General features: G+C 39.6%; 1 long non-coding RNA gene across 1 annotated transcript; it reads right to left on the bottom strand.

Moving 5' to 3' along the window:
• Positions 1-26,753: 26,753 nt before the first annotated feature.
• Positions 26,754-142,397, bottom strand: LOC142827045 (uncharacterized). Its single transcript, XR_012901417.1, has 3 exons — positions 142,153-142,397; positions 33,841-34,047; positions 26,754-27,998 (listed from the first exon to the last, which is right to left on the bottom strand). It is a non-coding gene; the product is annotated as an uncharacterized LOC142827045 (long non-coding RNA).
• Positions 142,398-144,179: the final 1,782 nt, after the last annotated feature.

Raw genomic sequence — 144,179 nt, 5'->3', positions numbered from 1 at the left:
GCAAAATTATTGCAAAATGAATATGTTATGATTGTTATAGTACATTTGTTTACCTTTCACAGGAACAGGCCAGGAGCACACTGTTTGGTAGCAATTAGATGTAATTTGATGCATGGAACCTAATACCAGAGGAGCAGATACTTACAATTCTAATATACTATGCTTATAAACATATTTATTCTGCTTATTTTTAAGATGTTTACTTCATCTGAAAAAGAAAAGGACCAGAAACCATTTTTGCATGTAATCAAAACACAGATCCGTTTCCTTTAAAGCCTACTTCCCCCCAATTATTAAAGTTCATACCAGACAGTATTTTAATCCACATTAATTAGAGAGAAAAACATTCTTAAATGATTTAAAAATATCATAGAAAAATCCTCACAGATTTTTTAATAATATTATTTTCCCCCTGAATTATTTAGTAATTATTTACTTCTTGAGAAATTATTTCTAAAACATAGATAATTTTATATATCTTTAAAGTTCAAATGTGAATTTCAATATTTCCAGCTATGCGCATTTAAATACAGAAAATTCTTGAGCATTTGAGAGAGCGAGCGAGTGAGAGAGTTTAAATATAAGTAACATGATACACTTTTACTAATCCTAAATGATTATGGAAGTATAGAAAACATGAAAATTAAGACTTCAGTCTTGCAAAAACTTATGCACTGATGTAGACTTGTAAATGTGAGTAGTGTTATTGAGTTTAGGGATGCTCCTCCCATGTGTAAAGATATTTCACTGCGTAAGTGTTTCAAGAACGAGAGCTAAAATTTTATGGGTTTGAACTAGTTTTAATAAGCAAAATATTATACCTTAATAATGGAAAACTAAAATATCTGTCTTTGGATTGAGGATACTGAAAATTATGATGATTTGAAGAAAAAGTAAGCAAACTGTTCTCATTCCAGAATTCTGGCTGCTGCTGTACACAGATGATTGCAGAAATCCAAACACAAGCTGAGGAAAAAGAGAATGAACGTAAAAAAAAATAGTTATCAAGATAATTAAAACTTTGCAACAATGCAGTAGTGGTGCTGATAAAAATAGCACTGCTGGTTGAATGCAAATAAGATGGTAAAGGCCCTGTTTGGATTATGGTAATTACTCAGTCTGAAGTTAGCTCAAACCACACATATATACACACACAGCAGTGGAGTGGAACCTGACAGCTATACTTGGCATGTGATCATAAAATTCTCTGGCACACTGTCAGAATGCCATGTGGAGCTATTTGTACAGTTAGGTATAGAACTCTGCAGTACAGGAAATACCATCGGAAGTACTGCTGACCCAGTATGGCCTTCAGTGTGAGGCTGCTTCCATACTTATCACTGGCCTGGATTCAAAAGTGATCTCTGGAGAAGGCAAATCAATCGAACACATGTTTGGTCTAAAAATTTCTTTTTGGAATACGCTGAGGTATTTCCTTACATTAGACCATTTTCTTTGCCCCAGAGACTTGTCTAGTGCAATTGAATGGATACACATCACAATACACACTGTTGCCAGAGCAAAATAATTTCAATGTGTCCTTTAGTACCTCGATAAAATACAGATACTCAGTGTTGAAACTAGATGCCCCGGGAAAGTCCTGTACATATTGGCACTCTGCGTTTCTTCCAAGAATTTGTTTCTTTTAAATTTGATATTGGTCCAAATGAGCAGATTTTGTGTAAGAATGAGAAAGACAACCAAGTCAACCTCTCCTCTTGCCTTTGAGATGGTTGTGTTGAGGGGGCATAATTGATGTCACAAAAATCATTAAAGTAATGATCATTTTAAATAATTTCAAACCGATTCCTAAATAATAATCTTATAAGAAAAATATCATTACAAGTTGTCCTATTTATTCATGTTCAAATTCTGATATAAGGAAAAAGATGGATTTATTAGTAGTTTTTGCAAGTAATATTATATACTGGCATTTATGTTTTTATTATTTGGTTCTTTGATTTGCTCACCTAGTATATTCTCTATAGATGTATATTTTATTACCCAACCATTACTGGTAGCAACTCCCATTAGTAACAGAACAGTACGGAAGAGATGTGAACTTTTCAGCAAACCATCCCCCACCCCCTGACTTCTGCTTTAGGTCAGCACAGAACAGACTGTTTTGAACAGAGCTGAGGTCTTATAGTCTGACCACCATTGCTGAAGGTAATCCCTTACTGTGAAGGGCAAGCTTCCCTACCTGGCACGTTCAAAGCCTATAGAGACTATATCAAATCTAAATTCAGTCATGACTGCTGAGGCCAAGATATAGTCCTCTGATCCATAGACTCATTAGTGAAAGGCACCAGCACCACTCACTTTCTTTTTCTCTCTCTCTGCTTCGTCCACTGTGATTACTATAACACACACAGTACATCAACTCTGAAGACCCCTTTTCTCCCCCAAGCAGTTTTGAATGGTGGATTTTATCACAGACCAAGAAATTGGTGCATTCTGGCTAACTGTGAGGTCTTTAAGCAGTCATACTTTCCCCAACAAATACTATTTAAAAGGAATACCATCAAGATTGGTAGGCCCCAAATTTGACCTCCTTCGCAAATTTTTCCTAACAAGTCTTGGCAAAATTCATGAAAAACTTTCTCTGTAATTGTCTCAGCAAAATCCATGCAATACTTTCTCCGTGTTTGCCTTTGTTTTAAACAAATATTTCAAGAATGAAAACAGATAAACAAACACACAAAATACATAAATGCCAATCACCTCCCCATGCACACACTTATGAATAACCCTACAATATTAACCCAAGGTCTAATGGATACATAGTGACATAAAACAATTTAGTAAAATATATATTTCAGTTTGCAGATTCAGTTCCAAGGGGTTATCAGCAGAAAAAGTGGATAATACATATCATTAAAGCTACCTCAATATTGTCCTTTTCACCTTGTCTTATGCTACATATATTTGGTCACATGAGGTTATACATGAACAGACAGAAAAGTTTGAAGACATTTCCTAACAAAAATAAGATGCACAACGAAGGCAATACAGAGTGAAAATTATGCAACACAAAGCACAGTACACATCAGAGCTCAGAGGATAAGTCAGAGAAAATTTCTCTTAAAGCAACCAAGAATGTCTCATAATCCAGAAAGAGAACAACTCTTCTTTGTTATAAAATATGAACATTTTGTGAAGGATGTAATAATAATATAAGATGTGAAAGAAATATTGGGAAAATACACACAATTAGTTTATATCCATGTAAAAGGCACTATCTAATTGCACAGTCCTACTATTGCCATAAATACAGTATTTGCACCCAAATGCTTCTCATAAAGCAGCTGAAGGTGTAGAGAGAGTTTTGTGACTTAAAAGCAAGGGAGAATTACAAACCTTAAAAGACAAATTGAGGAATCAGAAGAACTCGACTTTTTCGATATTACATACAAAATTGGAAAGTGAATAATAATTTCTAGATCCTTTATTGTTTTGTACTGCATGAATATTTTTATTAGTGTGGACAAGTAAATTTTATTTGATAGCTTGTTGTATTTAAAGACAGTGTAAAACTCTCATTGCAAACAGTTGTTTACAGTGCGCTTTTCAGCACAAAGCTGTTTTAAAGCTCAATTGTGCATTTTGCAGATAAAGTGGGAAAACTAACTGAAGGCTGTATTGTAAGCAGTGGTTGCCGTGGAAACCCCAGTTTCAAGAGCTGGTTCTCCATTACCACTTAATTTAGGCTTCCTAATTGCATTCCACTAAATCGGTAGCGACAATATCTGCAGAGCAAAACTGCATGCCCAGTCTAGCGCAAACCTCTTTGAAACAGGCTTTTTGAAAGCCAGGAGCTATAAAAACTCAGCATGACGTGGAGCATATGAGAAACCTGTAGTTCAAATGTACTGCTGCTTGCTTTCTCATCCTTAGTAACTTCAGTGTGCTCCACACCAATCTATTAGTTCAGTCTACCTTAAAGATCATAAAGCTCTGCCATGTGGAAACTCATCTGTCCACCAACACATTGGTGCAAAATAGATTTAATTGTACTCCCAACCCAGTATCATGTCCATCTTATTTTACTACACACCAGCAGGTAGCCAGAGCAGAGCCTTACATTCCTTGAACTGCCCTTGCTCCACAATATGAGGGAGAACAATACTTTCTCAGTTTAAATTATTTGCCACTGTTCAGCTGTGCAGCAAGCTAGACCGCCCATATGTGACCTAAAGAGAGCCTTGTCAGAACCACTAGACATAAAAGCATTCCAATTATCGACCACACTGCTTTAATAGAGGAGGCAACGAATATGATAGTGTAAGTGATTCTGCCAGTGAGAAGCTCTTCGTCACTGTCAGATTAACACTTGAGTTAAACTCTTGTAAATCAGTCCCATTATGCTGTTGGTTGAGAAATAAACACAGACCTATTATGCTTAGAATTCCAGAGGGCTCTCCCCTCAATAGGAGTTGCACTGGATGCTCTATTAATCTGAATTTTGTCATGTTTATTATTTTGCAATTACTAATGTGGGTAATGTTGGGAAGATTTAAGTTGTCTATGATTAGATTTTGCAATGGATGTTCATGCCTAACAAAATGTTCGGCAGGGGAAAATTGGAGAGTGGGCGAGCAAACACAGTGTAACTTTTGACTGAAAAAAGCCAGCAGACCACCAATTTATAATGAAATCCCATAATTCTTGTTTTTAAAGCACAGAGCATTTAAAGCAAAAATACTTCAGTGTCTTCAGGCACAAGACCTTTTGCAAGCTCACAGTGAAGTGCAGTTCCTAACCGCTACTGTGGTTACATTCAAGCCCTGGAATGTGTGTCGGATGAACCCTGTAGTTGAAAATAATAAGTAAACAACTGTTCATTTGGTGCTTTATTTTCTCTGCAATGTTATTAAATGTTGGTAAAAGAGCATCAAGTGATATAGACAGTTGCCAAACATTCCACCCTTGTTTTAGGGGCGCGTAGCAAGAATGAATAAACTTAAGTCTTAGGGTACATCTATACTACGGGACAAAGTTGAATTAAGATACGCAACTTCAGCTATGTTAATTGCTTAGCTGAAGTCAAAGTAGCTTAATTCGGATTTTGACCCTGTCTTCACTACAGGAAGTTGAAGGGTGAGCATTTTCCCTTCGACTTCCCTTACTCCTCATGAAAGCAGAGTTACTGGCATCGACCTGAGTGCCCCTCTTACTTTGAATTAGCTGTCTGAACTAGACCTGCTAATTTGAATCCTGGAAGATTGACAGTGGTGGCTTTGATTTTCCTCTGTAGTGTAGATGTACCACTAGTGTTTACATTTGGGAATGAAAGACAAAGGAAAATAACAAGATGAAGTATCCAGGACATCAAAGTCAATGGCTGGGATACTGGTTGTTGAGTCCATCTAATATCTGGACTGTCTTAGCTAGCTAGTAACAGTTGACACTGTCAAATCAGCTCCTTAGGATCTAATGAACCTCACTCAAAACCAAAGCAAATGGCCAAGTTCAGTTTCAGTAAAAATGTTGCCTGACTACTTCTAAAGCCCTAAATAAGGATATTCTAGATAGGACTCTATCCAAGAGAAGCAGCAGCATACACACTTTGGGGTATACTGTGTGGACCCTGTGGAAGAAAACAGGTCCTTTCTCTGTTTGTTAGCAACAAGTAGCCAGAGGCAGTTTATTAAGCACGCAATTACAAGGGAAGGGACTGTGAAGCAGACCTTCAAAATGCAAAACAATTAAAGCCAATATATACTTTTCCATTACATATAATAACAATAAACAATTATTCTCCTTCCCATAATAATTCCCTTCAGATGCCACCTTATCTCGAGATTCTCACTAGAGTCAGCATTCCATCCTTATCTCTTAAAGTGAGAGGAGAGCAAGAGCGGCATTTCTTACAATTCTTGCAAGATTAGGGTTAGGGTTAGAGTTAGGGTTAGATCCATTCCTAACAAACCTAAGATGGCTACACATAGTCCTTGCTTCCACAACCCCCTTGGAAATGTGACGGAGTAAGTCTCATCCATGGCCCTGCCCTTCCATCTGCTATCTTGTGGGGCTGGGGAGAGGACAGGATGGAGACAGAAGATGAAGACCTGGAGAGAAGCATGCCTTCCTTCTATAGCTCTGAAGAAAAACAAGTGGAGAGTTAATGTAGTCTGAGACTGCATTATCTTCTACCATCGACTCTTCCCTTAAAGGGAGGGCCACTCTGAGAGTCAGCAGCAGCAGCTGGGGGAAATTCAGTGGAACCATATTGCCAGGGAACTGAGGGAAGCCACAAGGGACTTTGGAGGCAGTATAGAGGCACAGGGCTTCCAGATGAGCCTGTGGGAACTGCAGTCACAGGGAAAATCCTCTGCCCCTTCTGCCTGATGAAATGATTTAGGGGGAACTCTGTGAGGAGCTCCTCAGAGAGTTTTCTGCAATGCATTGACCTTTTCCCCTTGGATATTTCCCAGGGAGGAACTGATGGCGGTTATTATTTTGTCTCTACAGTCTTTTAAACCAGAGCTAGAAAAACCCACTAAGGAATGAAAAAAATCATAATATCAGGCATTTTATACTGAAGGAAAACTCTGTTTTTCAGTTTATATAATTCATGTGCTAGAAGAAAACAAAGAAGAAATAAAAAAAGCTTTCAATAGACAATGGGTTCTATTTTGTCCTCAGATGCAGGGCTTAGTTACAAGTCGGCTTTGGGCCAAATTCTGTGCTCAGATGCACACGTGCAATTTCCTCCGACTCAAACAGAGCATATATTTTTACAGACCTTTTTTGGCCTTTTTGTGTATGTAAATTATTCACACTTATTTATTATTTGTATTATATTGTACAGATGAGGGTCCCATTGTTATATGAACTTTGGCCATACTTTGGGTCAGCTCAAAGGTCCATCTAGCTCAGTGTCCTATCTTCCAACTGTGGCCAATGCCTAATGCCCCAGAGGGGGAGTGAACCGAACAGGTAAACATCACATGATCCCCCTTCTGTCATTCATTTCCTGCCTCTGACAAACAGAGGCTAGGGACACCATTCCTACCCAATCCTACCCATCTTGGCTAATAGCCATTCATGGACCTAAGCTCCATGAATTTATCTCGTTTGTTTCTGAAGCCTGTTAAAGTCCTGGTCTTCATGACATCCTCTGACAAGGAGTTCCACTGATTGACTGTGCACTATATAAAGAAAAACTTCCTTTTGTTTGTTTTAAACCCACTACCCACTAATTTATTTTGGTGATCCCTAGTTCTTATGTTATGGGAACAAGTAAATAACTTTTCCTTATTCACGTTTTCTACACCAGTCATGATTTTATAGTCCTCTATCATATCCCCTCTTACTGTGTCCTCTTTTCTAAGCTGAAAAGTCTGTCTTTTAAATCTCTCTTCATATGGGACCTGTTCCAAACCCCCAATCATTTTTGTTTCCCTTTTCTGAACCTTTTCCAATGCCATTTGTTCTAAGCCTTCTGAAAACAGGTCCCTGCCCCAGTAAATTTATAGTCAAGGAAGATGAACAGCATATAAAGGTTGGGGAGAGGGAGCTAATGAAATATCCACAATGCTTTAGAAACATGAATATATATATATATATATATGAATATATATAATATTCTGCTATTGAATGAAGACTGTAGTGTGATCTTCAACTGACCAATGGCAAATGATAACAAAGAGTCATATGCATCCTGCACAGGAAGAGGCTGAAGGACTAACTGAATAGTGAGAGCTGAGATCAGATACTTTCCTCACTCTTGAGCCTTGTACAGACTTTTTATGCAAACAATGCATGATTGGAGTTCTGCAGGTTTTGAAGGGAAAGGTGTGGGGATAGGGAATGGAGCCAGGAAAAAATTGCATCCTATGGCATGCTCTTCTCTACTCCTGGCAGATTGTCTATTGGAAGTCAATGTGGGGAATTGGATCTGGAATCATCCCAACTCAACAAAAAGTCAACATTTTCAAAAAAATATTCCGAAAAAAAGTCAGGCTATATGGTTCTTTACTTATTATTTATTTAAAATATTTTGCCCTGCCTCAAGGCAGCTTACTCTCTCTCTCTCTCTCTCTCTCTCTCTCTCTCTCTCTCTCTCTCTCTTCCTTTCTCAAATGTATGTATACATATATAAAAGTAAAATAGAGGACCCCAAAGTGGGGACATAAAACCTGCCAAAACAATCAAGAGGGGACACACACATACCTAAACACAAATAAAAGAACAGGTAAAAAGTGTGACTTTGGCCTGGCGCTGAAACAGAGCCGATGTTGGTGCCAGGTGAATGTCCCGGTGGAGAGAATTCCTAAGCTTAGGGGCAAAGGCTGAGAAGACCCTGCTCTGCATAGATGTCAGCCTTATCTCCATAAGTGGAGGAACACGGAGCAGAGCCTCCCCAGCAAACCTCATCGCGTGGATCCAGGGAAGGATTTTTAAGGAATAGTTTTATCATTGCCTCTTTCAAGGCAGCGGGAATTGTCCCAGATCTAAAATATGCATTAATAATCCCCTGTATCTGACCAGTCATCCCTCTTGACTCAATTTAATAAGCCACGATAGGCCTGGGTTGAGCGAGCACTTGGTTGGTCGCACTCCTCCAAGTACCTTGTCCACATCCACATACCTGTTCCATATATTGACCAGGGCATTGACAGGACCACTAGCTATAATGTCTGAACAATCCCTCCCGTCTACACTGCAGGAATTTGTCGGCAGAGGCAATGCAAATGAAGCACTTATTAGTATTTATCACACTTTCATTTGCATAGTCTCTTCTGATCCTCTTTGCGGAAGAGGTTTTTGTGGAAAAAATACAGTGTAGATGGGGCCATTTTGCACACAAAAAACCTTTTGCGCAAGAACCCTTATTCCTCAAAAACACATGTATACAGGATCGTGAGCAAAAAGGTTTTTTTACCCCATCTACACCACATTTTTTTTCGCAAAAACCTCTTCTGCAAAACAGAGAGCGTGAGAAATGCTAATAAGCGCTTCATTTGCATTGCCTCTGCGGACAAATTCCTGCAGTGTGGACGTAGCCTCAGAGATCTCAGGAAACCTTCTGGATCCATCAGCCTCTGAGGGTGGGCCATCTTAATCGGTCTCCAATTCTTGTTTCTAGATACATGGTTTGGTTGTTAATAAATAGGAAATACTATAGCTTTCTTATTTTGAGGAGATATAAATGCTGTTTCAAAGACCATCATCTCTCATTTTACAAGCTTGTATACTTTTTTAATGCAGCATGTTCAAATATCTTAATCTTTGTTAACTTGTGACATTTTAAGCTAGACAACATATAGTTCACAGCTCTGTAAAAGCTCTGCAATTATATACAATGGATGTATAAAAAAGACATAAATAAAAGTATGAACATGATTAAAATATCTCTTGTGATTATTGGCTGACTATTGATATTATTAGGAGTTAGGGTATTGTTAGGTTTTATTCTTAACTCTGCCACAGACTTCCTGTGTGTCCTTGAGCAACTTAATTGCTCTGTGTCTCCATTTTCCTTACTGGTAGTAATAATAATAAGTCCTGCCTCACATGCGTGTAGTTTTGTTTAATGCATGAGCATTTTCAAAATGCTTTGAGATCCTTGCATGAAAGGGTATGGTAAGAATGTAAAGTATTATTAACTGTTGTTACCATCTGCCTCTTCTGAAGGAGGTATATTTGCTTCCTATGAACATGAAGGCATAAATCTGCAAGGAATTACCATGTGCATTGTAATATAAAGGGTTAATGGCTACAGTGCTGTAAACTGATATAAAGCTGTCAAAGGCGTGTGCCTTAAGAAGGAGTAAGTCTGGAACTGTGAGGCTTGGAAAGGGAGGATGTCTAAAGGACAAAATCATGTGACACTAAAGCTCAGTAACCCAAATAAATACACATTTATGCTTTATTAATTTGTGCTGGAATCTTTGACTCTCACACATATGATATCATGCACAGCAAATAGCCAAACAAACCAAAATACACACACGCAACCCATTTATATGGCGATGAACCGGGGATAAGGACAAAGACAAATAGTAGGTAGTAGAGAAGAAGGGACTGTACATCAATGAACAGCCAACTCTGATGTAGATTCTCACCACAGTCTTGGTTTATTGTTAAGATTTTTAGTAAATTTGGAGATCATGCAAGTGTGTGAAAAAATGTTTCTGTATCCAATATGTGATAGCTGTGCAGGACAACGCAGACGCAGTTCCGGTGGGAAGTATGTCCTTCCGCAGCTGAATGTTTGAAGAAATACCTTAATTTGTAAGAAAGAGGGCCCAACTTTTGTTTGAGAAATGGAAAGGCAAAGACTGTATAGTCAGCTGCCCAGTTTAGGAGCCAAATAATTCCTGAAGACAGAATGGCTGATATTTTTATACTGAAGATAACACAGTTGAGTGCATTCATTTAATTTTCATTCAGCTGATACTTCTCCTTTCTCAGGAGACACTCTTTTCCCACCCCTAGTTTCAGTTTTTGGTTGGATAGGTGTCCTTTGCTTACCTTTTAAAGAGATCATGAAGTTAGGAGGCCTTGGAACCTACCAACCAAACTGAACTTAGGCTACAAAATAATATCCAGGCACTTCTGTATCAGAAAGAAGTAATTATTCAGGCAAACATATGCTATATGGTGACACTGTCCAGCCTCACATCAGAAAGTAGTATCCTTATTGACCTACCAACCATGAGAGGCTGCAGAAAAATGCATCTTTAAAAGAAGCTGGAAATTGCATGAGCTCAGTCTTTCATGAGAGATTCCAGCTGGTTATGGGTTCAGATGGGTCAGAAATAAACTGAGAATAATCATTCTCACAGTATTTTGAATGAAACTAGATTTTGGTTCCTATTTTATCCATAGTGCTTCATCTTATTTCTAGCTAATTCTGTTTTATGAGCATAATTTGCATATTTCCAAATACATTTTATACAGCAACCTTTTTTTGTTTAATATGTTGGTTATTTTATAATTTAGAAACAAATGTTCCCATCTATGTATGTTTGTGTGTACATGTGTGTCTAGTTTTCTATAAAAATACAATAAATTTAAATGGAGAACGGAGTCCATTGCTTGGGTGTGCTGGTGTTATACTAGGCAAATAATTATAAGCACTTCCCAGGACAAAAAATAAATGTATGCACATCTACAATATTTTTCTGAAAAATACAGATCAATGAATCACATCTTGAAAGACCACTCCTAACATATAAATCTAGAATATGAATAAGATATTAATATACTGAACTTGCCATGATACTGTCTCTATTCTTGCTTTTCTTTTCCCATTCTTTTACTTCTGTCTCACTTTTATTTTTCTTTCATCAGGTTTCTTTTCTTTCCTTGTCACCATATTTTTTCTTGTAATTCCAGTCTTCTGCTTGCTCCCCCAAATGGAGAGGTGATGGGTGGCTGTATAAAATGCTAAGATTTGATAGGATCTCTGTTGTTATTTCCTGCTCTCTTCTTCTATCCCTCTCACATTCCCCTTTTCCTCAGGGCTAGGCATGCACATTCTGTTTTCTTCCCCAGGGAACACAATAATTTCCATACTGGATCAGTCTGGAGATCAATCTAGTCCAGTACCCTCTCTCTGAAAGTAGCTAGTAACAGATGTTTCAGAAGAAGGTATAAGAACATCATAGTAAGTTGATATTTGATAATATATCTACAATTATGTCTCATTCTGATCATTAATAGAGATTGATCATCTTCAGATGTCACTATGGATTAGCATTTTCAAAGGCAAATCACAGCCACATATTTAAATTCCTTAATAAATGTGAAAACCAGAAGTGAAAAAAAGTCCATATTATTCCAAGTCAGTATGAACAAAGCAACATTATTCCATACAAAGAGAAAGATAATGATTCCTAATAATTCATGTCATATTTACTATTACTATATGCCACTAAAGTCAACAGGAGACGTTACCATTTCAGTGGGTGTGTCTACACAACAGTGTTATTTTGGAATAACAGCTGTTATTCTGATATAACAATGCAAGCATCTACACAGGCCACCCCAGGGATAGAGCAGGCTTGTGCATTAGGAAGGCAGGATAAAGGACCTGCTGAAGGTAGGGGGGTGGAGGGTAAGTTCTGGAGTGGTATGGGGGGAGTGCAGGGTGGTGGGTTCAAGTTCCACCCACTCTGGGGGTATGTCTACACTAGCTCGTTAGTTCAAGCTAGTTAGGCGAATGAGGGCAACTGGAGTTGCAAACAAAGCCTGGGATTTAAATATCCTGGGCTTCATTTGCCTGTTCCCAGGTGCTGCCATTTTTAAATCCCCCTTAGTCCGAACTAACATTCCACAAGGAGTAACAGTTAATTCGAACTAAGGAGTTAGTTAAAATTAATGTTGAACTGTCGCGTCTAGCCGAGGGCAGTTAGTTTGGACTAAGGGGGATTTAAAAATGACGGTACCGGGGAACATGCAAATGAAGCCCGTGATATTTAAATCCCAGGCTTCATTTGCATCTCCAGTTACCCGCATTTGCCTACCTAGCTTGAACTAACGAGCTAGTGTAGACATACCCTGGGAGTGGCCAGACAGCCCCAGGGGTGGAGCTGGCCCCTGTATTAGGAAGGTGGGATAAGGGACCCACTGAAGGTAAGGAGGTGGGGTGGGAGCTGGAGTGGCTTAGGGAATACAGCATTTGCCTGGGGAGTGCAGGGTTGGAGGCTTGAGGTCTCTCCCCCTCCCCCCCGGAGCAGCCAGACAGCTGCCCCCAGGATGGAGCAGTAGAGCCAAGGCAGGCTCACTCCTGAAAGCAGCTGGCATGTATAGCAGTGGTTCCATAGTGTCACATGCTGCCCCCTCATCTATAGGCCCCAACTCCATTGACCATAATCCTCCATTATTGATCAATGGGAGCTGCAGGAGTGGCATCCACAGGCAAGGACAGCATGTGGAGACCCAGCAGCAGATTTAGGGCAGGGCAAGCAGGGTGGCTGCCCCAGGCCCCATGCTTCCCAAGGCCCCACACATGCACCATGGCACATGCACCATGTCAAAGGAGAGGCCCTGTGAAATTTCACTGCCCCAGGGCCCTGCAGCACTTTCATCCACCCCTGTGGAAACCCCCTGCTCTGACTTTCTGAGGGGCTGCAGGGACATGCCAGCCACTGTCCAGGAGCATAGTTCTCACAGGGGTAATTACTCCTGACACAACAGGTTAGGCATTTGAGAACTCAAAGAATTAAATTTAAGCATAAGAGAGAAATGAAAGTTATAAAATGCAACAACAAGTAAAAAACTAAAAATAACCCACTTTGCAAGCAGTAAAAGTAGTAACAACCCCCCATGTACATGTTGGGGAAGGACAGTGTGTGTTTGTGAGAGTGACAGAGATTTGCATTGCCAAGCTCCCTTCATCCCCTTCTCTCTGTGTGGAGATGGGGTACCGGAGTGGGGGGAGGAGAGACATCCAGACATCAGCACCCCCCTTCTTCTCCCTCCCATACCATGCATAGCAAGCAGAAGGCTTCCAAGGGGCATCTCCAAGGCAGAGGGCAGGAGCAGCATAACAGTAGATAGAGGGTCAATTGAAGTGCCAGCACTTGATGGCTTCCCAGCCAAACCAGTCAGGATCACCTATCAGAGGAGCCAAGATCTACCAGTAGATCCTGATCGACTGGTTGGTGACCACTGCTCTACAGCACACACTGGGAGCCAGCTGGCTTTTAGTTGAGAGGGTAGAGGCTCCTATTCTCAGCTCCAGAGAGCTCAGGTTCAAATCCACCTGGTGGTAGTTACACAAGCACAAAGGGGAGTCTGGGGAAAATTTGTGTAATGGGCAATAAAGGTGTCGTTATCAGAGATAGGTGGGTCACAATGGCATATAAGAGATGATAGGAAGGGCCTGGCTAGAAAGTGAAGACAAGTTATTTGGCGCAATGGAGAAAGCAGAGCTGGTGGATAGATGGAAAGAGCCAGGAAGGAAATCAGCAGGATTTTAAATGGACTAAAGAGGGTAAGATGGAGTTTGTCAAGGCCAGAAAGGAGGCAGTTGCAGTGGTCAAGATGAAAACATGATGGAGGCTTGGCTGAGAGTGGCTTGAATGTGTATGGCTGGAGAGATGGTACTGTCAAAGATTACAGGCCTAAGTGGTTAAGATGATGATGGTATTCATAGAGGGGCAGAAAAGCTCATTTTTGGCCATACTGAGTTTATCTTGGCTAGACATCAACAGCAAAGGGCACCATTTCAGGCATGTAGGGGGGCAGCAGCTGTGCACTCCGGGATGCAGCTAGCCTTTCATCCTGTTCTCCAGACGCTAAGGGAGCGAGGGGAAAGTGCTTGCATTCCATGCATGCCTCTCACACATGACTGGTGAAGGGAGCTCCTTTAGCGTCCAGGGAACAGGATGAAAAGCTAGCTGTGTCCTGGAGTGCATGGCTGCTGACTCCCCCCCACCCCTCAATGCACCTGAAATGGCACCCTGATCAAAAAGAAACACCAGAAAGAAAGGCCAACCACGTGATTTGGACAAAGAGAGTACTGAAGTAGATTTGTGAGTTGCCAGTGTAAGGACAGTAGCTGAAGCAGTGTTTTTGAGAGAGATCACCAGGAGAGGCAGAGAAAAGGAGGGGGTCAAGGAGAAAACCTCACTGAAAGATGGAAGGTGGACAAAGAGGGCCCTCCTAATGAGATGCTGTGGAAGCAATTAGAGAAGAGACAACACAATCAGGAAAGGCAGAGTGAAGGAGAACTAGATCTGAAGAGGACAATGGGCTGTGGCATCAAAAGCATCTGAAGACCAGAGTCAAATGGACAGGTATGGAACTTCATGGGAAAGAAAACTATGCAATTACTTTGAAAACTAACCAGACATGGTGATCTGGTCATGTGGGTTTTGTAAGTGCTACTTTTAAACTGTACATAAAGGAAATGCCTGCTTTTATGCAAAAAAAAAAAAAGTGTGAATTAGTTTGATTTAGTCAACACAGGACATCCTAGGATGGAGGAACCTGAGCAGTGAAGCCTTTGTCTAGAGAAGAGCTGTTGTTGTGATATTGAGCCTGCAGTCGGTCAGGGTTGTCCCAAAAATAGGCGTTGAGGGAACTTTCTGATTTTGCTCCTTGGCTAGCTTCTGCCACAGTTTAATGCTGATATCCCTTGGCAGAATTTCTGCTGGAAGGTAATTTTACAAATGTAGCCTGTCATCCTATAATATGAAGAAAAGCTCTTGATGCACAAACATGAACTTTGCTTCCCCAGGTACCAGCACTGCTGAACTGAGCATAGTGTCTTTTGGAAAGCCACAGCATTCTCTCAGATAGCAACAAGGGAAAATGATGGCTTTGCTGTGTAACTAAGTTTCACAATGAAATTTTCCCATACAGTGAACCCTATTTGCCTCGTTACTCTTAAACCTTTATTGAAAAATGTTTTTAAATTGTATTACTTAATTGTTTAATTTGGGGCCATTACTATACAATCCCATACCAAATGTTCGTTAAGACAATATTAGCTTGTACAATAAAGCATTCAGAAGTCAAGAAATATGAAAGGTAAGGTTGACTGGGCATATTTTACTCTATTCCCTTTGTTCATCTGCATTATAATGCAACCTAATTATTGACAATAATTGCCTGTTACTATTTCTCAAATATAACATTTTGCGAATTCTCAGTGAAGGTGTTTGATTCAGAAAGTTTATGCACTCATAACTCTAAAGCTATTGATGCCAGAGTCCTCAAATCTATCTTGGTTTGTAGTTTTTAGATCTTCAAGATATCAGCATCAAGGAATGTTTGAAGAAAATCACTTTGGAAGTTTTAAAGTTATGAAGGATTCAATCTGGCATATTCTGAGAAAAGGTTCATAGTTCATAAACAGGACAGGAATTTTCATCTCAGCATGACTGGCAGCACATTTTCAGATGCACATAAATGTATTACTTGGCAGCCAATAGTTTTTTAAACTAAGCACAAATATACATGTACCTAGTATTTTTCAGGTTTACATGTTTAATGATTTTTAGATTATAACGCTGAAAAAAATTAAAATACTTGAAACATTTTAATTATAATGAAAAATACCTGACACTCATCTTTTCTAACCTTCAAGTGACTCAAGTTGGTTGAATCCAGTCATTAAAAACATTTCATTTTAGGAGTAAATGGTCAAGCATAGAAATATTGAGTCCAATACAGCAAGTTAAGAGCATGCCAGAACAGAAATGGATTTGCAACCTTGTAGAACCTGTTTTGTACTTATAGCTTGTAAAATTTCAGTCGATTGTAATACTATCATGCTACTTTTAATAACTGCCTCCCTGCTCTTTTATTTCTTTTCAATAAATAAAATATTTTTATCTTTTTCACGCTTTCTGATTCGTGTCATGTAGCTTTTGATTTATATGCCAACTGATTTATTTGCTACCATAATACTCTAGGTTACCATACCATAAAGGAACGTATATAAAACATACAACATAATAAAAATACAAATGTAATATGAATAAAGATGGCAATAAAACAAGCTCCAAGCCAGTCATACATTCACTAGTGAGCTTGCTTTTCAGAAAAATCTTAAGTAAACATAAATAGGGTAAAATCCTGGCACAATAGATATCAATGCAAATTTTGCCACTCAACAGATCCAGGATTTCAACTGTAGACTTTGCAGTATACCCAGTTGGTCATCAAACTCAAGACTTTATGGAATCAAGCAGGTCCAAGCTGAACTTTCCTATGTCCTTGTACAACTAAAACCTTTTCTAGCTTTAAAATCTAGGCATTCTATATCTGCTTTCAAACCACTTCTCATAGTTCATCTCAGAGCTTGAAACCTGCTTTTCTCAAGTCCACATGCCATGGAGAGAAAAAGTAATGGCTATCCTAAAAAATAAACCTGTATCTCTTCATCTATCTATTCTCTTATATCACCAGAGTATCTAGAGGATCTCCCCTCCCCCCACCCCCCGCCTCACTGGGTCAATTTGGTCCCTGGAGAATTCTATTAAAATACATTAAATACAGGTCTGCAGAAGTGCAGAGCCTATGTGCTGAGTTTCCCTCTTTAATTACCACTCTTCATGAAATACAAAATTTTAATAAGGCTTGATAGTAAATACATAACCAGGGATATAGCTAAAATATTCTATATTAACAGAAGTGCAAATAATTTTGTATTACAAGATATCAAAATAGTTTGATATAACAGGCACCTTTAAAATGTGTCTTTTATCTTGCCATAACGAAAATACTAATGATTCTATCATTATTGTTGTTTCTAAGCACAGGGAATATCTGATCAGATAAACAATTCTTACCTGACAATAAAAAATAAACTCTTTAAGGCTGTCCCCTGAACTACTGTTCCAGAACTATTGACGAAAGAGTAATTAAATTCGTATTACATCCTAAATACCATTGACCTTGCAATATCCCTTTAAAGGAAGCCTCCTCAATAACTGTATACTTAATTTAAGCTCATCAGATCACTTGTAAATTAAATTAGCAGTTGAGTAGCATGATTGTGCATATTGAATTGCATAAACTCTATGAATTGTGCTGTATGTATTAAGTAATGGTTCAGAGTAAACAAATACAGTCTTAGCAACCCATGGATATTTTTACATATGTAACAAATAACAGAGTACTGTGAATTATGGGGATGCAACTCCAACAGGAATTCAGGTGTCAGCTTAAAGTATAGCCCTGATCGTGCACTGACAACTGTGCAGACCGAACTGGTACCTGTGCGGAGCCTCATGGATCATTTGAAATTGATCAAGCAGTTTTTAGTCTGGGCTGTGTGAATGAAGTGTCCTTTTCATTTTTTTTTCTCCAGAGTCATTCAATAGAATGATAACCTTGAAATTATAATTATGTGCTCTTCCTTACTCGTGTAAATTACCAGCTCCTTAAACAGAACCTCACTACTGTCTATACTCCTTTTAAACCCATTCTTTCTGAGCCTGAGATTCCTAAATGCCTCTTGCTCATGAGCTTTTCTTCTCTCTTTCAAATATTTATAGTTATGAGGCAGAGTCTCATATGGATCCATGATCTGCTATATTTGATGGACTCCTATTCTTAGGTGTGAAATCTTGTTCAGCTTTTTTTCCACATAGGCTGAGTGTTTAACAGCCTTCCAAATAACTTTTTAATCCTAATGAGTAAGAATATATGAAACTTTTATAAGTAAACTCCAAATCACACAAAATCTGAATTGTTTGGGGATTCAGAGGTTTTTGGACCTCTTGGGGCATGTCTAAACTACAAAGATGTTTTGAAAGAGGATATGCAAATTCCACGGGAATTTGCATATCTTCTTCCAATAGCATTTTCGAAAGAGGATCTTTCAAAAATGAAAGTAGTCTGGACATATTTTTTTTGGAAAAAAACCCTTTTTCGAAAATAGCCTGGACATTTTTTTTTGAAGCCCCTTCCCCCAAAACACGTAAACCTCCTTTTTTTTTTTTAGAAAGAGTGGGGTTTTTTTTTTCAAAAAAGGGTTTGGTTTTTTTCGAAAAAACTGCATCCAGACAAATTTCATTTTTGAAAGATCCTATTTCGAAAAATCTTTGTAGTTTAGATGTGCCCATGGAGAAGTTTGTGTCTGCTAGAGAGTCATGAAAACTGTAAAGTGGTATTAGAAGTATATCCCCATTTCCTAATGGGCTCAGAACACCTCACTTACCTGTTGGCATCTTCCAGGAGGCAGACAGATAATTTGCTTTCCTCCTCTAATGTCCTTGAGGGCAGGTAGTATGCACAAGGGGGGCAGTAACAGTACCAAACCAAATCATGGCTTCCTTTTTACAGGAAATGGAAGTGTATACTGTGTATCTCAGACTTGCTTTCTTATTTATGAGGTGGAAATATCTGCCATATCCAGTATCTTTTACATGCAATGTTAGAATAATAGAAAAGAGATCTTCTGTTCACTTCAGTTGGTGAGCCTACACCCCAGACCACCCAAATTAATAATATTAACCTTTCTAAACCAGGCAACATCAGAAATGATTAGAAAAACTGCTGCCAATCAAGAAACAGCCCTCAACAAATATATTTCTGGGAAGCCTTCTAAAATGTTTCCAAATCCCTATAGATAGCCATTCCAAAGATTTTGGCTTTCTATATCACCCATGTTCCTAAATTTCCAACCTATACATTTATCACTTTGCTCCTCTTACAAGAAACCTTTGATTCTGACATCAGTAATGCCACCAAAAACATTTCATAAGTAGGAAAGAAGTCTAACTTGTCAGTTGGAACTTGGCAGGACTGGACAGGAGAAGGCACGTATGAGGAGATTGATAGGAGTTATATGAAATGTGCTGTCCAGTTTTTCTAATTTTACATGTTCGTTTTACTTTAAAGTGTGATTATACAAAACAAGCCTAACTGTGATACCCAAATTGATTTGATTTGTGACAGAATGATAACTGCACAAGAATTAATAGTATAGTAATCAAACTAAAACATCTTTTCAAAAGAAAAAAATATGAATTAAAAGGCTTTTAGCTTTTGAGAAAGGGAATCCCATTATAATTAGATCATGAACTAAGGCCTTTCACTGCTGAAAATTCATACTGTGCGCTGTTTAAGTGCCATCTCTTGATTTTCCTTCAGCAGATACTAATAGCAAACTCTATTCTGGCTTTCTTTGTGCAAACCCAATCACATCACATCAAATTATACAACTAATTAACACAAACTCCTTAAAAAATTGCATATTATTTTGGCAAGTCAAATTAATGTCAGTCCCCTGAAACCATCTTTAGTAATTCCCACTGACTATAGTAACGCCTACTACTGAGAGAAGGGCTAATCAAATACAGGCTCTCCTGCTGATGAGCTGAACTTAGTAACCAGATGTTTCTGCCTTCTAGGCTAATGAAATGTCATGGATGTGTTTACCTCCAACTAGATGAAGCACTCATTCCATCGTGGTCATGATCCAGCTAGTCCTTATTTGTTTGATACTGGTTACTTAAGTATTGCTGTGTTGATCACCTCAGGAGACAGAAACATCTTACTAAACAAAACTACTGTATTGCTGTTGCATGCCCACTATTGCAGTCTACTTCTAGGTCTTCCCTGCCACAGCGTGGAGAGTGAAATGGAAGTCAATGAACTTTGTTGAAAAAAAAAATCATCTTATATTTGCTGTATATAAAAGCTGGCCAAAATATGTTTTTTGTTTATCAGTAAGAGGTCCCATTGGCATTAAATTACTTAATGAGGTGTCTATTGCAATTAAAAGAGGCATAACATTTACATTAACATTTTAAAGCTTGGTTATTTGGGGAGTGTCTGTTTACATGAGTCTAAATGAGCGATAATGAACATGATGAAGTGTTCCATATTAAAACAGAGTACTGTGTAACTGCCTAGTAAAATCCTAATATTAAACTATACAATATAACTTACAAGACAGTGTAAAAACCTCATATTTAGATTTATCCCATCTTAGGTCTCAAATAATGGACTTGTGATTAAATATGAATACAAATGAAAGAATGCATTTGCATGTATTTATGTATCATATATTTTCATGATACATTTGTTTCAAGAAGCTTACAGTATATCTTGATGGGTGAGATATCCATTTGCAAAAACAGCAAGCATTAATTTAAAAATACAGTGTAATTATTTTAGCAATATTTTACAGTTTTATCATATTTGCATCTTTACTTCACTACTAGATGCCAGTACATGATATGAGAAAGTATAACAGAACCAGCTCATTAGCAAACTCTTTTTCTGGTAGTAATATGACGTCTGACATATTTAACACTATGCATACAGAAGCAAGGAATTAGGTTTATTGATGTGACTTCTGTTAACAAATTCAGAGACAATTTTTTAGCAACAAAAACTTTACAGCATAGTAGGTTTTTTTGGTTTTCTTCATAGTAACTTATGCATTGGTATATATAGACTATAAGCAGAAATTTCCCTTTACAAACTGTACATTTCTTTATACAGTTCATTATTATACAATCTTTTCTGAAGACCCATCACTATTGTAGGTTGGCATCAGTTAACATATGTTTCCTTGTGACAATAATTTACATCAGAGGAACAAAATTCTGCAGAAACTCTTCCAATTTAATCTAGTCATTCGGGAGAATACAATTCACAGCTGGGCTCAATTTGCTGGTTTAGTGAGAAGCTCACTTCAAGAGACGTTTTTTCATCTCATCGAAAAAGGAAGACTTGGACTGAGTCCGTAGTTGTGAATTCCAGAGTGAGGGCATTTAGCTGAGAACACCTTGGTTCTAGCTTCATAAAATTAAAACCTGGTTCTATTGGTCTTAAGTAGGGCTGAGCAGAAAACAAGAAAGCCATTTTGTGAAAAAAATTGTAGTTTTCATATTTGTTTTTTTTCTGCATTGGGTCAAGAGTACTTTCATTTAGTATGTGGGAAACTGAGGTTCAGGCTCCTGATCAGCCTGAGACTGAAGAGGTGCTTAAGCCCAGGTCTTCTGCTTCCTCTTGGTCATGAGAAATCTCCCCAGTGAAATTTGCACTGAATCTGACACCTTTGGGTTTTGATGAATCAGCATTTTCTGATGGCAAAACATTTTGTCAAAATATGTGTGTTAACATCCTTGATGAACATAATTGCTAAAGAAGGTTCTTTGAGAGAATCAGTCCTTCAGATAGGCCAACATCCATATTCAACTCGCAGTAAGACCAAAAACTTGAAGTTTAACCAGAACTGCATGTGCTGCTAAATACAGAACCTGTAGTTTTTTTGTGATATTAATTTGGCATTCTGTTCTATATACTGTACAAGCTGCTGTTCATTGATCCCATCAAAATTTCTGGACAGTATTGAGCCTATCACAGTTTCTGGACAGCTTTCAAGGTCAGCTCTGTATAGAGCAAAGTGTAATAATCTAGCCTTATGCTGATCAAATAATGCATCATTGTGGCCAGGCACATATGCAAGAACAAATGTTTGCTGTCTCTATCTGTATATTCAGCAACATTGGTGAGCCTGGAAGCAGCCTAATGTTTCACACTACCTTGACAACTAGTGAGGTTCTACTTCTGCTGGTTCCTCTATCATTGTCTCTCTATTTATTAGTGTATTTTTTTGCAACTCTATAATTTTTTCAAAGTTGAGGAATTTTTGAAAAGTGACAAAATGGAAAAAGGAAAAGAAAAAGAAACCAGAATAAGTGGGAAAAAAAATCTAATCAACATTCATCCTCTGAGATGAAAAGGATTCAAAAGGAAAACATGAGGGAAAGTCTCAACTTTCAAACATTTAAAAAAAAACAGAACAAAATTTAATTTAAAAACTAATAGAAAATTGTATTTGTTTGATTTTATTGATTTTGAAATCTTCCATGTGAGATTTCATTTTTTATAAAACTCCATTTTCAACAGGAAAATTTTTCAGTTGAGAAATCTTTCACCAGCCTTAATGTTGTACCTGGCCTATATCTCTATAAGGGTGAGTCTACACAGCACCGTTACCTCAATATAAGCTACACAATTTGTGCTATGTAAGTTGTGTAGCTTACTTTGATCTTATTTTGAAATAAGATGCTATTCCAAAACAACCCTTGACCCTTGTGCAATGAGGTTTACAGGGACGTCAGAATAGTGAGCCCATTATATTTCGATATAACAAGCTTGCACTTAAGACGCGGAATAGCTATTTCAGGATACCTCTGGTATAGAGGTATCCCGAAATAGCTCTGCTGTGTAGATGTAGCCTAAAGGAATGAACCTAAATCCAAAAGGTTTGGATGTAAATTTAAATTCAAACTTTTTGGTTCAAGATAAATTCTAATGTAGAGTAAGGAACATTTGGTGAGAGACAGAATTTAAGAGAAACAGAAGAAGCAACGGGAACATTTTTTTCCCGAGGATAGACAGTGAGAAGTAGGAACATTTTAATATTATAAGACAGTTTTGTAAGCTTGGGAAATTAAAGGTGCACGTGGAGAGGGTGTAACTGAATATTCTATATTGTGCACTGAATTTTCCAGAATGAAAAGAGGCTTTGTTTCCTTACAGGGGCACTTCCTGTAACAGTGTTTTGTGCTATAAAAGAAAAAAAAACATGTTGAACAATCAAAATAAAAAAGCAACAATTCTGGTCAAAGGATTTCATTTAAAATCATACACTTATACAATGATAAATCTGGTCCATACATTTTTCAGTGAGAAAATATCCTTCAGGGAGCTAAGCAGTTCTTGCTTGGTCTTTCAGTAGGACTATTTTTTTAAATTCTTACTCTACCTAAGACTGAGTAAGGGCTACAGGATTTCACACTAAGTGTTTCACTTCAAGAGAGACAGGATTAACCTGGCACAACTACATTCTGAACACAAACCTTTAATTACTGCAGTTTGTAATAGTCATATGTGTGTATTCCCGCTGGGCCTCTGAATAAAGTCTGGAGAAAAACCACAGAGGCAATAGATCTGCTGCTGCAGGATGCTGAATGAAACTAAACCTCGGAACCTTTGGATGTTCTTTCCCCTGTCACTAGTTTCTTCCTGTCCAGTGTTCTATAATTTTCATGTTCGCTAATTCAGAATAGTTTTCAGTGATGTTATTTTCACATATTTTTCTACATCAATGAGAGAGATAAAAATCTACTTCTGACATCAAGCCAGACTATTGAATACAAACAGCTTTTAAACCACTGCTCACTGAAAAGTCAAAACAATCCAGTACATGTAACAGGCTTCATGTGAAGGCCCACACAAGTTTATTCAATGTTTTTCACATTACCTTGTACAGAGGCATGTAGGAATTGATTTATGGTCCCATTTAGGGTGTGTCTAGACTTCAGGTTTTTTTTGGAAAAATGGCCATTTTTCTGAAAAAAACCTCCACGCTGCCATTGTGTTCTTTTGAAAGAAAATTGAAAGAACACAGGGGTTTTTCCGACGTTGGTAAACCTCATTCTATGAAGAAGAACGTCTTTTCCAAAAGAGCCCACTTCCTTCCCACCCCTTCTCTGAGGCCCTGTCCCTCCTCCACTCCTTCTCCGAGGCCTCACCTGCTCACTCCATCCCCCTTCTTTCCCCATCCTCACTCACTTTCACCAGGCTGAGGTAGGAGGTTGGAGTGTAGGCTCTGATCTTGGGCCAAGGGGTATGGAGTGTGGGAGGGGCTCTGGGCTTATCCCAGGGCAGGGGATGCAGTCCAGGATGCAAGCTCTGGGAAAGAGTTTAGGTGCAGAGGGTCCACTTTTTAAACCATGCCTTTTTATCTCTCACTGCTTCTTTTACTTGGTTGTTAAGCCAAAGTGGCACTTTTTTGTTTCTCTTACTGGCTGTGTCTAGACTGGCATGACAGGATCTCTATCAGGCATTCTTAAAACTTACACACCTGAAGAATGAGGAAACAGATTGACAGAACCAGAGAAATACCCAGAACTCAACTACTTCTCGACAAGCAGAACAAGGACAATAATGGAAGAACCTAGTTATCACCTACAGCCCTCATCTTAAACCCTGTCAGAAAATCATTGACAGTCTACAACCTATCTTGGAAAATATTCCTTCACTTTCACAGGCCATGGGAGACAGGCCAATCCTTGCCTATAGACAGCCCCTCAACCTGATGCAAACACTTACCAGCAGCCACACACCACACCTCATATACATTCACCTAGGAGCCTACCCCTGCAACAAACTCCAATGCTAACTATCTACATATCTGTACAAGCAACACCACCACAGTACTTAACCACATAAGCCACCACATCAGGGGCTCATGTAACTGCACATCCTTTAATGTGATCTATGCCATCAAGTGCTAACAATGTTCCTCTGTCATTTATATTGGCCAAACCAGACAGTCTCTGTTGTAAAGAATAAATGTACACAAATCAGATATCAGAAATGGAAATACACATAAACCTGTAGGTGATCATTTTAACCTGTGTGGTCACTCAGGCTATGTCTACACTACAGACTTTTTTCGGAAAAACAGTTGTTTTTCTGAAAAAACTTTGGCAGTGTGGACACTCTTTTTTGGAAGTTTTTTTCCGAAGATCTCTTCCAGAAAAGCTTCTTCTGAAAGAAGCCTGCAGTCTCAATGTAGCCTCAATCATGAATTTAAAAGTAGCCATTCTTCTACAAAGGAATTTTGCCACCCAATTAGAGAGAGAGACCGCAGAACTGGAATTCATCTATAAATTTGACATTGTTACCAGAGGTCTGAATGAAAACATTAACTGGTTAACACACTACAAAGCCAGTTTCCTCTGACTTTAAAATCTTTATTTTCACATCAAAAGCTATGAATGGGACACATCCAGCCCACTTAATTAGCATCATTAACATGGGTCCTATAATTGACAGGTTCTTCTTTCACTGTTATATATATATCTTGGATTCTGTTATTTCCATTCCAACTCATCTGATGAAATGGGTCTTACCTATGTAAGATCATGATACTATATATTTTGTTCATCTCTAAGGTGCCACAGGACTACTCATAATTTTTAAAGTTACAGACTAACATGGCTTCCCCTCTGAGGTTATTAAGAGAAAGCTGAAAGCCTATAAGAAATGGAAGATGAGAAAGATCAGCAAGGAAACTACCTCTTGGAGGTCAGAAGGTATAAGGAAAAAAGTGAAAACTACGAAAAGCCAAGATACATTGCGAAGGAAATTAAAACCCAAAGTAAAAAAGTTCTCTAGCTATAATTAAAAGAAAACAAGGAAAGAAGAAATTGGACGACTATCTACTGAGGATGGGATGAAGATTAAAGATAGTTTGATCCAACACTTACATGAATACTTCCCCATAGTTTTTAACAAAGGAGGTATAGTAATAGAGTGGTTAATAGAAAAGTGGATATGGAAGTAAAAATTACAAAACCTGAGATGAAAGTCAAATCCAAACACCTTAATGAGATTATATTGGTGGCCCTATATAATCTCCATCCAAGAATACTAAAGGACATACCACATAAAACTATAAGCCCTACAGCAAGGATTTTTAATAAATCTGTAAACTTGGGAGTCATAACCTATGGCTGAAAAATTATGAATGAAATACTTATTTTTAAGGAAGGGGAAAATAGCTAGGAAACCACAGCCCTGTTAGTTTGATGTCAATTGTATGGAAGGTCTTGGAACATATTTTGAAAGAGAAAGTAGTTAAGAACTGAGATAAAGTACGCCATTATTTTACAAAATGTTGATTTTGCCAGACTAACCCGAGCTCTTTCTTTGGTATTTTTAGACAAAGAAGTGTAGAAGATCTGATCTTCCTGGATATCAGCAAAGCATTTCATACAGTTCCACATGAGAAAATATTAAATTGGAGAAAATGGGGATTACTATGGGTATGTCTACACTACCCTCCTAATTCGAAATAGGAGGGTAATGTAGGCATACCGCAATTGCAAATGAAGCCCGGGATTTGAATTTCCCGGGCTTCATTTGTATAAAGCTGGCCGGCGCCATTTTTAAATGCCGGCAGTTCGAACCCCGTGCCGCGCGGCTACACGCGGCACGGAGTAGCTAGTTCGGATTAGGCTTCTAATCTGAACTAGCTGTACTCCTCATTCCATTCCATGAGGAGTACAGCTAGTTCGGATTAGAAGCCTAATCCGAACTAGCTACTCCGTGCCGCGTGTAGCCGCGCGGCACGGGGTTCAAACTGCCGGCATTTAAAAATGGCGCCGGCCGGTTTTATGCAAATGAAGCCCGGGAAATTCAAATCCCGGGCTTCATTTGCAATTGCGGTATGCCTACATTACCCTCCTATTTCGAATTAGGAGGGTAGTGTAGACATACCCTATGAGACTTGAAAGGTGGATAAAGAACTGGTTAAGGAGGAGCACCAGGGGGCCAACAGACTTGCCAGGTCCCTGGACAAGGCCGAGGGGGAGAGGGGAGGAGGGGAGGAGGGCATGGCTCTGTGCTCCCAGAAAAGGAAGAGCCTCATACAGATGGGGCGGGGCTGAAAGCAGCTAGTCTTCAACACTACCCGGATCATGCTGGAGAATGCTATGTGGCATTCTGTAGGTGATTTAAACGGCCCAGGGCTCCAGCCACTGCTTTACAAAGTGGCTTTATGATACCATAGCTTTACAAAATGATATTATGATAGTTTCTATTTTATTATCTATTCCTTTTATTGACATTCTATCAGCTTTTTTGATTGCCACTTTACATTGAACAGAGTTTTTCAGACAACTATGCAAGATGATACCAAAATAATTTTTACTGGTAACAGCTAATTTAGGTCCCATCATTTTGCATGTTTAGTTGGATTATGTTTTCCAATGTGTATTACTTTACATTGATCAACATTTTGTTGCCTAGTCACCCACATTTGTGAGATTCCTTTGGAATTATTTGCCATCGTCTTAACTATCTTAAGAAATTTTGTATAGTTTGCAAACATTGACATCTGACTGTCCGTCCCCTTTTCCATATCATATATGACATATGTTGAATAGGGCTGGTCCCAGTACAGATCTTTGATGAGGCCTCACTATTTTCTTCTCTCCACTATGAAAGCTGACCATTTCCCCCTATGCTTTGTTTCCTGACTTTTGATCAATGAATTTCATTCCCTTTGTTGTTCTGAATTTTTCAGACAGAAGTTGAGTTTCACACGTGTTCATTGTATAAAATTATTGGCAACAGTTTTACGTGACAGACAAATTTTAGCCTATGGATTCCTTTTGAGCTGTATTTGCCATATATATTTACTGGCTTGCAGTGTCTAGTCACAAAGATGAAGGTTGTCTTTGGGAGAAGGCAGTTTCCTGGACTAGGGAAATTCCTTAAAAGGTCATAAAAGGATACTGACAGAAGAGAAGAATGACGTGGTCATGAACACAATGGCCTTCATGTCTCTCATCCAAGAGAAAAAAGTCAGTCAACCTCCCAATAAATTACTTCACATCCTTCAAGGGATTCTTCTCCTCTACAGCAAAGCTGAGGACAAAGGAGCAACTTCTGAGGTCTTCTAGGTGGAAGAGCAATGTTTCATGTTCTGCATGTACTAGATCTTTTGGGTTGGTCCCTCGTGGCTACTCCTTTTATGATGGATGTTGCACCTGATAACAAAGAAATGAACTTTCCTCTGTTAAGTGCTCCAGATCAGCAATAAGGTCAAACCACAGATGAGCTCCAAGTGTACTGGTGCCCATGTTAATTATATAAAGGCCTCAGCTCAGCTGCCTTCTGAAGGTTCCAGAGCTCTTGTTCCCCTCCTACCTCTCTGGCTATGTCTAGACTACAAACCTCTTTTGAAAGAGAGCATCTAGACTGCAACCACTTCTTTCGAAAAAGTGACCCGCATTTTCGAAAGAGAGCATCCAGGCAGTGTGGATACTCTCTTTCAAAAAAGCCCTGTTTTCATTCAAGAACACCTTTTTTTGAAAGAGCACTTTCAAAAAAAGGCTTACTTCCTCGTAAAATGAGGCATACCGCGGACAAAAAACTGCTGCGTTCTTTTGATTTAATTTCGAAAGAACTCGGCAGCAGTCTAGACGCAGGGGAAGTTTTTTTGAAAAAAGGCCACTTTTTTCAAAAAAACCCTGTAGTCTAGACACACCCTCTGTGAAATGGGCTCAAATAGATGGTGAGTAGGCCCATTTATTTCCTTATTCAGTTTCCTCTTTCTCCCCTTTCTTTCTTCTTTTTTTCCCTCCAACTATTTTCCTTCTTCACCTCTCTCTATAGTGCTATTCAGCATCTTCTTCACTAACACCACAAATGAAGCTCTAAAATGGCTGTTATAGTATCACTTCTATCCAAGAAAGTATTTTAATTATATTGATTTCTGCTACCAGATGAAAAAGTGTTTTTACGTACTTCTAAACAAATAAAATGTCACTGGCATTACTGTTCACGGAAGTGGACCACAAAAAACAGTATAATATTAAAAATACAGGAGATGAAATTTTACACCTAATTTGTTAAAATATTTGCATTAAAATATGTGTTAGCCACTAAAGCTGTGCAGATTTTTAATTTTTTTGGAAGAGTCTCACAATTTTGAAATGTCCTCCATTCTACAGGGGAAATCAAACAAAAGTTTTAGAAATGTCTCAGAAACTGAAATTCTAGAAATCTCTTAAATCAGGTTGAAAACATTTTTATGTTGACAAAATTGAAATGTCATGTTTTGATTTGGACTTCTTTCATTTCATGTTATATTTTATAATTTGGCAAAAAAATATCTATCAAACCACTATCAAACCACTTTTTTCAGTTTTTTATTTTGAAATCAATTTTCATTAAAGGCAATATGGCTTCACAAAACATTTCACTTTCATGAATCTACATTTTCTGACCATCTTTATGATCCACCTTTCCATGATATGTCTCTCTGTCCTCTTCTAGTGGCCTGACCACAAACATGTTTAGAAATGTTACAGTTGGGTCATTTAGTTCATGCAGTAGAAGCATCCATAGGTCTGGAGTTCCATTCCTGCTTCTAACAACTTACCCAGTTACATCTCTTTACATATTATTTGCTCAGCTGTAGTTCTTAATGTCCTTTAACTTCTGTTAACTATGTAGGCCCAATTATCATTTGCACTGCTTCCATATTGCTCTGGCAGGTAAATATAAATGCTATTCATACCCATTTTAAGGCTTCTTTCCACTACAAGGGCATGTCTACACTACACAGAAGATCAACCCTCCATAGGTTGATCTTCTAGCATCCGATTTAGCGGATCTAGTGTAGACCCTCAAATTGAATGCTAAGGGCAGCCCCCACTGGCATCGGGTATTCCTCTTTCTGCGATGAGTAAGGGAAGCTGACGGGAGCATGCGCTCCCATAGGCCTACCCCAGTGTAGAGGCAATGGTGGCTTGGTTTAAGGTAAGCCGAATCCAGCTATGCATTTTGCATAGCTGGATGGCATATCGTAAGCCGACCTACTTGCTCTACTGTAGACCTAGGCCTAGAGTGGTGTAAAGAAACCCTAGTGCAAATGAGAATTCTACCTTATTGCTTTATCACTTAAATACTGAGGATCATCCCGAAAACTGAGGAATGCTCTTCGATAGCAGCTAAAGCATTTGTCTACAAAATTTAACTTCTTTAGAGTAATTTAAATTGACATTAACTACTCCAAACCTTTACGTTTTGATTAATTTAACATAGCCATGAAATACTTAAAAATCAGGAATTTGAGAGGTAATCCACATGATAAAATGGCAGGAAGGTGAAAATCTTTGTTTTTTCACTCCTAAAGAGCCCTACCAACAAAGAAATGGCTTGTGCAGAAACTAGGAAAAATGCAGAACAAAGTCAATGTACTTAAAAGTGAAGAGATGAAGAGATTAATGGGATACTACAAACAATGCTCCAGTCCACAGCAGGCGTCAGGTGTGCCCCTGCATTTCAATTTTTGTTTTCATTTTTAGAAGTACAAATATCATTGGAGCACTGGCAAAAGTTGAGAACATTTATTTTGGTATGGGCGGGAGTCTGAATATTGTCCTGACCTATGCACAGCTGAAATGGTGACTTAGCTTGGGTAAACTGTGGAATAAGGTTTGTTAAGGATTTGCAAATATAGAAAAAAAGAAAGAATCTGTAATCTGACAGTGATTACCAAATTTCTACAACCTATGATTAAGGCTTGAAAAGAACTTAAATTCACTCTTTTGAGTCTAACAGATGCATCAAAAATGAATAAGGAAACAAGGAAGAAATCACATTTCTGATTGTGAAGTATTCCATAAAAATCATAGGAAAGAGAATTAAAAAACAGCAGAAATAAAGATTTTGATCCAGTTTAGGCCCACACATGGTAATGCATTATTGAACAGTTATTTCTTCCAGTTAATCATTACATGCACTCCTACACTCTTAAAAACAACATGAGGAATACTTCTTGGACAGAGAAGAAAAACTGCACACAATAGATATTTGAGTGAGAAGTACAGAATCAACAAAATAATAGTTCTCCATTCTGTAGAGAAACTATATTTCTTTAAAACTAGGCTATTTCATTAGTAATTTCAGAGCATTAGTATACATTGTGTTATTCTGTATAGTTTCTCGTACAGAGACAATTCAATAAATGAAAATTCTGAATTCTAAGTATTATTATTTTTGTTCAGATTTGCTTTGCGATGCAAGATTCTTTTGATTGCTTCAGCCCTACAAAAATCTCCTGTTGTTTATTGTAAATAACAAGTTGTTTTATTTCTTTAGGTTTGCAACTTTCATTTTCTTCTGTTGCTATAATTTTCATCATTGTTAACATGAACACACTTTAATGCAAAAGTGGTCTTATATTTAACAGTGCTTTCCTCTGATTTGTTGGCTATAGAAATATTTCAGGTGATGTGAAATGGGTGGGAAGCAAGCACAAATCACCCCATCCTCTCACTTTAGGGAATGGAACTAGCTAGGGTGTATTTTTAGTTCCATTTATGATGGGGTGGGAAATGCATGTATGTATAAATTTCTGACTGCCCAATGCTAGATGTATTTGCGTATTAAATTAGAAAGAAAACTATTTTGCAGCACAGCTAACTTTATTTCCATTGAAATATCAATTTGTTCTTATTGTATCATTATGCCATTGTACCTCCACAAAGGAATTCTGTCATTGTACTATAAAGTGTCATAGGAAATGGCACACTTTGTCTTGAGTAGCTGAGACGTATCAGTTTCACATGCTGAACTAAAGCATTAGCATTCTTTAGAATTTCCCCTCTGAGCTGAGATTTCCTACTTGGGTTCAAACTTGGTGGGGGAGAAGAGAAGGCAGTCACACAATGGAAGAACATTGTGTGCTATGGATGCCAAACTTATTCTGGGGAGAGAGACAAATTTCATTTTCAGTTGTCTGTTTGCCAGCTCTTTAAAGAGACCATCATTTATTATACTCAATCCATGTTCAAAGATTTTAAGGCCATTGCATAATCTCATGGGACCTCTTGCATAACACTGTCCATTGGACTTTCCTGAATTAATTCTTACTGCCATTAAATCCTCAATATCCCCCACTGATGACAGTGGATGTTTTGCACATAGCTCAAGAATGGAATATGATTCTTCTACAGTAACTCAAGGTTTAGTTAGTAATTTTATTGTGCATTCATTATAGGAAAATATGATGCAAGACACTTTCAGGATTAGCAATATTTCTACACTTTGTTTATTTGGCTATCTAGCATGTTTATGTATCTGAACAACTGCTTGTGTAAAATTGAGGACAGGAGCATACCGACCTTAAACTGTCATTAGGTTTCAGTCAATGCCCAACTGAAATGTATAAAATCAGTTTATACCTCATTCCGCCTTTGGTTCACAGTGTTGCATGGAGGACTACACTAGTTCCAATTCAAAAGATTTTCTTTTCAACCATAATGGGCTAGAAATTGGGTCTGAAAATGAAAACTTGCATGGTGCATAATCTGAATTAGCTATGGCAGCTGGATTAACTCCAAATTTGACACTTCCAGTCTGTAGGAATCATTCACTCAAACTTTTAAATATAGCACTTTCTGAACGGGGATATAACAGCTGTGTAACAACAATGTAGTGAGAACCTTCTGCTGATGTCAAAAGGAGCAGAATGTGTCCAGCAGCTTACAGTAAAGATTCAGTATTTCGCATGCCTAGATACTAACATCCCATCCCATTTTCCTTGTACTCAATTTCATCCTCTCTTTTGCCCTTTTCCTTATCCTCTGACTCTCCTCTCTTCTGTTCATCTTGCAATGCAAGGATAGTTTAATCTCTCCTATCTTAAAAAACTCCCAAACAACCTTGATTCCACTTACCTTTCCAACTACCACCAGTGTTCCCTGTAAATTGAATAGCATGTGTTTCTATTGATGGTGCACATCCACGTGTGCTATGATGCACATAACAAAATGTATTCTGCACATGAATGGAAAAGGGAACATTGACTACCAACTCATTTCTCCCTTCATATCTAAATTCACTCTATGCATTGTTTACAACTGCTATCTCTTTCTCTTCTCTAATTCCATCTTAAACCCTTTCCAGTCTCACTTCTTCCTTTTGCATTCTACTGAAACCACTCATAGTAATGTCTCTAATGACCTTGTTTTTGACAAATCTCAGACCCAGTCTCCAGCATCAACTATCAATCAGATCCCTAGTTTGAATTAGGGCTGATCTTTGGTAAGCTTATTAGTGTGTGTGTAGCTTCTTGTATTGCTTTTATTATGTTTTCCCTGTAACACTTTTACTGATGTCCTTGATTTCCAAGGGCTGTTTGGTAATTTAACAGGGGCAGTTACACTGTGTACCATCTCTGAGGGGAGACATGAAACTGGCCTGCTTAGCTAGTGTGTCTGATGAGGAATAAACCTAGGGAAGGGAGGGAATTGTTCAGCCTGTGAATATGTCTACACTGCACACTTATTTCAAAATAAACTATTCTGGAATCGTTATTCTGGAATAATTTATTTTGAAATAGCATGTCTACACTGCAGTGAAACCTCAAAATTAGTCCAAGGCAGGCTTCCCTAATGTAGATGTGCTATCTCAATTAAGAGCCCCAGGAGTCACTGGGAAGGAATAACTTAGAATGGCCCTGGTGAAGGTCTGTTTCAAAATAGCAGCAGTGGAGCATTTACACATGCCTTGTTTTGAAATAGCTAATTTGGAATGAGCGTCATTCCTCGTAGAATGAAGTTTACAGATTTCAGAATAAGCTGTCCGTTATTTCAAAATTATTTTGAAATAATGGAATGGCTGTGTAGACACTTGCATTGTTATTTTGAAATAACACTCATCATCTCAAAATAATGGTGCAGTATAGACGCACCATGAGTGACTAAGTCAAAGGGAAGGAGATATGGGGCTCTGCCCAAGAGAGGTGACAGACAGGGAGCTGAAAGTTTACAACAATGCCCTTGCTTGACCATCGAGGGAGAATACAGATGCACTTACCCTGAAATGGAACATTGTGATTGCTGCCCATCATGCTGATCAGCATTGTCTTTGTTTCCTTGGACACCCCCAGTCCATTTGTATTCCTGTTCTCTCTTCTTTTACTTGAATTGAAATCTCTTTGGAGGTCAGTAGCTCTTTGTTCTGTGTTTGTACAGTGGCTTGCATAGTGAAGACCTGGTCTGTGACTAAAACTCCTAGGTGCTACTGGAATAGATATAATAAATCACAATTATGAAATCATTTACGGGAATAAATTAAGCATGCTACAGCCAAGTGAAATGGCAGGATGAATGAAAGAATCAGTGACAGAATATAATTATGCATACTGGAACTTGCCTAGACACCTGGGCTCACAGGTGGCAAAAAAAAAAAAAAAAAAAAAAAGGAGAGTTTTTAATGACCACAAGTTGTCAGGACCTTAGTTTTATGATTCAGCCATCTCCAGCATCTCAGTGGTTCTTCTTACTATCTGGAGCACTGACTCCATAGACTCAGCTGGCAGAGTGATACCTTTGGAATCATCAGCATCGTTTCTAGCAGCAACTGAGTGTCCTTGATTTCCTGGGCTCTAGCATTCTTTTCAGAAAAAGAAAATCTCAGCTAAACAAGCCTTGACTCATACAGAATACAAAGCTCACATTGGTATTGACTTCACTAGTGCACACACAAGGAAATAAAGCAACCGATGGTCTGTCTCCTTGGGAATAGTATCCCAATCCAGTTAGATGTAATCAAACAGTCTTGTCCATATAAAACAGATGCTAATAATAAAATTAATATAAACAATAAACACAATAATAAAAAATAAAATAATATAAATAAAATCCAGTTTAAGTGGCGCAGTGTACAACATTTCCACTTGTATGAAGTCAGAGAAACAAACTTCTCTTTAAAACATATTTGAAATCCTAATGTTGGTTAATCCAACTTCCCCTGTTATACACAAATAAGATGTTATTGCTACCCACATGGCAGGGAGATTTTTATACTGGATCTCCTCTCCTTAATCATGGAAATTGGTACACTTCCCATTTCATTGTCCTCCTCACAGCATGCACATTTGCCTAGAGATACTAAAAGGAAGGGAACAGTAAAACTCCCAACCTTAGGAACGTTCTAGCAGTAAGCTCCATGCTAGAGTGCAGTATTTTAGGAATTAATATACCAATTTCAAGTATCTTTCTCTGTGGACAAAATGCACCTTTAAATAAATCAGCACTGTAAGGTTAGAGCATCTTTCTCAATCATATATAATGAGATCTCTGACTTTATTAAAAATATGAGCATTAAATTCAGCCATGAGATTAAAGCTGCAGTGTTCACTTTATATCCCTCATGATATTTCTCCCCCTCCTGGCTTCTTTTAGTAGCTCATTTTTACCATCCAATCATTCTGGATTTCAATGACTACTTCCTTGTTTTAAATTAACAAGTGAGGCCTCTTCTCAGAGGGCTTCTCACTTCCATCTTTTGAGGAAAGACATTCAGATCAAATCGCACAGCTTGCCCAATGTGAGTAGGTTTCCACTTCAATGCAGTTCCCACAACTTTTGTTTGATTGGATTTGGTGCGGCATGTATTTTTTGTGCTCCACAATTAGGACCAGCTCTCCTAGTACCTCTCATGCTCTTAGTCAGAAAGGACTGAAGGGAAGAAGTTATCACAATACCTTCACAATAGGCCTTTTGTAAATGGAAGGTACCATGTTCACTTCACAGGAGAGTGGAAATACTGTATGCTTTATTACAGCTTGTGAGACTTATTCTGATTTTAAGAACTGTGCTGGTTTTAGTAGCATTGCAGCACCATACACTTGCTCTAAATTTGAGACTTAGACATCAATGTCAGAAAAATAGGGTACTGGATTATCAACTGCATACTGTTAAAGCTTGGCTGAATTTACCTTGTAACTATTATCTTCAAGATCCAATTATACTTGCCCACAAAGCCCTTACAATATTCCAGCTGTTTATTAGAGATGCATCCAACTATTGATCTGCATAAAAATAAAATACAAAATCTACACATAAATAAAACGTGTAACACAGCCATTTACAAAGCCTGTCTTAGAAGCAAAGTCAGGCATCCATATTAGCAGACAATTAAGGGTAGTTAAACAAAAGTGAGATATTTACAGGAATCCAGTCTCCCAGTTCACTTCGAGCCTGATGCAGCTCTACTAAAGTCAATGGCAAAAATTCCCATTGACTCAAATGGTTCAGGAACAGGCTTATAGGAAGGAAGACATGGGCTGTACTCGGCTTGCTTTTTTTGTCACCAGTCTTGCAAATAGAAACAACTTTTATCCATTGTAAAAGTAAATCTAATATTCTCTGCTTCATTACATAAATAAATTCATGCAAGAAATCTGGAGACGAACCTCCATATAACTTACAAGTAAAATGGTGATTTTCATCACAAAAACTTTATAAAAATGGTAAAAAGCAACATGTGAACATGTTTAAAAGACAATATTTTTATGCTACCCAATGTGTGGAAAAAACATTGCCATATGTCATTTGCATATAATACATGGGGAAAATGAATCCATTCGGGTTGCATTTTTCTTCTATCATGGATTTAAGAGCTTCACCGCACCGCATTTCAAATTTCCCAAACCCTGAAAACCAGACAGCTGTAACTGTGCACAGAAGGAAATCTCTTTTCTTTGAGATGGGATTATTTTTCTATGCCAGGTGTCTCAGACTAGGCTTTCTCTTGGCCTAATTGATAACTGGCAGGCTCCTCCTCCACAACCCTTTGACTTTTGTACTTTCTCTTCCTGAGCTACCACTGCCTCAATATTCTACCACATTCACTTATGGTTGACCTGGAGGTCCTGGGTTAAGCTTCCCCACCGCTATTCAGCCTTGGACCTTATTATTGTTCCACTCGTCTGACCTTTGATACACTAAATTCTAACAGGTGATTTGAAAAAAAAAATCACTCACTTCTCTGTGTGGTTTCATGGCTCGTCTTTTACTGCTTTCTGGTGATGTTCTTTTCTCCACTCCAGACCACCAAGTGCTCTGCTTTAGTTTGTCAATTTATAGTGCTGTCATGGTTTCAAATGCTGCAACCATTGTGTAGAATATACTCTCCTGACCTCTGAAGAAACTTTCTGTATTTCAATTGTTAACTCATTAGGGTTTGGAAGAACAGCTGAAAAGAAAATGGCTTTTTTCCCACAATTGCCTCCAATGAACTGCTTGAGAGTTGTAACAATCTGGGATTAAGAGAAATGGAGAGGATGCTGCTAAAAATGAGCTCCAGTTATTTTGCATTTTTGATTTAGGGGAAAACCCAAACCCAAACATTGGCACTTTTTCTTCAGCACTTCTCCAAACTGAGAAAGAATGCACAAGAAAACAAAGGTAAATTAGCGATAAGGACTTTCCCATGCAATGCCCAAACCGAGGCAAAACATTTCCTTAAGAACCTTTTAATATATCACCATTTCAGTTACTGTCTAAAATTATATATTTGCAATAACTTTCTCCCTCTTCTATTGCTTCAGTTCTTTCTTTCCAGAAATACTTCAGGAGTCGGTGCATGTTTATGTCTGGGGAAGAGGGATGGGAACAAATAGTTGTTTAGCTTTGCTCCAGATTTCAAATGCATCACTACAAAAAATAAAATTTTGGACTCAGGAAAATGTTTTGTACCAGTAACAAGACAATTAGCTTTGTGAGACAACTTAATGCTACATTCTGCTAAATGTTTATTTCAGGTCAAATCTCTTCCCCATAAAGACAACAGTAGCAGTGGATAATTGAGAAATATTTATAAAAAATATTGTCACCTCTTTGCCTCCCTCCCAGTCCTATTTCATTGAATCAGCCTTCTTGCCTATTATGCAAATAAAGAATGCTGCTTCTAAACTCCAGGGAGAGGCTCAATAGTAAAGGGCAAAAGGCTATCATCTTTCCACCTCCTATTTTCAGACAGATGCCCAAATACTAGATTCCTTAAAATGAGGAAAGACTATGTACCAATTTGAAATTAAAAAAAACCAAAACAGCTGCTCTGTGGAACTGGCATTTTTAATGATTTTATGACTGCTGACAAAAGTTAAACTTAGTCATAACTAAATAGTATTTTAAAAAAATATATTTTTGATTATTTTTTTTTAGCTCTCCTCAATCATCACAACAGGAAGGCAAGTAGTTGTTTAGCTTTGCCCCAGATTTCAGTTGCATCACTAGAAAAAATAAAATTTTGGACTTAAGAAAATGTCTTGTACCAGTAACAAGACACTTGGCTTTGTGAGACCACTTATTGCTATATTCTTAGCAAACTAGGTGACATTAGTCATGACTCTCTCTACATATGAGATATGAAAGACTTCATTTTTGTGAAAATAGTTAAATGCAATACTAATACTATATACTAATAAACACTAATGTTAATAAATTAATAACAATACTTCTACAAGACCCATCATCAGGAATCTCAGAATAATTTGAAAACATTAATGTAAATGTTACCTTTCCTCTGGTGGTGTGGGTCAAATTTATTTCTGGTATCATTGCACAGATTTAACGGAAGTTATCAGAGTGATGAATTTGGCTCTAGGTTTATTATATCCATGTTACAAAAGTGTACATTGAGGCAAGGGAGGTTACGTGTTTTATTGAAGATCACAGTGTGAGCCAGTGAATGAGCCCCACACAGAATTTAACCCTCACTCCTTTCTTCTGTCTACTAGAACATCTCCCTAACTTGAGCCTACTTAATGGCCAGATCCTGGTTTCACTTAAACCAGTTTACACAAGTACAATTCCTTTGATTTAAACAGTTAATCTCAATGTGTACTGATGAACATGATAGCATCAGGCCCTAATAATTTGGCAACAGACCCATGAATTTAGTTAATATTTTAGTATAACAATTAAAAAGAAAAAACCCTGTAAACATTCTGCAGCTTAATTCTTCCTAAAAACACAGTGACAAAACTCGCTATGCCATATACTTCTAGGTTTGTAACTTTAATAAAATAGTACAACTGATACTCTACAATAGCTTAAATCAATTTATCTAAAATCACAATAAGCTGCCAAGTCTTCTAGACGTGTAGGATGTTCTTTCCCGCAAAGCAGCAGCAGAGCTTTCCAATCTTATTTTCCCTTTAAAAAAAATTTGCATGGGTGATAAAATGGTATCAAAAAGCAATTTGTGTTAGTGTTTGTAGAAGCGATTGCAAAAAGTGCCTTGGTTGATTTTGTTGCTGTGCTTCTTATGCATCACTGTTTTTAACAGATGGTTTGTTATTATGACTGCCTTTACTTCAACAAGACTTTCTAAGCATTGCATTTTTCACTTTTTTCTTGAAGTACTCCATTTGTATTCAAAAGTTTATGTGGGTTACTTTCCAAATGTTCTGGGTATCAATTACATTCTGGATCTCTCATGGCCCTGGGATAGTAAATATGTTCTTGATCTGGACTGGAACATATTCTGAATGTAAACAGAAACTCCTTTTTTATGAGGATGCTCACCTCACAGCTTGAGCAGTGTAATTTTTATACTGGTCTCAGCAATCAATAAAAAAAAGCCACAGGAGGAATGATTTATCTTGTTGGCTACAGAAACTGTCACCGAGAGAAATTGTAAAAGATCAATTTACACAACCTGGTGTGAGAATGTTATTGATATAACATGGCTGATCAGTTTCTGGTTGTCTGTGGGCAGTCACTGAAAAGGGAGCCTACTCTCCAATAGGGCCATTGCCCGGGATCTTAATAGACTCAGTCGTCCATAAAATGGACAAGAAGCCAATGGAGGAAGAGATTCCACAGGCTCATGGCATACTAACCAGCCTGGAGGACAACGTATTGGCTAAGCTCCGCTTAGTTAGTTAAGCAGTGTCATGCATCCTCTTTCCTCCCTCCCCCCCACTGTGAGAACTGTTCACTTGGAGACTCACTGCCTTAATTACAAAAAGCCCTTTTAACTACAGGTCACAGGAGTTGGCTCACTTGACAGGAAATAAGGAAACAAGCTACCTTCCTGAAAAAAAAAATCAAACTTCCACTTCTCAAATTAGTTAAATGAAGCTTATCAGCCGTTGTTAGTTGATCCTTTGACAGTCTGTTAATTGTAGCTGGTACATTAACTATGTTATAACCAGCATGGCATATGATTAAAAAGAAACAGATAGAAGAATATGCCACATGGCATGTATATTGGTGGAGAAAAAGTGGGAACAATACTAATCGTTGTGTAAATATTACAGCACAAAAGACACACAGAAACAATTACATTTTAATTCAACAGAGTTACATTTTATTTAAACTGACACTGCTTCTCTAGACTAGAAGGGAAATTACTACTTTCAGGTGTTAGGTTGAAAAGGTCCCCAGTATGTTCTCTGAAAAAAGTTTACATGGAATATACTGTAAATATGGTTAGTCCGTGTGTATGTTTGTAGATTACACATATAGTTTCTTAAATTACATTTTTATGAAAGTAAAAGTGTCATTAAATTGCTTTATTTATTGACTTGTAATTTCTCCATATTATTACTGAATGAAAAGGAGCATCAGCTGCCATAAAACCCCCCATAGCAGTTGTTTCTTCCTTGAAGGAAGTTATTATATTGTATTAATGCTAACAATATAAAGGATCTAGAGGCACATCAAGGAAAAATAATGTTTTCATGTGTTTAACCTGTTAATTATAGTAATCTACACCACACTGCAAGTATTGTAACTTGGAATGAGTAACAGAAAGAATGAACTGACTAAGACAAAAATGACTAAATCCTCACTTTCAGATGTAGATTTTAATATGTATTTTGAATGACACAGTGTTTGGTTTTCACATTTGCTCACACAGAAGTATGTACCAAAGTGAATGGCCTGCATCTGAAACCAATGTTTTCTTGCTCTCACCACTATATATTATTTTAACATTATTTTTATAGTTTGACATTTCTCCTGGTCCTATGATATGCATTTTCAATGGTAACAATGAATGCATTCCAAGCTTTAAAAATTGTAATAACTTATGGCCAATTAATACACTCTTTCCATTCACAAAGTGAATAAATGCAAAGTTACATTCATATCCCTGTATATTAAAAATCTCTATTAGCTATCATTGTCTTTTCATTAAATGAAATTAATCTTCAAATCTCTCACTGTGTTCACTCTATGTCCACATGCCGAACATCAGCTTTTGCACACAACATAGATGTTCCTTCCAATTCTTTAGATATTTGTACCTCAGTGTCTGCAGTGTGCTGGCAATGGGTGCACTCAGGGCGCTGTTCTTTTTCATAGTCACTTCTGCTAATGACAACTAGTAACAGAAAGAAAATGGCTGCAGAAAAATTACATCTAGTAATAATACTGGCCTCTCCAATGGATAACTTCCCTTAAGAGAAATTACAGCGTGGTCCATTCAATACTATGAGGAGAGGGGCATATGCTCCTGTGCACATAATAATATGGTGCAAATTCTGCCACTATCCTCCTTTTCCAGCTTGCTGCCTTCATATGTGGGGCATCACTTCAAGCCACATCCCAAACCAAACCTCTCCCACAGATGATCTTTCTGAAATAATGAGTGGGGGATATGTGTACGCATGTGTGTGTTTGAGGGACAACGCCTTTGTTTCTGCCAAGTTCTTCACTGACACAGGCATGCCAATAATCATTTACTAGGTATGCCCTGACACTGCACTCCTCATAACTAAATTGATCGTCCCCGGCATTCTAGAGATGCAAGTAAACCAGCCATTTCCTCCTTCTGGTAAGCGGCCGCTATCCAGGCAGAACAAACTGTTACCAACATCTATACGATGACAAACACCTCTCCAAAACATTTAACCTCCACTTTGATTCCCACCCTGCTCTTCGGTTGCTTTTGTGCCTGCTATCCAAACTTAAATTCTGACTGTTCCAAAGATATGTTCAAAGCAGGAGGAGTTTTCAAGTTTCTCACAACAATTGTCACTAAGTCATTAAAGAGGCATTGAGTAGTGACTCTTATCTGTAGGGAGCTGAATTCTTGCTAGTATAAAGACCTTTTCTTTGAGCAGCTCTCACACCTCCATTGATTGCAGAAGGTCTGTAATATTTGGCAAAGGAAATCCCCTCTGGCTTCATAGGTATTTTTCCTTTGTCGCCTGCAATTCCGGTCTGCTCTGGCCATGGCAGAAAGTGATAAAAATGGGTCATCGCTTTTTCTCTTATTTGTGTTCCTTGGGAGAAATCTGGCAATGTGCCAAAATCAATGCACATTTCAAGGCCCAATCAGCAGCAGATGCACACACTGCATAGGGAACACTCCAGGGAACTACTCAGACAAATGTAAACAGGGGAGTGAGCTGAGGTAGCTAGGCAGGGGTGGGCTCCCCCTCACTCTCTGGGAGCCAACACATGACCACCTAACCTCAGCACTCCCAGGGTACCAGATGGGGCATCAGCTCCCCTGAATTACCAGGCAGGGAGAGAGAGAGAGAGAAGGGCCAGATTCCATGCCAAACACCCCTGAGACCCAGCACATTGTGTCAGCGGCTAACTCCTCGCTTTTGGAGCAACACATGGATCAGGCCCTCCCTCAGCAACACATGGATCAGGTGTAGAGGAGGGACAGTGTCAGCCTGGGCCGGGCTTCCTTTTGACCACTTTTTGGATTCAGCAATCTGCAGGTAACAGCTGTCTCTTCAGTAGTGCAGTGGGCTTATGTGTCAAATCCTTCTGGTGGTTCACAAAGGGGATGGGGAATTGTTAAAGTTGCACAACAGAGAATGTGTTTCTTTAAAAGAAAAAGATAAACCTAGGAAATTATTTGTGCACACAAAAAACCTGGTTAAATGGACATTATTAAGGTTGCAAAGTGAAGCTCTTGAAAGTTAAGAAATGACTGATTTACAATTGCCCATGCAACCTTTACAGTTTAAACTGTGTACTATATGTAATATACACCTCGCAATATAGAATCATAGAAATGGAATCCAAGTCTCGGTGCCAAGGCAGGACCAAATAAACCTAGACCATCCCTGACTGGCTTTTGTCCAAGCTGTTCTTAAAAATCTCCAACCATGTGGATTCTGAAACCTTTTCCAGAATTTAATTATAGTTAGAAATTTTTTCCTAAATCTCCCTTGCTGCAGATTAAGCCCATTACTTCGCGTCTTATCTTCAGTGGACGTGAAGAACAGTTGATCACAGTCATCTTTGTAACAGCTTTTAACATATGTGAAGACAATTATCAAGTCCCTCTTCAAACCATCAGTCTTCTTTTCTCAAGATGAACCATGCCCAGTTTTTTAAACCTTTCCTCATCAATCAGGTTTTTCAACTTTTTTTTTCTCATGTTTGTTGCTCTTCCCTGGGCTCTCTCCAATTTGTCCACATCTATCTTAAAGCACAGCATCTAGATCTGGAAAAAGTACATCAACCCCATGTCTTACATACAAAACTCCTGATAATACACCCTAGAATTATAGTAGCCTTTCCCCCAGTTGCATCACATTGTTAACCTCTATTCATGAGCCACTATAGTCCTAAAAGCCTTTTCAGCAGTACTACCACTTAGCCACTTATTCCCCATTTTGTAGATGTACATTTGATTTTTTCCTTCCTTAGTGGACTTGTACTTATTTTTATTGAACTGAATCTTGCTGCTTTCAGATCAATTCTCTATTTGATCAAGACTGTTTAAATCCTAGTCTGGTCATCGAATGTGCTTGCAACACCTCCCCGCTTGGTGTCATTTGCAATGTTTATAAAAACGTTCAACTCTGCATTATCCAAGTCATTGATGAACAAAAGAATAGTTCCAGACCCAGGACAGGTCTATGTGGGATTTCACTAGAGCTGTCCTCCCAGTTTGAGGGTCAGTCTACACTGCAGAGTTTTTTTGGAAAAATGGCCGTTTTTCCGAAAAAAACTTCATTTATGTCCACACTTTGCAATCGCATTATTTTTTAAAAAATGGAAAGAACAGAGGGGTTTTTCCAACATTGGTAACCCTCTTTCTAAGAGGAAGAAGCCTTGTTCCAAAAGAGCTCTTTCAGGAAAAGGTGTGTGTGGATGGGGAAGAGGGAGTTCTTTTGAAAGAAGAGGAAAGAGGAAAAAGCACAGGAGCCCTGGAGGCCACTCAATCCATAGTAATCACAGCTTACATGCAAGATAGCGTCAAAGACAGTGGACACTATCTTTCAAAAAAGCAGATCACTTTTTTTGATGCACTTTTGCTTTGTAGATGCTTTCTTTCAGAAGAAGTTTTTTCAGAAGATTTCTTCCGGAAAAGCTTCTTCTGAAAGAAGCCTGCAGACTAGACATAGCCCGAGAGAAAAAGATTGATAACTACTCTTTGAGTGTGGTCTTTCAATCAGCTGTGCATCCACCTTAAATACATTAATCAAATACCCTACTTTGCGTAGAATAATATCATGTGAGATATTCCTCCCCGCCCCCCACTATTAGGCTAGTAAGCCTGACAAAGAAAATTAGGTTAGTTTGATACTATTTGTTTTTTGACGAGTCCATGCTGGCTATTATTAACTGTATTATCCTCTAAGTGCTTATAATCCGATTCTTTAATAATTTGTTCCAGTATCTTTCCAGGTATTGCAGATAGGCTGACTGCTTTATAATTCCCCTAGTCCTCTTTGTTTTTTAAAGATAGGTGTTATGCTTGGCCTTCTTCATTCTTGGGGACCTCACCTGTCCTTAGCGGTTCTGAGATTAGTTCCTTAATAATCCTAGGAAATGTTTCATCAGGCCCAGCCAGCATGAATACTTCTAACTTATTTAGCCGTCTCAGTGTCATCAGTTATTAGCTTTCCTTCCCTGCTAAGTAGAGTACTTACACTTTTCTCCATTTTTCTCTTCCTCCTGAAACCTTCTGCCAGCAGAAGTCAGCAGCAGCCAGGGCTGGGTTCAATGTCTAGAGGTTCAGTATCTTTCAATTCAATACAATACAAAATTGGCTCAAGCCGCTATCCTGTAACCTGGGAAATTCACACAACACCCTTGGGTGCCTCTGAGAGGCAATGCTTCCCCACTCACAAGCACAGAGTCTGAATATAGTAATGAAACAAGGGAAGTAATTCAGCATTAATTTGGCAAAACACCTCATACAGGTTTCATAAACAGAAACAATCAGCAAAAGACCCATCCCCAGTAGGTTGGGCAATGTCCTTTTCCTCTCTGGCTCTCAAGTCCAGCAATGTAAGTGTCCCATTCACATGCCCAACCCTTCTTTGCACCCCACTCATAGTTGCTGCCCTTGGTCAGGCCAGACCCAGAGTTCCGAGGTGCATTTGCAGCATTCATCTCCCACCCTGGGTGCACAGGAATGTGTATAAAGAGGCACTTTGCTCATTTCACTCCAGCTGGCTGCCTGTTCACTGTTCCTGCTGACCACCTGCTCCCCACTCTTACGGACCCTCTCCACCAGCTGCCCTGCTGGCTTCCTGCTCACCTTTCTCACCACAGCTCTTCACCAACCTCTCTACTGCCTTCCCGCTCACCTCTCTCTCCACTCCTCTTCACCAGCCACCCTGACACCTTCCTGATCACTTCTCTTGCCATGTGTCTTCACTAGCTGCCATCCTGCCCTCTCCAGCCACTTTGTTTGGCAGCTACTTGTCATTTGCCTTCTTTTGCCACCTGCTTCTCTGCTGTGATCTCTGTACGTCAGTCCTCTTAGTAATTTTAATCTCTTTCAGGCTGGGCACAAACACTGTCCCATCTCAAGTGATTTCAGCTCTCAGTAATTTTTAGTTCTTAGCAGGCATGGCAGAGACACAGTCCTACCACAATTGATTTCAGCTCTGCACGAGCATTTAAAATAACAAAGAGGCTCCTAACAAAACCTATTTGACTCTTTCCATGAAAGGTGTGTGTGTGTGTGTGTGTGTGTGTGTGTGGGGAGAGGGGATGGGGGGAAGGCAGATTAGACCCTTGGGAAGAGTTTTCAGATTGCTTGGCTGGGACACCTGCACTCACCCCTCTCATTTTCCCAGTAGTCTGACATTTGAGCCTCTTGCTTTACAAGTTCTTTCAACTGAGGGTGACCCCTTCATTCGGGATACATTAAGCACAGCCCTGCTACCTTTATTCCTACAATAATTACAACATTGGTAACTGTGTTTTACTACCTCTGCATTCAGTACTAAAGCGATTTGTAACCAAACACCAGCCAAATTTGATTACAGGTTGAACCTCTTTAGTCCAGCACCCTCAGGACCTGACCACTTCCAAACAAGAGAATTTTCTGGACCATGAGAGGTCAAGAACATTGTGGTCTAGCAACATTGCCACCACTTCCACTGCTTACTGGGCTGTTCAGAGGACATTCAGTAGTAAATTAGAACTAAATAACTGTACAGACCACTGAGAGCCAGTACTGGTGGCTGTAAACAAACTTTATGGGACCAAGGGAAACTTGGCCACACCCATGAAAAAGTGGACATCTGGCTAACTAAAATAATTCTGGACGACGGATATTTCTAGACCAGAGAGTTCTGGATTAGAGAGGTTCAACCTGCATGTTGATACCACTGGATCTGCTGAATAGCTAAGCAGGGCAGGAACAGATGGTATTTGTTTAGATTTTTGTCCCTATGTGTTTGCACTATTCTTTTGCATGCCTCCTTAGCAGTCCATCCATGTTTCCATTTTTTGTAGGATTCCTTATTGATTTTCAGGTCATTAAAGAGTTCCCAAGGGAGCCATCTTGGCTCTTACTATTTTTCCTGTATTTCCTTCACATCAGGATTGATGGCAGATGTGTCAATAATGATGTCTCCTTGAGCAACCGCCAGCTGTCCTGAACTCCTTTATCCCTTAGAGTTTCTTCCTATCGGCCATAGCAGAATAGGGTGGCCCTTTAAGGTTCAAGAATATAAAGTACAACTGGATGAAAATTCCAGAATGTAATTTATTTTAAGGGATTGTTTGTTAATAGCATTGCATCAAACACAGCAATAATGAAAGCATACATTTGTATCAGAGCGTCTGATCTTTTACCTGGTTATGGCTGAAAAAAAGGATGAAGTTCATCCTATATTGATGTGGTATAGAACACAAAACAGTAGACACCAAGCAAAGAATAGCACTTGAAACAGGTGAAGGAAATGGGAAGTGACAACCAGCTACTAATCCATCCAAAATAGCGGGAGGATAAGCTGAAACAAACAAACAAACAAAGATTGGGACCAACTGGAATGAAAACTATGGGAAGATCAAACTAATCAATTTAAGGCACCATCAGGACACTAAGCTTTATAATTAAACTATTTTGTATTAAGTGGATGTCTGGAACAGGAAATAGTGACACAGCAGAAATTAAATCAGGAAATCCAATAACAAATTATATTTTTTAATTATTTGACTGACTCTCCCAAAAATGCAAAACTGCACATATTCAAAGAGAGACATTTTCAAGGTGTGACTTTCACTTGTGTGGGTGGCACTTATCTGTACACATGACTATTCTAAAAAAGGTGCTAGCTTATTCAAATAAGGCAGGTGTTGAAAAGATTAAAGTGTGTGCAAACACATTCACACACATTTGCACTTGCCAAGTGCAGGCACATATATGTGCACACATCATTTGTTCTGGCATGAATAGCTACCTTTTAATAATTTACCACTAAGTCTGGGCAATAAAATTACATTTACGTGGGAATAGTGGCCAAGTATTGAAATGCATAAAGAAAAGAAAATGTTGTTTCCACCAGTTTGTAGCAAAATATATTTTTATTTTCAGTCTAAGCAAAACAGGAAATCATCAGAAGTGTAGTGGGAGGATCACATGTTGTTTGATTTTACAAGAATGCAATAATTCACCTGGTTTCCTGTACTTTCATATGTATCGCTGCTAGATTCATGAAATCCTGCACCATGAAATTCTGGTGCAAAGTGATGAAAACATACATTGGTCTTGCCACAGCTCTCTAGTTCTCCACTTTAACCCTGATTCAATGTATTTGCTATTATTAATGTGATTTCCTATATTATAGAAGAGAGTTTGATTGGTTTTATGTAAGAAGATGTGGAAGAGAACTGGATGTTTGCTGAGAAGAGTACTTCCCCGACAGACCATTTGTTCTAATCCAGGCCAGGTTAGCTGCGAATTAAAGTTGTTCCTATCTGATTGATGGTTGCTCAATGACTTATGTAAGATAAATTTGGCAGTTTCCATCCCGTTCATGGTGGAAATGTATTCCACAAAGTTTAGGCCAGAGTTGCCACTTACAGAATCTTAATATTGAAGAGACATGGAGATTGAAATACCATCTCAACGACTTCCAGATTTGAGGTACATGGACAGCATAGAGAAGTGTGCACTGCTGCTGCTTTTGCAATTTTTGTCTTATGTATACCTAATTGGACGAGTAAATTTTTAGATTCTTTAGGATTGTTAATCCAGCATAATTCAGGATCATTAAATTTCCATCCCCCCATTCCCTCATTTTTATTTTTATAAAAAAGTTAATGTGAAAAGATCAAGTGAATTATTGTGATCCCTTCAGCATCAGCATAATTAATAATAATAATAATAATGAATAACAACATAATATAATATAGGAGAAATGAGATCAAACTGTATTTCAAAAACAAAGAGCTGTAAATCCAACTAAAAAGGTTTAAGTAGAGTATTTAAAAAATATTGAGCAGGACCTTAAACTTTTCTCTTGGCTTAAAAGCTGTAGCTTGAAACAGCACAGTCTGGAAACAAAACCATCATAGATGCTGTTTCTATCTAAAATATAAATCTTATGTTATTAAGGGTCACTGATGGCACAGTTAGACAGGCCAAAACATTACAGCCCATATATATATATATATATATTACATAATATATATTTATGTATTACAACTAGAAGAGAATTTAAGGTTCTTTTGGAAAGAAGAAGGCAGGAAGAGGGGAGAGACAAAAGAAAAAAATGTCTTTCAGTTCCAATCGGTCTTGATGTTTAAAATCTCTGAAGTTTTCATATGTGTTATGAAAAGCTACAAATTTATCTTTTGCCATTTTCCCAAGGGAAGCTGACCCAAATCCACCAGCAGCAGTTGAAAAGGTTTTTCCAAGCTTTATCAAATGGCCCCAACAGAGCCCAGCTTAAAATTAAAAGCTTCCCCTACCAGAGGGAATATATGTGACTTTAATAACTGAAATGTGTTTTTACTTTCTATTACAGGGGTCAAAAGGTTTCTAAACAAACCAAATTTATCAATTATTTAGAGCTGATTTCTTCTGAAGTGGTATTTCTAAGATATTATTTGGTGGATAAATTCAATGTTCTAAAGCCAGCAGCAGCATTTTATTCATAACAAATTTCTCCTCAACTGAATTTGCTGGGGCAACTTAATTTTCACTATCGTGTTTGCACTGTAGAAATATCAACTGAAGTGTTATAGGGCCTAACTAGTGGGCTTTTAAAAGAGAAATTCTATATAAGCATGCTTATTCAGCACCGCCCGGCTAGCCATTTATTGCTTAAGAAATGAACTGCTGCACTGTGCATTGGAATTTCCTTAGCTGATGAAATATTCTTAAAAATCGCAGGGCACCTTTAAAGTCAGGAAACAATGTTTTAAATCACAGCATTTTAAACTACATCAAACTAGCATCAGAAGAAAATAAGATAACCATTAAAAGTTTTGTTAAATATATTTTAAAATGAATGACCCCCACCCCTGGAGCTTTCTTTGAGCAAAGAACAGTTCATTTGGGATGTTGTGGAAAGGCATTAAAGAGCAGCACATTTTAAAAAGCCACTATTCTTGGTTCTTAATAGGGTCTACAGACCATGTAAATACTACATTTATTGTATATTAGCTAAACATACATTGGGTTTCTGCCTGAAGTCTGCTATTCAGCACAGGCAAAAGATGTTATAGAACAGTTCATAAATTCATGTGAAGCCCTGTTAAATGAAACCAACCATCTAGGAGCTGACATTTTGCCATCTTTAAAGTAGCTGCCTTTCCAGCAGTAAAACTGCAGTTTTATGTATTGAAGTAAATAAAAGCAATGCAATCAAGGTGTTATAAGTCTTTTTTAAAAAAGAAAAAGTAGTTCGCTATTAATAAACAACATTTTCTGGAATAGATTCTCCTTATTTACATTTGTTTTTATTTTCTGCTTAACAATTTTATTAAATAGGAATAAAAGCACCATTTTGTGACTACTAAGTATGAAAAGGTTTTTTTAGCAATTAACTATTTCAGAAATATTAATTATTTCTGAAGTTGGAAAACAAACAAAACCTCTTTAACCCATCACTGAAAAACTATTTCACAGAAGCAAAAGAAATAGACCAAAAAGATACAAAGAAAGTTTTGGCAAGTAATGTTTGATCTTGGCTCATGGGTTTATCAAGGTGATGTAGTCTTTCCCATCTAGGGGACTGTTCTTGACACTTCAAATACTGTCTAGATGGTTACTGAATGAATAGACATTGTCTAAGAAGACCATATTGAAATCCTGATCAAGATGAGATTTAGTCTAAGGTGAGCTGTTAGGGCTCTAAGATCCAAAAGGACTAACTTCTTGATTCAATGATATTGGAATCTTGCAAGATTTTGGTCCGAAATGGTAGCAATGTGATAGAACTCATATCTTAACAGGCCACATCTTAACAGGAATTGGAACTCAACCTCCACTCTCTCCAGCCCAAAACCAAAGTGTGGGGTTTGGATCCCCTCCCGATCTCAAGATTGAAAGGTGCTTTGATTTGAGGGTTGTTTTTGGTTTCTCTCTGACAGTGACTGAAAATTACAAAATAAATGGTTCTTCAGTGGCTTGCATGAAATGAGTGGGCAGGCACCCAAGATATAAATATGGTACCACAATTTTCCCAATATGGCAAATATCCTGTTGGCAGCCAGAGCAGGACTGATTATTTTGAAAACAAACTAGTTACCCAATCACAGCAAGAAGTAGGCTGCTTAGCAGAGAGCTGAGGCAGAGTGACAGGTCAACACAGGAAGGCTTACCTTAGTGATACCCATGTTGTTGCTTGTTTGAAGGATAATTCAGTGTCCGCCGGTATCAATCTGCTATCCTTTGTGAGTGCTAATTTGTACCCCAAAGCCTCTTCTGTGTTGGTCAGTGCATTACTGAGGTTCTGTGTCATAAAAAGAAAACCCCAAATACCATCCCCTGGAGTATGTGTTCTAAAATAGCTAAAAATTGTAATTGTAATGGCTGGCTCATCATGTTAGTAGAATCTGAGAGTGCCCAAAGGGCTGTACATTCAGCTCGTAGGGGGAGGTATGATTTCACCTCACTTTAGCAACCCGTCTGTATGTTTTAGAAGCACTCTCAACGGGCTTTGAAGAGAACCAGTCCCATCTTTCTTTTGCCTACAGGGAAGGTATTACAATGCAGAGTCCCTGATGGTGTGAGGAGGAAAATTATATGTTGGAAGGTGGTTCTAAGATATGTTTGAAGGATTCTTCCAAGGTAAAAAAAGCTAAACTCATCTTATTTTTTTGTTTTTGAAACCTTCAGACCACACCATATCATTCTGAATTGAAACCCACAATGATGGCAAATTAACTCTTCGAATACATAGTTCTGGTATGGGATGGTGAATTATTTACACCATAACGGTAGTGGTGAAATGAACTCATACAGCACTCCCGGCTTTGTGCCAGCGTTGGGCAACTAACAGCCTGAGAATTCCAGTACTGAACATGTGCGGTTGTTTTAAGTGTGAAGAAAAAAAGGTCAGCTCATATACTTTTACATAGTCATGACCTTCCAGTGTGCTTCTTGCTATGCCTTGGAGTTTCCACCATCGTTCACAGTAAGGAATTGTTAAAGTCTGAACAAGAAAAGGATCTACTTACTGGGTGTTAATTCGGGAAATGGCAGCATGGAGAGGTTGATCTTGAAATAATTAATCCACAAGCTCAGATCAGATATGCACAGTTTTCTCCCTTACACTTCAGAAAACTAATCAGACAGCTAAAAAAATATGAAATTCCCACTGAGGATCTGAACTCTTTTCTATAGAAGATGTACTGTCACTAGGGTTTATAGTAGCATTTTTGCCTGCTTAGCCCTGATAGTTTACCTATCATATCTGTCAGATCCTTCAGAGGAAAAGAAAAAACAGCCTGTCGTCTTTGAGTACTCGGAACAAACTGACTTAGAAGAAAATATATTAGCTGCTATATTTAAATTATTCAGTCAGTGTATTCTTTTTTCTTAGGGAGGTAAACTGGGATTTCCTCCTCCCCCTCCCAATTCTTAAAGAGATGCTTACAGGATCATGGGTGAAACATCAGGCATAATTAAACAAATTGGCATTGCAAATCTCAGCGGAAATAATGTGCCTTTTGTGAAAAAACTCCCACCAGAAAGGATGTAACTCCTGCCCAAGTTCTTTCTCCATAGGTCTAAAAATATGCCAAACCAGTTAGTTACTCATATGCTTCTCATAATAATGTCATAATTGAACTATCTATAAATGGCATTATGCAAAGGAACATTGAACAAATGCAGCTGAACGCTCTTATATTGGGATCTTTTCTTTCTCACAATTAAATGTCATTATGAGAGATTTTACTCTATTTTATATTTAATCAGGACTTGTAAAGTCTCAATATAAACAACATTTTTATTTGATCAGAGTTCATTATGAGAAACAGCTATGGTATAGAAAATGCCTGAAATTACACCCTGGACTGGAAGTCTGAATACACTGAATGGGAGAGGGGGAAAAATGGCTGCCTTTTCAACCAAGCATACCTTTGCAATCTGGTGCATTTCCTTATGTGGCCTTGCTCAGGCTTATAAACCATTGGAATCAATTTCTTTTAAAAACACGTTTTTCAGAAACTTATTACGCACTTTAGAGATATATTATATACCTTCAGCAGCAAAAGAAGAAAAATTACAGGTGCAAAAGCAGCCCATTTTTCTAGCAGCTGAAAATGATGCTGTGTACTAGTCACAGGGGAACAGTAAAAATTACACTCCGACAGCAACAGGGCAGAAGCCCACAAAGCCACAGCAGCGCGAGTGGCACGGCCAGGCAGTGCTCTAATAAATCAAGATAATTCTCTGCCTGCCTTGAACTTAGACCTGACTACAATTCACTGGTACAGCAGGGGGAAAAAAAGTCTGTTAGTGGAATTCAGCTTTGCTGGGGGGACGTGATTAGTCACTGGCCAGATTGAGCCTCGATTGCATCTAAATGGTCCACTTTATGAACCATTTATCTTCTGCTCAGACCATTTTCATTACACCAAAAACTGATGCTGAGCTACCAGCTGTAAGATACAGCCTGGTGAAAATTAATAACCTTTTTTTTTCTGCAGGACTCCTGCATATGTGAGCAGGAGCATTTATCCCTGTTTTGTTGCTATTTGCATCCCAGCATCCCTGGCAGTCTTTCAATTTTCTCAAGTCTCTTAGCCTTTGCCCCCTGTTTCGCTTTTGCAACACAAACAATCCATCCTGTGCATTTAAAATTCTCTTAGCGCCCTGACACCAGGATATAGCCTTAGAGCAGGGAGCAGTTTACACAGAAAAGGCTCTTATTAATTCCTCTGTCCTGCCTTCCTGCTAAAATATAGGGATCTTGAGATTACTGCTGGGTCCCTTAAAGACCATTTTGAGCAGTGCAATTTTAAAAAGGAGATCTTTATTAATACCTGCTCAGGCTAGTGACTGCGGGGAGGGCAAAGAAGGTCTGGCTGTGATGGAAGATAGTCTCTTAGTGAAACAGAGTCACATGACTGATAATTCATGAACAGCCTATTGAGTTTTCTGTAGCTGCTGAGATATATGCTGATATGATTACAATAACATACAATGAAATTATGGAGTATTAATGGCGCTTAACCACTGTCAGGAATTAAGCAGAATTAACACGAGTCTTTCTCTGAGCAGACAGAGTTTTGATAGGGCTGATTAAGGATTTGGCTATCTGAGGAAACTCATTATAGTATTAATTAGGATACAATGAGCACCAAACTGTGTTGTTTTGGCAGATTTCTGCATGGTGCCACACAATTGGTGAGAGGCTTAAAGCTCATCACATCAGCCCTGAAGTTTTTGGAATCAATACAACTTTTTTCCCCCTCATATGATTGGTTTTTAAGCTTATCTTTTCTTTGTATAATTAAAATTACCCGTATAATCATTAAGGAAGTAAATATTTTTGATGATATAGTCTAAGTAGGCAGAATCAGGATTATTAAGTTATGCTGGTAAGATTTGCTTTAAGAATTAAAGTTTTTTTTAAAGAATTATGAGTGGTTTTTATTTCAAGAGAATATCATTATGACATACGAAGACACATCTATTTAAAATATTTTATTTTACTGTGACCATACTGAATATCTTTTTCTTACATATAGGTGGTTCACCTGATATAAGTTTAAAATGTTTTAGATAAAATGAAGAAACAGATTTTTTTTTTTAAATCACACAATAGAACATGTTTCTATCCTTACTTTCTTTTATATATGGTATAAAAGTATACACTGCATATATTAAGGGGAAACCCTTCTAAATAAAAGAATAAATGGTTAAAAGGCATTAGAGCAAAAGATCCCATTCAGACATTTTCCTTTTTAAAATGTCTTTCTCAAAAGATTGGAGCCTAGCACAGAAAGCAGAGAACATACAGGGGCTGTTTTGTAAAACCAAGCATCCATACGCTGTTAGTGGATGCCTATGTGTTGATCATATTGCTAAAAAGAGAAGTGTATGCACTTAGGTGCCAAAGTCTGAAAGTTGGGCTTCCCAACATTGAGTTACTCTTCAATGTTTACTGTACTGCAGTCTGTGTCTGAAACAGAATCCACAGAGCAGTAAATCTAGATGCCTTTGGAAAGAACTCTCATATAATGATTAACAAGTAAATGAGAAAGACCTCTTGGCTAGGTTCAGTCCTGAGGGCACACACAGGTACATATTACTACCCACTCACACTCAGAAAGGAATTTGTGCCCATTTAGAAGGGGGAGGGGAGATTCACCTAATGGGGGAGGGAAGACAGCAGAGCCACTGCTGCCCTCTTCTGGGGATTTCCTAGGGGAGAGCAGCCTGAAGTCCCAGCCTGGAGGCTGAGGTTGATTCAAACATGTCTGGGTTCCCCTAGTGTTTTTTCCCCAGCATTAGCCAACATGCTAGCCAACTCCACAACAGAACAGGGGTGCAAGAGGCTTACACTTTGAAGCTCCTCTGACCAGGCCTGTTACCTGTGTCCCACTGACTAGTGCTTTTTACAGCAGCAAGACCAGTGGAAAGACCTTTGCTCCGGGCTTTTTATGCCCTAACAGAACCAGTTTTTATGTCTAAATCATAGGGACTGGAGTCAGGAGTTTTCAATTCTGTTCTTCATGTCACTTGTCCTGATCATGCAAGGTGCTAAGTGACTTCAAATTTCAAGTTAGTGGGAGGTTGATCAAGCTTTTTAATCTATGATTTAATTTATACATCCATAAAATGTGAACAGCAATCCTTACTTGCCTCCCAGGTACGTTTTGGATCTAATTCATATGTATAGAATATTTTGAAATACTTTGAAATACTTTGGGCTTGTCCACACCAATGATCCCAAACTGTGGTCCGCGAACCGCTGGGGATCCGCGAGGGCACTGCGGCGAGGCGGGGGGGAGTCTGCGGAAATGTAGAAGTAAGGATCAGGCTCACCATGGGGGGCCCAATCCTTACTTTTCTTTTCCTTTTCTTCTCCCCCCTGCAGTCATGCGCGCTGGATGCGGCTTACTTTTGATCTCATTCCCCAAATGCTAAGGGAGCGTGGTTAAAGTGCTTGCATGCCGTGCATGCCTCTCACACCTGGCTGATGTGTGAGAGGCATGCACAGCCTGCAAGCACTTTCCCCACGCTCCCTTAGTCTCAGGAGACCAGGATCAAAAGAAAGCTGTGACCCACAGCGCACAGCTGCTGCCCCCCTATGTTTCAGTTCATGGCTTGTTTTTGATCTCATTCCCTGGACTCTATGGGAGCAAGAGGAAAGTGCTTGCAGGCCATGCATGCTGCTTGCACATCACCCAGGCGTGAGAGGCATGCACGGCATGCAAGCACATGCCCCATGCTCCCTAAGCATCTGGAGAACGGGATCAAAAGTAAGCTGTAAGCCTTGTCCCGGCATGCATGGCAGCCACCCTCCTCCCCACTATGCTCCCGAAGTTCTGCCCTTGCCCCTCCCGAAGTTCTGCTCCTGAACATCATGAACTATTATACATTTCAAATGCTTATCAAGTAATGGAATGTTTGAAAACAGCTATATTGTTTGGGGGGGGGGGGGGCGGAGGATGTCTGTGAAATTTTAATAGATTTAAAAGGGGTCCATATGCTCAAAAAAGTGGGGAACCCCTTGTCTACATAATGCTTAAGTCTGCATTAATAAAGTGCAAATTCTAGCCTGCAACCCTCTGGAACCTGCTGTCATGCATGGAAAACTCTCTGACTTATGATAACATAATACTGAGGCTTTGCTAATGTGCACTAAAAAACTTTTACTGCACGCCAGCAGGGTCCACACAGGCATGTTAGTGCATGACAAACTGGTGCGGACTTGAGTTTACATGTCACTAGTGCCCACTAAGGCACCAGGCAGAGAAGCTCTCTGATGAAAAGAGCTATATAAGTGTAAGTTATTATTGGTGATCCTGATCCCATAGGAATGAGGCCAGAATCATTACTGTATTATAGTTACTCAATTATTTTTGGATACCACAATGGTTCACAATTTTTCCAACAGGACGTTTTTTCTGCCAGAAAATGGTGTGCCCTGAAATAGAAACTTTCTGCAGGAATGTGTTGGCTTTGACAATGTTTCATTTTGAAAACCTCCCAACATGAAGCATTTCAACGATGATCTCTTTTAATATTTTTATAACACAATATTTTGTTTTTTTTAATTCAAAATGACTTTTGATTTCTAAAAATATTTTTATTATAAATATTAAATGTCATCTTTAAAAAAGTTGCAAACTCAAAAAACCCCAATGGGTTGGGTTTTTTTTAAAAGTGTTGATTTTGATGGAAATTCTGAAATTCAGAATTTCTTTTGAATTTGCAATGAAAAACAAAGATTGTGGAATTTCTGGAAAAATGGAAGTTCCACATCTAGCACAGATTTACTGAGCATACTTTCTTGCATTGTGGATAGGAGAAAGGTTCTAGCCAGGGCAAGATATTCAGTCATTCACTTCAACATCCAGCCAATACAGGACTTCATAATCTGTTGACACCAAGAAAAGGAAGTAGCATCCTCAGATCAGTGGGAGCCAGATGTTGTGTGTGAGTTGAAACAACAGGCTGGACAAAGGCAGCAACCTGGACAAAGGGAGCTGGTGGCAGAAGGAAGGCTGGGCAACAGGCAACCTGATCTCTAGGACTGAAAACTGAGGGCATGTCTTCACTACAGGCTGGATCGATGGGCAGTGATCAATCTAGCCTGGGGTGGAGAGAGGGTCAGATTTGTTGCATCAAGTTTAGACATGATAAATTGACTGCCAAGCGCTCTCCCATTAACTCCTGCTCTTCACCAAAACGAGAAGAGTAAATGGAATCAATGGGAGAGCGCCATCTGTTGATTTACTGCAGTGAAGATACTGCAGTGTGCAGACCTAAGTACATCAACTTTAGCTACATTATTCACATAGCTGAAGTTGCATAACTTAGGTTGACGGTCCATGGTAGTATAGACAAGGTCTGAGTGCTAAACAGCAGGGGGATACTCACAGCAGGAAGAGACAGCAGAGTGGCCTGCAAGCAGAAAGTGTGGCAGAAACTGCAGGTGTGATGGAAGGGCTCCCAGGAGGGTTTTCTTACCTTTATTCCCCTGAACTGGATTGCCCAAAGAAACTGTCTTTTCTTGAAGCTGTTAAAAGGGAGCGAATTTGGTAGGGTATTTTCATCTTTTCTTTCTAGACGCTCCAGTGAAATAATCCTCTGCTACATTCTCAGGATCTGTGAATGTTACTAGTGCCAACGGATGGGGTAGAGCCTGTAGAGCTTATTTCTTGGAGGACCTGTGGCACTTGCTTCTGAGGCTAGCGTACATAGAAGATATTGCCCAAACTTGGCCAGGCAGTGGTGTTCAACATTCACAGCATCAACCAATATCAGAGGACCTTGATTTACGTTATTTATTTTGAGAAGACTCTGACTTCCCCTCAGTGCTGAGCAGGAAAGATCTGGAATATCCACTATGAAATCCTCCCTCTTTAATTTTCTGTGCCTTTCCTGGGTGCCCCCACTTGTATTCTGAAACCTAACCACTGTGTTGTTTAAAATGATCACTTCAGAACTTTACTGCTAATCTTAACCAGCTCAAAATATGGCTCCTTGTAGCAATGCCTCACATACTTAGCAACTTCTCACCATTCCCAAGTTCTGAATGACCCAGAAATGAGCCTCAAACCCAGATTGCTGATGCAAAGCCCACTTTGGGGTTGATTCTGATTAAGATCTGTGAACTTTACCATTCACACTGCAGAAGTAGAGGTGGGAGTGCATAAGTGGGATGACCAGGATTATCCCGCTACAGGAATAGTTAATTCGTGGATATGCAGAATGTTTAAAATAGGATTTCTAAAAGAGAGCTAATTGATTCTATCAATTGCAGGTATTTCTAAGCCACTAGCTGTTGTGATGCCTAAGTGACAGAGTATAAATTGGCTGAGCCTGCGGCACCAGTTAATCTGCTATGCAACAGAAGGCGAAGTGAGTGCACTATTTGAGTACTCTGGAGAGTGTACAGGTTCCTCATCAAATATCCCATGAAATTCAAAAATCTGATCTTGATTTTCAAAGTCCTCAGTGAGATGTGCTTCAGCTCTCTCATGTATTGCTTCTCTCTTCATGATCATGGCCTGCAAACAGCTAGCAAGGGCAAGACTTGCAGAAGCAAGGTACAAACCTTTGACTGGATACCCACGTCCCAGACTACATCTAATCTCTAACTGGATGAACATATTTCTTAGAATCAGGTTGCCAGAGCAAATTCAAATTTGAAATGTGCTTGCTATGAATAGTCACTTCAAATTTGCTTTTTCATCCAATATTCCTGCCAGTAAACTTGCTTACAATGGTATTTGTGGAAAACAACTCCAAAAGGAAGGATTTTCCCCAAGTCATAGATTCATAGGATTAGAAGAGACCTCAGGAGGTCACCAAGTCCAACTCCCTGTCCAAAGCAGGACCAACCCCAACTAAATTATCTCAGCCAGGGCTTTGTCGAGCTGGGACTTAAAAACCTCTAGGGATGGAGAGTCTACCAACTCCCTAGGTAACCCATTTCAGTGCTTCACCACCCTCCTAGTGAAATAGTTTTTCTTAATATACAGCCTAGACCTCCCCCACTGTTAATAATAAATAATAATTAATAATAATTAATAATAAGTGTTAATAATTATTTGCTCTATTCACCCAGCTTCAAGTAAAAGACCAAATAAATTATTCAGAAAAGTGACTTTACAGCCCTCTACCATCTAGTTAAAATGGAGAGGACTGCAATGCAAGTGGAAGGCAGACAAATGGCTCCATGGAATTGAAAGGGTAGATTATGCATCTGGGGGTTTGGGATAAGCCAGGATAAGGGGTTCCATGAGTTTGGTTCAGGTTTGAACAAGCATGTGAACATTTAGATGACTACCCAGAACAACCCTCCAATACCCATTACAAGCTTTCATAAATATCAATATAAATAAAACCTGTCTCATGCAAAATCTTAAATGTGATGCCATAGTACAATTTTCAGAAATGTAAATACAGCCATATATATAAAGGAAAAAAGCTGATTAAAGAAATATACCTGATAGGTTTTGTCTGAGAGTCAAGTTAAAAGGTATAAATAATTCCCATAGCATGATTGCACAATAAAGTAAAAAAACTCCTCAAGGAGATTGTTATATATTTCATTTATTATACATCACTCCCTCAATGTTTACAACTGAAATACGTCTTTCCTTGGGGATTGTACCATCTTTTTTTCAAATCAATGTTTAAAATTAAATGGGAATCCTCAAGAGAGAGGAAACTCTTCAGTTACCAGTCCTTCCCAATTGGAAATCTTTCTTTCAAGTTTCTATTTAATACTCAATCCAAGGTTTGAAATTAATTAAAAGATATCCTTTCTCTAATCTTTTGATTATTAGCTTCAAAGTTTTTTTTATTCAGAATATTATACTAACTTCATTTTTAAGGAATAAATCCAAATGGTTATTAAATATACAAAATGTATAATCTACTACTGGCCAACAACCAACGGGAAAGCTCTGTTAGGGGGAACTACAACAAATTGTGGGTTCTTGGTGCGTAAGGGTGACTTAAGGGAACATAATTCATGTGTATATATTATTTAATTGTGGTGTATTATTAGTAGTATCATATTTAAATGAATATTGTTAATGGAGCTGGTAATGTAATGTCAATTGATTCATTATTTTGTAGAGTTTTGGGATAATTTTTGTCACCTAAACCCTTTAGTTGGCTCATAAAACACACTTTTGTTGAAGCCTCAGCAAAGAGGCCAAGAATTACATAGGGAAATGGAGACTGAACTACACTCTTAGACCTACAGGTGGTACTTGCAGAATAAATTTGGCCTACACATTGGGCCACTGCTAATATCCATCATCCAACCCTCATGCTGTCTGTCTGTCACAGTATACCATGGTAATTACTATAGGGATACGTCTACACTGGCCTCTTTTCCGGAAGGGGCATGTAAATTTCACTAGTCGTAGTAGGGAAATCCGCGGGGGATTTAAATATCCCCCGCGGCATTTAAATAAAAATGTCCGCCGCTTTTTTCCGGCTTTTAAAAAAGCCGGAAAAGAGCGTCTAGACTGGCCCCGATCCTCCGGAAAAAGTGCCCTTTTCCGGAGGCTCTTATTCCTACTTCAAAGTAAGAATAAGAGCCTCCGGAAAAGGGCACTTTTTCCGGAGGATCGGGGCCAGTCTAGACGCTCTTTTCTGGCTTTTTTAAAAGCTGGAAAAAAGCGGCGGACATTTTTATTTAAATGCCACGGGGGATATTTAAATCCCCCGCGGATTTCCCTACTACGACTAGTGAAATTTACATGCCCCTTCCGGAAAAGGGGCCAGTGTAGACGTAGCCTAGGTGTGTCTACACTCCTCTGTTATTTTGAGATAACTAGCATTTTTTCAAAATAACAATGTGAGTGTCTACACAGCCATTCTGTTATTTTGAACTAATTTCGAAATAACGGACATCTTATTCTGAAATCTGTAAACCTTATTCTACGAGGAATGACGCCTATTCCAAAATAGCTATTTTGAAATAAGGAGTGGGTAGACGTCCTCACCGGGGCCATTCTAAGTTATTCCTCCCCAGTGCATCCTGGGGCTCTAAATCGAGATAGTACATCTACATTAGTTTAGCCTGCCTCAGACTAATGTTGAGGCTTCCCTGCAGTGTAGACATGCTATTTCAAAATAAACTATTTTGGAATAACTATTCCAGAACAGTTAATTTCGAAATAAGCGTGCAGTGTAGATGTATTCCATGATATCTTTGCCTGATCCAAGTGCCTATATTGCACCTGTACTATGGAGAAATATAGGACTTCAGAATCCAGTATTGTCTTCTTTTCTATCAGGGCCAGCCAGAACAGCCCCACAGATGGCCAAATCCAATCAGTTTCTCTTAGCTTTGTTTTGATTAATGTATGTTCCAAATTCTGCAATTGGAGGTGTTTTTATGGACCCCTCCACCTCTGTTGATCCTCATTACATTTAATGGAATCCCACGTGAGACTAAAAATGGGTCTGCATAGAACAGAGACTTTCTAAAAAAGTGGTAAGGAAAAAAAAAACCTTTTCAGAAAGGCACTGAAAAACACATTAAAAATAATACACTTGTAAAATCTAAAGCTAGCTGTGTTAGATTTCTCAGTCATTCTGCCTCAGAGTCTCACCTCAGTGTCCACTAGCAGCCATTTCTGATTGGTGATTGGGCAGCCTGGACGTCTGAAACAGTCCTTAAGCACTCATCCTAGCAATCTATACAGGTCCATTTTTAGGCTCACATGGGTTCTGCTGAAGTGGGTGGGGCTCTACAGTGGTCCACATATCCCCAGTTGCACAGTTAAGAACTTAGTATGTATCTTAATCAAAGCAAAGCTAGGCTATAAGGAGGAGGACCTATTTCTTCTTTTACAAAGGAAAAGGAAGAAGAAGCCACTGCTGTTACAAGATCTGCTAATGAGGTCACCCTTCATTCAGTACGACCAGAAACAGAGTTTTCTGATACTTCATGAAAATTGATAGTATAATTAGACTTTTATCACAGATTAGTTTCAAATGGAATTTGTTAAAAAAGATAAGCTAGAAAGTAACTAGAACAACAAGACTAACATATTGGATCAGGAATGTGATTACTTTTGTTCTTTCATGTCACATTAGCAACTTTCATATACATTTTTGCAATTTTCATATTGTATTAGTGACATTTGCAACTTATGAGCAACTTTGCATATAAGGAAAGATTTTTGTGCTGTGTTGGAAGCTTTCATATTTTATTTAGGGTTTTAACTTACTGTCAAATATTCTGTTCCCTGAAGATGAAAAGAAAGTCAATGGTACTACACTTTTAAAATTTCTTAATGCAAGTAATGATGGCAACAGCTGCTGTTATTAGAGGAGCAATGTCTGAGCTCTGAAACTTTTAGCTATGCAGATGTAAAAGTTTATTTTATGGTTAACTAACACTTGCCCCAGCACCACCTTGTTAACCAGCTAAAGAAAGTGAATTGAAAAGAACTCAGAAAGTTGGTTGTTGCTTTCCTCTCAGCAAACTATGCTGTACACTAAAAGACTCCAGTGTGAATGAGTGATGGAATATTTGACTGATGTAATTTATGGCACTCCATATGACAGCCTATTTCAGAGTGCTTGAGGTTTTTTACAGTCTATGGTTGTATAGTACCTGCTGCTGAAACAAGAGATTACTCTCTTTGGCCCGACAGTAATTTAATAGTACAACGATGTAGCTAGCCACCTCCTACTGTATTTCACCACCTACTCCAGTCAGCTTTTGACAGATAGACCTCAGTTCTTGGGAAGTGAAGCAGTATGTAGGCAACTCACAGTCTTAAAAATACATACAGGGTGGAAAAAAACCCTGGAAGCTAAATAAATAAATAAATAAATAAATCCATGTGCTCATAAAGTCAAGGAAGCAGCAGCTCTCAGTTTTGTTATTTTTACAGACTAGATAGAATGAAAGGGGTAAATGGACATACTCTGTTTCTGCATGGTGTTAGCCTGGAGGAGCACTGGCAAAGCTGGAAGGCTGTCAGTTGATTTTCATTTTCTCGTGTTTCCTCTACCAATTCGTACAACCCATTCAGTTCTTACTACAGACATATTTAAACAAATAACACAACATTTTCCACTGGAACTTTTTGTAAAATAAATTTAAAAAAGCCAATAATCTAGTTTATGGGCAGCCCTATATTAAAGTGACTCCCTGATTTTGAACAGGAAACTTTTTTGCTGCTTCCAAGGAACATGTCCTAATTAGAACATCTGAATGTAACAGGAATGACATTTAACTTTCAGAAGTGATTGGATTGGATAAATGGACTATAAAATGGATAGAAAGCTGGCTAGACTGTCGGGCCCAACAAGCAGTGATCAACTGCTTGATGTTAGGTTGGCAGTCGGTTTCTAGTGGAATGCCCCAAGGATCGGTTCTAAGACCGATTTTGTTCAACATTTTTATTAATGACCTAAATGAGGGGATGGATTGCACCCTCAGCAAGTTTGCAGATGACACTAAGTTAGGGGGAGAGGTAGATATGCTGGAAGGCAGGGATAGGGTACAGAATGACCTAGACAGATTAGAGGATTGGGCCAAAAGAAATGTGATGAGGTTCAACAAGAACAAGTATAGAGCCCTGCACTTGGGATGGAAGAATCCCAAGCATTGTTACAGGGTGGGCACCGAATGGCTAAGTAGCAGTTCTGCAGAAAAGGACCTGAGAATTACAGTGGATGAGAAGCTGGATATGAGTCAACAGTGTGCCCTTGTAGCCAGGAAGGCTAATGTCATATTAGGGTGCATTAAGAGGAGCATTGCCAGCAGATCTAGAGAAGTGATTATTCCCCTTTATTCAGCTCTGGTGAGGCCACATATGGAGTATTGTGTCCAGTTCTGGGCCTCTCACTACAGAAAGGATGTGGACGCATTGGAGAGGGTCCAGTGGTGGGTGACCAAAATGATTAGGGGGCTGGACCACATGACCTACAATGAGAGACTGAGGGATTTGGGTTTGTTTAGTCTGTAGAAGAGAAGAGTGAGGGGGGATTTGATAGCAGCCTTCAACTTCCTGAAGGGAGGTTCCAAAGAGGATAGAGGGAGGCTGTTCACAGTAGTGACAGATGGCAGAACAAGGAGCAATAGTCTCAAGTTACAGTGGGAGAGGTCTAGGTCAGATATTAGGAAAAACTATTTCATTAGGAGGGTGGTGAAGCACTGGAATGGGTTACCTAGGGAAGTGGTGGAATCTCCATTCCTGGAGGTTTTTAAGTCTCGGCTTGACAGGACCTTGGCTGGGTTGATTTAGTAGGGATTGGTCCTGCTTTGGGCGGGGGGCTGGACTTGATGACCTCCTGAGGTCTCTTCCAGCTCTATGATTCTATGACTCTAAGTGGACAAGTGACTAAGACACTTTTGAAAATGTTACCCAGGGTGTTGCATCTAATCTACTCTAATCTTCCCATCACAGTAACATGCACACTTTGTGACAGCTGCTTCAGGCCTATGAGGCTTTGTGTGATCACCGTCCCAACCAAGCAAGCTGGTACGTAAAGGTCTACCTGTCCTCACTGGGATGGCAGACTAGAGGCCAAACCTTTGGTTTCAATATATGGAGAGAGGGTTGGTGGACCAATTTAGGCAACCTCCTCTTCTTTTTGTCATGGCAGAGGAAAAGAGACATCATAGCTTTTGCGATGCACTTTTGAGGTGTGAATGCGCTTTTGCGCAAGAAATTTTTGCAGAAGATCTCTTCCACCAAAAGCTTTTTGAACAAAAACCCTGCAATGTAGACAAAGCCAAATAGTGTAGGCAGGAAGAGAAACTAAATGGCACCGAGATCTGTCTTTGTCCGTTGAATAGCCTTCTCTGCCATAAGAACAGAGTTAGCTGCCTATCACGATGTAACACCAACTTTTAAATAAAACAAGGAATCCTGTGGCTCTTTAAAGACTAGCAGATTTATTTGGGCATAAGCTTTCATGGATAAATCCTACCTCATCAGATGCATCTGAAAAAGTGTTTTTTAGCCACGAAAGTGTATGTTCAAATCCAGGGGCGGCCCATGGCTATGGGCTGACTTGGCCGTTGCCTAGGGAGCTGCCTTCAATGGCGCCTGATGCTGATGTCACGGGGCGCCCGGGGTGCCTGACGATGACATCACTCCATTGACAGTCCATTGCCGGTCGTGCAGGCGGGGGTGCCGATCGCAAATTCCGCCTGGGGTGCCAGCTGCTGCAGCCCACCTCAGGCCGCTCCTATTCAAATCTGGTAAGTATTTAAGGTGCTACAGGGTTCCGCATTATTTTTGCAGATACAAACTTACATGGCTACCCCCTCCCTCCCCGAGACTTTAAAATGTCATCTTTAGAAGTGGGTTCTGAAGCTGCAGTGGCTATCTCCTTACCAGCTAACTTCAATGCATGCAGCCATTCAGATGTTACATTTCCGCCAGACTACAAAACCATCTGATACCTCTCTTAGTGGTGGTGATGGTAGATATACTCTATCTTCTTGACTGCCGTCGCTCTCTTGAAACACCTTTTCCTCTCTTGCTCTACTGCAACAATAGGGGGGACAAAAGGGGCAACTGTCCTGGGGTCTGCTGATTCAAAAGGGCCTGTGGCTCCCTGCCAGCAGCAGCAGTGGTGGCCAGAACCCAGGGCCCTTTAAATTACCACTGAAGTGCCGTGTGGTGCATTCTGGGCGGCTCTGAGCACTAGCTGGTGGGTGGAAGGTGGCTCTGAGCACTAGCTGCCCCAGCCCTGCCCCTTTTCCCAAAGTCTGTTGGCCCCTCTGATTGCAACAAATCAACACCTTCCCGTACTATGGAAAACATTCAGAATGGCCAGGGAGCACTCCTAGTGAAAATACACAAGTATTTATTTATGCTAGTATTTGCTGTGCTTTGGCTTCCCTGTGTACATTCCTGTGAATAAAATCTAACCCCTATGGATGGCTGTGAGTAAGCACAACCAAAATGAATCAATGGATTTTTATTCACAGGGATTATTTGTTAATGCTTATGTTGCTCTTTTTAACCCAACATTAGAGAGGAAGTGCTGGTGGTCTGATGGATGAATGAGCTTTTTCGCTACCCATGGCAAATAGGTGATTGGTAACAAAAGGGAGAGAAAAGAATCAGACAAGACTCTGACACATGTACAAATGTTGCAAGGAGACAAAGGAACATGCAGAAGAATTTATTCCATACGGACTCCTGTTAGACACTCCTATGAGGTCTTGAAAGCACAACTCCTCTTGAAGTCTGTGATATTTCAGGGTGCTCTCTGCTGCCCAGGAGAACTCAGCACTTTCTAGACTCAGTTACTAATGATGTGTTCACAACTGATTTCTCAACATTAGCTACCTGTGGAGCTGGATGTTTCTTCCTGGGCTACATTTGATTCAATACTTTCATCCTTCAGCAGGTGCCATGCTGGAATGTTCTTTGATGAACTCTTATTTTAGGCAAAACAAGCGTGCACCTCAGTTAGGGACAAATTAGAAGGCTCTGGGCTTATTTCCAGTCTATAGCTTCTCACTAGGAGAAGACTCATTGTCCTGCTGTCAGGTCTCAGGGAGGAGATAAGGCATGAGAAGCATTCTGCCCTAAACTGCAGGTAATAAAGCAACACCTATAAAACCTTGAAGTCAAGTTTCCTGTTACAATAACCTCCCTAAAAATCTTCTGATCCTCCCAGTGGTCTGCTACTATAACTTGACTCTTCCTTTCTAAATTTTCCTATGCTCTTTGCCTTTTCCAGCCAGTTTGTGCTTTTAATGACATTCATTCCATTCTGTGTAAGTCTTTAGATATTCTCTTTGTTTCTATAATCTAGAGATCTTTCCACCTGTCTCTCAGTCTGGCCTCATCCATCTCCCCAAATACCCATTGCTCTGAATTCCAGATTTCTGGTCTGCACATGCCTGTTTAAGCTTATCTTATAACTCTTAAAGGCACATTCCCTCCCCCCAACAGAGCAACTAATCCTGCTAGGAAATTGAAAAAAAAAAAATGATGAAAAATATATTGACATTGCCTTTTAATAGCAGATTCACTGTCCCTTCAGATGAATAATAAAACTATAGTCTCTATAAATGGTTAGACTTGATCTGTTTAATCACTGTGTGCTGCAAAGCCTTTTAGATTTAGACTGTACCTCCAGAGATATATTCTCTAGGTAGGAGGGATCAAACATGCTTTTCTAGAAGGGTAGTGTCCTTGACAAACTGTTTTTACTTCATGTTTTAGGCAAAACTTTTTCTTTTAAGAAAATGTAGCTACTAATATCCATGATAAAAAGGTGCCAACTTGATAGGCCTTAAAAACGGAAATCCTGTGTTTAATCATGAAGTGCCAGCACAGGCACAGGCAGGGAAAGCATTCCCATGCCCCCCTGCCAATGACTTTGACATCCTGTGACTAGCACTGTGGGAGAGAAGATAGGCTTAAGCATCAGAGATTTGAATTATCTCGGGCCACACAGACGCCATTTGTGAGGGTGGCCAGGGTGGGTGTTTTTGGGTCTGGTTTTTTTTTGTTTCTTTTGTTTTGGGTGACCGTTACTTTTCATTAGGAATTGTGCTGAGACCATGCACCGGTTTCACATCACACAAAATACCTGAGAGAGACTAATGGCATTCAGCCATCACTATACTGGCTCAAATTCAGGACAATGGCCTGCAGGTGAGTATCTAACACATAATTCTAGCCCATAGACGCAGTATCCAAACAGCCCCTGGCTTTTTCATGGTCTTAAACTGACTCAGAAGGCTACAGCTACATGCTACTCTCTGGACTCATCTAAACACCTATAATTACTATGCAAACTCGAGAGGGCCAGTTCTAACTTCAGATTGTGTGTTTGAATTGTGATTCACTGTTGGCTAGTGGAAGGGATATCAGATAGCAGTGAGAAATATATGAATCTGAATGTTTGTGGCATGTCATATTTTGCATGCAGGGAACAGCTATATGAAGTTATGTTGCCGCCAGTTGAGTTCGGAAATGTTGTAATGGACTGTGATGTCATTGGCAATGCATTGGTCATACCAGAAAAATAAACACCCCCACTCAGCCACTTTTGTAAAACATATAACCAAGAGAATCATTTTTCTGCCTATCCCCATATTAGTGCATGAATTGTATTGCCTAACATTTAAAAGTAATGGTAAGGAATCGTGAAGTGATAATGCCAGGTACTCAAATAAGTACACACAGGCAGCAAAGATCACCATTCAGTTTCTCTAAAGGGCTAGGAGGAAGCCAAGATATTTGCTGGCACCTCCTACAGGGGTGGGGAGATAGTAAGGTCCCAGCAATAGATTTATTGGAGGGACATTGAGTGGAAAAGAAAGGTAGCTGGTGGAAGCTGCCCACCACAGGTATGGTAAGGTCCCAGTAATGTATTTTCTGGAGGGACTGGGATAGAAAAAGAGGGGAAGCGGGTAAGAGTTCCCAAATAATTGTGGATTAAATATGGATTTAGCTGTACTTGACACTGTTATTTGCCAGGTAGTCCCAGACAACTAATAATAAAGTTGTGCTCTGATTAACCTATATCAAACGTCTCCTGCTTTTCTTTCAGCATGGCTAGACAATGCCCAATTTTCAAATGAGTACACATGGGCAGTAGAGACCACCATTTAATTTTTCTAAGGGACAAGTTTATATAAACATTAAAAAGAAAATATAAAGCTCTGATAAATAATCTCTATAACTATCTATTACAATTCTGAATCAGACAGCCAATGTTTGTAAAAGCTATGTATTTTGTAAAATCTAACCCCATCCCCCAGTTATCTGTCCATTATCCCTTTTTTTTTCAAATCTGTCCCTGGAGCTCTCCTGCATTTCCTCTGTGCTACCAGTTCAGGGGAGAAAGTCCAATAAAATGCTTTTATGTTATTTGAAGTGATGCACCATTAAACGATTCATGGTACCTGCATACCTTCAGTTCCCAGAGATTTTCTAAATCTTTGCTAGAAAGTCCTAGCCCTCATCCCTGCAAATTTTAAAAATCATTCAAGTATAAAGAGAGAGATATTTTTTCTTTATTATTACAAACACAAAGAAAATGGTACAAGATCCTCAAGGGAGCATCTGCTCTGTAAGGAAGCTCTGAGCATCCATGGTACTGCTGTAGCATGCACAGCTGTCTCTCAAGAAAATATCACTCTGGCCAAGCAAATCCTCCATGCAGTCAGAATGGAGAAAGCACTTGTTTAGAAAGGTTTATGGACTCATGTCTGCTTGAATGGGCAACATCTGGACTACCATGAGTAGGGTGTACTCTTGATCAAGCAAATCAGGGCAGTTTTTAACGCTAAAGGGGTGTCTAAACTGGAAAAAATGTATGAAATGAAAATAATTATTCTCACTTTCAGAATCACATTATTTTTATATCCTCAGCCTTAAAGAATTCCACCTTTATGAAAATATGTCAGCAATATATTTAATAATTTAAAATTGATATAATCAATAAATATTCTTTAGTGATCATGATTTAGTACTACTGACACAGCTACATTTGATATTTTAAACAAATGCTAAATTCTTTTTTCTTGGGTTCATAAAGCAAGTAATCTCTTCTGAAAACAAGTGCACAGCCAAACATCATGTACTGTTCACATCTGTTAATACAACCAAGCTCTCCCAGGTATATAGGGATAAAAATTACAAGTGCAAAATTATAAGTTAATATAGGTGTATCATTTTAAAGATGTAAATACTGCTACTCTGATGTAAATACTTCTACTTACATGATATACTAAGCAGTATTCCCTTCTTAAAATGTGAATACTACAGGAGGAAGCTTATTTACTATTAGTCTATAAGTGACTGATGCTACTTTTATTTACCCCAGATCTAAGGGTGCAATTCCATTGACTTTTTGTGTTTACACTGGGACCACCATCAAATTCTAACTCCTTTATGACTAGGAATAAGAGGCTTTAATTACAAAAGTTTACTATTTTACTTCCACTTTTTAAATAATATCTTTTCAACCCTTATTATACCAACTGTAGTTGCTTCATTAACATGCATTACTCTAGGTTAAAAAGTACTCAGCAGAATGATTTGTCTGTTTCATATTTTTGTCTTTGTTGTTGAAAATTCTTCATTCCCTTTGCTTTGAAGTGTGGAGCAGCACATTTTCACTCACCCACCATTTTTTGAAGGCAAAATGTAAATGATGAGAATTTATTTTCTTTGCTAACAAACACTTCCTCTTGGGGATTTCTATCACCTTTGGAGATAACAGTTTTGTTTTGTTTTTTAAAGAAATAAATTAAATCAGACTATTATGAATTTTCCTGGAGGGATAATCCTTCATTTATAAATCACTGCCATGGAAATTCTGAAAATCTTACACTTTTCTCCATTCTTTTACAGAAAAGAAAACAACAAAATAAGAATCACTATCTTACTATCACTAGAAAATAATCTAATAGATCTATAGGTATTTTCTTATCTGAAGATGTCTCAGTGCACATAAATGAGAGTCCTCCTTTCTTTTTTGCCACAAGAAAGCTTTTACGCTAAAATAAGACCCACATTTTTTCCCCCCAAAGTTTTTGCAATTGCATGCTAAAGATTATGAGGTACTTTCCCACAGAGCTCTGATCAGCAGATTTGATATATGAATTTAGATCAATTTTTTCTTATGGCAAATCTATATGTTATTCTACTTCTTCATTTGGTACTATTTGCTGAGTGGCTGTTACTTGGGAGCAAAGGTCACCATCTTGCTGTTTGAGCAGCCGAGTAATCTTTTACTCCTCATAAGGGTAGGGAGAGATATTAAATCACACTTGACGTACCTGAAGCACAGCAACTTCATCCATATTTTATCTGCTGTAAATTTAATACCACAGCACTTTTTAGGGTGATGTATTTATTAACTGGCTGGGGAAGAACAGTACAGAAATTCAGTTTGTTCAGGAAAATAAAATGAAGACACTCTGACAAGTTTATGAAGTCAGCTCAATAGCTATTTATTACTTTTTAAACACACAGAGCACCTAAATGTTTTTAACAGTGCTTGCCCAAATAAATGAATAAAGCTTCCCAAATCATCTGGTTTCTTTTCTTTGGGGCTTTAATACAATCTTTCCCCTTTATTTTAAAACCATATCATAGCTTCTTTCAGCATAAAATGTTCTCTTTTTGGTAATAAGTCTTCATATAGGCTACAGAGAGGGATTCTGGGAAGTAAAACAAAATATTTCACTGCCCTGCTGTCTATTCATCCCATCTTTTCCATTTTTGGTTTATTCTTGAGATTTTACCTTCCCCCAAAGAAAGCCAGGAATACAATAACCTTCCAAATACAAGTACACATCCTATTAAATTCTACTGTACTTGAGCAGTCTTTCTCTTAGCATTCCTGACAGTAAATTATTTACACTGTCACCCATTTCTCCTAAGCTACATATAATTACATTTTTATGCAATTTAAAAGAAAAGTCACTAAAGGCCTGCTCATCCACGATACATGTGAGAAGTACCTCTAATATTATGGCATAAAAAATATTTAGATATCATGAATGGATTCCATATCTAAAAAAAGGACCACAACCTCATTTTCTCTTTTGTCTAACTTTTTATGATGGTGTGGGTCATTGTTCAAAAGCTGGTTGCCAACACAGCCTGTGAAAAAACCAACAACACTAAAACATTACCTGTGAAGGCAATCCTGTATATGGATTCAAGAAGCAAAACAGGATGGCATGTTAATGTACATGTCATTTTCCAGAATGTTTTACAGCCACAGATACTTGATAGAAATGACAGTGGCAGAGTTATGAGAGCAAACCTGAAGAGTTTGGGTTTCCTTAACTGTTAGGAAAATATATGTTTTCCCAGTGGCTCCTTAAAGGACACTCCCATGAATAAAATCTCAGTGATCAGCATTCTCTATAAAAACATTTTAAATGCTATTGTTTCAGCACTGAGTTACATTCTGTTTTTCTATGATACAGGGTGGACCTCCTTGGTCCAGTATTCTTGGGACCTGACAGGTCCCAGACAAGGGAGTTTGCCAGACCATGGGAGGTCAGGGCTCTTTCAGGGGCACCAGCCTCCTGGCCTGCTCCCCTTCTGGCTTCTAGCCCCACTCCTGGCCCCCTGTGGCTGCCAGCTGGCCTGTGCTCCTGTCCTATGGCAACCAGGCTGACTGAGCTGTGCTCCTGGCTCCTGGCCCCTAGTGGCTGCTGGGATAGCTGGGCTCTAATCCTGGTTCTGGGGCTGCTGGGCTGGCCGGGTAATGCTCCGCTGCCAGCCCTCCAGCTGGGTTACACTGCTGGTCCCCGGGCGGCCAGACTCCCAGCTGACAGCTGCTGGGGCTCTCTGGTCCAAGAGCTCAATGGTCTAGCAACATCTGTTGTCTTGCTGGACCACAGATGTTGATGGACCAGAGAGTCCAAACCAGAGAGGTCCAACCTATACTTATTTTTTAAAAAATGGCAAATAGAATGCCTAAACAAGGATACTGCAACTGTGTTTTGTCATTCTTTTAACTACATTAGTTACTTGTTTCCTCAAGACATTATACTACATTATATTTTAATATTTTCTTTGTCCACTTTTTCATTAGAATATTCAAATCTATAGGTACCTTAAGAATAATGTATCAAATTGAATAATCAGAATATCAGCTCTGGTTCTAATTATATGCTATTATTTAATATTTAAATTATATATTTATTTCGTATTTAATTAGAGGATGCTAATTATATAACAGCTGTTTGTGTCATGGAAGCAAGGTGACAAAAGCAATGGAAATCCACTTCAAGAGAACTCTGAGGTTGAAGCTTGAATTTCCTTTAGAAATCCTAAAAGTCTTTTCAGATACCTGACTCTAGCTGTGTGTGCACAATTAATCTAATGCATATAGTTTCACGGAGATGACACACTTTTCTTATGTCCCTTGCAGGCTAAGCACCTCACCTCAAGGTCCCCTCCCCTCTCTCACCACTCACAATTCTCTACACCTTCCTCTCAAAGAATTTTCCTGTCAACCTTAATATAAAACTCCTTCCTCAGAAGTCTATAAATCTAGCTCTACTACTCTTCTCTTCTTTCCTTCTAAGCTCCCCTATCCTTCCATCCTCCCTAAACTTCTCAAGGTCGTCCCCACTCCCTTGCTTTCTTTCCTTCTTTTTTTTTTTAAAGAGAAAATTAGCTGCACATTTCCTTGTTCATGGCTTGATCCCAATTTCATAGAAGTCAATCCATTCATGTCAGGAGGCTTAGGCTCAGCATCTCAGCTCATATGCCCATTTGTCTCTTCTGCTATGATGCCCTACATGGGTACTTAGGTATTCCACTGTATAAAACAGCAGAGGAGCTACAGGACTCCATGAGCTAAAAGAGGAATTGAGTAGCCACCAATCCATCTATTAGCTAGAGAAGAACAACTCCACTGCAGAACATGTGAAAATAATGCACATTATGTATTTTGTGCAGAGAAGAGGAAAAGCAGGAGAACTTTGGGCTTTGATGTGCTGTGATCTGACATTCCACCAAAGAGTTCTGACATGGACTAATACTAATACTACTAATAAATGATAATTAATTGTACATTATTTATCATTATATAGTACAAACTCAGTTCAGACTTTAGTATTAGGTTACATATTTCTTGCTCTATATCCTCTTCTTGCTATACTCTTTTTATTGGCTTATATTTCCTATGGAAATGAGTTTTATTCTAATTTAGAGCCTATGAGAGAAGACTGAAAAAGCATGTACTACTCCACAGTCATTAAAAACCTCAAATGACAGTATTTCATCCTGCTTTTGAGGCTAAAAAAATTAGACTTTGAAACATGAATCACACAGCTTAGTTGAAGCTGTGAAGAAGCCTAGGATCATAACTTTAGTTAAAAATAATCTCTAATACATAAAGCTGAGGAAGGGGGAACAGAGAGAATACCTCAGAATTACAGTATTAGTACAGCTTCTGAATGACTCTCAGTTGCATGTATTTCTCTGATAGTGACCCAAGAAGTTTCAGTTGCCACAAAGGCTAGGACAGACAAGCAGGGATGAATTTATGGGTGAACAGTGGAGGAAAATAGAAATGAATAGAAATAATGGGTAGGTGCAGAGGAAATCATATTTTTTATCTTCGGAATAGCAAAACATCTTGCACGTGTCTCTCAGAATGTGGAGGAACACAGGAAGTATTGTTTTGTCCCCCAAATTATCTTTCCTTCTGAGAAAAATAGGAAAGGCCTGGTACATCTTAGGGTATGTCTACATAGCACAGTTATTTCAGAATAACGGCCATTATTCCGAAATAACTATGCGAGCATCTACACAGCAATTCCATTATTTTGAAATAATTTCAAAATAACGGATGGCTTATTCTGACTTCTGTAAACCTCATTCTATGAAGAATAACACCTATTCCGAAATAGCTATTTCAAAATGAGGTGTTTGTAGATGCTCCACTTCTGCTATTTCGAACTAGCCCCTCACCAGGGCCTAAGTTATTCCTCCTGGAGCTCGAAATCGAGATAGCACATCTACTTTAGGGAAGCCTGCCTCGGGTTAATTTTGAGGCTTCCCTGCAGTGTAGATGTGCTATTTCAAAATAAGCTATTTCAGAATAACTATTCTGGAATAGCTTATTCCGAAATAACTGTGTGGTGTATATGTAGCCTTAGAGACCACTTATTGCCAGGCGAGAATAAAATACTTTAAAATATCTTTTGAGAGACTTATACTCCGGTAGGCTTTAAATGGTTAGTTAAATACTGATTTCCATGAAGCCAATCTGCTCTAAATACTATCTGAAAATTAGCTCTACAGTGGCTTGTAAGCAGAGTCGGTATTAGAGGCAGTCAAGCTGAGCGGTCACCTGGGGCTGCCATTTTCAAGGGGCCGCCGACAGAGCTGATCTTAGAGGTGGGCCATGACCACATTTCGGCCTGACCTCCCGAATCCTCCCCCCAGGTTTCCCTGGTTACTTCCCCGACTCTTGGCAAATTTTTGTCTGATATTTCTTTTGAAATCCTCTGGCAACCCTACGGGCAAGCCGGGTGGTTGCAGGGGGCTGCCAATTGGTTAGGACCAGCCCTGCTTGTAAGTCTAGACCACAGGAAGAAAGGGGAGATCCCTTCAAAAACCTACATAGGCAGAATTCCATACCACCCAGACTCTGCCTCCTTCTCCTCTGTCTCTGGTGGAGCAGTCTGACGCTCCTGGCATCTTGCATTCTGTTTTTTTGAGCAGGCACATTCAGTGTAACTTTATCTAATTTCTTCAGGCTCATGCTCTGAAAAACTATGGGCTAGAATTTTCCTGGCCCTTGCATGGGTGCACATGGAGGAAACAGATGAGACTGCAAGAAGCCTCCGTGCTCAATTCTCATGTAAGGGCTAAGGGCAGTCTCATTTTCTGTGCACTAGGAAGTGGAAAAATCAAGAGTGCGATTAACCCCCTGGGTGGAGGTAGGGATGTAGCCATGGTCTCATTTCTCTTCCCTGCTTCCCTCCCACCTGCCTTTTTCTTTAATCATTGATCTGGCTGATCACTGATCTTGAAAGATCTGACCAGCCATAGAGAAAGGTACTGGAGCAGCTTGCTCATTGCCCCTGCAGCTGGAGCAGATGAGAGTTTGAAGCCCATTGCTTCCTAAATCTCCCTTTGCTTTAATGATGTTCTACCGCACCCCTCAAACCATATGGCCATAATGTTTTATGGTTTCAGTTACAAATGGCAAAATATATATCTTGGTCAAATTTTCTACCTTTTTATGAGTACATGTCATTTATAAATCAATATTTTTGCATAGTTCAAGTGAACCTAATATAATTTAGACAGAAAATCCAAGTCATAAAGCTTGTCACTTCTGTCATACAAGAAACGAAGACAAAACAAACAAGTTTTTAAAACAACTTTGAAGTCCCGGAAAAAAAAAAGAAGAAAAGCTACAAAAGGTCTCTCAAAACTGGGTGCCCGGACAACAAAATGGCAGATAAAATTTAATGTTAATAAATGCAAATGAATGCAAATTAGAAAGCATAATCCCAATGAAACACATAAAATGATGGGGATCTAAATTAGCTATAGCCACTCATGAAGGAGATCTTGGAGTTATTGTGGCTAGTTCTCTGAAAACAGCCACTCAACATGCAGCGGCAGTTAAAAAAAAGTGAAGAGAATCTTGGGGCTCATTTAAAAAAGTGATACATAGTAAGGCAGAAAATATCATATTGCCTCTATATCACCTGTAATACTCCCACATCTTGAATACTGAATTCAAATGTGATTGCCCCATCTCAAAAAAGGTACATTGGAGTTGAAAAAGATTATGGTCACCAAATTCAGTTAATAAGTAGCAGGTTTAAAATAAATAAAAGTAAGTATTTCTTCACACAACACACAGTCAATCTGTGGAAGTCTTTGCCAGAGGATGGTGTGAAGGCTAAGACTACAGCACGGTTCAAAACAGAACTAGGTAAATTCATAGAGGATTTGTCTGTCAATAGCTATTAGCCAGGATGGGCAGGAATGGTGCCCCTCGCCTCAGTTTGTCAGAAGCTGGGAATGAATAACGGAATGAATCACTTTATGAGATGACCTGTTCTGTTCATTGCCTCTGGGGCACCTAGCACTGGCCACTGTCAGAAGACAGGCTACTGGTCTAGATGGATCTTTGCTCTGACCTGGTATGGCCATTTTTATGTTTTTAAAGTTTGCAGAAGGTGCATTTCCTACTTATGTTGCGACATGAATTGCAACTTAGGTTGCAGTACCATACTGAGAGTGCAGCTCTAAAGACATTTTCTGACAAGAGGAGGGGAAAAGCCTTAAAGACATCCTACTCAGACAAGGGTTCTCAGAATGTTTAATTACAGGACAACTCCCCAAAAAACTTAAATAGATTTTGCCCACGATTTTACAGAAGGTATAAACTATTCTCTACCATTTGCCTGACCAAACGCGCATTGCAGTGAAATAGCTTGAGTTTTTGAGCTTTGCAAAACCAGGTTACACATTAATTTAATGATTGTTTTCGATATGTGAAGGCATGACACAAAGATCTCTTAATTTTTCGTGAACATTTTCTTGGATGCTATGGCTTACACTTTTAAATGCCCACATGGAACCCGCCCCCCCCCCAAAAAAAATCTCTCCCTATGTCCTCCCCAAAGGAGACAGGAATAAAATGGGAGGGGAAATTACAATCTTGATTAACCTACTGAAGATGGTGACTCTGGCCATTTAGGAGATTTGGGTTTATGGCCTTTCATTCAAAGGGGTGATTATAGAGAAGACTACAGGCAGAAATGCTATTCACACCTAGTTTTTTCTTGTTAGAGGTAAATGAGGGACTGTGAAAATTAAGTTTCTGAATATGAAGGCTGAAAGATTTATAATGGAAAAGACCAGGGAGGAAAAAAGAGGACTAGAAAGCTAATAGGTAGAGACATAGTTTATGGAGAGTCAGGACATTTTTAGGAAGGCCAGTGTTACTGAATAAACTATATAGCCTTCATTAAAGAACTGTTAAAGCTATTAAAGAGTTAGAGTGCGGGGATCCAAATGACCATAATCCCTGTTCCAAGTAAAGTAGCAGAGGGATGGATGGTGAAAGTGTGGTGAAGACACTAACATTTTTAAGCTGCAGATACAAGTTTGTGCTTACTTTTTACTTGGTGACTAGCTCCATTAAAGTCATTGAAGTCAATGGACCTACTCACAATGTATAAAATTAAACATGTGCATAAATCTTTGCAGGGGATCTGAAGCAATAGTTTGGATGGGTCCAACAGGGAATGCTGAAGTTCAGTCATTAGCTGTATAATTCAGATACTTAGAATACAGAGATAAGACACTGTTACTTTTTTGTAGTTGTCTAAGGAATTTCATTCTAGATATGCTTTTCTTTAGCACACCAAGTACACAAAAGTGATATATGTAAATAGAACAATTATTTTGGTTAAACAGAGCTTAACTATTTCTGATACAGTCATTTATTTGTCAAGTCTATTTTATGTTAATTTAATTATAAGAAAATTGAAAAGTGTGATACATAGCTAAGCCCTTAAGGCCAGTTAATCTATTTGGATTGTAACAAATATAATTTTTATTAGCTCAGCTATTTGGATGGTAACGAGTCTAACCTTTCAGCAGACATTACAGACTCTGAATTATGGTCTATTTTATGTAAAACCAGCATTTAGTTCAATAAAAGGAAAGTTCTTTTATCTGTCATTGTGTTAGGGAATTGCTGTATTAATGAGCATGCAGTATGCACTATGACCATTATCTAAGAATGAGGGTGCCCTTTTCTCTGGCTATGTTTGGAAAAATGCCCAGGTAAGTCTTTGAGAAAATAGTAAACCGCATCACATGAAGAATTTTCCTGAAAAATGCCTCTGGAGGAAAAAAGTCACAATATACAGCCTAACATATTGCACATCCCACAATCAATTAAAAATTAAAATAAACACACAACCAAAAACAGGTTGCAGGGGGGTATTTTTTGTTTGTTTTGGATACAAAAAAAAGCACAAACTTTGTGGCATGCTCATGAACAGTTTCCAGGCATTTTTACTTGAAAATAGGCCATTCTCCCTTGAAAATATGTTCATATTCTTAACCAAATGGAAAACACCAGAGATATTTGTTTTTTGTTATTGAAAGTATTGGTGGGGCTGGGGTATTGTAATCAACCCTCTTCAGTGTGACTAGAAAAATTTTCATCCTTGTTGAAGACATTAATCCCTCATCAATAAAGTGCCTGATATTTCTCCACTGGCTTTAATGAGTCACAGTGTCACAGGTCCATCCATTAGCTAACAATTCTGCACAAGTTCAGAAAGCAATATCTGTGCCTCCAAACATACTTTCCTAACAATGCAGCTTCTTCATTTCAGATTATTGGCAGAAACCTACATAAAAGCATCCTCTCATCAGTGGAGCTGGGTCGAGAAAAGTAATTCAATTTTGCAGAGAATTTAAATATTTCAAATTTTGGTTTTTGTTCTAATTAGGAACAAACTCTCCAAATTTCAAAATTCTCTGTGAAAGGGAATGGAGCCATGGCCCTTGGAAGACCCAGATTCCTCCTCTCCAGGGCAATCTGCACGAGGATATGTTGCAGGAACATTGGGGCTGGAATCCCTGGAGTCCCTGATTCTGAACCAGCTGGATGGTTGTTCCAGAGTTCGACCTAGAAACCTGGGCTTTCCAGAAATCCACCAAGCAGGCTATTGAGGAGCCAGGTATTTGAACTGGCAGAAAACAATGGAATGGAACAATGGTTCATCATCAGTTTGACAACCAGCTTTACTCATCAGCTGTCTTCGGTTCAAAATATATACTCCCTGGGATCGCTTCCCAGAAACAATATTCTAAAGAGATCAAGACAGGCACAGATTACAATCCACTATGGAGTTTCATTTGCAGATTTATTTATATAGTGAATAAATGTCAAGATGCATTTAAGTATTTATACATGTAGCAGTTGTATTATCCTTATTGTATGATGACAAGATGCTGACTACAATGAGCAATACATGGTAAATGCAACACTGACCTTTGTACTCATTCCACAAATTGCAAGTCAATCATCACCAGTTAGAAAGAGTCACTGAAAAACCCCAGTGGCTAAACACACAAAACATTCCAAGTCCTTGTTTCTTAACATTAGCTTTAACATCAGCATTGATAATACCTCAGCGCCTTCTTAATGACCTTCATGTGCTATTTACAGTGTACATGTTAATCACTAATAACTGAATATTACACATGGACTTGCAGACCCTTTCATCCACGTCAGTTTCTCTGACTGCCCCATTACCCAAGCAACAATAATTCTCTTTTGGTGAAATACTCTTATAGAATGATTACTGTCTAAACATTCTCCCAGGCAATATAAATAGTCACTCTAAATGTAGAAAAACAGTAATCCTGTAGGTGTTACTTCATATACTTCCTCTATTCTTTCACTCAGTTTAATATTCAGCTTTCCACTCTATTTAGGTAGAGTCCTCCTAAGTAGAATCCCCTTAATTCTATCACTTAAGGTTGGGTACGACTATCACAGCAACTTATAGCTAAAGCTTGGCAATTAAATCTTCCATCTTGTGTAATGAATGGCCTAATCTTCCTTCCTTCAGTCTTAAATGAACAAGGATAGGTCGCGAGCTGCAGTCAGCAAGAATAGCCCAAAGCAGTTTGCAGTAGTTAAAAAAACAAACAACCCTACGAATATTCTTTTGTATTATAGAATTGAAACATAAAATACAGATGATTGGCATCAAACATCTGACTCCCTTAACCATAAGAGCAAGGACAAATGAGGGGTTATAATCTAAGAATATACATCTGGTGAAAATTTCTCTCAGAAAAGTAATTCTTTTTCTAAATGAACTCTAGCTAGCAGCATAGTTGACCACAAAATGAGAAATTCACTGTTGAATTACTTATTACCAGTAGTTGAGTAATAAAATGTAATATCAGGCAATGGAGCAAAATATTTGCAGGGAAAGGTTTTGTATGACAGAGCTAAGTAGAAGTCATAACATGGAGAGGTCGCAGAGTTTCAACTTAGTTCCTCTGTGAGCACAATTTCAGCCAATGGGATGAAATGGTGACTGCAGTCTCTCTGCACATTAGATGTGCATTTTCTAGCCCTTTCCTCCTTCTATTCCAGCCAATTCAGAGATGGCATAGATGCCTCCATGATGAAGAAAGATTGTAGTCAGTTGTTTCCTAAGAGATCCATTCATAGCTACTGTTGGCTCTAAAAGATGCAGAGTGTCTACCACAGGCTCACTGTCTCAGGGCTGATTTTAATTTAAGAGTCTATATACACCATCACATTTTTTAAATGTCCTTATAGTTACAAAAGAATATAATTCTGTCTAGATATCCAGGAATTTACAAATAAAGACCGAGTAGCACGCATCAAGATGTGAAGAAGCTTGCTTTGCTTAAGGCCAGGCTAGCAGTTCCTCAATTTATGAATACTTAATTCCGGATTATTCTATAAATGACTTTAAATCTGAAAACATTTATCAATATTTGTGTGAAAAATACTGTAACTGTAAAATTTGTTAAATTAAATTCCATCACATACTATTTTGTGCACTGAAAATGCAAACCAGTATAGATGAAATATAATCATCCTGAACCTTTGCCAAAAATCAAACGGAATCTGAATAGAACATTTAGCAGTTCAATAAAGTTTGCTGAATGTTCTTTAAAATTATTTCATTTTCTGCTTCTTGGATCCAGCTGGGATTAGAAGTACAAGTGTCTAACTAGCATGGAAGCCTTTCAAACTGTATTTCCAACTAGATTTGAAGCACTGGAAGTCTCACGAGAAAACCTATTTTTTCAGCATTTCCAGACCAATTGTGCAGACTCAAGAGATTCAGATAGTTTGGAAACAGTTCAGATAAGCATACAAAAGTTAAGGTACTTATCCAAAGTGAACTGAAACTTTTGAGGTTTGCCCATCGGAAATGCAAACCAGACATTTCCTCCATCTCCATTTATAAAATCAGTAATCACTCTCAGATTACTTGCGAATACGATGACCACTATTTATTATTTTTGTAGTGGGAGAGATCACTATCAGTAAGTACATATAAAATGTTAGTATTACAAAATCCTGTTTTTAGTGACTTACAATGTTCCAAAACTTTTATATTTTTGTGTTTTATATTCAATATACAGCAATGGTCCAAAAACAAACAAACAAACAAACAAACAAAAAAACCAAGCAAAAAGGTTGGAAGCGTATGGAATGAGATGGAAAATATGGAAAAAAGTCCATCATACTTTTATATATAATGATGTTTAGTTCTTTCTATTGTCTTATAAGATACAGGAAGGGAGGAGAAATTGACAGAAATAATCAGAGGCATGAAAAATGCATGTGAAGAGACCCATAAGATTGGGTCTGCTTACTTCAGATGGGAGAGGAAAAGAGAGGACTTGATAGAAGGGCAAAGAACAATGGGCTAGGGAATGCAGACTGGAAACTTCTGTTCACTGTGGGTATGTCTAGACTGCATCCCTCTGTACATAAATGGGAAGGGATACTTCTCGGTCATCCTGCAGGCTGTGTCTGACCACCGGGGCCACTTCCTGGACATTAATATGGGCTGGTTTGGCAAAGCACATGACGCGCAGGTGTACCGTAACTCCTCTGTGTGCCAGAGGCTGCACGTCGGGACTTTCTTCCCCAACCACCACATCAGGGTTGGGGACGTAGACATGCCTGTGTGCCTGGTGGGGGATGCGGCCTACCTACTACAGCCCTGGCTCATAAAGCCTTTCATGGGACACCTCAACCCCTCCCAGCAGGCCTTTCATGCCAGGCTCAGCAAGGCCTGCATCATAGTGGAGGGGGCATTTGGCTGGTTGAAGGCCTGTTTTAGATGCCTCCTCACCTGCCTGGACCTCTCCGAGCAGAATATTCTGCTTGTGGTGGTGGTGGCAGTGTGCTGTATGCTGCACAATTTGTGCAAATGGAAGGGGGAGGCTTTCCTGCCAGCCTGGATGGCAGAGGCCGACCACTTGGCTGGCCTATACATGCAGCCCTGCATGGCTGCCAGCCGGGAGGCCCAATGGGGGGCTGTCGGTAGCTGGGAGGCCCTGCGGGAAAGCTTCCAGATGGAGGAGGAGTGAAGTCTCCCTGGTCTCCACTGGGACCTTGTGCCTTATTCCACCCTCACGTCCCTCCACTTTCTCCTCCCTAACCCCGCTTCCTGATGTAAAATAAACGCACGTGTGTTGCCAAAAAACAAGTTCTGTTTATTGAATATAACTGGGGTGGGGGGAATGAGGGAGAGGGGCAGTGAGAGGGTGGGAGAGGGGAGGGGTAAACCTGGGAGGAGGGAGCTTGAAGAGGGAGGCAAGGGGAGGAAGGGCGAGGAGAAGCTCAGGTTGGGGGTCTTGTTGGTCCACCTGTCTCCCAGCACTGAGGATACAGGGGCCTCGGCATCCCAGGGGGAAGCAGGTGTGGTAGGTGGGGCTGGTGGGTGGGGGGGAGGAGAGGAAGAGGCGGGAGGGGCAGCAGGAGTGCGAGGTGGAGCGATAGGCAGGGCGGCTGCAGGGGCTAAAGCAGCAGGAGGCACCAATCTCTGCACCAGGGTTTGCAGGTGGTCGCAGATGGCATGGCCCTGGGCAAGCAGCTCCTGCCAGCTCTCCCACCACAGCTGCAGGTCTTCATGCACCCAGTGCTCCAGGATGAAGACCTGCCTTCACAGGAGCCCCAGATGCTGCTGCTGGTATCCCTCCTGGTTCCGGGTCAGCCTGCTGAATGCTTGGGTGTGGGAGGATATTCCGGGCGTGGTGGTGCGCCATGCACTTGCAGCTGCTGCGGCTGTAAAGAAACAAGAGAAGTGGTCAGTTCTACCTGGGGGGACAGTGCTTGAAGCCCATCCCCCCTCTGCAAGGAGAAGGTGTCAGGTCTCCACACCATCAGAGCCGATGTGCTTGCACACAGGCCATGTTTGGCATGTCCTGCTATTCCCGGGAGTGTGAGTTGGCCTGGGACTGCACCCATGCCCCTGTGCATTATATAGTGTAGGGGGAGGGGAGATGTGCCCTGCCTCTGCATAGAGGGGGCTTGTGGAGGGGGGCATCGTGCAGTGTCCCTCCCCGGGGCCAGAAGCATGTCATGTACCTTCATACATACACACATGTGGGTAACAGGCCTCTGTGTGACACCCAGCTGGGGACACATGCCCAGGGTGGCATGGCACATGCACAGGTTGCTGTGGGCTCCATGGTCAGCAAGGCCCACATGCACGGTCCCTGGTCTCCCTCTCCCTCCTCCCTGTGCCCCTTATAAGGGGACAGTGATGGCACTCACATGTTGAGTCATCCCTGGCTCAGATGACACTGGGTGCTGTGACACTTTGGGCATCCTGGGTGAGGCCCACGCTCCCTCCGGGCTCCTGCAACTCCTGGCTGTTGTCGCCCTCCTCCACCTCTTCTGTGCCCTGCTCAGGGCCCTCTGCCCCAGGGTCGATGACCACCTGGGGTCTGACCCCCCAGGATGCGGTTCAGGGCATCATAAAAGGGGCAAGGATCTGGGTCAACCCCTGCTGCAGCTCTTTGATTTTCATGTGCACCTGCTCCTGGGTGCATATGTGGCCTTTGGTGGCCAGGCTGTCAGCCATCCAGCTGTAGATGGCCACATTCCTGCGTCTAGTGTGGCGATCGTGGACATTGGAGGCCTCCCCCCAAACCTCAATGAGGTCCACGATCTCTGCACTATACCAGGAAGGTGCTCACCTTTTGCAGCCCCTGGCAGGCTCCTGGGAGCTGTCAGCCTGCTCCTGGGGAGTGGTGGAGGGCTGGGAGCCAGTGGGTTGCTGGCTCATGGTGGGCAGGGGCAGCGACTGCAGGCTTTGTGCTGGCAGGCTTGCAGTTGGCACAGGCACTGTGGCCAGAGTCTACCCCTTTAAGGGCTCCGGGGTTGGGGGGGAGCAGAAGAGTTTTCCTGGTTTGGCCCAGAGTGGCCACCAGGGCACCCCGGGAAGGGCTGAAGGCCCCCTATTTCTAAATAAGCATCTACACAGCACTTATTTCGAATTAGCTATTTCAAATTTGGCATTATTTCTCGTGGAATTAGGATTACCAAATTTGAAATAAGCGCTCCCCTATTTCAAATTAATTTTGAAATAGTGGTTTGGCTGTGTAGATGCTAGTAAAGTTATTTTGAAATAATGGCTGTTATTTTGAAATAACTTTGCTGTGTAGACATACCCTAACCCAATTCATAATTAGATCATGGGGCTCATGGTCACAAGGTATCACTGGGGATGAGAGCTTAGTCAGACTCAAACAAGAGTGACTAAGATATCCAGAGTTAGAACAGTAAATATTTAGAACGCCACAAGAGATTTAAGGGGTTTAGATCTCTTAAATTCAGGGAATAAGATCACAGGTAAGAAATGGGGGATAAGAGTTTTTTTTCCTGAAGACAGATCATCCCATAGCGACCTACTGCCGGATATCTTATACCATCTCAGAAGCATCTGGTAATGCCCGCTATTTAACACAAGATGTTGGAATGTATGGACCATTTAGGATCCAGTTTGGTAATTTTGATGATTTTGTGTTTACCCACTGTCTAATTCCAGTCTTGAATTCCACAAAAAAATTTCAAAAAAAGTCTAAGCAAAACTCTATCAGCCATTTTTGAATGGACTGACAGTAAAACAAACAAAAAAACTCTTACAATATTTTTAGCAGCTCTCTAGCTGAAGTAGAAAGATGGAATTTAGCATGGACAAGGTGCCTTTGAGTATTCTGGTAAAAAAAACTGTTTTGATTTAACTGAGTTATGACTGCTTAAAAATAACATGATACTTGAGCAATACATTGAGCAATACATACTGAATGGCCTTTTTTCACCAAGCGCAAGAAGGCAGATGGGAGTACTAAAGTTTGTATACATACAAATTGGACTTCATTGTACATAGAAAGTGCACGAGTCCATGAACATCTTCTATTGAGGGAAGAGTTTTGCAGATAACCTAATATGCACAGAAATCATGAAAGGGGAAACGTATTAAGGATTACACTGACTTCTGTATTAGTCACAAACATAATTTAAGATAAGATCTATATCATTTCCTGACTTTTGTGTTACTATTCAGCTTTATTGTTTTCCTTTTGTAGATGATTTTATGGAATTTTCTCTGTCTATAAGATATCTTTTATTAGACCAACTTTTGCTTGTTGAACTACATAGTTCTTTAGGTCTTGCTAAAGAAATATTCAAGCTAAATACAGTTTGGAAAAATAGGCAAGCATAAGGGTTTACACACTGTGGGTACGTCTACACTACAGCGCTAGATCGAACTAACTTAGTTCGAATTAGTTAATTCGAACTAAGCTAATTCGAACTAACGCGTCTAGAACTAAAAACTAGTTCGAATTAGCGTTTTGCTAATTCGAACTAGCAAGTCCACATTGAGTGGACTCTGAACAGGGCTTAAGGATGGCCGGAAGCAGTGCCGGCAGGGCATAAGAGGAGGACTTAGAGCATGGAGATACTGTCTCAGGCTAGCCGAGGGCTGCGCTTAAAGGGTCCCGACCCCCACCTCGGACACACAGTTCTAAGGGGTGCCCCGCTTTCAAAGAAGTTCTGGCTTGGAGTGCCCGGAGTACCCACACTGGGCACATCACACCACTCAGCCATCAGCCCGGCTGCACTTGCCGCAGGCTGCCATCTGGGGAGAGGGGGTAATTGGGGGGCTGCAGGAGAACTTCCACCCCCAGAAGCCCGCAGAGCCAGCCCAGTCCTCCCCATCGGGGGCTCGTACCCCATTCCTCCCTCACCTCCTTCCACTTACCCTTCCCTAGCCCCCCTTCTTATTGATGTACAAAATAAAGATAACGTTTCTTCCAACATTGACTCTGTCTTTATTGAACAAAACTGGGGGAGACTGGGAAAAGGAGGTGGGAGAGGGGAAGAGAAAGGCTGGGAGAGGGGAGGGCAACTAACATGATCAGGGGTTGGGAACAGGTCCCAGATGAAGAAAGGCTACAGAGACTGGGACTGTTCAGTTTAGAAAAGAGGAGATGGAGGGGGGACAGGATAGCGGTCTCTAAAAACAGGGGTTGGGTGGAGAGGGTGCATTCAGAAAAGTTCTTCCTGAGTTCCCATAAAGAAGGACTAGAGGACACCAAAGGAAAGGAATGGGTATCAGGCTTGAAACTAGTAAGAGAAAGTTGTTCTTCTTCACAAAGCAAATAGTTAACATGTGGAACTCCTTGCTGCAGGAGGCTGTGAAGGCTACAACTAGAACAGAGTTTAAAGGGAAGTGAGATCAAGTCATGGAGGTTGGGTCCATGGAGTGGTCTTAGCCAGGGGGTAGGAGTGGTGTCCCTGCCCAAAGTTTGTGGAAGGCTGGAGAGGGATGGCACGAGACAAATGGCTTGGTCACTGTCTTCGGTCCATCCCCTCCAGGGTCCCTAGGTTGGCCGCAGAAAGGCTACTGGGCTAGATGGACCTTTGGGTACGGCCATTCTAAGCTCAGGGCTCAGGGTCGGGGGTCTCAGTGGACCCCCTTGATTTTCATGCACACCTGCTCCTGGGTGGCCAGGCTGGCAGCTCTCCTGCCCTAGCCGGCCACTTTCCTGTGCCTAGTGCGGAGATCGTGGACAAGGTCCACGATGTCCGCACTAGCCCAGGAAGGTGCCCGCCTCTTGCGGTCCAGGGCAAGCTCCCGGGAGCCGCTAGCCTGGTCCTGGGAAGAGGGGGTGGGCTGGGGGACATCGGGTGGGTGGCTCTGTGCTGTGCCAGGTGCAGGGTCTGCTGGCTGGGTGCTGGCAGGCTTGCACCTGGCACGGGTACCATAGCCAGCCCGTGCCCCTTTAAGGGGTCCGGGGCCGGGAGGGGGGCATAGAGTTTCCCTGGTGTTGGCCAGAGTGGCCACCAGGGAAACCTGGGGAGGGCTAGCCTCCCACTAGTTCGAATTAAGGGGCTACACACCCCTTAATTCGAACTAGCTAGTTCGAACTAGGCTTAATCCTCGTAAAATGAGGTTTACCTAGTTCGAACTAAGTGCTCCGCTAGTTCGATTCAAATTCGAACTAGCGGAGCGCTAGTGTAGCGCCTATTAAAGTTAGTTCGAACTAACATCCGTTAGTTCGAACTAACTTTGTAGTGTACACATACCCTGTAAGAGGTCACTTGAAATGGGGTGGGCAATAAAGGCTAGATTGTTATGTTAAAAAGGGTTTAAAGTGTACCATTAACAGTGAGCAGATTGTTGTAATGAACTATTAAAGCAATATGTCTGTTTAAGTCCATGGTTTTAGTGGTTAGCAGCATTATGAATATTCCCAGTCTCACCTTTTGAAGGTATTGTGCAGGTTTCCTTTGAAGATGAGTATTTTGAAATCCCATATCTTATGTTTATCCTTTATCTTTTTTCTGTGTGAGTTGATTCAAGAGCATAGCGATTCTTGCCACATAGTTGTTATTGGGACTTTTGATGCACTTCATCTGGCACATTTATGTTTAGGACCTATGAACATCAATGGGTCCTGGGAAGGCTCTTCAGTATGCCAACCTCTCCATGGGCCACCATAAGGAAGAATTTCTGAAAAAAATGTGCCTTGGAACTAACAATACAGGCAGTCCCCGGGTTACGTATAAGATACGGACTGTAGGTTTGTTCTTAAGTTGAATCTGTATGGGTATGTCTACACTACCCCGCTAGTTCGAACTAGCGGGGTAATGTAGGCATACCGCAATTGCAAATGAAGCCCGGGATTTGAATTTCCCGGGCTTCATTTGCATAAGCAGGGTGCCGCCATTTTTAAATCCCCGCTCGTTCGAACCCCGTGCCGCGCGGCTACACGCGGCACGAACTAGGTAGTTTGAACTAGGCTTCCTAGTTCGAACTACCGTTACTCCTCATTCCACGAGGAGTAACGGTAGTTCGAACTAGGAAGCCTAGTTCGAACTACCTAGTTCGTGCCGGGTGTAGCCACGCGGCACGGGGTTCGAACGAGCGGGGATTTAAAAATGGCGGCGCCCCGCTTATGCAAATGAAGCCCGGGAAATTCAAATCCCGGGCTTCATTTGCAATTGCGGTATGCCTACATTACCCCGCTAGTTCGAACTAGCGGGGTAGTGTAGACATACCCTATGTAAGTCAGAACTTGCGTCCAGATTCAGCCGCTGCTGAAACTGATCAGTTTCAACAGCAGCTGAATCTGGATGCCAGTTCTGACTTACATACAGATTCAACTTAAGAACCCCAGGCATCCCCAAGTCAGCTGCTGCTGAAACTCATTACCGGCTGATTCCAGGAAGCCCAGGGCAGGGGCTTCCTGTAGTCAGCCACTGGTCAGTTTCAGCAGCGGCTGACTTGGGGACGCCTGGGGCAGAGCAGCTGGGGTGTTGCTAGGTTGGTCCAGTAGCGCCGCCGCTCCTCCGCGCTACTGGACCAACCCAGCAGCACCCCAGCTGCTCTGCCCCAGGCATCCTGATTCAGCCGCTGCTGAAACTGACCAGCAGTGGCTGAATCAGGACGCCTGGGGCAGAGCAGCTGGGGTGCTGCCAGGTTGGTCTAGTAGCGCCCAGAGCGGCGCTACGGGACCAACCGGCAGCGCCTCAGCTGCTGTACCACAGGCTTCTGGAGCAAAGCCGTGGAGCACGGGGGCAGCGGGACAGCCCAGACGCGCCATGGCTGTCCTGCTGCCCTCGGGCTCCGCTGCTTTGCTCTGATTTGCTCCCCGTCTCCCTGGTCTGCAGACCAGGGGGACGGGGAGCAAAGCCGCGGAACACGCGGGCAATGGACAGCCCAGACGCTGATACAGAGGCAGCTGGGGAGGGTGTGTGTACATGTAACTTTGCTGGTTAATCAATAAACTGAGCTTCTCACAGGAACTCTGTAATAGAGGCAGGGAAAGAATTCAGTTCTCCAGGGCAGTATTCAACTGTCTTAACTGTCTCTTTCTGCAGTCCCCTGCCTCACTGTCTACACACTTCCTAGCTTCTGCAACAAATAGGGAGATTCATCCCCAGAGCAGATCTATCTTGTCCATGGTATGAGGCAGTACTCCTGTGAAAAAAATTGTATATGATTAAATAATTAAAATCTATATCATAATGCAACAAATTAAGGCTGCACAGGCAACCTTAATTCAGCTATTCCCTAAGGGTATGTCTACACTACAAAGTTAATTCGAACTAACAGATGTTAGTTCTAATTAACTTTGATAGGCGCTACACAGGCAAACCGCTAGTTCGAACTTAATTCGAACTAGCAGAGCGCTTAATTCGAACTAGGTAAACCTCATTCTACGAGGACTAACACCTAGTTCGAATGAAGTAGTTCGAATTAAGGGCTGTGTAGCCACTTAATTCGAACTAGTGGAAGGCTAGCTCTCCCCAGCTTTCCCTGGTGACCACTCTGGGCACCACCAGGGAAACTCTTCTGCCCCCCTCCTGGCCCCCAAGCCCTTAAAGGGGCAAGGGCTGGCTACGGTGCCCGTGCCAGGTGCAAGCCTGCCAGCACCCAGCCAGCAGACCCTGCACCTGGCACGGCACGAACCAGCCACCCGCTACCACCCAGCCCTCCGCCTCTTCCTGGGAGCCTGCCCAGGTCCGCAAGAGGTGGGCGCCCACCTGGTCTAGTGCAGAGATCGTGGACCTCATCCACGACCTCCACACTAAGCACAGGAAAGTGGCTGTCTAGGGCAGGATAGCTGCCAGCCTGGCCTCCCAGGAGCAGGTTGGCATGAAAATCAGGGTGGTTCAGTGAGACCCCCCCGACCCTGAGCCCTGAGCTTAGAATGGCCGTACTGGGTCAGACCAAAGGTCCATCTAGCCCAGTAGCCTGTCTGCCAACAGCGGCCACCACTAGGGACCCTGGAGGGGATGGACCGAAGACAATGACCAAGCCATTTGTCTCGTGCCATCCATCTCCAGCCTTCCACAAACAGAGGCCAGGGACACCATTTCTACCCCCTGGCTAATAGCACTCCATGGACCCAACCTCCATGAATTTATCTAACTTCTCTTTAAACTCTGTTATAGTTCTACCCTTCACAGCCTCCTGCAGCAAGGAGTCCCACAGGTTGACTATTTGCTTTGTGAAGAACAACTTTCTGTTATTAGTTTGAAGCCTGCTACCCATTCATTTCATTTGGTGTCCTCTAGTCCTTCTATTATGGGAACTAATGAAGAACTTTTCTTTATGCACCCTCTCCACACCACTCATGTTTTTATAGACCTCTATCATATCCCCCCTCAGTCTCCTCTTTTCTAAGCTGAAAAGTCCCAGTCTCTTTAGCCTCTCTTCATATGGGACCTGTTCCAAACCCCTGATCATTTTAGTTGCCCTCCCCTCTCCCACCCGCTCTCCTCCCCTCTTCCACCTCCTTTTCCCAATCTCCCCAGAGGTTAACCCCCCCCCACCCCGAGTATTGTTAAATAAAGAGAGTTTCTATTTTTGAACACACGTGTCCTTTATTTTGTACATCAGGAAGGGGGGCTAGGGAGGGGTAAGTGGAAGGAGGTGAGGGAGGAATGGGGTACGAGCCCCCGATGGGGAGGACTGGGGTGGCTCTGCGGGCTCCTCGGGGTGGAAGCTCTCCTGCAGCCCCCCGATTGACCCTCCCCCGGATGGCAGCCTGCGGCAAGTGCAGCCAGGCTTATGGCCGAGTGATGTGATGTGCCGAGTGTGGGCATTCAGGGCAATCCAAGCCAGGACTGCTTTGCTGTCCCTCATCGAGGTAGACAAGCGAGCGGGGAACCCCTGAGAACTGTCTGTCCGGGGTGGGAGTCGGGTCCCTTTAAGCACAGCCCTCGGCTAGCCTGAGACAGCAGCTCCATGCTCTAAGTTCTAATCTGATGCCCTGCCTGCACTGCTTCCGGCCAGCCTTAACCTCGGTTCAGGGTCCACTCAATGTGGACATGCTAGTTCGAATTAGCAAAATGCTAATTCGAACTAGTTTTTAGGTCTAGATGCACTAGTTCGAATTAGCTTAGTTCGAATTAACTAATTCAAATTATGTTAGTTCGAATTAGTGCTGTAGTGTGGACATACCCTAACTTTTGAGTACTTGATGTTGCAATCTTGGTAATGCTCTTTGAATATCATTTTAGTGTATGTAATTTCCAAGGGTTTATAAAAACAACGTGAAAAAGCAAAACACAGCCCCTATACAAAGGCCACTCTCTTGCCAAATTTCAAGCCTCTGCTCCAGTGCTAGAATTTTTCAAAGTAAAACCTGCCAGTATTTTTTAACATGGGCTAAATAATTTATTTCCCCACAGCCTCAGTACCAGAAACCTATTTTAACTGATTTTTTTAAAAAAATAAAGAGGCAGATGTCTGACAAAGAACATTTCAGACCAACCATCTTCAGTTTGGCAAATTTCTAAGCAACTGAAAACAGAGTCCTGGGCCTATCGGGAAATCTTATTAATAAATGGTGCTACCAGCTCCATTTCTAATATAACTGTACTGGATCAGGTCAAAGTCTTTACTACATCCAGGGTGGGAGTGAGGTCAAGCTGCTAGTTAGTATGTTAGTCTGGCCCAGACTCTAGCTCAGGGTAGGCCAACAGTAAGTCCAGGTGCTCAGGCTTATGCTCAGGCTGAGCAAGACGTCAATATGCCCTAGCCCTGGCTCAGGGGTAACAAACACTTCAAGTGCTCAGGCCTGTGCCCAAACTGAGCAATAGTCAATATGACTAGGCCTTTGTTCAGGGAGGGGCAGCAAACAGTTCGGGGTGCTCAGGCTTAGGGTTAGGCTAAGCAACTGTCAGGTCTCCTAGCTTTGGCGGAGAACAGAGAAGTGCAGGTGGTTTGCCCCAAAACAGTAAAACAGTGATTGATTAGGATGTCGGGGGAATACAGAACCACCCGCTTCAAGCCCAGGGCCCTATCAGTGGCAGAGCTGGCAATCACTGGATCCACGAAGATCCTGACCACAACATGCTGCCCTGATCACACTGCCTCTTTCTGGAGGCGTGTGCCAACCTCCCACCTTGGGAGCTCAGGTAAGGTGTCTGGCTCCTTCAGTAATAGAGAGGTAGCCCTGTTAGTCTGATCTTGCCAAAACAAAAGGAAAAACTATGTAGCACTTTAAAGACTAGCAAGATGGTTTAATAGACGATGAGCTTTCATGGGCCAGAATCACTTCCAGATCATATTCTGGAAGAGAATTGTCATGAGAATTTGGTACATATAGTTGTGCCAATTCTCTTCCAGAATATGATCTGAGGAAGTGGGTCTTTAAAATGCTACACAGTTTTTCCTTTTGTTTTGGCTCATTCAGTGTCTGGGGCTCAAATGAGCTCTTAGCTCCAGCCTCTATACTTCTGGTCCCACCCTTCTGCTTTCTGGGGGCAGGAATAGATTGCTCTGGCTCTGCCCACCAGGGTGTCTTGGGGAGTTCTTCCCCTTCAATGTTAGAGGGAAGCCAAGCTGTCTCACTATAATATAATATAATATAATATAATATAATATAATATAATATAATATAATATAATATAATATAATATAATATAATATAATATAATATAATATAATAGTCCTGTCAGTGTGAGAGAGAATCAAAATTCATATAGTAAAACATGAAGTGACACTTGTCCTCATATTTCAGGAATGGAATTATTATAAACCCTCATATTCTACTCTTTTTTCATGCAAAAAAATTATTAACATTAGTTAATGCTAAAGAATGGGGGAGGGGCCGCCAGTGACACATCCAGGGGATTAAGTACATAGTTCCAAATCTCACTAGCAATATGATTTTGATTACATTTACTTTTTCTATAATGTTTTATATGAGATATGATTGTAAATTAAGCAGTGCAGGAACAATTTCTCTATTTTTTTTTCAAACTCTGAATTTAAATTAGTATAACTGACTCCCAAATCATAGGAGAATCAATCCTGAAAGTCATATGTAGGTAAAATTCCTTTGATGTTTAATGGATGTTTTGCTTTAGCAAGGACTAAGGGTCCAAACCCTAAGTATATAATAGAAAATAGTGAAAAGGGTGCAGAAATATTGTCAATGTCCTACTAAATTTTGCATGCAAGTTGCTAACAATTATTTCCATTCTTTTCAGATAAAAATAGGAACTTTTTTTTAAATTCCCATAGGTGATCTGAAAAACTTCCACCAACAAATTATATAGGGGTCTATTTATGCAATAAAACATAGGTTCATTTTTCAAAAAAGGGAAATATGTATCCCATATAGTGAAGACAATATGAGCTGAATGGAAAGCCATACAATGTTGTCTTCCTAAGTGTAGTGGTCAATTGCAGAAGAACTTTGTACGTGTTAGTTTAGGGGTGGTGAGGCCTGCATTCTCTCCCCTCACCCTTCCCTTTCCCCTATATCTGATGAGCCAGAAGCAAGACTTTGGGAACATACGCCACTTAAGATAAGCATTGTTGCCAGTATAGCAAGAACAAGTATGAGATAAGGGTAAAGGATAAGAATGCATAAACAATTCTGTTTACCCTAACGTACTGATCACGTAAACAGGGCCAAAGAACAAGAAGATCCAGATCAGAACCAGATCGATAACGAACAGCTAAGCCCTACATTAGTATTAATGAGTAAGCCCTGGACATTTCCAAACTGCCAAACAAGGCAGGAAAACTGTATTTAAGGCTGCCTCAGAGCATAGCAAATCGGACTTCACAGATGGGCTTTGAGTATCGGCGCCTCGGAAGCTGAGACAACCTCCCACTTCGTCTGCAGCCTAGCCGGAGTCCCAGGCTTGCAGGAAGGGATGTAAGATATGCCGCTTCTTTATTATATTGTTCTTCCATTTATGGAGCACAGCTGTTAGCTTTCAGGAAATAAACTTACTTGTGTTTGACAGATACCTGTGTGGTGGGTGTCCTTTGTACTTTGAGAGCCCAGTGTCGGACCTGAGACTTATTCTGGCTGTCTACACTAAGTTTGCAGACAGTCTGAACCAATAACTCTGAGACGTATGAGTTGTCCTATTCATCTCAATTATGTGTTTATTCTGCAACCCAGCAAATGACAATACAAATATTCAACACTATTATCTAATTCTTTATTGATCATTTTATCAGCAGCAACTATCTAAAGTATTTACCTCATAATCACAAACTGTCTCCCACTCCTCCACATGAGCCAAAAGTCTCCTCAACTCCTATTCTGCTGCTGAAGCTGCAAGTTTTCTGCAGACATCTTTTAAACTCCTGCGCTCCATGGTCAACACAAAACTTTTGAGACTGTTCAAAACGTAAAATTCAAAAATAGCATAAAATGTCCAACTTCCCTACTCAAAGCAGTGTTCTATTTCAAAAAACGGAGACATGCCAGTGATGCTATTATATTACCATGATTTTATTAGGAAGGTACTTGGGTATTACAGCAATGGGTGGCAGTACAAAATCCTAAAAGAACATAAAGCATACTGAATTTAATATCAAAATAAAGAATGCTCTGCACTGGCTATTCTATTTGTTTGCTTTTTTAATATAACTTCAGAATTTCTGGTCTGTTACCTCAGGGTGTCACAGAATTTACAGAGTTGAAATCCATCTTCCCCACAGTACATGATACCTTAGTAATATAATATAATATAATATAATATAATATAATATAATATAATATAATATAATATAATATAATATAATATAATATATCCATTGTTTATGTTCAAATATGGTACATACATTATGCAAGTTTATTGAATTATGGGTTTGTACATCTGAGCTGAATGTGGGGTAGGGTGATGGAATTCATTTGTGATTATGGGAAAAGATGAGTAAATGAGAGGATCCCTCAGAAAAGTACACATATCTGTCAAGTTAATCTAACATCTTTAGCTTTGGAACCAAAATATAAGGAGAGGCTAGGAGTATCACTTGTTCCCTCTCTTACTCTTCTTGATATACTTCATATACAATCTCACACAACAATCATAGTAGCATAGTTAAAAAGTTTTTCAAATGGAATAAAATATTATCTATAGTATTCTTTCTCTGATATAAAGTAATCCCTAAGTCAGTCAAAAAGCTATGCCCACTATGTATGTGGGCCAGGATTGGCCTTGTTATGACTCAGATCACTTAATTTCTGGATTTCAGAGGTACAAAAATATCTGTCACAGGTATTAATCAGCCCCAATGATGTTTACTATCACATTCAAGATAGTCCACTGTATGCGGAAGATGAGAAGTAGGCATCCTGAATTATTTACAATGCAATTTCTCAACTTCAGCAAGAGCCAGTCCAATAAAATCAGTGCAGTGCAATCCCACATAGCACTAAGACAACCATTCCTTAAATAATAACCACATGATGTCAGCACACAAAATAGGTTCTGGCCTATTTGTATATGGGTCCATTATCCAGGATCACATGGCTTCCTTGAAATACATATGTCTCCCTATTCTTCTGCTTTGTCTGGCAGCATCACCAGGCTCCTGTGAGGCTAGGTGGCATCACTCAGGCTGGCAGCCTATCTGGTGTTGATAGCACAGCAGGCTGTCTGAGGTGGCAGCCCTGCTGGGACACATCTGTCCCTCTCAGTATTCACACTGCTAATGTCTCACTTTCGTGACAAATGCAAATTGGGTTGCTTCGTCCAAACATGTCAGCCTCATTAGCAGGTACACACTGATTGGCACGTGACATTTAGCAGCTCTGTTTTCTATGTTCCCACATCCAGCCACTTTTGATTTTGTCATTGTCCCTGACTGCAACTGGGTAGAAAATATGCAGTGAGGTGAATGTAATCTAATTCTGAAAATGGTGAAAAGCAATATTACCTCCAAGTATTAAATGTGTATTTGTATAAACTACGCTCTGCCTGATTTCCAAAAGCAGGTTCATGTCTGCATTGATCCACCTCAGTCCCTGAGATTTGAAAGATCAACAAGGACACATGGCCTACCTTGAATCATGATACTCTAAAGTACTCAGGAAGTGATTGAAACATAAGTTAGGTAGCGATGATAGGCCTTGATAAAAATCACACTCAAGTATCTAGGAGTCTTTCCATTAACTTTAATGGGCTTTAGATCCATAGACTATATCACACCAATCACAACTTTTCAAAGGAAAACCAGACCACTTACTATACGTTTGTTCCATAAATGGCTGTTTTTTTTTTGGTCTAATAAATACATAGACCTAAACAACTTAGTTTTCTCTCTTTCAAAACAACAAAAACCACAACAAATACAGAAAACTATAATATCCTCCAGTACTCAAATCTGATATAATCCAAGAAAGTATAGGAATGGAAATAAAGAGTTAAAACTATTAAGATAGCTGCTCTATCATTAACTCATGGCCCAGTCTTGTTTGTCACCCAAGGCCACGAATCCCATGACTCTTGTCATTCTATACTATGATCTTAGCGCTATTTAATTTGGTTTGTGTGTGTGTATATCTACATCCACTATACCTATCAATATACATACACACTGAAAACAATTTAAATTGAATATGTGTATATCTATAGATCTAGGTACACACACACAATGCTGACAACAAATATTAAGATCATGGCATAGAAATTAATCCAATTTTTAGCTGACAATTGCCTAACACTTTGAGCTAATTCTGTGCTGATTATTGTACTGATTTATGATCACAAAATATTATCTTATAGGATTATAGCCTGATGAGATGGAGAAAAAAAACAACCTATCCTCTCCTTTAATTCAGAAAAGAATAGAATTCAACAATTAAGGGTTAAATATGAATACTTATTTAATATTCCTTTTCTTCCCTCTTGGGAAATATTTTTACTTTTGTCTGGACTTTTTCAGTCACTATACTTCCCAAAGTTATTTTGGTTACTAAAATAGACATGAAAGAGAGAGAGAGAGAGATGGGAAGACATTAAAAATATAATCCTTATGTTACATGAATAATAATAAAAAAGATCATGCAGCATGGTCTTTTTGATGGACACAATTAAGTAGAGGAGGAAGAAGAAGAGAGCGAGCTGCCAGGGGAGATGGAAAGCATGAGTGCATACATGAGACACACTGCAGGCCCTGCTTGAGTACCTCATCAGTGGCACTGACTAGACAGAAAGGCCATCTTCACTGTTTAATCTTTAGGCCACCTAGAGAGTTCCATTAGAAGCACACTTACCACTCCCTTGATAATATAAGTGACCAATGCTTTATCTTTATTTAGCAGTTATTTTCACAGAGCGATAACTGATGTGACTGGCACCAATTCAGCTATTTCGCCTGATTCTCTGGCTTTACCTTTCAACAACTAATTCCTTCTCTTCACCAGATATATGTTTGTTACGTTATACAGCTGCTTATTTCAATAAAACAAAAACCAAAAAGTCAAGCAAGAAATACATTAATGTATGGATTTATGTGATAATCTAATTAATGTTTGTAGTGCTACTTTAGCCATGTTGGTCCTAAGGTATTAGAGAGACTAGGTGGTGAAGTTATCCTTTTTTATTGAAACATTTTGAAGAACGTTATGAAGAAAAGCTCTGTGAAAGCTTGAAAACTCATGTCTTTCACCAATAGAAAAATTGGACCGATAAAAGATATGATCTTGTTCACCTTTGCCTCTCTAATATAATTAATAAAAGAATTGATTCAATGCATTTTGTCAGCAATTGACAGTGAACAAAACTTTCAGCTAGTGAATTGAATTCAACACTGGTTCTTCAAATATGACTTCTAGTAATAATTAAAAAAAATGAAGTAGGTGTTTTCTTTAAAAATGCTTTAGATTAATGAAAAGCTACAATAAAACATTAACATAATACATCATACATTACTTAGTACTTATTCAGGATCTTATTTTAAAAAATGAGGAGTCCTGTGACTCATAAGTTACCAGAAGTCTCCTCATTGTTTTTGCAGATACTAACACTGCTATCCCTCTGAGACCCTTATTTTAAAATATCATTTACCCTTAAAGACATAAAGAAGGTAGTAAACAAGTAGCTAACATTAGAGCTGAGGGAAATTTAAATTCCAAAGTTGTTTGAATCCCAAATAAGGAGAAAAAGTCTTATGTTCTTATGAATGGAAATTGTGAAAAATTTTAACCCAGAAATGTCAAAACACTTCATTTGGAAGTTTTAATTTAAATGAAACATTTTGACATTCTGAAAATCAAAATCCTTCATAGTGGTTTATTGAAATGACCAGAAAAGCTTTGTTCTAAGTAATTTCAATATTATGCCTCAGTTTTGCATTGCCTTAAGGGATTTATAATTCAGAAACCCGCTGCCCCCATTCTTTTCAATGGATCAGGCTTCCTTGCTGGATTACACCTGCAATAATGCACCCAGACTACCATGAAGACCTAAACACATCAGTCACATAAGCACATGGCTTTTTGGGAGGTGTAGTCATCCAATCAGCCTAGACCATAAGAAAGAGTGGAAGCTGGAATTACAGCTCCCCTAAGGCCTACATGCCACTGAGAAATGATGTTGAATATTTTTCTGAACTGATTCAAAGTGGAATGGTTTGGATCAGTTCAAAAAACAAAATATTCTACTTCAGGTTCAGTACACCCAAAAATGAAATATTTCATTTCAATTTTCCTTGTGGAAAAATCAGATTTTTATGTAAATGCAAAAAATTTTTACAAAATCATTCTGATGGAAAAGTCCTGACCAGTTGTTGCTAACATGTTTGCTAATTGTTCAAATGCTGCATGTATTGAAAAAGAGATTTTAGGGCTAGAGGTTTGTGTGTCACTAAAATTTGCACCATAAAGTTACTGGCCAGAGACATATGTGACCAAGAAGATGGTTTTAAGTGGCAGAGTGCAACTTTATTAAACTAGCTTAATTATGAGGAAAAGAATAACTATGAAAAGAAACAGCCCATTGTGGGGCAACATGGTTTTACCCAGACTCAACAAAACATGGACTCTGAAGGTATGTCTAGACTACAGGGTTTTTTCAAAAAAAGTGGCCTTTTTTTGAACAAACTTCCCCTGCATCTCGACTGCTGCCGCGTTCTTTGAAAAGTAAATCGAAAGAACCCGGCAGTTTTTTCAACCATGGAAAATCTCGTTTTACGAGGAAGAACGCCTTTTTCGAAAGTGCTCTTTCGAATAAAGGGGCTATGTAATACAAACTGTACTTTTTCGAAAGAGAGCATCCAGACTACCTGGGTGGTCTCTTTTGAAAAAGCGGCTTGCTTTTCAAAAGTACTGGTTGTAGTCTAGATGCTATTTTTCGAAAGTCTTTTTTGAAAAAGCCTCTTTTGAAAGAGGCTTGCATTCTAGGCATAGCCTGATAGTTTACCCCAGCTGAGGATCTGGCTCATGGGATCATGCATCTTCTGTCTTGCTTCCCCAAATCACCAGATAGCTACTAAGATCCCTCCCTCCATTCTTCTGAAAAGAAATGTGGGAAGAGAGTGGGTGGCTTCATTTGTGGTAGATCTACAAGTGCTCCTTTTATCCCAGCAATGCCAAACTAATGCTAGGGCTCAGGTTTACCCCAAAAGCTTGCCCGTTAATAAGCATCTTGCCCCACATGGTATACCAGCCAAAAAATGAAACCATACTAACCTACTTCTTACCAAATTAGGCCTCCCAAGTGTTGTAAAGAATCTGAAAATCAACTCTGCATTATCTAGTTACTATAAAGGAAAATTCTTCCTGACACCTATGACAGGTCATTTGACTAGGCTCACAGTATATCAGGAAACTTAATTCTGACATCCACCAAGCCCAGTACTTCACAGGGAAGGTGTCTGGGTGCTTCTTAGGTGCCTACAAAAATGGCCAGCCCAGAGGGAACTGGCTGCTTCCCCTGAACCAGCCAATCATGCACAGAAGAGAATTTTGTATGGTTACCTTCCATGTTGAAAGAGTGAGAGGGATATTTAATATAATAGATTTGTTACTAGAGTTTAGTTTGGACAATTATAAATACACACAAGTATCATGTAATATCTGACACAGAACAAAGAAATACTAGTAATATGTCTTCTATCACAGTTTCTGTGGATATGTACATACATGCAGTGGATAGAACCACACACACACACACACACACACAAAGATATGACACTATTTTCACAAAAGCAGACGTTAAATACATTTCCTTTCTGAGCATTTTGACAGGTGCCACATGCCACTGCAGTTATTTCTTTTGCTATGATGGCCACCAACATAAAGAAATGCGGAAATATTGTCGGAAGACAGATCTAAAAACACAATGGCCCTGATTACATTATGTTTGTGGGAGAGAAGTTCTCACTTTTGAGACTGAAAGTCTACCTCTTGGGGCATGTCTATGCTAGGAAATTATTTCAAAATAGTAATTCCCTAGCGTAGACCAGGGCATGGAGACAACACTTCCCACCTCACGCATGGTATCATCTCAGCCCTAGGCATCATTTAGATTTCTCAGGCTCTAGCGATGATGAGGCAATACCACATGAATGCAAAATTACTGAGAGCTTCTAAAGAACATCTCCCTAAGGATATGTCTGCACTGCATGTTTATTTCAGAATAAGCAATTTTGGAAAAAATATTCCAAAATGGCTTATTTTGAAATAGCGCATCTACACTACAGGGAAGCCTCAAAATTAGTCTGAGGCAGGCTCCTCTAATGTGGACGTGCTACCTAGATTTAGAGCTCCAGGAAACACTAGGGAGTAATTACTTTCAATGGCCTTTGGGAGGAGCTATTTCAAAATTGCAGAGGTGGAGCATCCACACTCCAGCTAATTCAAAATAGTAGTTTTGGAAGAGACATTATTCCTCGTGGAATTAATTTTACAGAAGTTGGAATAAGCTATCCATTATTTCAAATTCATTTTGAAATAATGGAAATGCTGTGTAGATGCTCACATTGTTATTATTATGGCCATTATTCCGAAATAACACTGCTGTGTACACGCACCTAAGTATATATTAATTATGTCTTTTATTTGTAGTAGGGGGGAGATGCTGGTAGGATAATTTCTCCATTTTCTTTCTGCTTAGAAAGCATCACACATCCAGCAGGATATATTTTTCAAGAGTGTGTGCCTTTCAACTTTAACTTAACTCCTATTTCTTTTTCTAGACTGCCCAATTCAAAAATTGTAACACTTTCCAGCAGACTATGAGAATGCTGAATATGAATTCTCAGTGCACAAAAAGAACTAGTGGAATTCTTTGTCTGCCATCAATAGTGTGCTATAAAAACCAGAACAATTCCCTGGTGGTGGACACTGTAAGAGTATAATGAGAGGAGGATGAAATGGGCGGGGAAGGAAAATCAAGTGGGCAAGAACAAGGGATGATGGCCAAAGCCACAGGAAGCAAATAGATAAGAAGGGTTTCAGATCAAAATATCTTTACTATCTAGGTATTTACTGTTGAAATACTGGACATATGTGTATTTGCTGGAAACAGAATTCATTACAATATAAAAAATTAATACAAAAACTGGATTTAAATAACTAATGCCTGGCCCCAGAATTGATGGGACCCAGGAGGAATGCAGTTTCTCTTCTTAAAATAAATTCATAGTATAATGTGCACAGACTACAAAGAGAAGTCAGGAGGGGGCAAAGAGTTCTATTCACTATTTCATTCTTGAATGACAAAAATGAACAAAAGCTCAGAATGTGAAAGTTCTGGCTGCCACTTTACTCTTGACTCTAGAAAATGATATCCAAAATCTGAGCCTTACCTTTGAATTTCCTGATTTTTTCATCTTGTACCATAAAATTTACATTTCCCCATAGTTATTTCTACAAAGTTTGCTTTCTCATGTAATCAAGAATGGGCCTTATCCTGAATTCCCACTGTTTCCTTACTCGGGTTAAATTTTCCATTCACTTCATTGGCAGTTTAACAGAAGAGAAGACTGCACATTTGGGCTTCTTCTTCATCTGTGCCAGTTGCATATAATAGAATTTGGTCAAGTAATTCTCTATTCATTTTTAAAGGATGAGTGGAGGCTCCTTAATAAGCCTAAGTAACCACAACCTTTATTGTATGTTGGATCTGAAGGTTGAAATGCCTAGCAGTAGACTATTAGACATCTAACAATACTGGGCTTTGGTTCAATAGAGATTTTAAGGGATGTGTGCCAACAACTGAATAACCAATAACCCCCTTCAAGAATACCCGGATATTTTCCACTTGGAAATATCCAATCTAAATACTGATTAGGCTACTCCTTGCCTAGTCTGTGAGAGCTAACAAAAACACCATCAAAAGTGAATGCTGGTTTTACATCACTTGGCGGGAGGGAAAACCATTAGTTACTTAATATACCAATCCCTGAAATGAATATATGATTAAATGATTTGTTAAGATTCAGATTACAATATGAACATCTCATTATTTTGTTTGTTTGTTTTGTGACTAATGTAAAGGGTTCTCCTTAAGGTATTGAGCACAATTCACTCATGTGCAGGGGATGCAAACTGGAGTCCCCTTTCAACCCTAACAGCTCTGCTCATGGGGGAATTTACCTCAGGATGAGGACAGGTAGTGATGCTGCAATTTTAAGCTTTGGCTTGGAGGAGAAGCAGAAGATAGGAGGTTGATGTGTAAAGACCAGCAAGGGCACATACTCAATTCATGCATTTTCCAGCTGCCCTGGTCCCCCTTCATTCATAATTTTGAGCAGCAACAGAAATCTCACAGTCTTCCCCCTAACAAAGGAAGGAGGGATGCAGGTATGTGGTGCCACTATAATCTCACATCCTCCAGGTGGACTATCCATTGCCAGGAGCTGAAGGCTGGTGTATGCTGGCAGAACCTAAAAATGAATGAGACCGTATGCCTTTTAGCAGTGGTGGCCTTTTTAACATTTACTCAATACACGCTTGCAAGACATAAATGAAGCAAGAGGCCTTTCAGCCCTCAGGCTAACTACAGTGAGGGAATTTAATAAAATAAGATTAGCTGAAACAGGATAAAATAGATTTTGAACTGCAAGTGAAGAATAAAAAAACCCCCATGAAAACTGGTCCTATCTGATTAATGACTCATCTTTGTGAGCTTCTACACACATGTTCAGTAAAGGAATAGAGACTGTGGAAGCTTCTAAAATAAACAGAAAACCCTCTTCAGAGCGCAGTTCTAAGCCAGATTTGTCTCCTTTTATGTTGATTCCTTCATAGCTCTGCTGAAGCCCAGCACCTGCCATCTATTTTGGCAGTCTACATCAACATAGCAGTATCCTGGACTGCTGCTTGCAATCCAAAATTTCCCACTATTTGGGAGGTAGTCACCCTTCCAAGGATCAATATAGCTTCCTTTTGAAACTTTGCTACGATTGCTTTTGATTCATAACCTTTTCCAATGAACTCATGTACATTATCTGTGTATGAAATAGTCCACATATAGATGCATGTGTAGCTACTTGCTGTCTGACTCTGTAGCCTCCCAGGGTAGAGCCTGAACTTGTAACCCCATGCTGGTTCCTTAATATAAATTTTTGGGGAATTTCTGAGAGGTTGCTGTTTACAGTGGCAACCAGTTTTGAAACAATCTGAATGATTGGCTCATATAGTCAGTCACTCTACTAAATAAAAATCCCCTTTTTGTTGCTGCCACAAGAAATACCTACATCCTGTTAGAATGAAATTGATGCCATATTAAAGGCACTAAAAATAGCAATCCAGGAGTAGTAATCATTAAAAAGCATTATTCTTAAAAAAACAAAACAAATAACTCTCCAGCCATTCCTACCAAAACTACTTGGTACAAACTATATTATTTATATTAGCAAAAGTGGCGAGGAGTCCTGTGGCACCTTATAGACTAACTGAAGTGTTGGAGCATAAGCTTTCGTGGGCAAAGACCCACTTCATCAGATGCATGTCTGAGTAAATTATTCATAATGTCTGAGTAATTTATTTATATTGGTGATGTCATACATTTGAATATGTCTATAGCACAGAAAGAGATATGGTATCTTTAAATTACTGGGTGAGGTAGATAAAGAATTGGAGTATTGCCAGGGTAAAAGTTGCAAAACTGGATTGATTTTTGCTACGGCTTGCAAAGTGCTCCCTTGAGCTAGGATGCAATGTTCAAATATAATAATTGATAGCCAGAAAATATATTTTGGATAAGTGTGCAAGTGTAACAAAGAGCCCTGCCTGAGCTGAAGCAAGCCTTTGTGTTTCAGCTAACCTGACTACCAAAGTGGCCCAGATCTGCTGTTCACTTTCCTGATTATGGCCATATAGTCTCCCCTCCCCAGCTCCATCTCCACTTCTGCTTCCTCTAGCTGTATAGAATATGGGCCTGGACTTCAAACAGGAACATTTGTTAAATGCTGTTGAAGAAAGTAATTATCCAACAATCAGACCTATACATGCAGGGGGAAATCACATTCATTAATACCACCCTGGCAATCCCAAGAGGTAGAGGGGTTAGTATTAATCTGACCCCTTTTCAGCCTTAACCTTGGTGCGCTGACCACCCCAAGCTGTGCGGGTATATATCTAAATTGTTTAAGAGTCAATTGAACACATTACATTTTTAAAAGGATTTAACTCAAAATTTTCTATAGCTTCTGAAAGGGGATAATTTATTAGCTCTGAGTAAATTAAAATCTCAAGCAGAGGTGAAGACTTTAGAGATTACTTTAATACATTTTATAATGCTCTTTCAAATGCTCTAAAAATCAGCTAATTTTGTCCTATTCATAAATTACCTCCTAGGCTGCAATGTTACAGATGACAATTTATTTAAAAAAATGTTACACCTTATGAAGGAGAGTGGGGGGTTGCATTTTTAAAATATTGCACTCTTGTTTTTCTTAATTCACTAGTCAGAGAAAAAATTGTGTTAAATACTGCCAAGCCACAAACACTTTAGTTTGTTCTGGAAAGGATGGTGTGGAGTATATGGATATTCATATGCTCATACCTTTCTGGATGGCAGTTTTTGTAACTTTAACTGTGTTACTGTGTTACTCTTGCAAATACATAAGATTTTCCTTAGTGTGAATGTTGCAGTTATGCTTATCACAGTTTCCAATAGAACAGGAATTCTAATAATACTTAGCCTGATCTTGGGACAAGACACTTCCAGACCTTAGAGTGTTAACTTGAAATTCTTAAGTAATAGATAATAATTAATACACAGGCAACAGTCCCCATAAGCTTAGAAAGAAAAAATCCTAAAGTTATGTCCAGTTCTGCATAGCAAGGCAAAGCAATAAAATATTAACTAAGGAGATACGTTATTTTAACATAGATATATAGCAATTGTCATAGTGGAACACGACAGTGGCCTGTGACTCTCAGTATCCTATTGTTGACAGTATTTAGTACATGGAATGTCAGAGAATGGTGAAAGAAGCCATGTACTGTAGTGAGTGACTGGGGAATAACTTTCCTGTAGGAAAAGTTTGTCCTGAAGGCTTATAGTCCGTCTTTAAAAATATTTATTCTATCTAATGTAATTGTTATATCGTTTCATCATTTGCATATTGTAAGATTTTCACAGCTATTCTGAAAGCCCCTCTAAACCTGCTATAACTTCAAGATAACCAAAGCGGAACATAGTATTCCAGATGAGGTTCTACTATTGGTTTATATAATGTCAGAATAATATTTTCAATATTATTTTCTACCTTAGTCTTTATACACATTGTTAACACTGTTTGCTTTTTTGAATGCCAATGAACATTCAACAAAGTTTTCATTGAATGGTCCACAATGTATCCAAGGTCTGTTTCCTGAGTTATTACATTTAATTTAATGTAGAACAAAGCAGTACACTGTATTTATAAGTAGTTCAAATTATTCCTCCTACACTGTGTATTAACTTGTATTTGCCACCTATGAAGTTCATCATGTTGCCCATTTACCTGGCTTTAAAAATCCCTATAAAGTTCTTCCCAATCTTCTTTAGCATTGAACTATCTAAATAATTGTGTGTTATCTGTAAGCTTATTTACCTCACTATTAAGCTTTTTCAAATATGACGCTAATATATAAATCACCACTGGTTCATGTATTCATTACAGCATCTCTCTCTCTCTTTTTTTTTTGCTGGCCTTTCATCATACATTTATTGTCTAGATCTATGCATACTTGGATGGGAAAAAAAATCTCTTCTAACTTCTTCTGCCAGTCAGTTTTCCAGATGTTTGGGTAATTTATGACGAATCTAGAATTTAGCTTTATCAGTTTTAGAAAACCATTGGATGACTTAGACTGAAAGATTTGCAAGAGGGTGGCAGTTTATAACCCTACAAGAAAAAAACATTCACATAAGTTAAATACAGATATACTGTGTGTTTTATTCTTCGGTGGATGGGAACCAATTACATTTTTATGGACATTGGCATACTAATTGGAATAATTTGAAGTATTTCTTAGGGAAAGGTTTAATATGGCATAATACTGGTTTACTTAGGTGTGTCAAATCACATTTAATACTAATTGCTTCTAACTTATAGATATGATATCTCACTTCATTAATATTCTAGCTTACCTATTTGATCTGATTTTGAAATTTTGGAACTCGAGTATAAGTACAGGATTTTTCTCAAAGCAAGGCAGAAACAGAAAGAAAATTTAAAAAAGCCCAGTATTTATGTTGAGTTGAAGATAAATACAATATAGTACATATAGAAGTTACTGTACTTGCTGGGTTAGCAAGTTGCAGAGACTGAGATATCCCAACAACAGTATATTCTTTTGCATATATTAGAGGACGAATCTCTCTAATCCAGAAACATCCACTGTCCAGAATGATTTTAGTTAGCCAGATGTCCACTTTTCATGGATGTGGTCAAGTTTCCCATGGTCCCATAAAGTTTGTTTACAGCCACTGGTCCTAACTCTCAGTGTTCTGTGCTGTGATTTAGCTCTAATTTACCCCTAAATGTCCTGTAACAGCCCAGAAATCAGTGTTGGTAATGCTTCTAGACAATATTGACAAATTCTCCGGTTTGGAACTGGTCAGGTCCTGAGAGTTCTAGACTAGAAACGTTCAACCTGCACACCAAGAATACCAAAGATTCCTAGATTTAAAAGTTGTACCAGGCATGGATATCTGGTAGCAGTAAAATTCTCTGATACCTATGCAGACTGGTCCTCAAATCAGTTTCCTGATCCCAAGCAACAAGACTTCTGGTCTCCACATCCTCTTTATGTCACTATAGATCAGGAGTAATTCATTGACTCATTAGCTACATTAAAACAGCAATTCGCACAGGTCAGGAGGAGAGGGTGGTAAAGATGGCTTGACAACAACTTTACGGTCCTGAGTCCTGAGTTCAGCCAGCATCTTGGCGGGTTCATAATATAAGTTAGAGCATCCACTGGGGTGCTCTAACTTATATCCAGCTGCTTTTAGCTTCAAGGGGTCATTCCAGCTGTTAAAAATCACCATATTGTAAAGATATCCTTCTGATAGGACAGCTGTAACCATGGCAAAATAGTAGGGTTCGTCCCACTGAATTCTAAGGAGGTGCATCAGTATAAAACCAGTATAAAGTGATAAGCAAAGCAGGCTTCTTCCTACTAATGAAGAAAAAAACCCTCTCTGTGGTGGATGCATAGAATGGCATTGGTAGTTTCTAAAGGAAGTTGATTTTTTTCCCTCCTCCTGATGACACATTTATTAAAAAAGGATAATCCTTGGATTTGGACAGAAAGATGTAATATGGCAAATGAATAGATTAGGAAGTTGGTCAAATTAGACTTATTCATCATTGCATAGACTAGATTAATTGTGATTATTTTCATATATTAATGAACAGTCCGTCATTTCAAATAAAATGTATTATGGTACCGAGAGACCAATTATTTTCCTTTCCAGAATGTTTCAGATAAAGTAAAGAAAACTATGCTGGGATAGGGGGGGAAAAGTGTCCATATACAGTAACTGCAATCAGGATATCCTTAGCTTGAAGTGTGCAGAAATAGATTTCTGCAGAAGAGCTGTTTAGCAGTTGTTATTGAAAGAGAACGTCTTGTAGAAGCTGGTTAGATCCTGATTTGATCTCTGCCATGCCCTGGAAGCTTCAGGACTAATTCTAACCATGGAAGTTGCACCAATTTTATATCGATGTAACTATTGATTTCAGTTAGGTTATTCCTGATTTACCCCCATATACACTTGTAGTGAATTGGGTTCCTTGTTTTTGGTTAAAATAAACAACAAGCACTCTTCTATACAAAACAACTAAAGGAAGCATTATTAGCATTCTTCTCTCTAGCAGAATAATGGAAATTCTCTACTTTAAATAGTTCACCTTTGGTGCAGAGAGGCTTAGAAGAAGATTTTTCTGACTGTAAGCATGGTTTTGTTGTTGCCGGTAGGAATGCTTCACATTTTTCTGCTGCCTACTTGCAGCGCTGACAGGTCTGATGTTAATAATGGAGCACCAGTAGGGCTTCAGTGATTTGCAGGAAAAAGCAAGTTATGTAATTTTTCCATGTAATAGCTGCAGTCTGGGAAGAATTGGCCTGAAACTGTCTGAAGCAGAGAGTCTTCCATATTAAATAGTATAATTGCAGGATTATATTTTGTGCCCTGAATTAAAAAAGACCAAAAAAAAAAAAACCCATCTCATTTCATTTGCTGCATCAACTAGCAATATTTGTTCTCAGATTTTCTTAATTAGATCAATTTGAAATGTTAATGCTTAATTTTACAAGTTCGATTGTAGTGAGAGAAAATTTTAGATTCTATTATGTTTACTTTTTCTTTGGAAAACAAACCAGTCAGATTAAAGTCAAATTTGAAAATTCCATCAAATAAATTAGCCATACATTTAGTTTTGAAATATGAGTCCTATACTTTTTATGGGGAGAACAGTGATGTCAAGTTTTATGCTATTTTAAGTTTTTCTTAAACCCACAGTTTCTGGAGTCATGTTATTAAATGATTTGTAATACTAAATTTTAGTTAATTTATTTTTAAAAGGAAGGATTCTATCCCTCCTGGGTACAGAGAAAAGTTTGAAAATGTGCAACTTAATGGCCCAAAAAACAGAAGGCAAATAGAAGCAAAATAAAAAAGAAAAGATATTATGCTTTTAAGCAAATGTAATGATTTTTGGAGCCATATTAGGCAAGCTATTTAAACCTGTGCCTAATTTTAATTTCCTTCAATGGCATTACTCACATAGAATCCTAGGGCACATCTACACTGCAGGGCAAAACTCGAATTAAGCTATGCAACTTCAGTTACGTCAATTGCATAGCTGAAGTTGAAATAGCTCAGTTCAGCTTTTGGCACTGTCTACATAGCAGGAAGTCAAAGGAATAACACTCTTCCTTTGACTTCTCTTACTCCTCATGGGTATGTCTATACTACCCCGCTAGTTCGAACTAGCGGGGTAATGTAGGCATACCGCACTTGCAAATGAAGCCCGGGATTTGAATTTCCCGGGCTTCATTTGCATAAACTGGGCGCCGCCATTTTTGAATCCCTGCTCGTTCGAACCCCGTGCCTCGTGGAATGAGGAGTAACGGTAGTTCGGACTAGGAAGCCTAGTCCGAACTACCTAGTTCGTGCCGCGTGTAGCCGCGCGGCACGGGGTTCGAACGAGCAGGGATTTAAAAATGGCGGCGCCCAGTTTATGCAAATGAAGCCCGGGAAATTCAAATCCCGGGCTTCATTTGCAAGTGTGGTATGCCTACATTACCCCGCTAGTTCGAACTAGTGGGGTAGTGTAGACATACCCCATGAAATGAGGGTTACAGAAGTCAGAATAAGAAGTCCTCTAGCTCGAAATTATTTTGAAATAATGGCTTGCTGTGTAGGCGCACACTTTTATTTCGAAATAACCCTGCACTGCAGATGTGCCCATGGGATCATAGAATACTAGAAATGGAAGGGGCCTCAAAAGATCAAGTCCAGTCCTCTGCCCTCACAGCAGGACCAAGCACCATCTAGACCATCCCTGATAGATATCTATCCATGTTTAAACTAAAGCATACATTTAAATATTTTTTCTGAATCAGGGCTTATACCCTTAGATACAGTTAAAATATATATATCCACAATGTGTCTCTAGATCACTAAGGAAGGAGTATGTTAAGTATACCATGGGATAGGTAATTGGGAACCAATATGAAATGAGCTGGCAGTCTCAATCCAGTCCAGCTCTCAGTGGACAAGTTTCCCTCTCTATAAAAAAAAAATTCACCAGCACTATTGATATCCTTTCTGGCAGTCTCAGCAGAGAGTCCAAGAAGTGAATGTGGATTGAGAGTGAGTAGGTCAGGGTTGAGGCATTTTGCAAGACAGTATGGCAAAACCTGCACTGAATGTGCCTGTTGACAGTGAACCTTCCTCGGTGGGGTTGTCAATCTGACACCTTTCAGCAGCATTAAATTCACTTATACGGGGGGGAAGGAGATTGATGTAATCCAGAATAGTATCATGACATTGCTATTTTCTAACACTCAATTAGACTGAGACTCCCATGCTGGAAAATACCGAAATGAAGCAGCTGTCAAGGGGATGCTGCAAATCTAAATCCTTCCCAGCAGCTGTAATTCTGCATGTGCATTTTTAGGACGTTGGCTGAAGCCTTTCTTTTGTCATAACTCTAAAGCACATGTTGGAGCACATTACTGTACTTTGTTGCTGAGTGGGACAAATATAAATAGTTTATCATCCCAAATCCTTAGTGCTGTAGGCATCATAGGAGCTGTTTTTTCCCCTTGATCAATTATGTTCATTCTTAAACCTATGTGAGCAATTCATGCTAGCATCTCACTCATTATATTCTGCTGTGGTTTCACCACTTAACACTGATCAGCTTGGACTTAAATGGCACTGTAAGAAAAATGGTGTGAAACACAGATTCTTTTGGGTTTCTTAACTGACAGCTGATTTTACACCCGCAGTATTCTTTTGGCTTCAGTGGCATTCATTCCACTTTTCACTGGTAAGTGAAGAATCAGGTGGTTTTACTTCGTGCTGCTTTTATGAAAAGCAGTCCAAAATCCATGTGTATTTTGGAAAAAGAGAATTCAGGATTAATAAAAGGTTTTTACAAATCCATAATCAGTGGGACTTAGTAATGAATAACAGATTATGAAGAATACCATTGTGCGGGGTAGCACAACTGGAGACAGATACACCTAGAAGATGAGACTGGATGGCTGCTACTAAGGAGAATAGATCTTGCTGTGTGACAAGTATGTGTAAGTTATCCAGGTTTTACACTCTGGAGATTGATCTTCTAGAGTTCGATCTAGTGAGTCTAGCGCAGACTCTCAAATCGAATGTTGAGGGCAGCCGCTGTAAGCGTCCTGAACACTTCATTCAGCAAGGAGTGAGGGAAGGTGATAGGAAGCTGACACAAATGCTGGAGTGGGTCATCTTATGATAAGCCAAATTCAGTTACATATTTTGCGTGGCTGGATGGCGTACCTTAAGCCAACCTGCCCAGTCTAGTGTAGGCCTGCAGGCCTGTATGTAAGGAAACTGGATTAAGCTAAAACAGAAAAAGCACTTATTCCACAATAGCTATTTTACTTTAAAGTCACAGGCTACCTTATTTTAGAATAACTTTTATTTGTGGACAAGTCTTTAATGATCAACCTAAATCCCTTGCCAGAAACTGTTTGGTTAACATCCTAATGAATCTTTCCTCAAGATTTTAGTTACTCTCAGTGACAATTTAAAGGAGTGGCCAATAGGCATGCATGAAATGCTTGTGGACAGGAAGGTTACACCTTGTGAAGAAAACTTTGGATGTGTCCATAAGCAAAACTACACTGTTGAACTAAAGGTGTGATTTAAAAGGTTGAATGGAGACTTATCAAAATAAACCTGGTATATATGGCTTTAACTGAAGCTGAATTTAAAGTAAACCCCAAAATAAGCCACTTTTTAACTAAAGTCATGCTTAGTCTAAATTAGAAAATTGGTTTAACTAAATCGAGTGGCATAGTTAAAGTGACCTAAGTCCCATGTAAATAGCACTAGGTTGACAGATGAATTCTTCTGTTGACCTAGCTACAGCCTCTCAGAGAGTTGAAGTATTTACAACAACAGGAGAACCCCTTGTGTCAGCACAAGTAGGGTACATCTAGACTACAGGCTTTTGTCAACAGAGGCTTTGTCGACAGATACTGTCGACAAAGACCATCTAGACTACATCAAGATCTGTCGACAAAGCAAGCCGCTTTGTCGACATGAGAGTGTAGACGCAAATGACAGTGTAGATGCAATAACGCCTTCTGTTGACAGAACTCTGTCGACAAAAGGCATTATTCCTCGTAGAAAGAGGTTTACCGGCATTGACAAAACTGCCGAGTTCTGTTGACGTTATGTCAACAGAACTCGGCGGTAGTGTAGACGCAGGCATAGTTTTGCTGACAAAAGTTGACTTTTGTTGACAAAACCCTGGACTCTAGACACATCCGTAGTGTCTACACTGAAGCTCAATAGCAGCATTTCAAACAGACAAACCTTTTTGCACTGCTGAAACTAACCCTATCTAAAAGTTAGTTTAAGCCAAACAGTTGTTAGTTCTGTGTGTAGACAAGACCTTTCCAGAAATGACTGGATCTGGGTGATGTATCAATAGGTGCCAAACTCCAGGGAGAAGGAATGAGGAGTTTGTGGACTGGCAAGGAAATGGTAGCTTTCCGGAAAATTTGTCTAATGTCCACGTATTTATGTAATGGGAGGAACACTTGAATAGCAGGATCTGATATCCAGAATATAATATCTTTTGATGTAATTATTAATAAACAGCAGAGGATACAGAGAAACTTTCTCTTGGGGATGGGAAGTGTCATTCTGACATTGAAATGGGGTCTGTGATGAGAAAGAAACTCAAGTTACCCATTTAACAAAACATTGTGCTAGGCTAGCAAAGCTTTGCAAGAATTCAAATAGATGAGTCTGTTTTTCAGCCATAGCTGAGTATATTATGGCCTCCCTTTTTTAAAAATATGCAAATAGATACTAATTGTGGTGTAACTACATTGAATTTGGTATTTTAACAAGGGCTTAATTGTCTGGTCTATTTGGCAAAAACTGTACTCTGAACTCAGGGGAGGCAGAAACTGGTATCAGAACTCAGGGCAACTACACCAGTATTTCTCCTATTTTCAGGCTTCCAGCTCCTCAGCTGTTATGTTTTGGGGGTACAAACCTAAGCCTTTCTCTCTTCTGACCAGGGTATTCCCAGGCTGCATGGTTCCCGTCCTCACTGTGTTATTCCCAGCAGAGGCAGGCTGCCCAGCACACCTGATTGCTTCCTCTTCAGAGACGATTAACAGGTATAATTGCTACAATTACAGATGCCACAAAATCCTTTCTGTACAAGCCAATTTTATTCTTAAGGTAAAACACCACAGAGAATGCATATTCAAAACAATTATAGAACTTACTCGAATGCTAATTGCAGGATCTAACCTGGGCTCTGGGAGAAGCATCTTTCAACATCCCACCCACAGGATCCACTTTCTGGTCACAAGTCTATCCCAACATCAGTTCAGAGCAAGCACCTGGTCTTCTGGGGCCTCAGTAGACCCAGTCTGTCCAGCCCTAACCTCAGACTGGGACTCTTTATCAACCAGGGATTTTGATATTTTGTTGGATCAGGAATTAGGCCATGGAATTGTTTTAAACTAGGTTATTTATTTAAAAAAAAAAACCTGGTCTGGAGAATCCAGTTTTAATTAGTATAGTTACACCTTTCTGGGAGGAAGCTTCAAAATGCGGATAATGCAGGAAGTAAATTAACACCCCCATTTTAATAACAGAGGTATGTATAATGCTACAATAATACATACATATTGCATTTTTAATACAATCGGCTGTTTATGGCACGAACCCTAATTCAAAAAGGTTTAATTTAATTAAATAAACTTCATTTTAATTCCATATAGTTTATTCAGGGTATTCTAGGCCACAGAAGAGGCTGCAGTCTTCTCCGAAAATGGTGTCATGAATATCTGGTGATGACCATTGGGTTCTCAGAATGGATTCAGACCATAATTCACCAAAGTGCTTAAGAGTCCCTAAATCATGGCCTTGGTGAGTTAAAGAGAATATTTCAGTGTAGAAAGATACCTTTCCTTCTGTGAGGACAAATGCTTAGAGAACAACAACAAATGAAAACACACCACCAAAAATAACCCAAAACAAAACAAAACAACACAACAACAACAACAAAACCAACATATCAGTCCTACTAGTTTTAATGGGGAAAATATGTCAATATAAATATTATCAGCTCAGGATTTCCACCCCCCCACCTTGATATGTGGTAAGTAGCATTTTAAAAGGGGAAAAAAACAACCAAAATAACCTCCTCTACTATCAAGTCTGAAATTATCTTTTAAAGATGAGCTATTTTACCACCCATCTCCCACAAAAATAAAAGAAAATAAAAAGTTCTAAGCATAATATAAAACGTGTAATGAAAAATATAAATGCTCTTTCAACTGGAGAAGAGAATCACTTCATAATTTACACTATCCATACTTGAAAAGGGAACAACTTCACTACCCATGAGTTATTGGTTTTCCCCTCTTCATTAAACATTCCCTGGCTGTGTTTCTAGCTATTTAGTGCATATTCTTCCCATTCCCTTGTCAGTGCCTCTAGATACAAGGAATATATTTGAGACTCAGTGCATAAAGAATTTTTGTTTCAATACACAGCAAATTAGAGGCACTGCAAATGCCTGTATATGTGGTGTATCAGACTATTAACCTCTAATGTGGATTCGTCTTCCTTGGATAATCTTTTGCCCACATCACATTACTATACTCTAACATTTGCAGACCAATTAATTTATCTCTTCTAGGATGTACTTTGCTGAATTTATCAATGACAATGTATGTAAAATAAAGTATGCAAAAATAAATCAGTTTAAAGTGCTGTAATTGTTGACAGGAAACTGAATGATGTCAACTGTATATAGTGCAAACAGAAATCACTTGCTCTGTAAACTCTTTCATGGATCTAAACAAAGACAAAAATAGGTATAACTTGCCTGATACTGTTTAGTTATGTAACAGATTGAGGGTCTGGGTTTTAGTCACTGAAAATGTGATAAACAACATTGTGCATTAACACAGAAAACAGATTGAGCTTTTTAATGGTACATCAAATAAGACTTTATTAGCATCTATTAGGTTCAACCCAAAGCCGGGGAAATAGCATTAATGAGCATCATATATCAGTCTGTCTGTTATTAGATAACATTATCCCTTAAAACTAGCAAGTCATATAGTACTTTATACTTTTTACCTTTATCTTTAGAATTAGCTGCTGACATTCTATCCTGTTACACTGGCCTTACTATTAGTAATAGTGAACCAATTTATAAACCCATTAGTGACACTTTTTCCCAAAGATAAAAACAGTCAAAATTATCTGGCAGCAATTAATCTTAATGGCTGTATGCAGTAAACAGCAATGGGCTAATTCCAGCTCTGTCAGCCCCATCAAACAATCCCACATTAGGCAGCTTTTCACTGATCCATTAAGCATATTCAGAACAACAACAAATTCAATGCTGAAGGCATATGCACTAAACATTACAACAGTGATCTTCTGAAGCCATCATTATCTCTTAAATAGTACTTCCCCCATGTATTATCATTATGCTGTACATTAGAAATACTTTGATTAAACTCCCTTAATTCATAACAGACAGCTGCAGACCATTTATGCAGTTAATCTCAACACAACAGCTATTGAGGAAATATAACAAATGAAGGCTGTAAACTGGAAGTCATTACTAGGAAAGATACTGGTTTTCTAGCCCTCTTAGAGCAAAGTGCATGGCAAGATTATGCTTTAGGACTTCAGTAAAGCCGACTGAAACCATCATGACCTTCCACTTTTCCTGCGACATCAACACAAAATGCAATTGCTAAGGTGCACAATTGTGATCAAGCAAAGTTTCAATGGAACAAAAGTCACACTGTAGGCAAAATACACAATCTAGTGTCCCCATACTTTGCTGATGATGTCACTCGCAGCTTACAGTAATGTCACTATGGAAGAATTCTTCTTATTTCTCTTTCTTTGTAGCCAGTAACAATGTCACTCTGAAAGACTGCAGATCTTCCAATTTCCTTTCCTCATAGCAACAGCAGTTTTTAGGACTTTATTCTGCTGTTTTCTCTTTCAGGTGTAATGAATGTGAAACAGCAATAAATTTGCATAAAATATTTACACGGTGATGTAAACTGAACAATATCAGGATGAGAAAGAAATCAGTAGCTAAATTAAATTTCCACTCTGACTTTAAATTCACATGAGCTATCCTTATTTAATAACAAGAAAGTGTTAAATAGATAAAAGTTTATGGTGTTTTTTAAGTTTTCATCAACTAGGTTCCACAAAAAAATGTACATATAAAAATCACTCAGAAGCATACTTTCTATACTTCAGGGGAAAAGAGAGCTCAAATTTATGTTGCTAAACTAGATCAGACCTTAACTTAATGTAAAATGTAAGAAATCTGTGGGATTTGAGTACAAAATATACTTTCACAAATTCTTTACTTCGCAAGTGTAAAGAAACCATAAACGTGTTAGTGAATAGGATCTATGTGTCTAAAAGTTCTTCCCCATTTATAAACAGCATCTACCTTTGAATGAAATGACCAAATAAATAAAACTTCAATATGGCATCGGCCTATCTATCAGCGCTGCTCCGAGTTTCAATATGTAAATCTGGTATATAGTAATACAGTATGCAGAACCTCTGTAGCACTTTCAGAGTTGTCAGTGTCGAATATTACATATCAGGAGTAATGCCCTCCTAGGTCAAACAAGGAAACTCGTGACACTGAAGGTTAAGTTAATGTGCAGAAGAAAAGATATTTTTATCTCACTTCAGTTGTATATTTGTCCCAACATTTTCTAAAGCTCGTGCTTATAAGGAATTCACTAGAACACAGCTGTATACTAATTTTCACAAATACCATTCAGTATAAAACTGTATATGCTAAGTATTAATACATAATAAAGCAATGCCCCATTTATAGCTAGGGATAGGTCAAACCCACCTTTTTGGTGCTCATTAGGGTGAAATTCAGCCCTCTGCAGAAAACTAGCATAAGATCTATGCAGCACTTTAACTGTATTTTGAGGACTTAAATGGTGCATGGGACTGTACAGAGAGGTGAATTTCACTCTAGAATGTGAAATATTAGCCATTACTATGTAGTGAATTGAAATTACTAGTGAATATCATGATCTTCTACCTTCAGCAGAAAAAGGATTAAACCAGGCACGCCGAGTGCCCTTCCCATCTGTCACTGTTCAGTCATATAATTTTGGTCAAGTCACTTTAATGGTCTGTGCCTCAATGTCCCCTCTTTTAACATGGATAATATGCTTTAAGTACATCACAGGAGTACTGCAATGATTAATGGGTAATGTCCAAAGCACTATGAGATCTTCAGGTGGGAAATGCATTATTCATTTAAACCATGGCATAATGTTTCACTTCAAGGCTCTTTGCCTTCCTCAGCCATAACAAGTTCTGTAATCGTAACAAGCTACAGCTGAGGACATTTAAAAGTCTGCTTACCCAATGGGAAAAGTGACTAACAATGAGGCCCTATAAAACTTTTACACTTCCCTTTCTGAAGACCAAGCAGAGTTCTATGTGCCAAGTACTGACAGGAGACCAGTCTCTTCACCCATAATGTGATGAGGCCATCAATACCCTTGATCAGAAGCAAAGGCACTAACTTCCTGAGTTCCCGGATCTCTGCTTCAGGCCTTCCCCTCACTGCATCCCAATTCCCTACCTTCACTTCATCTCTTCCCACCCTAGTGCATCGCTACCCACTTCTTCCTGCTCCACAGAGCATACTTGTTATTTGCTCTATTACTGTGCAAATCATGAAATGTCTCTAGCAGTTGTTACTCGCATACCTTTCACTTGCTTCTACTTATCCATGCGTCCATCCCCTCCCAAACAATCATTAAGAATTTCAAAACCAATGTTATACCCATACAATTATGGTAGAATATCCCATTAATAATAAACCATCAGAAATTCTTATGGATTTTCAAGGTACCATTCAGTTCAGGTTATTAACCATTGGTGGAGAGCTAGGCAAATTCTTATCTTAAACCATACATTCCCATTTCCTTCAGATTGTTAGTGGATTGAATTTAGCCCGTGGACTTACCTTTAATAACTTCTCGCAGTGGGCTTGATCCTGAGAAGTGAGAAGCAGCTGGAGCATCCCTGGGAACGAGATGCCATTGGAGAACAGGGATGAGTTATTCCTGGCCATTTCTTTTTCAACCCTCTGCTAATTTTGCATTTATTTGGAATCTTGGCAAACCACACTTTTCGGCTCAGTCTTCTAACAACTGATCACAGAGAGCTCAACACAGTCACAAATGGCCACTTGGAAACTTTACCACTTAGAAGATTTAGGACCAGATCTTCTACTGGAGTAAGACAGGTATGCCAATATATACTAATGGAGGATCTATTTTCTCAAAAAATTTAAGTACCCACAAACTGAAACTATGCCATAAACTTTATGCTAGAAAGGTATTATCTTGAGATTATAGAGAATCTTTCACATGTTTTGAGTGTAAAAAGGAGGTTTCATTTTTATATAGCTTGCTACTTCATTTTAAAGTGCTGTTAATAAACCATTTCACAATATTTTTAACATCTGTAGAGTGGCAAACTCCATGAAGGTGGCAACAGACATTTTTCATTTACTAATGTGGTAATGGGTACTTATAGAGCCTAAATTTGTTCATTCAACAATATTATAGCTCTTATTAATAAAAACAAAATGGAAAATGGATTAAGTGTATGATTAAAATGAAATCAAATTATTAGTGTGGCAATATTTTGGTAGTTTGAAAAATGTTAGACATACAAGGATACTCTTTAAGGGGAAAACTACAATTTTACAATCTACAAGAGATCTTATTGTACTTAGATTTCATTCTAGGGAATTCCTGAACACTGTGCCTAAGGAAGTTGGATGCTGAAATCGCAATAAAATTCAGTGGCAGGTAACATTCATAGGATCATTAATATATTCAAAAAACAACAGCCTTTTGTAATTATTTGAACTATCTACTCACTGTCTCTCTTTTTCTTCCTACTCTCCCCTTTTTTCCTTCTCCCTCCTCCTCTCTCCTTCCCTTATTTATTCTTGGATCTGGACTTCCAACACTCCGGTCATCTGAAGAAGTGGGTTTTGCCCACGAAAGCTCATGATACCATCGACATGTTTTGTTAGTCTTTAAGGTGCTACTAGACTATTTGTTGTTTTAAAAGTTTTTTCTGTTACAGACTAACTTGGCTACTCCTCTGAAGCTTTAGTTAACTAAGTTATAGTGAGAATGGAAAATTCTTAAGGATGCCCATAGTATCCTCGTGTTGTTCCAAGCAAAAAACTAATTCTGACACGAAATAAGAATTTTCAAAGAAAGGGAATGTGAGCTACTGAATGGATTTAGGTAAGTTAATAATAATGATGTTGGATAATGATACATTTTATTTTAATTTGTGGACATGTTGCTTCCTAGCTTGATAACATAAACATGTAGCTGTGAAAATAACTGGTTTAGATTTCTTAATCTTTCATAAGGAAACTGCCATACTGCTGAGAACCACCAAATGAGTTAGAATTAACTACACATTTCTTTCCCTTTTAATGTTTTTCATATTTTTTCTTACCATATATCAAAATGGTCAAATATGTTGGTTTCAAAACTAGGACTTTCTCCTGCATTGCTTAGTCTATATTTAGGGCCCTACCAAATTCACAATCCATTTGATCATAGGTTTTAAAAATGGTAAGTCTCATGATTTCAGCTATTTAAATCTGAAATTTCAGTGTTGTAATTATCAAAGTGTGTGTGTGTTGGGGAGTGGGGGGATTATGCTACTGCTACCTTTCCTTCTGTGCTGCTGCAGGTGGGCAGTGCCAGCTTCGGAGCTGGGCAGCTGGAGAGCAGCAGCTGCTGAGCAGGAGTCCAGCTTTGAAAGCAGAGCTGGTATCAACGGCAGCAATAGTGTAGTATGGTGTTGCAACCCTTAATCAGCGGCCCCTCTCCTTTCTGCCTACCTCTGAAGGCAGCAGAAGTAAGGGTGGCAAGATATGGTGCTTCTGTGCTGCTGCTGGCGGGGCACTGCTTTCAGAGCTGGACACCTGGACAATAGTTGCTACTCAGGTCTGAAGGCAGCACAGAAGAGAAGGTGGCGAAATGCCCCCCTAAAATAACCTTGTGACTGCCCCCTACCACTCCCTTTTTGGCTCAGGCCCTGTAACTTGAGAAACACTGGTCTCACCATGAAATCAGTTTAGTATAGGATAAAAGCACACAAAAGACCCGATATCACAGAGAGACACCATATTTCATAGTCTGTGATGTGTTTTTCATGGCTGTGAATTTGGTAGGGCCCTACCTATAGTCATCCTATAGTGAAGAAAAAATGGGACAATATCAACATTAATTTTACATAAAACTCCCAATGACTTTAAATGGAATTCTGTAAGGAAGGAAAAAAGGCAACATGAGGCCTAAAATATATGGGACTAAACAGTTGCTTTCATGACATACTGCGATGCCATATGCATAGGATTATGATTGCACTACTTTACTAGGTAGCAGAAGAAGCAAAGCTGTGTAGTACAGGAACACTTCTGTAGAAAAGGGCATAGAAAAACACTGGCCAATTAGATCTTACCCATGAAAGCTCATTAGTCTAAATATGATTCTATATATTTTTGGTAGTCTCTAAGGTACCACAGGACTACGTGTTGTTTTTACAGATTAACATGGCTACACCTCTGAGACTTTTTAAAATAAAATGAGTTATAATATAATATATTATTATATTGTCATATTATTATTTAATAATTATTATATCAATGTACAATTGGTCAGCAAGTTATAGCCGATTTATCAATGACCATGCAGGTGCAATCATTGTGGATTAACCAAACCAAACCAAACCAAACCAGATCAAAACAAACAAAAACCCCTCACATAACGTTTACATAGTCTTTGAAAACAGAGCATCTTAGTCAGGGAACAGGAAGCCACTGCAGTAATTAGAAAGGTATATTGTAGTGCATGTAATCATACAAGGATGTTTGTATTATAGTCCAACACATCATTAAGGATACAATTGTTATTTAATGTGGCACAATCATCTTTCTACTCTTCATGAAATCCACTTAAGTAATTACTTTTATTAGCTCATTCGCTCTATGAACTAATAGTTTAGCAAAGTGTTATATCTAAAGAAATATTAAATTTCAGTTTTCATAATGCCCTCACAATTTTTTAAAGTGTGATTGTAACTGTTTATGTAGATTGATCACTTCCTCATCAGGAAAAAAAAAAGAGGCTAGGAGGTTTGGGACTGGAGGAAGAGGCAATTGATTAGAAGCTTAAAAGAAACATTAAAATGTTGTAATATTGATCTGAAAAATTGAAAATGTATTAACAAAGCCCAGCTTCTTTGCATTTCACCATGATTATTTATAAAATATGTTCTAAAATAAGGAATACATGGAACCAGGGATGGGCAAAATATGGTCTGGGGGCCAGATCTGGTCCAGCAAACCAGCCCACAGACCACCCTGATGGGACCCTCAGGCACGCAGCCGCTTGGTTTAAAGCACAGCCTGCACATCGCTCTGCTCTGCAGAGAGGGGAAGCTTTGTGCGATCTCCCCGCCCCCAGCCCAATCCTCAGCTCCTAGTGGCCAGAAACAACCGGCCAATAAGATCTGAGAAATTGGCCTGGAGGATGGGAGTAGTCTCTTCCCTGTCCTGGAGATGAGAGCCATGTGGAGGGAGCAGCCTGCAGTTTTAAGTGAATTGGGGCTGCAGCAGGCAGGGAGCTCAGCTTGCCTTGGGGGTGCTGCAGGGCTGCTGGCTTAGGTAAGGGCTTCCCAGCTGGAGCCTGCCTCTGACACCCCAACACCTCCTACACCCCATCTTCCTCCCCAGGTCATCATCCAAACCCTCTGCATCTCCTTACAGGTCACAATTCCCTCCCACATCATGCACCCTTTCCTACACCCCTCCCCCAGGCCAGAATCCTGTCTTGCACCCAAACACCCTCCCAGAGCCTGCACCACACTCTTCTGCCCCTGTAGTGTAGACATAGCCTGAGAGTCTATGGCACCCACTGAGCAGCTGGCAGCAGGGGTACTGTTTGGCCAGAACTCTCCAGGTCACCAAGATTTAGCTGGATGCAGGGGCCATCTTTTAGCTCTATTCCAGCAGCTCCACCCTACCAATGAACAGTAGGAATGAGAATACAGCCAGATGGATGCTGTGGCTCCAGACAAGGAGTGGGCAATAAACAGGAACTGGTTCACCAGAGTTAGCCCCTGGTGTGCAGCTAGCACCTTATTTACCTGTGACTCCACGGGTATGGCCACTTGAATCTCCATGTGAATTTGGCCACAGAACACCATTCCTTACCCATGGGAGCTGCAGGAACCAGCGCGGGTCAGGACACCACTTTCCCTCCCAACAAGAACTTCAAGCATCGGTATTTGCGTAGGCGAAGGTAATGAAGGCACAGGTAAATAAACTGGCAGCCCACCCGGGGCTAACTCTAGTCAACTGCATCCAGCCTGTGGGCCTGTTATTGCCCACTGCTGCTTGAGGCGATTGCTCATTCGATGTTCTCCCTTGGGCCAGTTGACAGATGACCAGAAAGTTTTTTACTTTCCTCATAGCACCTGCAAGCCACAGTGGGGTAAGTAAGAACAAGCTTTATAACTAACTGAGGTACTAGGGTTGAGCTATTTAATTCCTCCCAACTTGCAGCTGGTTTCCAGTGAGGTTAAAAAGATAAAATGAACAGTTCCTAGAGGTAAAAGACCTGGGATTTTGGTGAGGGACCCTTGACTCATGGGATAGGTCAAGATCCTATGGTCCTCACGGGCTGAGATTAGACCTTATGGCAGTCCTTTTTCTTTCATTCTCATATATGTAGAAGACAGGTTGAAGAAACAGAGGAGGTCTGGAGCATAGACTAAAGTGAACCTACCCTGCATTGTGATTTATATGGTAAGAAGCCCTATGCATCTCCTGAAACAGAACCAAATACATGTCTGGTATATGCATGTGTGATGGGCGGAAAGTGCCTCTTTTCTGTGTTAAAATTTAATAAAAGTTGCAATCTGTTGCTTATTTCCATAAATACATCTATCTTCATTTTGCTGCTGAGTCCACATCAAAGAAAATTCTACAAAACAATATTGTTCAAGGTTTATATAGTACAGGCAGTCCCCGGGTTACGTACAAGATAGGGACTGTAGGTTTGTTCTTAAGTTGAATTTGTATGTAAGTTGGAACTGGTACATATTGTAGGGGAAACTCTAGCCAAACATTTCTCCAGAGCTCAGTTTTATTCTCCCACACCTCACTTCCCTCAGTCCTTGAGTCTCAAGCTGAGGTGTCTGCTGAGAAAAGCTGCTCCGCGTCTCCCTGGTCTGCGGGGGGGGCGGAGGGAGAGAGGCGCTAGCTTCGCGTCTCCCTGGTCTGCTGGGGGGAAGCAGCTAGTGCGGGGTTGCCTCACCCCATTTGTAAGTAGGGATCCGATGTAAGTCGGATCCATGTAACCCGGGGACTGCCTGTAATAACTTCTGAAGTTACCAAAAACATTAGCTAGCCTATTTTTTCTCATCTCACTGTACTTAGATCAATACATGTTAGAAGAAATACATCTCCTATGGAATCAAAGCTCATTCAGAATAAAGATCCTCACATGCATTTATATTTTAGTATGAAGTACAAACTTTTCTGCAAAGCTTGTCTAGCATGTAACAAAGAAAACAGTGAAAATCAGTGTTTAAATTGCCAGACTTTTTTTTGCATTTTAAACTTTAAGTTTGCTTTCAAAAGATGTTGTGGTTTTCATGTTTACTATCATTACATCAAGGTAAGTCTGAAATACCTTTATCTTATTTGCTGGATTTGTGCTTGATGCTCTTTGTTTGAATAGAAGTGTCAGCTGTATTTTACTTTACTGTATAAAAAAGTTTCAGAATTTAATTAAGGGTCAAGTACCAGCAGTAGATAAATGCAACAGCTAAAGCATATTTCTGATCTCTCTGAAGTCTGCAATCATGAAAATTATTATCATTGAGTAAAACTGGTCTCAATGATGGTGACTAGGAAATGGAATCTGTGCTAGTCAGCCATAATTTACATAATAATGGGTTCCCAGTTTTCATCAGCACCTTTTGTTTGTACAGTGCTTACTGCTACAGTAAATTGTCAAAATGTCATTCCTATCCAATCAGCCAGAAAATATCAACAGTAAACAAGGCACAAGAAGAAATTCTCTGATTAAAAGGATGGTGGAGGTAATAGTAAAACTGAAGACTCAGTAATAGTCTTAGTGACATTTTTCTGGTATTTTCAATAATATAGTTGTACTGCTAATAAAACATTATTTTTAATGAAGAAACAACACAGAGACTGTGATGTCATCCAAAAATCTCAGAATAATGCCAGAACTTATTCACATTTGTATTTGTCATTATCTGTCTGTTTCCCTTTCCAGATTGGCAATCTATTATATCTCACCAAGCACAACAGATTAAAAAAATTACCTTTATACTTATAAAATAATATGGGCTGGTCACCATAGGGCTCTAAGAATAGTAAATAAGATTGCTGCTCCAAATTTCTCTCTGTGTCTCTCTTTCTCTTACACACAGACATGGACACACAGAAAGCTAGATGCTATTTAAGTTAATATGAATTTAGCGCATCTTTGAGCCATTTTCTAAAATCACAGAAGTGCAAGGAGAGGATGAGGATGAATTAGTACAGTATACATTTTATAACCATTATAATTGCAAACTCTATTAAAATTAAAGGCTTCAGATTGTGTTTGAAATAAAAATGAATGAAGTGGCATTCTGCCAAAGAGTACCAGAAACTACTCTTGTGTGGAACTGAAACATTTGGCTCATACAATGCTTAATTTATTTTTATTAAATGACAAGTTACATAAATGTATGTTTAAAACGGAGGAGATTTTTTTTAAAAGTTGCTTTGTATTCTGGTCCATAAAGGTTGACACAGTTACAGCCAGTATATAAACAGAACAAAAAACAATAAACTTCCCTCGAGTGGGTTTTCCAGCAATTCACTCCTAAAATGTTTTTTAAAAATGTGATCATGTAGTTGAGTCACCAAAGAAAAGGCTCACAGTACCTTCTTTAGAAAATAAATAGGAGATTAAAAATCTATTGAAATGAAGTGTTGATATAAGGAAATACTTTGTTGAGCTTTCAGGTTTCTTCACCATTCACTTTATTTTGCTTGGCTACTTTTAATTTTTTTTCTACTTCTTCTCTTTGAAAATCCTACATTGTCCAAACTCTTTCGATTAAGCAGCTTGCCTGAATAAAAGCACTGTGGCGGTGCATCAATAAACAGGATACCTCTCAAAGCTGGGCAGAATACTGAGAAATAGGGTTGATCAGTGGTAATTACTCTGACACTTCATGCAGTACAGGGAATTAACTCCTAGGACTTTGGGCTGAATGAAGAAGTAGTAGTTGATGTTCCACATTGTGAATGCATCAGTGCCTGAACCCATTACGAGTTTAAATGGAGATGGGAATTTACTATACACATTTTTTTTTTGGTTGGGACTATGGAGCAATGTGCAGAACATGGAAGTAATTGAGAATGCTGAGGGAACTGCATTTGTGTTTTGGCTAAAGATCTTCTATTTGTTTTCTGTAAAACACAAATAATTAAATAAAGGGATGCCCACAGCATCCGTATTTATAGGAAGAAACTCACTGTCATGAAGAAGGCACCCATGTGCCAAGTAAGTAAGTGGAAATACCCTGTGGCAAACCTAAAGTACATGAAAACACATCAGGAGGGGAAATACAGCTAAAAAGGCAACTAGTTAGCAGCTGCCACTATGACCTTTAACTGCATCCATGGTAACTGGGCTAAAGATGGAGTTCCATTTTATTATTCTCACACCCACAATGTTAAGCCTGTGAATCCCATTGCAATTTAATGGCTGAAATCAGAAGGCAGATCTGTGTTCATTGGACCAGTGCCGACATCCTCTTAGCTAATGAGCGCAATAAACATTTTCATGCCAGGAAACCAATGCAAGTGGAAATATTATGCCATACAGAAATATATCCCCCAAACACAAAGAAATGGTCAGTAAAGTCAGTGATCATTTGCATATAGTATAATTTTTTTAGGTTTGAAGCCATGCATCTTTGAAGCAGGAAGATATTTAATTCACATGCTGTTTAATACTGTGGCAGGCAACACAGTTCATTTGACATTAAGAATTTTAAGAATTATGTGTTTCAGTGTTAATGAAGTACATCATGAAATGTTCCTCATTATTTTCCTAAAATAATCTTACTTATGAATGTATTTTTCTTTTATGCACACACAGTATATTTCATCCACTTTTCTTGGCTCTCTACAGTACCTCCGACTGAGCAAAAACAGTAAAACAGCAAACTGTTTCAATGAGAATGAGGACTTTGTTCTAACTTTTGCCTCTATTGTAATTTGACTCAAACAGTTTTCTTAAAAATCAGAGACAACAATGTCATATCTTTCTCATGTGGGCAGAAAGCAAGACATATATCACCCTTACCTGCGCTAAAGAACCAGACAACAGCAGTTAAAGGGTGTGTCTAGACTACAGTCTTTTGTTTGTCGACAAAACTATACCTGCGTCTACACTGCTGCCAAGTTCTGTCAACATAACGTTGACAGAACTCGGCAGTTTTGTCGACGGTGGTAAACTTCATTCTACAAGGAATAACATCTTTTGTCGACAGAGATCTGTCAACAGAAGGCGTTATTGCATCTACACTGTCCTTTGTGTCTATACTCTCATGTCGACAAAGCGGCTTGCTTTGTCAACAGAACTGGATGTAGTCTACGCGCTCTTTGTTGACAGAAGCTTTGTCAACAGTATCTGTCGACAAAATCCTGTAGTCTAGATGTACCCAAAGGGTCCACATTAGATATATCTTTGAATTCACATGCATGTCTGTCTGAGTTCTGTGGTTTCCTGTAAAATTGAAAATCAAAGGTATGGAATGTGACAAAAAACTGAGTTTTAAGCCTTTACTTGGAAAATCAGATAAATGAGAACTATAAATAATTATTTAAAATATATAGTGTTTACCTCTACTAATACATTTTATCTGTCATCTTTTTTTTCAGATAAAGGCAAACTGATCTTCTAATAACACAACAGATTGTTGTAAAGTATGACATTTTGACTGTTTAAATGTACAGTTGGTAGATAATGGTCAGCAAAATCTCCTGAATTCTTAGGTAAACCTACCTTATTTGTTTCAATACAATGCAAAGACATAAAACTATGTTAGTACATTCATAGCGAGTAATAAATGAAATATTCCTGTCTCTCATAGTCAATGTCCTCCTCCATCTTAACATATATCTAAATTTTATTTTTGTTAAAATGTTAGCTCTGCATAAAAGAGAGAGCTTAACTTCTCCTGACAACCAGGGAGTGTGTGTGTGTGTGTGTGTGTGTGTGTGTGTGTATATAAAATGCCAAAAATCCTTTGTAATAAAAAGCTTGAACTTTTTTGCTAACAGAAGCTGCTTGTTCTGGTACCTGTAAAGGTCACACAGAAAATACTTTTGGTGCTTCTTATCTTTTAAAATAATGTCACTTTTTATTATTATTGTAACATTTTTTGGACAACAAAGAAAAAGAGAAAACAGAAAATGTGATACCCCAAGCCACCTGGTATGCTATTTATTAAAAGATATTACGTTTAAAAAAACTGTTAGCCAATTATACTAAAGCCTGAAAATGTCACACAAGCCAACAAAATCTCCCTGGTAACGTTCAGAAATAATATGCTTTGGATCATACTGTATATTAAATGACAACTGCCAATTTAAAAAAGAAGTCCTCCAAAATCTTTGAAGTATGACTATTCTGAAGTTGAAATACACTGTTCTTACTGTTTAACATCCTCGAGATAAAAAGCTTCTGTCACATTGACTAAAGTGAAGAAATATTTATCCCCCCAAAGTAGTACTGGACTGTAGTGTTTGGGCTTTTTAAGGAGAAACTTGGAATGGAGCTATCTGATAGTGTTACTGTTTTACTTGGTGAAAAATACCATACATTTATAGATATTATTTTACTCTGGTAACAACAGTGAAAAATGAGATTTGGTTCTTCTGGTGCAGGGGTGTAGGGGTAGACAATAAGCCAGAAGTGGTGCGCCAGGGTTAGCCCCATGGCAGGCTGCCAGCACTTTATTTACCTGCCCATCTGCATGTACAGCTGCTTGCAGCTCCCATTGGCTGCAGTTTTCCATTCCCAGCCAATGGGAGTTGCAGGAAGTGTATCCCGTTCCTTGCTGTTTCCTGCTGATCCCATAGGTTGGGAATGGTGCTCCACAGCCAATGGGAACTGCAAATGACTGTTCCTGTGGACGCTCAGGAAAATAAAAGCACCGGCAACCCACGGGGGCTAACCCTCACAAACTGTGTCTGCCTACCCCTTTTCTAATGCATATATTATTTGCTACTATATTCAGTATTTCTTTCAGTTATTACACTCACCTATTGTAATAAGGATAGCTTGGGCATACTCGAGTTATATAAAACTGATGGCAAAATCTGTCTATAAAACATAAGGGATACATTCAGAATTAAGTAAAACAGCATAACTATTCCAGCCTATGGTTCTCTTTCCATGCATGCCTTCAAATATACGTGAAAAGGTTATGTATGGTGGATGGTGTCTGCTGGTGGTGTTGCCTAGTGCTTAGGCATTAGGCCCTTGGTCACCACATCTTTGCTTTCCTGTTACCCCGCCTCTGGACCATTTCCTTGCCTGGTGACAGTCTTCCATTGGGATTCACTTGACTCTCTGGTCTGGTTAAGATTCAAGGTCTATCACTCCCCAATGTGAAAAGGTTCCTAGGAAGATATGGCATTTCATCATTGATCTCCCCCTGCCACCATGTGTCAAATCCCAGCCAAGATCTCAAAGGTTGTTAGTCCTTTCCTTCCGTCTCTCCAGGGTGGGATGCTACAAGGTAAGGGCATTCGTAGAATCATGGAATCACAGAATATTAGAAGTGGAAGGGACCTTGAGAGTTCATCAAATCTAGTCTCCTGCCCTCATAGTAGGACCAAGCATCATCTAGGTAATCTCTGACAGATGTCTTTCAACCTGCCCTTAAATATCTCCAGTGATGGAGATTCCACAACCCCCATAGGCAATTTATTCCAGTGTTTAACCACCCTGACAGTTAGGAAGTTTTTCCAAATGTCCAAATTAAACCTCCTTTGCTTCAGTTTTTGTCCTGTCATCAGAGGCCAATAAGAACAATTTTTCACTCTCCTTCTTATAACACCCTTTTAGATATTTGAAAACTGCTATCATGTCCTCTCTTTTCCAAACTAAACAAGCCCAGTTCTTTCAGTCTTCCCTCATAGATCATGTTTTCTAGACCTTTAATCATTTTTGTTGCTCTTCTCTGGACCTTCTCCAATGTCTGTACATCCTTCTTGAAATTTGGAGCCCAGAACTGGACACAATACTCTAAGGCTACGTCTACACTGCACGCTTCTTGCAGAAGAACTCTTTTGCGCAAGAGTTCTTGCACAAAAGGTCTTCCACAAGAGAGCGTCCACACTGCCATGTGCTTTTGCACTAGAGATGTGCTTTTGCGCAACAGCGTCCATGGCGGCATGGACGCTCTCTTGCACAAGAAAGCTCTGATGGCCATTTTAGCTATAGTGGTTTCTTGCGCAAGAAATCCCTGTTGCCAGTCCACATTGTCTTCTTGTGCAAAAGCTGTTGTGCAAGAGGGCTTATTCCTCGTGGGGAGAGGAATAATTCTTGTGCAAGAATCCCTCTGTTCTGATGCCTTACTGTAAATTTACTTGTGCAAGAACCTGCATGCAGTGTAGACGCTCCGCAAGTTTTAGCGCAAGAACGGTCATTGTATTATCCCACCAAGTCTCTGTCATAGTTGTGTGTATTTATTAGCACTTCAAGTTCTTCCTGCTTACTACCCATACTTCTTGCATTTGTATACAGGCATCTAAGATACTGATTTGATTTTGCCCCCCCTCCTCCGCCATCTGCCTTGTCTCTCCTTTATCTCTGCTATTATAGCCCAGGCTCCCTCCCATTTCTGACCCATCTCTCAGGTCTCCATGGTTTTCATTTACCTGTGGGCTTTGGTCATCTGCCTTTGTTGAACCTAGTTTAAAGCCCTTCTCACTAGGTTAGCCAGTCTATATCCAAATACTCTCTTCCCCTTCCTTGAAAGATGAACCTCGTCCCTGCTTAGCAGTCCTTCGTCTTGGACTCATGGTCAAGGAAACCAAAGCCCTCCTGGTGCACCATCTTTGCAGCAAGGCATTCACCTGCAGGATGCACCTGTCTCTGCCTGGGCCAGAGAGATAGGGCCTCATTACCTTCTAAATGAGGTAGAGTTTGGTAGGGGAGCCTCAGCCCTCCCACTCCACAAGCCTCTACCTAGGGCTTTCACTTAAACTCCAGCACCCAAGAATGCATTAGGGCTGCCTCCCTGGGCCACTTCCTACCACCCTTGCAAATTAGTACAAAGGTACCAATTGAAACTTCAGCCCCTCTGAAGAGGGCTCTTCCTCTCTAGTGCTTTTCGTCAGGAGCTGTCAGAGCAAGACCTTCTCCCTATCTTGTCAATCCACTGTGAGCTGTCTGGCTCGATTTTAAGTTCTACCCTCAGGCTTGGCAGGGTCACATAGGCCCAGAGTTGCTCCTAAACTAGTTCAGTTCCAGTGTGGGGTTTATATATCCATCACAGTGTATTGCAAAGGTGTCCAAAATGCATACATGTTCTGATATATGAAAGTCAAAGCAGCTGAAGATTTAGAGAGCAGAACTCTTTATGTCAGTTGAAGTTTCTCACAGGTCTTGTCTACACATAAACAATGTATTGCTTTAACTATACCAGTATTTAATGACAGCAATGTAGTTAAAGAGGTACAACCGCCTAGCATGGACACGTTTATACTGGTAAAATGGTGCTTCCACTGGAATAGCTTATTCTCATTCAGGAGGGGGGAAAGCTGCATGGGATAAGGCTATTTTATACTAGTATGATTATGCCCACAGAATGGGATGTACCAGTATAAATATGTCAGGGAAAAAAAGTCACATCTGTAACTGCTTAAGTCGTATCCCTACTGAATTAGTATAGATCAGGTCACAGATGGCCCACTACTGACACTGACAATATGCAAAGAGGTCAGTGTCTCCTTTCTTAAAGGGGAAAACAAGAGAAAAACCAAAAGAATTCCAAGAGTTAAATCTGAGAACAATCTATTTTTTAAAAAAGTACAAGAACATGGGAACCACTGTACTGGATTTAGTTCATTATCCAGTCTCTGACAGTGGCTAGTACCAAATGCTTCAAAGGAAGGTGCAAGAAACTCTGCAGCAGGCACACATGGCACACATCTGCCCCGAGAGTTAAAGCCAATCAAACTATAGGTGCAAGGAAGAGCAATTTACATTCTTCTGTGCCAGCTGATTCCCATCAGACCCCAGAAGAATTCACTTGGGAGGAGGGATACTACTACATGCCTTCCTTCAAGACTCCTCTCAGGTAACCAGTTTAAGTTGGCTCTCTTAAGAAAAACTGTGACAACCACCAATCATGGAGGAAGATTTAACTGCTTCAATAAGTCTCTTGGGGACATAAAATTGCCAAATAAGTATCCTCAGAAACCACCTTAAGTATTGGGGCAGGAGAATGCATAAAAATATGTACCTAGGAATTCATGCCTATTATCATTATTTCTATATGTTCTGTGTTCAGACACATTTTTGTTGCAGTTGCAGAGGAATTCTAGTTTCATAAAAGAAACCCAAGAAAACAAGAAAATGGTTTCATAATTTGTGGCAGTCTTTAAAAGGCTCACTGAACATTGTGAATTTAATGCTATGTTAAATGACACCCTTGTTGACAAGCTGGTCTGTGGTTTATGCAGTGAAACAATACAGATGAACCTTTTGTCTGAGGCTGCTTTCATCTACCAGTTGACAATGGAAATCAAGTTTGGTTATGTACTTTGCAGTAAGGAAATCCTGAGAGCTGAATGTCTTTTCAAAACCCCATAAGCTAGCAGAAGAATTTTAAGTCAGTATAAGGTATAGAGGCATATCATCTTCGTGGCTAGCTAGGTCATTCAGGAGAGAGATATTGGTATAAAAAGCTGGCATGCTGACGTTGTGATAAAAGAAATCACATTGAGCATTCCTGCAGGTAGGGAAAAAAAGGTAGCTGCAAAAAAGACTGAGCCTGGGAAAAGTAATGAAAGAGGGCATAAGAATGAGTCCATCAGTAACAGGACCAAGATGCACAGAGTAACTCAGAAGAAGACATGAGCCTAAATATCCTCACGTTCTACTGACTTTATTTATTCTTCCATACCCTCACTATGAGGGATTTCTGCACAGATCCTCTGTGATTCCATTAGTGGAAGGTTAACCACTACAGATGGAAATAGATACAGAATCATTTCTATAAGATGCAGTGTATTATAGTTAACATTGGAACTTGACAGAAAATGGAGTTTTCTGTGGAAAATGTTTACATTGTGGCAAAATATCACAGAATTAAAGTATTTCGGTCAAAATGAAAACATGAAATGCCAATGCAGTGCATCAGGTTGGATGCTTCATGCACCCATTCTCTATAGGTCAAAGATACTGACTAGGCTATTTCTTCCATGATATACAAAGATCTTTCTTTGTGGTAAGCCAAAAGAACATAAGAACGGTCATACTGGGTCAGACCAAAGGTCCATCTATCTCAGTATCCTGTCTTTCGACAGTGGCCAATGCCAGGTGTGCCAGGGGGAATGAGCAGAACAGGGAATCTTTAAGCAATCCCTCTCCTGTATCCTATTCTCAGCTTCTGACAGAGGCTAGGGGCACCATTCCTACCCATCCTGGCTAATAGCCATTGATGTACCTAACCTCCATAAATTTATCTAGTTCTTTATGGAACCCTATTAAAGTCCTAGTCTTCATAACCTCATCTGGCAAGGAGTTCCACAGGCCAACTGTGTGCTGTGTGAGGAAAAAAACTTCCTTTTGTTTGTTTAAAACCTGCTCCCTATTAATATCATTTGGTGACCCTAGTTCTTATGTAATGGGAACAAGTAAATAATATTTCCTTATTCACTTTTCCACACCAGTCATGATTTTATAGGTCTTTATCATATACCGCCTTAGTCTGCTCTTTTCTAGGCTGAAAATCCCAGTCTTTTTACTCTTTCTTCATATGGGACCCATTCCAAACCCCTAATCATTTTTGTTGCCCTTTTATGAACCTTTTCCAATGACAACATATATTTTTTGACATGAGGCAACCACATCTATACACAGTATTCAAGATGTGGGTGTACCATGGTTGTACGTAAAGGCAATGAGATTTTCTCTGACTTATTCTCTATCTCCTTTTTTAATATTCCTAACATTCTGTTTGCTTTTTTGACTACCACTGCACATTGAGTGTTTTCAGAGAACTATCCAGAATGACTCCAAGATCTCTCTCTTGAGTAGTTGTAGCTCAAGTAAAAAGAGTGGCTTTAGCCTGACTCCTAAACAATGCTAACGTTGGTACCATTCCAATATCCCAGGGAAAAGAATTCCACAGCCTGGGAGCAAAAGTTGAGAAGGCCCTGTTCTGCATAGGTTTTAATCTATCTCCATAACTGGGGGAACACTGAGCAGAGCCTCCCCAGCTGACCTCAATCCCCAGACACGTTTATTTTGGCTTTTCTTATTATATTTTTACACTTAATTTGACAGAGTTTGGGTTCTTTTCTATTATTCTCACTAGGATTTAACTTCCACTTTTTAAATGATGCCTTCTTCTCTTTTTATCTCTCAGTGTTTTACTTTGGTTGTTAATTAAGCCACGATGGCATTTTCTTGGTTCTCTTGCTGTGTTTTTTTAATTTGGAGTATACATTTACGTTGGACCTCTATTATAGTGTCTTTGAAAAATTTCCATGCAGCTTGCAGGGATTTCACTTTTGTCACTATACTTTTTAATTTCTGTTTAACTAACCTACTTATTTTTGTGTAGTTCCCTTTTCTGAAATTAAATGCCACAGTGTTGGGCTGCTGAGATGTTTTTCCTACCACAGGGATGTTACATTTTATTATATTATGGTCACTATTTCCAAGCTATATTTACCCCTTGGACCAGATCCAGTGCTCCAGTAAAACTAAATCAAGAATTGCCTTTCCTCTTATGGGTTCCAGAACCAGCTGCTCCAAGAAGCAATCATTTAAGATGTCAAGAAGTTTTATCTCTGCATCCCGTCCTGACATGATGTGTACTCAGTCAGTATGGGGATAGTTGAAATTCCCCACTATTATTGAGATTTTAATTTGGTAGCCTCTCTAATCTCTCTTAGCATTTCATAGTCACTATCACTGTCCTGATCAGGTGGTCGATAATATTTTTATTATTAGAGCATAATACTATCCATAGAGATTCTATGGAATATTTTGGTTCATTTAAGATTTTTACTTCATTTGATTCTACATTTTCTTTCACATATAGTGCCACTCCCTCACCAGCATGACCTGTTCTGTCCTTCCAATATATTTTGTACCCTGTTATGACTGTATCCCATTGATTGTTCTTATTCCAACAAGTTTCTGTGGTGCCTGTTATATCAATATCCTCCTTTAATACAAGGCACTCTAGTTCACCCATCTTATTATTTAGAAGTATAGCATTTGTGTATAAGCACTTTAAAAATGTATCTGTCTGCCATTTCCTGATGTGTTAGATTTTTTTTCATTTGATTGTTTCTCATCTGATCTTGCCCATACTTTATCATCTTCCATCTCTCCTCCTTACTAGAACATAGAGAATCTCTATTAATAGACCCCCCCAAAGAGATGTCTCTGTCCAATCCATGTGCTCCTCCACACCCATCGGCTTTCCCCCCTTAGTTTACAAACTGTTCTACAACCTTTTTAATGTTAAGTGCTAGCAATCTAGTTCCATTTTGGTTTAGGTGGAGCCCATCCTTTCTATATAGGCTCTCCCTTTCCCCAAAAGTTTCACCAGTTCCTAATAAATCTAACCACCTTTTCTCTACACCATCATCTCATCCACACATTGAGACTGAAATTCCGCCTGCCTACCTGTCGCTGCATGTGGAACCAGGCGCATTTCAGAGAATGATACTATAGAGGTTCTGGATTTCAATCTCTTTCCTAATCATCATAAACCCAGCTGAGTATATTTCTAATGATTTAATCCCCCATTACTCACACCTGCCTTTTCCTAATGACTGGCATTCCCTCCTCTGGAGAGGTATCCGCAATGTGAGAGGATGCCACATCATCACCTGGAAGGAGGGTCCAGCTATGGGATGGTTTCCTTTGCTCCAGATGAATGTTATCCTTCCCTGAGCCTTTCACTCTTCTTAACAGCACAGGGGCTGTCTGACTGGAGGTGGAACAGTTCTACAGTGCCCCAGAAAGCCTCATCTATGTACCTCTCTGCCTCACTTAGCTCCTCAACTTCAGCCACTCTGGCCTCCAAAGCCCATACACAGTCTCTCAGGGACAGGAGCTCCTTGCACTGAATGCACACATACTCCACCTGTCCATAGGGCAGGTAAATCATACATGCTACATTGGGTACAATAAACAGGATAACCCCCATTCTGGTCCTGGGCTTCTGCCTGCATTGTCTGCTACAGATAATTAGATTATTGATAGGGTTTTTATTTAAATCAGGTAGTTTTGATTTTAGTTTAAAAGTTTTAAAGAATGTCAAATGTATGTTGTCTGCTTCCAAATCTCCCTCTAAACTCCCTCACAAAACTCTGTTTGCTGCTCCTGTTCGCTAAGATCCCTGATCACTTTCTAGTTGGTTTTATACAGCTCTGGCCTTCCCTTTCTGATAGCCCCACCCCCTGGCTAAGGTTTGACCAATGAACAGAGGGTTCTAGATTTCAAATCTCATTAAGAAGCTCACAACTTCCAACTGCTGGCCTCAGCACACGATCCTTCAAACAAACAGACACATACAAGCTCAGCACACAGTATCTTTCGGGCAACCAGCAAGTAACCCCCAAACACAAAAGCAAATGTGGTGCACAATGGGAGTCCCGTGACCAGGATGCATTAAGGGAGATAAAATCCAATTGGGAGGCCTAGTCCAAAAAGGAAAATGAGAATATAAAGCACCCAAATCACAATTCCCATGAGGCTACACATGAACCTGAACAAGGAGCTGATAGAGGAGGTATCTGAGCCTCCTCCTATCATCTTTGGAAAATCATGGGAGACAGGAGAGATTCCAGAGGACCAGAAAAGGGCAAATATAGTGCCCATCTATAAAAAGGGAAATAAGAACAACCCAGGAAACTACAGACCAGTTAGTTTAACTTCTGTGCCAGGGAAGATAATGGAGCAAGTAATTAAGAAAATCATCTGTAAACACATGGAAAGTGGCAAGATGATAGGGAACAGCCAGTATGGATTTGTAAAGAACAAATCATGTCAAATCAATCTGATAGCTTTCTTTAATAGGATAACGAGTCTTGTGGATAAGGGAGAAGCGGTGGATGTGGTATACCTAGACTTTAATAAGGAGTTTGATACGGTCTCGCATGATATTCTTATCAATAAACTAGGTAAATACAACTTAGATGGGGCGACTATAAGGTGAGTGCATAACTGGCTGGATAACCGTACTCTGAGAGTAGTTATTAATGGTTCACAATCCTGCTGGAAAGGCATAACAAGTGGGGTTCCGCAGGGGTCTGTTTTGGGACCGGCTCTGTTCAATATCTTCATCAATGATTTAGATATTGGTATAGAAAGTACGCTTATTAAGTTTGCAGATTATACCAATCTGGGAGGGGTTGCGACTGATCTGGAGGATAGGGTAATAATTCAAAATGACCTGGACAAATTGGAGAAATGGTCTGAGGTAAATAGGATAAAATTTAATAAAGACAAATGCAAAGTACTCCACTTAGGAAGGAACAACTAGTTTCATACATACAGAATGGGAAATGATGGTCTGGGAAGGAGTACGGCCGAAAGGGATTTAGGGGTTATAGTGGACCACAAGTTGAATATAATCAACAGTGTGATGCTGTTGTAAAGAAAGCAAACATGATTCTGGGATGCATTAACAGGTGTGTTGTGAGCAAGACACGAGAAGTCATTCTTCCACTCTACTCTACGCTGGTTAGGCCTCAATTGGAGTATTGTGTCCAGTTCTGGGCACCGCATTTCAAGAAAGATGTGGAGAAATTGGAGAGGGTCCAGAGAAGAGCAACGAGAATGATTAAAGGTCTAGAGAACATGACCTATGAGGAAAGGCTGGAGGAATTGGGTTTTTTTAGTTTAGAAAAGAGAAGACTGAGGAGGGACATGATAGCAGTTTTCAGCTATCTAAAAGGGTGTCATAAGGAGGAGGGAGAAAACTTGTTCATCTTGGCCTCTGAGGATAGAACAAGAATTAATGGGTTTAAACTGCAGCAAGGGAGGTTTAGGTTGGACATTAGGAAAAAGTTCCTAACTGTCAGGGTGGTCAAACACTGGAATAAATTGCCCAGGGAGGTTGTGGAATGTCCATCTGTGAAGATATTTAAGAGTAGGTTAGATAAATCAGGGATGGTCTAGACAGTACTGGGTCCTGCCATGAGGGCAAGGGACTGGACTTGATGACCTCTCGAGGTCCCTTCCAGTCCAGTATTCTATGATTCTATGAAATGTTGCAGGATGAGGCAGAGAGGATCAAGGAAGTGAGCTGAACACCACCAAGCTTGGCTCTGTAGAACCTGCTATATCTGGAGTGGAATTTACATTATTTTAATATATAATTGTCAGTACATTCAAATATAGCATCTGCTATATGGATCACCACGACTCCCATCCCACTGCCCACTGCTCCAGAGTCAATCCTTTGACTCTTCATCCAGCCTCAGTCTCTATCTCCACACCCACTCTGTGAAGTCCATTGGCAAAGTGTGTGTCACATTCTCTGCTAGTACTGGACCATATAGCAGATGCTCTATTTGAATATACTGACAAATAATAAAACAATGTAAACTCCATTACAGATGTAGCAAGTACTCTCTTTGACCAGTCAGTCTTGGTTCTTCCCCCACTTCAGCTCATTGTCAGATCAGTCTCTCCTCTCCGCATTTCCTCTTCCTCTGAGTTACAGACCCAGTCTCTTTGTCCAGCCAATTTCAATCTCTCCCCCCACTCCCATTCCAGCCAGACAATTGGCTCTCGGTACCATACAGCCCTGTTTCCCTCACTGAATCCAGGTTCCAGACCCTTTGTTCAGCCAGTCCCAATCTTCCTCTCAAATTCCTAGTTTCCCCAGATCCTACCAGTTCAACTCCCAGTCTCCACTCCAGTCTCACTACCTCTACGCGATGGTGCCAGTATCTAGAATCCTATGGTTAGAAGGGACTACAAAGATCATCTAAACTAACCCCTTGCCAAAATGCAGGATTTTTTTGTGTATAAGCCAACCAAAGACAGACTGCTATCCAGTCTCCTTTTGAAAATCTCCAGTGAAGGAGCTTCCTCGCCTCCATAGGCAGTTTGTTCCATTGTCCTACTGTTCTTACGGTTAGGAAGTCCCCCCGCCCCTAAGATTTAATTGAAATCTGCTATACTGTATTTTGAACCCACTGCCACTTGCCCTGTTCTCTGTGGCAAGAGAGAACAACTTTGCTCCATATTTTTTTATAGAAGCCTTTCAAGTATTTGAAGACTACTATTGTATCCCCCCACCCCCAATCTCCTCTTTTCCAAAATAAACGCATTCAGTTTCTTCAGCCTTTGTTCATATGGTTTGCATTCCATCTATTTCATCATCTTTATCGCTTGTCTCTGGATTCTTTCCTGATTCTCCATATCCTGTCTATACACGAGCACCTCCTATGACTTGCATGCAATGCCTCTGCTAATGTAACCTCAAATTACATTTGCTTTTTTTGGAACGGAATTGCATTGCTGACTCATCTTGAGGTTGTGATCCAATAACCAGATCCTTTTCAGTGGTGCAACTGCCAAGCCAGTTATTCCTGATTTTGTAGTTGTACTTTTGGTTTTTCTTCCCTAAGTGTAGCCTCGTACATTTGTCTTTGCTGAATTAAATTTTGTTGTCTGTGGTTGAGTTCTCCTATTTATCAAGATATCTCTAATTTTTACCTCTATTTCTAACGTGTCAGCACCTTCCTCCCTGCTTTGTGTCAGCTACAATTTTGATCGGTATTCTCTCTATTCCTACACTCATGGCAGTAATAAAGATGAACAACTCTGGACCAAGAACAGATCCCTGTGAAACCGCGCTTGAGATCTCCTTCCAATCTGACATAATTCCCTTAATAGTTACTCTTCATTTGTGGTTGTTTAACCAATTAGCCAACTAATGGTAGTTCCACTGAGTCTGCATTTCCCCAGTTTACTTATCAAATTGTCACATGGGACTCCACCAAAAGCCTCGCTGAAGTCCACAATGTCCACCACATTCCTCCTATCCACCAAACCAATTACCCTGTCAAAGCTGGTTTGACATGTTTGTTCTTGGTGAATCCATGCTGCCTGCTAGTGTTTACCCCTGCATCCTGTAGGAACTCTCACACTGAATGTTGCTTCAGTAATTTCCTAAGTGTCGAAGTCAGGTTGATTTATGTGACATTCTGTGACATAAATTATATGACCTCCCAAACACTTTATTATTACTAGCAGCACAGCACATGATTTGAATCAGAATAATCTACACTTAATCCAGAATTTGAGGTAGTCAAGCCTCATTTTCTTATTAGAAGAACATATGTTCTATTTTTAATATGTTAGATAACGGCATTTTATGTGAATAATCCACTTTCATCATCTATTTTAAAAAATATTGGATAGCGGTTGCCAACTTACATTTGCATACCCACAAAAAGAGAAGCACTAGAGTTTATTTCTGAGCTGCTGTCAGGAATCAGGGGCTGTAGCAGAGCCTTTCTCCAGGCAATCTAACAAGCACAGCTAGCCTGTAGTGTGCTGCCTAAGTTTGTTATGCCATCTGATTGGGTGGAAGAGCCAGGAGAGTGGCTCATAAACCCAGAAGCAGTGGCAGCTCAGTGACCGCTCAAAGCATTCATTTTCAGCTGAGATAAACCTGGGCTTGTCTTGCCTTGCTTCCTGGTTTTGACCCTCGACTCCCGGCTACTGACAGCAGCTGCAACCAGTAGGCTCAACAACCCATGTTCCAGTTTCTGACAGCTACAGCCTGAGTATCTTATTTGAGGCTGTGTCTAGACTGTAGAGTTTTTGAAAGCTCTGTCGCATCCAGGGAATGCATCCACTTTTTCGGAACAGTTTCCAAAAAAGCGGGTGGTTCTTTCGGTATCCCTGTATTCCTCTCAGTGAGAGGAATAAGAGATGTTCTGAAAAAAAGAGTTTTTTATTTCAGAAAAGCTTCTTCCAAAAAAAAAAAAAAAAAAGCGGAAAAAGATATGCAAATTGTGGTTCTCAATTTGCGTACCTTTTTCCGATAAAACTCTGCACTCTAGATGTAGCCAGAGCATCAATTTCCTTTTCAAAATATAACACTCTGTGTAAGAACTCCCCATCAGGATATGTCCCACAGAGTATGTAAAAGATGCTACATCTAGAAATGCAAAAAGAAACTTGAGTACAAAATAAAATGTCAAAATGATAAAAAACAGAGAAAATGTTGTCATGCTATGGTGAAACCTGGATTTAACGTGAGGTACAAAAATGTTGATACAACCTGGAATGAAAAGTTTTTAGAAAACATTTGTTGTTCTACAAAAGCATGGTATATTGGGAATGCATTTGTACAATGAAAATAACTACATACAACAGTTTTCCATGGATGAAATGAATTAGTGTTGACAGGAAGAAGACTAACCCAACAAGGTACTTGTTAAGTAAATTTTGAGGGTAATCAGAGATGCAGAGTCTTGATTAAATTGGTAAGTGGCACAGAACATTAACTTTATGTAGGGTCTATCCTTTAGCAATTGAAATAAGGTGCATAATGCAAGCCTAATAACTAAAGTCAACTTTCTCCTTGCACAATCTTTGTAGAAATTGAGGATAGGGTACGCAGTTTGTAAAGTGTCTGCAATGGAGAGAAATATAGTAAAGGAATCTGAGTAATCTATAAACATACAGTGCACACATTGTGAAGTGTGGAAAAAGATGGAGATCTTCATTTTAAAAGGAGACAGAAGAAACTTTTGCAGAGTACCGAAGAGAAGAGGGAAATATGCCTTTGGAAATGTAAGCCTTTTCTGCAACTCTAAGACAGTGACACTACTCTTGCAGTGTGAGTGACAGAGCACCCACCTGCAGAGCACAGAGATCCAGATTTGAGATCCATCACTATTTGAGGTCTCTACATTCCTTAGCCCATGCGCTTGTTTACATAAAAAGGTGAGATGCACAATGGCCTCTTGCTGAATTTGTTTGGGTTGAAATATCAGCATGGCAGGGTGCCTGGCTAACCATACCGATATTTCATTCACACATTGCAACTCACCCTGCTCTAAATTGAAATCCTGTTTCAGGGTCCTGTCCTTCGCACTGGTACCTCATTGGATGCTTCTGCAGGGTCCCCAGCCATCTTTACTGAGCAGACCTCTTAGAGGGAGTTGTGCAGCGGAGGTCAGTGATGGCACCAGCTGCCAGTGTGCAAATGGTCTTTAGAAAGTGCTCAGCGCTGCAGCGATCATTAGCCAGACCACCATTTCCTGAGGCCCAGGTAAAAATATTTCCTTTACCACGATGACCCTACAGGGAAAAAAACAAAACAAAACTGAACTTTCCATTCAGACATTTTATTTTAAACATTCAGTACTATATGGCTGCCAAGCTTACAAGGTGTTTTTGATTATGTAGCTTTCAATTACCATAGATTTAATATAGAAAAACTTGTGCTCTTTAAGGAGTCTTATAAGATCTGCAAAATATGATTCTTTTTATGTACCTATCCATTAATACGGACATTCTTTCACCCACTTAGTTGACAACTTTTGAATATAGTTTCCTTTCATGGCGTAATGGTATTATTTTTATACCAAAGCTGAATAAAATATTTTAAAAAAGAGAGAGAAACCTATCACTTTTAATGGAGATAGAATGGCATAACCCAGGTTCATTCAAAAATAAACAAACAAAATAAAGTGCTCCTTTGTGTTATGCTTATTGAAGCATTTAAATCTGAATGTGAACCTTCCTGCAATGAGTGGAAGCTTTTATGGAAAATCTTGGGTGGTAAATGAACTTTTAAGTTTTGATTTCAGCAGAGAACTTCCAAATTTCGCAGCGCTTGCTTTCAGTGCTTTCAAAGCTTTCCTGCTGGGACTGGAAACTTTCATGTGTTTAGGACCCTGGTAGCAGCTATAAATATCTTTGTGGTCATTACTGTAGGTCTGTTTGCTGTAAAATCTAAAGCATCTATTACATGACCATCAAGGAGAAAGGAACAAGAAGTTAAAAGTGCATTGCTAATGTGAAACTTTATCAGTGAGTTAAAAGTTATAGGGCAGAAAGGGGCAAACTAATGTTTTTCAGTTACTTGCTTTTCTTGAGTAATATTGACAAATACATGAAGATTAAAATTAACCCTTGATTATACAGTCCTAATACAGGATGTTCCTTTTGTATTTGGTAAAAATGAGGAGTAGAGGGGAATTAAATGTGTAGTTCACATCAGATGGAAAATGTTGTAAAGCACTGTTCAAAATCTCTTCTGAACACCACTCTCTCTCTCTTTTTCAATCACAAGGAAATTTATTTTTCATGAGTTGAAAATATACTAGCAGCTTCACTGTTAAATATATCATAGGCAATAACATTATGTGCCATAAAATTGCTTTAAGCTGAATATTTCATGGTTCATCTTCATGACCTAGGTAACATATGTCTAAGGTGGCAGATATCAGATTTGAATAGGATAGTGATGGTTAACCTTCAGCCTGTGAGCTGCATGTGTTTCATCAGGATAAGTCACTGGTGGGCTGCCACTCAGCTTGTTTATCTTGTGTACAGGCCACCTGCAGCTTCTACTGGTGGTGGTCAGGAAGTCCCAGAAGTCCATGCCACTTCTTGCAGCTCCCATTGGTCAGGAACAGCAAACAGTAGCCAATGGGAAGTTTGGGCAGTCCGCATCTTTGGATGCAAGGTAAACCACTTCTTCTGAAGCCACCAGTGGCTCACCCTGACAAGCCACATGTGGCTGCGGGTCACATATTGTGTACCACTTGGTTGGGACTTGCTGTGGGCATTGTGCTAGTTGCTCCTTTTGAAGAGGGGCTGGGAAGGAATTTTGCCTGCACAACCTGAGTGGCTTTGGCGAAGTGAGGTTTTATTGTCTTCCCCATAGCAGCTGTCAGGGATTACCTTTTCCAGAAAGAAGAAACAAGGGTATTTTATAAGCATGGAATTGATGTTCAGTGCAGGTGGGAAGGCAGCCAGTGACGAGATAAATGTTCTGGTTTTAGGGATTTAATAAGGATTTAAAAGGAAGTGCTGGATAAAAGAACAGAATGGGTGGGGAGGGTTGCC

The sequence above is a fragment of the Pelodiscus sinensis genome, chromosome 1 (assembly GCF_049634645.1).
Source record: "Pelodiscus sinensis isolate JC-2024 chromosome 1, ASM4963464v1, whole genome shotgun sequence".
In the NCBI taxonomy this organism is placed as follows: domain Eukaryota; kingdom Metazoa; phylum Chordata; order Testudines; family Trionychidae; genus Pelodiscus; species Pelodiscus sinensis.
The sequence above is the reverse complement of the archived record's forward strand: the minus strand, read 5'-3'. Positions and strand labels throughout refer to the sequence as shown.